At 40.8% G+C, this 117611-nt stretch overlaps 2 protein-coding genes and 1 long non-coding RNA gene across 5 annotated transcripts; all 3 read right to left on the bottom strand.

Moving 5' to 3' along the window:
- Positions 1–28196: 28196 nt before the first annotated feature.
- On the bottom strand, positions 28197–84481 carry ifngr2 (interferon gamma receptor 2). 3 transcript variants are annotated; one of them, XM_080037782.1, is made up of 7 exons: positions 84332–84481; positions 57820–57934; positions 51382–51551; positions 49348–49493; positions 46162–46303; positions 35965–36110; positions 28197–29388 (listed from the first exon to the last, which is right to left on the bottom strand). In XM_080037782.1, exons 1-7 carry the CDS (start codon positions 84369–84371, stop codon positions 29284–29286), a joined length of 864 nt encoding a protein of 287 aa, XP_079893908.1. In that variant the 5' UTR covers positions 84372–84481; the 3' UTR covers positions 28197–29283. The 3 variants fall into 3 exon arrangements, with proteins under 3 accessions (XP_079893908.1, XP_079893909.1, XP_079893910.1); XM_080037783.1 differs by lacking the exon at positions 35965–36110 and having other exon boundaries at positions 28197–29414; XM_080037784.1 differs by lacking the exon at positions 35965–36110.
- LOC307258739 (uncharacterized protein) lies at positions 79736–81749 on the bottom strand. Its single transcript, XM_080038394.1, has 3 exons — positions 81703–81749; positions 81309–81572; positions 79736–80765 (listed from the first exon to the last, which is right to left on the bottom strand). Exons 2-3 carry the CDS (start codon positions 81457–81459, stop codon positions 80401–80403), a joined length of 516 nt encoding a protein of 171 aa, XP_079894520.1. The 5' UTR covers positions 81460–81572; positions 81703–81749; the 3' UTR covers positions 79736–80400.
- A 30736-nt stretch (positions 84482–115217) lies between the features above and the next one.
- On the bottom strand, positions 115218–117056 carry LOC307258689. Its single transcript, XR_013845135.1, has 3 exons — positions 117027–117056; positions 116589–116701; positions 115218–115338 (listed from the first exon to the last, which is right to left on the bottom strand). It is a non-coding gene; the product is annotated as an uncharacterized lncRNA (long non-coding RNA).
- Between the last annotated feature and the right edge of the window lie 555 nt (positions 117057–117611).

The following is a 117611-nucleotide window of genomic DNA, read 5'->3' as shown; positions in this document are numbered from 1 at the left end:
ATAACTCTCGGCTATCCTGGCTGCAGCTCCCACAAAGTCCGGCCCAGGTACGTAGGCCAATATGATTGTAATCTGGCCAAACTCCCTCGGGAGGTAAAAGGGGCGAAAAGAGACAACCAGGATTTCATTATCATGTGTGCACACACGTTCCCGGACGGTGTACTGGGTAGCCCAGCGAGTGTCCATGTAGACACACAAGCCACCGCCAATAGATTTTCGTGACAAATTAGTGTCTCTGTCAGCACGAATTATTGTGTAACCCGGTAAATTGGGGTCTGGCATCTCCTCTTTCAACCAGCTTTCCGTAAAACAGATGAGGTTACTCTGTCGGTACTCATTGTCATATTGAACTTTAGCGGTCAGTTCACTTAAAATTGATTTGGACTAAAGTAGCTTGGATGTTTAGTTTGGACCCCTTTCTAAATACAGTGCTGCTTGAAAGTATGTGAACCCCTTTAGCATTTTGGAAATGTATTCAGTTTAACCATTCATTTTTATCAATACCAGTATTTTTTATATGAAATAACAGATTTCAGATTTCTTTATTTAGAAGGGACAGCGCACATTGATAAACATGAGCACCAAAGTTCAACATGTAAATGTGCCAGATTTAGCCATGCAGGCTAATTTTCACCTGTAGTCCCTGTAGGTAGATATCTTAAAACAGGGGTGTCAAACTCATTTTCACAAAGGGCCGAATTACGACATGATAATCACACGAAGGGCCAGACATGTCGCTTACTGACATGCCTTCTTTTTATTCCAAAAATCAAACAACATATCTAGGTATATAACCTGCGTACATACGGGGCATAGGCTAGGTTTCGTTTACATATTTTGGGGGACAAATTATAGGAGGGGGGTATGGGGGTGCTCCCCCAGAAATGTTTGTGCGTCAAACACTTAATTTCCTGTATTCTGGTAGATGTTTCTTTTTTCTGTGCCTTTTCTGCATCAATTTATTGTGGAAATGTCTTTATTTTTCTAAAGGAAAAGACATTCAGGTTCCTGGTGAAACAATTATAAAGGACTATAATGCAGTAAGGCTCTCAGGCATCCTGGATTGAGCCACAATATGTTTTCTCTTGGATTTTTCAAAACTTTCTGCACTTTCAAAACATATCACGTTTTTTTATTTAATTTTTTTATAGGAATCATGACCCAGCACCAGTGTTAACTATTTATGACACTTTATTGGTAATGAAATGCAAAGCCACCATTGGAAATGAAAGGGGTGGGCTATCAGCGGCTATCTAACGTTAGCTAGTGAGCTATATTGTAACTTGAGGCAAAAGTTAGAAACCAGATAATGTTAGCATTCATCCTTAGATAGTTGACACAATCAATCATCATATTAGCATGCTATTTAGCCACATACAGGTCCTTCTCATATAATTAGCATATTGTGATAAAGTTGATTATTTTCCATAATGTAATGATAATAATTGAACTTTCATATATTTTAGATTCATTGCACACCAACTGAAATATTTCAGGTCTTTTGTTGTTTTAATACTGATGATTTTGGCATACAGCTCATGAAAACCCAAAATTCCTATCTCAAAAAATTAGCATATCATGAAAAGGTACTCTAAACGAGCTCTTAACCTAATCATCTGAATCAACTAATTAACTCTAAACACCTGCAAAAGATTCCTGAGGCTTTTAAAAACTCCCAGCCTGGTTCATTACTCAAAACCGCAATCATGGGTAAGACTGCCGACCTGACTGCTGTCCAGAAGGCCATCATTGACACCCTCAAGCAAGAGGGTAAGACACAGAAATAAATTTCTGAGCGAATAGGCTGTTCCCAGAGTGCTGTATCAAGGCACCTCAGTGGGAAGTCTGTGGGAAGGAAAAAGTGTGGCAGAAAACGCTGCACAACCAGAAGAGGTGACCGGACCCTGAGGAGGATTGTGGAGAAGGGCCGATTCCAGACCTTGGGGGACCTGCGGAAGCAGTGGACTGAGTCTGGAGTAGAAACATCCAGAGCCACCGTGCACAGGCGTATGCAGGAAATGGGCTACAGGTGCCGCATTCCCTAGGTCAAGCCACTTTTGAACCAGAAACAGCGGCAGAAGCGCCTGACCTGGGCTACAGAGAAGCAGCACTGGACTGTTGCTCAGTGGTCCAAAGTACTTTTTTCGGATGAAAGCAAATTTTGCATGTCATTAGGAAATCAAGGTGCCAGAGTCTGGAGGAAGACTGGGGAGAAGGAAATGCCAAAATGCCTGAAGTCCAGTGTCAAGTACCCACAGTCAGTGATGGTCTGGGGTGCCATGTCAGCTGCTGGTGTTGGTCCACTGTGTTTTATCAAAGGCAGGGTCAATGCAGCTAGCTATCAGGAGATTTTGGAGCACTTCATGCTTCCATCTGCTGAAAAGCTTTATGGAAGTGAAGATTTCATTTTTCAACAAGACCTGGCACCTGCTCACATTGCCAAAACCACTGGTAAATGGTTTACTGACCATGGTATTACTGTGCTCAATTGGCCTGCCAACTCTCCTGACCTGAACCCCATAGAGAATCTGTGGGATATTGTGAAGAGGAAGTTGAGAGACACCAGACCCAACACTGTGGATGAGCTTAAGGCCGCTATCGAAGCATCCTGGGCCTCCATAACACCTCAGCAGTGCCACAGGCTGATTGCCTCCATGCCACGCCACATTGAAGCAGTCATTTCTGCGAAAGGATTCCCGACCAAGTATTGAGTGCATAACTGAACATAATTATTTGAAGGTTGACTTTTTTGTATTAAAAACACCTTTCTTTTATTGGTCGGATGAAATATGCACATTTTTTGAGATAGGGATTTTTGGTTTTTCTTTACTTTTTTGCCAAAATCATCAATATTAAAACAATAAAAGGCTTGAACTACTTCAGTTGTGTGTAATGAATCTAAAATATATGAAAGTCTAATGTTTATCAGTACATTACAGAAAATATTGATATTATCACAATATGCTAATTATATGAGAAGGACCTGTAGATTGGCCTATTTACAGCCATTAGAAAACTGACATCTTTTCTTCAATGCAAGTTCATCAATTCATGGCTTAAAATCCTGAGCTGTGGAACTTTCAGCAGACATTCCTAGTGGTAAGCTGTGCGAGTGTCCTAACGGTTAGGAGCGTGTGCGACGTGCGGATATGGCACATGCTCCGCATGAGAAAAAAATAAAATAAATCATATATTTTTTTTTTTTCCAGCGGGCCGAATTTAATGGAATTACCGAATTGGTTCGCGGGCCAGATTAAATATTGAAACGGGCCAGATTTGGCCCGCGGGCCAGAGTTTGACACCCCTGGCTTAAAAGAAACATTAAAGGGGACATATTATGAAAAACAAAACATTGCAGGTGTTTGGGCACCCTTTCAGGTTATTGGGGTCTCTACCAGCACACACAAGCTTCAAAAAAACAAATGTGTCAGTTTCTTCATGGATGCTTTTTTAGAAAAAAGGGGGATTTGAAGGTTTCTTCCAAAAAACACAGACTGGTGACGAAACCGGTCGGTTTTCATTACCATAAATACTCCCACGGGAACGCTTACCAGAAACTCGGTAGTTGATTGGCAAATCAAGACGCCCCGTTGGTAACCACACACAGCTGAGCCTCCACTCGCTCATGCAACAACAGAGGAGAAGCAAGCTGCAGTGTTAGCTCATCCTCAAGCTACCATCACACCCCAGCCTCGAAGCAGACCGGGGCTGAATGGATTTACTTAATTTTTTGTTTGGCTATGCCCAGCAAAGGTTGGCAATCTAGTGTGATCTGCTGTTATAGCCTACTGGAGTGTGGAGGAGATTGTGCCTGGAAGACAGAGAGACACCATCTCTCCTCTGGAAATGTAAGTAGTCCTATTTAAAAACAAATCTGTCCGTTTATGAGTTCAATGTGTGTAATGTGCTTTAATGTATCCCTCCTATAATAACCAACGCCGACTGAAACGAGAGAATGTCTCTGGGTTAAGTAGTTAGCGTTAGCGTTAGCGCCCGTTAGCTTTTATGCTAACGGTTAGATCTGTGAGTCTGTCCGTGACAGCCCCTGTGTGAAAACAGACGGTGAACTGTATGGTGTGTTGGAAACTGAAGAGTATTTGTTTGTTGTTGACAGTGTGTAGTTATGCAAGCAGTCGTGGTACATGCAGCAGTAGGCCTATTACATCTCCAGTGTCATATAATAGACAGGAATAGCCTACTGTAAGTTGCCTCTGCTGCTGTTTGTTTCCTGTCCATTATATTTCAAAAAGCACACAGTATCACTCGGAACTCGTTTCTTCTTGAGCAAGGGCTATACTGAACTTATTAGTGGCCCATCTTATTTAATAATGGAAGAAAAAATATATTTTCATTAGTTTGTAGCTTTGCCATAACTACAGATGTATCATGTATGTAGGCTACACATGATGTAACATTGAATGTGCCATGTTTTACAGCTATCTGGGTGACCTGACGGAGCGTTGACCCACAAGGACCGTCACACTATCTGTTCCATCAGAGGACTGTTCACTGGGTGGAACAGGTGGTCTTCTTCAGGGCCCACCAGCAACAACTGGACAGTTACATACAATATGGCTTTGCTTCTGTTTGAATTATGTACACTTTATATTTCCATTTCACTGGCTATGAATAAACTGCTTTATTTTTAAGTATGGTTTTGGTCATTTTAAAATGTAATGATACTGTTTCAAAGAAAAAATCTTCAGAGAGATAAAGGGTTGAATTAAAAAACGTATAAGTCAATGCATGTAGATCGGTCAGAAAAGTAGTCCAACATCCTGACTATGAAAATGTGAGTTTCAAGTAATCCTTTACTACACGAAGCAAACAGTGACAGTAAGCAACACAATACATGTTTTAACAGTAACACTTTATTATAAATGAGTGATCACAATACAAATGATACATTACCTACTAGATATTGAAAGGGTGTCAGATAATTTGCAGCTCTGACTGTAATTGTTTCTATATATATTTTTTTTTACAAAAGATAATGTCTTTCCAGTGGATCTTGACATGATACATTCCTTTCCTGCCACGTTACTGTACATTTACAGCATGGCTTCACAACCAAAGCTTTTTCACTCCACTGGGTTGTAGATCATTCCCCAGTTTAACCTGTAGAGACATACATAAAACGTTGTATGTTACAAGTTTAGAGAGTTTATTCATAAATACTTAGCTCATATTCTGTTACTGACTGTGACATATTTAAACTGTATTTACCTGAGGATAATGTCAGGGAAACCAGAAATTTTGATGCAATTTTCACAGTTTTCAGCTCAGACTTCTGCCTGACCGGGTTCAGTTGTAAAGCTTTTGGTTTAGAAGTGATAAGTGTGCTGATATTTGCTGTAGAAATGAAGGTAAACATGGTAACATCGATCTCCATGCTGCATTGGCCAAAAGTAAACAAAACTGACAGCTGGGCGTGTGCCATGCCCATATAGGTAGGTATAGAGTAAATGAGCAGGGCGGTGCATGCACGCCCATGTAGATAGGAGGGGGGTAGATGTCAAAACCAAATTTTTTAGGGAGAGGCCAAAAAAGGCCTGAAAAGGCAATGAAGAAATGGGCATTGGTAGAAAACTAATGGGCTTTTTGTACAATAGACCATTAAAACCTTTTCTAGTAGACCTCGGAAATACACATTTAAACCCGAGTTTTTGCATAATATGTCCCCTTTAAGAAAAGAAAAATACAAAAATACAACACATACCGTAAACACAAAAACAAAATGACACAATAATTTTTCCAACACACAACAGGTTGGTGATGTGTGAAAAATATGAAACAAGTAGCATACAGACAGATAAAAGTGCATGAACATATGGCACGATTAAAACAAATAAGCATTTAAAGAAAGACAAAAAGCACAGACAAGGAGCATACAAGTGGCTTGAATGCAGAGAAAAACACATAAGCACAAACAAGTGCATACAAACAAGGAGCATAAACTCAGATACAAACACAATTAGTAAACACAAAGACAAACACACTATCCCAGATTATTATGGACGGATATTTGATTTGTCAGTAACCAGTTTTTTATAGATTTGGAGAAGGATTTGAGTGATGTAATGTTCCTTAGTTCTGTGGGTATGGTATTCCAAGTATGTGCTGCTCGATAGGAAAAAGCTGACTGCCCAAAATAACTTTTTCTATATGGTATTTTACAATCCCCTCTTGTGGATGCTCTGTTGGAAGAGTTTATATTCAGTTTAACAAATTCCTTTAGCGGAGGGGGAGCCATACCATGAAAGATTTTATATACAAGTAGAATGTCTGCAAACTTAATCATGTTTTCCCAGTTTAATAAATCATATTTTATCAAGATTTGTTAACAGATGTTTATCAATTCAACATTTTTATTTTCCAGAAATCGATTGTTAAAACAGATAAAAAAATTATTTGTCAACTATTGCATGTGTGAGGGGGCGCCCTTAGCTCAGTTGGTAGGGCGTCCCCCCCATGGGCCTCGGCCAGCAACAGACCCGGGTTCGATTCCAGCCCACGGTCGTCCTCTGCATGTCACTCCCCTCTGCCCCATGTCAACTCTGTCTCTACACTATCAATAAAGCATAAAAATGCCTAGAAAATATCTTAAAAAAAAACTATTGTATGTGCAAAAGTTTGTGAACCCCATTGCTTAAAAGGGACATATTATGCTAAATCTCGGTTTTGAAGGTGTATTTCCAAGGTCTACTAGGAGAGGTTTTCATGGTTTATTTTTCAAAAAACCCAATAGTTTTCTACAATTTCCCATTTCTTCATCGCCTTTTCCAGCCTTCTCTGCCCTCTATCTCAAAAGGTTAGTTTTGACATCTACCCCCCTTCGCAAAAATTCTAGTCTGCTCTGACTGGTCAAATCTACATGGGCGTGCATGCACCGCCCTGCTCATTTACTCTATACCAACTTATATGGGCATGGCACACGCCCAGCTGTCAGTTTTGTTTACTTTTGGCCAATGCAGCATGGAGATCGATGTTACCATGTTTAGCTTCATTTCTACAGCAAATGTCAGCACACTTACCACTTCTAAACCAAAAGCTTTACAACTGAACCTGGTCAGGCAGGAGTCTGAGCTGAAAACTGTGAAAATTACATCAAGATTTCTGGTTTCCCTGACATTATCCTCAGGTAAATACAGTTTAAATATGTCACAGTCAGTAACAGAATATGAGCTAAGTATTTACGCAAAAACTCTCTAAACGTATAACATACAACGTTTTATGTATGTCTCTACAGGTTAAACTGGGGAATGATCTACAACCCAGTGGAGTGAAAAAGCTTTGGTTGTGAAGCCATGCTGAGGTAACATGTAAATGTACAGTACCGCGGCAGGAAAGGAATGTATCATGTCAAGATTCACTGGAAAGGCATTATCTTTTGTAAAAAAAAAAGTATAGAAAAAATTTGTCAGAGCTGCAAATTATCTGACACCCTTTCAATATCTAGTAGATAATGTATCATTTGTATTGTGATCACTCATTCATAATAAAGTTTTACTGTAAAAAAATGTATTGTGTTTTTTTTTTTTGTGAACAATTGTTTTTTATTTCAAATTGAAGTGATAATTGAACGTGATGTAACTTTTTACTTGTGCATATATTGTGACATTTGTATTTCTTTTTGTCATACGTAAAAGTAGGAAATGTTTAATGAAACAGAATAGAATGTAAATACTCCTCTGACCAGAGGATGGGGGAGGACCATAGGGTCACAGGAAGTAATAGGGGGAAGGACCTTATATGGCCATACAGTAGCAAGGAGTAGAGGGAGGGGGCTACCGGGGTTCCCCCAAACAGCTGTGCCTTTTTCACTCCTCCTTCCCCCAAGTCTCATTGGTTTTCAGTTCACTATATAAGAGCCTATTTTGAAGCAGGACAGGGCTTTTTGGGAGATGATAGGGCTTTTTGATGCTTTTTTGAGGCTTCTTTGGGCCGCTTTTTTTGTGTGTTACTCTCTGTTCCAGCAGACTCTATCTGTCCCTTTAACCATGGAGGCAGAAGAAAAACTTAGAAAAACTTTGTGAGTCCAAAATACTCCAAAGTACTTAGAGGCAAAGTCTTTTAAAAACACATCTGTGAACCTCTTGACACTAAGAATGATATGTACAGGCACGTAAGTGTTTGGATATTGTTTCAAGAGTTATAACAAATTTAGAAACGAGAACCAAGTCAAAATAACTCTATTAAATGAGTTATAGGCATACAACCTCTTTTCTTTTCCTTTCTGGTCCATTTTATGTATTATCTATACTCTCTTGTATTTTGTAAATAAAATCCCTTAAATGTTGAAAGCCTCAGTTGTGAATTAGTTTATAACTGGAACAGCAGGACCTTAGGTATAGTGTTTTTTCTTCAAAGAGATGGTTTGTCCCCGGGGAGGTAAGTTCAGTATGATTCTACACGACGGCACATTACTGATTTAAAACACACACAACTTCATACAACTAACTTCTCTGTAAAGAGAGAATATGTTGATACACCTAATCTTTAAACTAAAAGAATAGGTCATAAATACCTTCCCAGATTAAACTAGATGTTTATATTCTGAAAATAGTATATTTGTTCTATTTTATTAGGAGGGTGGGTTACAAAATAAGTTTCTAATAACTTATACACAATATTGAAACCTTCCGTGAACACGGGAGAAGGATTTTCTGATAACAATATTAGAAAAGGTTTATAGTTTAGCGGAGGTCGACCTTATTATAAGCAGAGGTGACTCTGATAAAATAGGGATTTTTAAACACAGTGTTATATATTGGACATTGTACTTTATTTAGACGTAAAACTCAGGTTAGTCTAGAGGGTAAATGCCGCGCTTTTAAACAAGGAGGCCGGGGTTCGCGTCTCTTACAGGGGACTATGGTGAGCGGAGAGTTTTCTTTATAGAGGAATGATAGACAATTAAAGCATTGTGCCACAAGTTGGTTACCAGGAGTTTGAGAGGACATAACTCATAGACTTTTGATAATAGCTTTTCATTTAGATTAGACCTGTATAGTCGAAATCGTAATATGGCGCCCAATTTCGCGGGGCTCGAGTTAGATTGTTAGTTTCATATAACTGTGTATTATAGTACAAGGGATAGAGAAATAACTTTCTTCCGAGCTTAAAATACAAGGACCTGAAACTCCCGTGAGGGATAGAGTCTTTTTCAACCGGCGAAAACAAGCCGAGGAAATAATTGAAGTCTGCCAGAAGGAATAAAAATACGACGTGTCTCCAATTTGCGTTTAATTTCCTTTAATAAAAATATAACGCACGAACCAGCACCATTGGAGATTACGTTTTTTGTTTCTTCTGCTTTACTTAAATCTAGTAACTAATACACTGGACAGGAGGCTATTTGGTCTTCCTCTAAAAACTCGGCCGGCTTTCTTATGTAAAGTAGGAATCGTCTGTTTAAAATGGGGAGATTAAAACTGTTTAGGTAAGATGTTATAGACTAGGTTCAGTAAAAAAGCGCTTTCTGATTGAGATAAAACTCAAAGTAGACAGAAAGGGATTTAGTAGATAGTTCAATTAGTTCTGCGTACTAAGTTTAGGTGTTACAAGTACTTGTGGTTATTAGTTTGTAATAATCGAAGCCAGGCGGTAGGATATATTTAAAAAGATAAGTATATAATACCTCCCCTTTCTCACTGGAATCGAAAAAGGCGATGTCCAGAACAGGTGAAAGTCCAGTTAATCTGATCAAATTAGTGTACGACTCAGGGATCCAAGAAAGGAATTAAAAGGCTTGTTACCACCATATATAGTAAAGGTGTTTCACTTTTACTCACCCGTCATTTGTTTTTTAGTGGCTAGATTGTAGTTTACTTTACAATTAAGGATGGATGCGGTTTAACTCTGTTGTATACAGGAACAGAGAGAGAGAGCCTATACGGCTTCTACAAGAGGAGAGAGCAACCTCTTTAAGAATTTTTTCTTACACAAAACAATAGTAGCCTAGATTTTAAAGTTTCTCACTATTTTAATGGTACACATAGATTTACATGTTAAACTATTAGGATCAATGCCCGATGAAAACCATTGTGGTATAGTAGCCTAATTTATTTTCTAAATAGGGACTTTTGAGAGGGTAATTCTTCCTTTTCTCCTTCTCCTCCATTTTAAGAGACATGCAGTTTGCACCTAGGGACTTCAAAATGGAGTATGCACCCAGGGGGTCATAAAATGGGGGAGCAGAGGTGACAGCCATTTCACCAGGGTTTTCTAAATTGTCAGAAAAAAAGCAATTCTAAACTACAGTGAGAAAGCTTTGAGAGCTCAAAATCAACTTTCGACAAATATGGGGTAAAATAGTCTTATACGAGTAAGTTATTGAGTCCATCCGTTGATAAGATGGGGAAACAGGTGCTCTCTGTGTTTTTAACCTTTAACAAACTCTTACATTTTGTAAACGAGACAGGCACGGCTCTAACATTAGATAGTGCGCTCTACGTTACCACAGTAAAGTTCGCGTTTGTGCAAATGGGGTATTTCCTTTGCGCCTTCACATTAAAAAGCATGATTAATAGCAGACGTCAGTAGGCTTTTATTTTGAAGCAGATAAAAACAGGAATATAGTTTTTCACATGAAGCGCACTATAGGCATGTCTTCTGTTTTAGTGGATTTAAAAATGATAAAAATAGACAAAGCTTTCCATTTACACTATTACTTGCTGCTGTATCACACTAAAAACCTCATGAACGTTAGTGGGAGTCTTTCAGGCATTTATTTTCATTAAACATTCGTAGAGAAAGGAAAATGGTATTTCAGAGCAAAGAGAAGAGACGCAACAAGTCAGCAGTAGGCTATAGAAACAGTTTGAAATTAGCGCAGTAGAACTACTCGCAAAATATTCACAGACAATCTTTGTCATTTAGCCTACAAAGGTGAAGTAATCTATTTAATATAGGTTTAAGGTTTTATGGTTTGGGTTTTCAATGAGAGAAATAGATGTTCTAAAAATGATTGTTAAAGCAGTCAGACAGGATAGTCTATTGGTAACCGAGAAATGGCTAGAAAACTTTTGATTTTACATCAAGAGTAAGAAAATGCACACACCTGAGTGACCATTGAAATGGCCTCGATAAGTTACTCTGGTGCACAAACTTTGTAGAACTTACTGGACACATATAACATGTGGTTCATTTTAAAAGAGAACTTTGTTCTCATTCCGAAATGCACATACAACACCAGAGTTAAAAGAGTCAACACTGTGTTTGGTTGATGAGTTAAAGATACAACTGAGAATACTCCTTTGAGAAATTAAATAAAGTGGAGACACCTTATCTCATTCTTCCTTGATTCAGTGTTGAACCCTTTTTAGCTCAATATACATTACACAATGCCGTGTGGAATATTGTCTGCCCCGGGGACCGATTTATTATCTTTATTTTATTTAGATGTTTAATACATTGGTACATTTGTTCTGGTCTCAGAATGTGAAGAGGAGAAGTAGACCGTGGGTATAAAAACTGTTACAGGTTCCCACAGACCGTGCCTGGGAATTCACACCTTAGAGGAAAAAACAGGAAGACCATATTGGCATTAACGGTAGTGGCCCTATTTTATGGCATCTATCCTTCCTTCCTTCTACACACTCTGAGCTTACCTTTGAAGACACAGCTGGTGCGTGTGCTCTTTGAGTTTAAAACTTTAACAAGTTGCCTTTACTTTAGTATAGTCTAGTGTGTTCTTTCTTTTTATCTTAGTCTGTTTATATAATCACAGTCTTTTCTATCGTAGAAAGTTTTTTTACTCAGCTATTTTTTGTTTCTTAGAAAGGATGGGACTGGTTAACTTGTTTTCGTGGCTTTGGTTTGAGTTTAGAAAACGTATAGGCAGTTTGTCTCCGGTCCGACAGCCCATTGTGAGGTTGGCTGGAGCACCTGTTAATCTTTATTTTTGTCAGTCCAACCTTTCTCTTTTGTTTAATTCAAGATACGACAGGAAAAAACGTAGGGGGTTATTGTTTAGCACGGGTCAATTTTGAGATTTGTGTCTATTCTGGCTTCCACGGCATGTATTCTTTCATATTAATGTGAAAGAAGGGACCAAAAATAAGCGTTTTAAATGTTTATTTCTTACTATATGTTTTAATTTTATTTTTAATTTTTTCCTGGCGTCTGAGTTTTGCTCCAAGGTTTTGCCAAAAGTGAGCATTTTAACGTAACATACAGCAGCGCGACCACTGTCTGACTCTTAATAACCATGGTACTGTTAGAAAGCTCTGTATCTCAAGTATAATCTTATCGAATCATAATATGGACATTTGCTTTTGATTAGCAACAAATAGTGAAAGTGTGAGGAGTGATTTGGTACAGTGAGCGCAACCTGTTTGACTGGTGCGCGTATTGATTTGATTCGCCAGAAGGCATCACGTGACCTGCTTTGGTTGCCGCGGGTAGTTTCAAAATCACAAAATAAAATGGTAAAAAACGCCGAAAATATTCCAAACTAACACAAAATAAAGACTGATTTATGTGGATACGGACATTAGATGATTGTCTTTTGAAGGGGAGAAGTGTTAAAAACATGTAAATGATTCCGATCGATCACGGCGGAGAGATACAGTCTAATAGAGCATGAGAGGGGGAGAGAGAGGGGAGAGTGCTGCGGCTACAGCCACAGTGGCTCATAAGGAATGTATCATGTTTTAATTAGCGTGTGGATGAAAATGTTTGTTATGCCATAGCATAGTTTATATGTTAAGCAGCGGTGTTGAGGGGTATGGTCCTAATTCACTAAATTATTGTAGATAAAATCGGTGATTACCAGTAGAATTCACGTTTTTATTTTTATTTTTTATTTTTTTTCACGATAGTTTTCTCTGATCAAGTTTTCTCAATATTCCGAGTCTGAATAAAATGTCTCGGCTTCCAAACCACTGGCATCTACTAGACTTCCCAGTGTCATTCATAGCCCTATTTTAAGAGGTTTTTACACAGGCATTTGTTTATATGTTGTTAGTTTGATTTATGAGACATTTTCCTCCTAAAAACATGCCAACGGTGCATTTCTAAAACATAGGCTTACATAGTATTTTTTGATTTATTAAATACAAGGAAATTGTGTCCGAAATCTATGGTGTAAAATATTTAAAGACTAATATGTGGTAAACATAAATTAAAGTTCTAAACTCTGGCTTCATCCAACATCTGGATTCTTTGGTTTAAAAGACAGGGAAAAATCCCTATTCACTTGGGGTGATTCGCCTTAATTAAAGATGTGTGCCTTTGGGAGAATAAGTTATTATGTTTGTTTTACCTTAGTGGCTAAAACATGAGTATGGAGTATCAGCTTTTAGTTTTTATTTCATTGCATGTCTGGAATAGATACCCAAAAACCTGAGATCTACTGCAAATCTCAGCTTTTGAAATACAATCTGAGGGCTTGTTTGTCTAAGTGCTTTTTACCTAGATGTTTTTATTTATATTTTGAATTAGATTAAGAAATAAATGATAAAAGGGTTATACCAGTGATATTAGTTTCACTGTTACTTTTATTTTCATCTTCATTTTATTTACCACTGAAATTGTGAGTGATTTGCTCATTTCTATTGTTCTCTATTATAGAAGATTTTAGTTTTGCTACTTGATATTATGTGAGTACCCTATGAATATAGCATACGAGCATAACACCAGTTTTTATCTTTATTTTTATCTTTATTTTTTTGATGGATTACTTAAGTTTGATTTGCTACTTTTCTTTTAGTTTTAAACGGTGAGACATTCTCACTCTCCTTATGACAGATGGCTGTAATGCCTCTTCATTAAGCATTAGGCTATCTCTATATTCCAATACGAATCAATAGGATCCTTTCTAAAAAAGTCCTAAATACAACTTTATCAGCAGCCGTAGTTGGTGAACTGCATTTTCCTCTTACATTGAGTAGTCTATTATATCACAACCATAGACTCTTAGTCTGCAGAAGAAGTTGGGAGACTTCTGGGCCTACTAGACCTCTGACACATAGGCGTGACTTGATAGCTACGTCTCAGGCTGTGACACCTCCAAACCTGACCATCTCCTGTTCCATCTGGGTGAACTACACCATGTCTCCTGGAGGGGAAGAATCGTTCGCTTGCTGAGTGCTGTGTTCCATGGCACTCCTATCAGTTGGTGGGGACCATCAACTCTATCCTGCTGTGGCGTCATTCTTGTCATGCAGTGGGCCTTTCTGCATCTGCCTGTCTTCCTGTGCTCTCAAACTGGGCGCGACAAGTCTTCTATGATGTGGGCCAGGGGCCGGTGTACTATTCTAAGATCAGAAGTTCTGGGGACTGTTGGGAAGATGTCCTGTATGCTAAGCCTGGAGAAGATATCAAAGTGTGTAAACCTGGAGACAAGGGTTGCCATCTTGCATATTGAGCAGAAGCTAAAACACTGAATAATCTACATACTCTGTGATTGAAGAAAGGGCTCAAAAGGCCTAAAAGACTCTTTTTAAAGTTAAGATCGTCGTGGGACTTTGTGTTTTTACATTTTTTGGACATTACAAACTTATGAACTTTTGATGGTACTGTCTGATGAACTCTTTACTCTGAATGGTGTCAGGATGTCATGGTTTTCTTACAGGTATACTCTAATGTGTTCTGCTAAATGTTTCTTCATCTGTACGGTTGTGTCATGGTTGTATTAGCCTATGTAACTGAGGGGAGTCTTTTAGTATTGTGTAGGCCTATATCCTTTGAGGTTGCTTATATTATCTTTAGTTTTTTTTTTATATGAACAGGTTTTTGGTAATCCGTCACTTACTTATTTTAACTTTTTGATCTGGTGTTGTGTTTATGCTCTCTGAATTGGGTTTTACCGTTATGAATATTATAATTACTATATTATTACGTTTATGCTTTTCTTTTTTGTAGATCCTTTTTCTGGATAGTGTATTCTATTTTATGCTTGTGATTTAAGGCAATTTTCTATGGATCAGTTTAGAAAAAGAAAAAAGTTTTTTTTGTTATTTCTTTTTTGATTTGTATTATGAGGGTGTTTGATGTCCGGATGATGGTTGAATATTTACAAGTAATAAGTTTCATGAGAGGGTGAAGTGATAATTGAACGTGATGTAACTTTTTACTTGTGCATATATTGTGACATTTGTATTTCTTTTTGTCATACGTAAAAGTAGGAAATGTTTAATGAAACAGAATAGAATGTAAATACTCCTCTGACCAGAGGATGGGGGAGGACCATAGGGTCACAGGAAGTAATAGGGGGAAGGACCTTATATGGCCATACAGTAGCAAGGAGTAGAGGGAGGGGGCTACCGGGGTTCCCCCAAACAGCTGTGCCTTTTTCACTCCTCCTTCCCCCAAGTCTCATTGGTTTTCAGTTCACTATATAAGAGCCTATTTTGAAGCAGGACAGGGCTTTTTGGGAGATGATAGGGCTTTTTGATGCTTTTTTGAGGCTTCTTTGGGCCGCTTTTTTTGTGTGTTACTCTCTGTTCCAGCAGACTCTATCTGTCCCTTTAACCATGGAGGCAGAAGAAAAACTTAGAAAAACTTTGTGAGTCCAAAATACTCCAAAGTACTTAGAGGCAAAGTCTTTTAAAAACACATCTGTGAACCTCTTGACACTAAGAATGATATGTACAGGCACGTAAGTGTTTGGATATTGTTTCAAGAGTTATAACAAATTTAGAAACGAGAACCAAGTCAAAATAACTCTATTAAATGAGTTATAGGCATACAACCTCTTTTCTTTTCCTTTCTGGTCCATTTTATGTATTATCTATACTCTCTTGTATTTTGTAAATAAAATCCCTTAAATGTTGAAAGCCTCAGTTGTGAATTAGTTTATAACTGGAACAGCAGGACCTTAGGTATAGTGTTTTTTCTTCAAAGAGATGGTTTGTCCCCGGGGAGGTAAGTTCAGTATGATTCTACACGACGGCACATTACTGATTTAAAACACACACAACTTCATACAACTAACTTCTCTGTAAAGAGAGAATATGTTGATACACCTAATCTTTAAACTAAAAGAATAGGTCATAAATACCTTCCCAGATTAAACTAGATGTTTATATTCTGAAAATAGTATATTTGTTCTATTTTATTAGGAGGGTGGGTTACAAAATAAGTTTCTAATAACTTATACACAATATTGAAACCTTCCGTGAACACGGGAGAAGGATTTTCTGATAACAATATTAGAAAAGGTTTATAGTTTAGCGGAGGTCGACCTTATTATAAGCAGAGGTGACTCTGATAAAATAGGGATTTTTAAACACAGTGTTATATATTGGACATTGTACTTTATTTAGACGTAAAACTCAGGTTAGTCTAGAGGGTAAATGCCGCGCTTTTAAACAAGGAGGCCGGGGTTCGCGTCTCTTACAGGGGACTATGGTGAGCGGAGAGTTTTCTTTATAGAGGAATGATAGACAATTAAAGCATTGTGCCACAAGTTGGTTACCAGGAGTTTGAGAGGACATAACTCATAGACTTTTGATAATAGCTTTTCATTTAGATTAGACCTGTATAGTCGAAATCGTAATAAAATTCACAAAACAATAAAATGTATTGTGTTTTTTAAAAACTGTCACTGTTTGCTTCGTGTAGTAAAGGATTACTTGAAACTCACATTTTCATAGTCAGGATGTTGGACTACTTTTCTGACCGATCTACATGTATTGACTTTACGTTTTTAAATTCAACCCTTTATCTCTCTGAAGATGTTTTCTTTGAAACAGTATCATTACATTTTAAAAAGACCAAAACCATCATTAAAAATAAAGCAGTTTATTCATAGCCAGTGAAATGGAAATATAGAGTGTACATATCAAACAGAAGCAAAGCCATAACTTGTATGTAACTGTCCAGTTGTTGCTGGTGGGCCCTGAAGGAGACCACCTGTCCCACCCAGTGAACAGTCCTCTGATGGAACAGTGTGACGCTCCTTGTGGGTCAACGCTCCGTCAGGTCACTCATCTGTAAAACATGGCACAATCAATGTTACATCATGTAGCCTACATAGCCTACATCATACATCTGTAGTTATGGCAAAGCTGCAAACTAATAAATATATTTTTTCTTCCATTATTAAATAAGATAGGCTACTAATAGATTCAGTATAACCCTTGCTCAAGAAGCAACGAGTTCTGAGTGATACTGTGTGCTTTTTGAAATATAATGGACAGGTAACAAACAGCAGCAGAGGCAAATTACAGTATTCCTGTCTGTTATAGTGTACATTACATTAGAGATGTAATAGGCCTACTGCTGCATGTACCACGACTGCTTGCATAACTACACACTGTCAACAACAAACAAATACTCTTCAGTTTCCAACACACCGTACAGTTTCACCGTCTGTTTTTCACACAGGGGCTGTCACGGACAGACTCACAGATCTAACCGTTAGCATAAAAGCTAACGGACGCTAACGCTAACTACTTAACCCAGAGACATTCTCTCGTTTCAGTCGGCGTTGTTTATTATAGGAGGGATAAATTAAAGCACATTACACACATTGAACTCATAAACGGACAAATTTGTTTTTAAATAGGACTACTTACATTTCCAGAGGAGAGATGGTGTCTCTCAGTCTTGCAGGCACACTCTCCTCCACACTCCAGTATAATGGCAGATCACACTAGATTGCCAACCTTTGCTTGGCATAGCCAAACAAAAAATTAAGTAAATCCATTCAGCCCCGGTCTGCTTCGAGGCTGGGGTGTGATGGTAGCTTGAGGATGAGCTAACACTGCAGCTTGCTTCTGCTCTGCTGTTGCATTAGCAGGTGCAGTTCCAGGTGTGTGTGGTTACCAACGGGGCGTCTTGATTTGCCAATCAACTACCGAGTTTCTGGTAAGCTTTCCCGTGGGAGTATTTATGATAATGAAAACCGACCAATTTCGTCATCAGTCAGTGTTTTTTGGAAGAAACCTTCAAATCCCCCTTTTTTCGAAAAAAGCATCCCAGAAGAAACTGACATATTTGTTTTTTTGAAGCTTGTGTGTGCTGGTAGGGACGCCAATAACCTAAACAGTGTGCCCAAACACCGGCAATGTTTGGTTTTTCATAATATGTCCCCTTTAAATCGAGCAGGTAAACACAATCGGGTGGGCCAAATTGAGTGATGAAATGGACCAATGTAATAAGAGATCTTTAGGGAAGAAATTGGGCGGCACTAGATAAAACGGAGATAAAACCAGGTCAGTTTAGGCCTAGTCTCGCAAAGCCAGACCAAACTACAGCAAGTAGTATGATCTGGAAGCACTCCGTTTAGAGCCGTCTATTCGGGGGGAAACTGGGCTGGCCTGTTTTTATTTCTTTAAACCAATCACAATCATCTACGGCGGGGCTTACCCCGGGAAGCAGCCAATGGAGGCGTAGCGTTGTTTGCCGACGCCAGCGCTTAATAGACGCTGGCGGAAGTGGTCAAGCCAGACTAGTTTAGGCCCACCAAAGTGAACCCATACAGGTCAACATGCCAAAAGGCAAAGAAAATCTCAGAGGATCTCAGGAAGAGTTGTGATGAAAAAAAAGTTTGAGCTCCACCGTGAGGCAAATCATCTACAAATGGAAAGCTTTAAGAGTGACTGATCATCTGCCTAGAAGTGGACTTCCTTCAAAAATATCCTCAAGCACCTCATGAAAAGTGATTTTTCTGGTAAAGGCCAACCCAAACATTACATCTGGAGATTTGCAGACCATTTGCCACCACTATTCTTCACTTGGGAGAAGGTGCTTTTGGTGGTAGGCCGAGTTGCTTTTTTGAAAACATGGTGGTTTTGAATATGATCAAACAGATACAATTTGTACTAATCTGTCCATAAAATTGACTTCCAGAAGACTTCAGGTATCTCCAGGTGCTCTCTGGCAAAGTTGTGACAAGCAGTTGTGTCCTTTTTTGAGAGCAGAGGCTTCTTCAGCAACCCTCCCATGAAAGTGACAGGAAAAATATATTTTAAATATCATATGATGTTATAGCCAACCATATATTATTTACATTTACTCTATATAATCAACCAAACAATCGATACATTCATAACATGTGATATAGAATGTTCTCATTTCAGGCCCTGGAGCAGGGACAGTTGGAAGGGAGGGAAATAGCACAAAACTTCTTGTAAGTTTTATAGATGTTTTCCCAGAAAACGAGGAAAGATACAGAGAGATGTATCTATTTTAATCAAAGGCCTACTGTATTTTCCTGACTCAGCTGACCAAACCATAGATACAAGTTACTTTCAAGGCCAGGAGCATAATTCTACTTTTCGGCATAGTTCAGGTCAAGAGCAAAGAAGAAGAGGATTGGACGAGAAGATACAAGACAACAAGATAGACCAATCAATAGACTTTGTCAAGATATGTTAAAAAGCCTTGCTGTCAAAAAGGCTCATTAATTTTTTGTCTGTCACTCAGTGCGTTTCCATGGCACAACTAGATTAGATTATCACATATATCGAACTAGACACTCGAACGGACCGTGTCACTTGTCTGAGTATACATGGCCTTAAGATATCGGATAAATGTCCGATGCATGGCTGTCTCCACTATGCTAGGTGGCGCTGTAGCCCTTTCAACCATGTTTTCAACAAGTGTTGAAAGAGCCACGTCCGGTTCTCTTCCGGCAACAACCCATGATGTAGCCTATCACGCGCAGGCACACAAGCACAGAACGAGAAGTCCGATATGCGATGTCCGATCCCTGTATACATGCAGAGAGAAAGCCGACAACGAACGACTTATCTAGGTGTTCTTATCCGACATCTCTTGTCCGTTATCGTGCCGATTTGTGTGCGAAGTAGATCGGATAAAGGTGTTTAAAAGTCCTGTTGAAGTCTTATTCGTTTAGTTACCCGATTCTGAGTCTGCATGTAAACGCACTGACTGACTCCTGCATACGCGGTCCTGTGATCTCACTTCATTAAACAACACCTGAGAACTCTGAAACGTTTTTCCAGTCATCTTTTATTTTTTACCTTCCATACATCCGAATAAAAGAACACAAGATATTATAGTTTTAATAAAAGCCATGTTGACTGAGTTTTATTCTCATTGTGGATCTGGATCTGTCCCAGATGCTGCAAATCTCCAGGTGTAATGTTTGGGTTGGCTTTTAACTGAAAAATCACTTTTCTTGTGGCGCTTGTGGATATTTTTGAAGGAAGTCTACTTCTAGGCAGATGATCAGTCACTCTTAAAGCTCTCCATTTGTAGATGATTTGCCTCATGGTGGACCGATGGAGCTCAAACTTTTTTTAAATTAATTTATAGCTGTCCCCAGACAAATATGCAACATCACAACTCTATTCCTGAGATCCTCTGATATTTTCTTTCCCTTTTGGCATGTCTGACCTGTATGGGTTCACTTTGGTGGGCCTAAACTAACTTGGTTTTATCTCTGTTTTCGCCAAATTTCTTCCCTAAAAGATTTGTAACCCAGTAGAATATTGGGCCCTGATATATTATTTTATTTCCCATATTATCCCTTTATTTCTCATAAGGTTTCCCCTTTCTTTACTTAGTCTGTAATATTCCCTTAGTTCTCATATTGTTTACCTGTTGGGTTATTAAGCTGTCAATCAGTGATTTTGCATTAACTGGAGTCCTATTGGCTGTATCTCAGAATACAGACCTCCTATTGGTTAGAGGGAAGTAAGCCCCGCCCTTCACGTTGCTGTCGTAAATGCGCAGCCAGAACGCTAACACAAGCAGACGAGTGGTGAAAACGAGTCAAACTATAGAAATATTCAGTTATTAAACTGTATAAAAACTGAGTGGAAGTTGAAGGGAAACATAACCGAAGTGAGAGAGAGGGAATTGATGACCGAGCGCCGGGAGTTTTATTATTTTCGGCCGATTCTTGGCTAGGTTTTTTGGAGTCCTTGAAGAATCTGGATCGAATTCCCCTTGACGAAGGGGTGGCGAGCTAGTGAAGATACCTCCTTATCCAAAGGAGTGGACCGATATCACCTGTGCCCAGGAGGAGCATATCCTTCCTTAACCTCCATCACTTGAGTATATCAGGTGAAAGCGCTCTGTAGCGCCACACATGACCCTTTTGACTTTTGACTTCTGACTTGACATTCCCCTTTTTTTCAAGAGTACCTATTTGCAGACCCATGGAGAAACGGAGCTCCACCGGAAATACGAAATTTCTTCTTCGTTTTTTTTTTTACTGGCGGCGATCACCCAGCGTTTCTTCTTCTTTTTGTTTTACTGCCGGCATTCACCTAGCGGTGAATAATAACAAGACACAGTTTCCACCGGTTATGGTAGTAGACAGTAAAATAAGTCAGTTTGTTAAGGGTCTCAAGTGACCAGGACGGTGGTAAAAAGTAGATGTTGAGGTAGAAGATGAATGAAGCAACGAAGCTTTGTGTACATCTTCCGAAATCCGTCTCTTTAATTCACAATTATCACAAGTAGATTAAAAAGGCTGACCAAGACTTTCAGGCTGTCATAAGTGCAGCTCCCAGTCACAAGAGGGACTGGGAGCTGCACTGTCCTCACACTGTACAGGTGGCTTATGCGAGTGAGATGTATCTGGATTGGAAGCAGGGAACTGAGCATGAACCATTACTGACTGAGGGCGTTTTGATTTGGAGGACAATTGCTCTTTCATTTCAATCTGGTAGCGATCAATGTACTCTTGAATCTCACTGGCTGTCCATTTACCAGGGGCTTTAAACTTGAAAACAGCAGCAAGGGAGGGGTCTGGGCAATGTTTGACAAACATCATAGCTACCTCTTGACAAGGATCTTCAATGTGGCGACCAAGCCTTTTCAAGCCCTCTTCTGCTGTATCAACTGCCTTGTTCAACCGAAGCCAGTACTCGACAGGGTTCTCGCCTGCTGCTGGGACTGTGCTGTAAAAATCAGCCATAGGCATGCATGAATACGTCACATCACTAAAATGTTGACGAAGGATGTCATAGATGATTTTAGGATCATCCTGGGGCTTTGCGGATGGACTGCTTCTCAGAGTTATCCGTACAATATCTTTAGCTTTGCCCATGAGTTTAGATATTATGTCAGAATACTGCTCTTTCAGAGGTATAGCTCGCTTCTTAAAGTACACTTCCATTAACTGTTGCCACTCACAGACCGTGTTCTTGTCTGATCCATCCCCTCTGAAGACTGGGGGCTCTTTGACATCTGACTGTAGGACAAGCTTTACACCAGTCAAGTTAAGGAAAGAGGGTTCAGTGGGTATCTGGTCCACACTGCTCTTAAGGTGAGAGGGTTCAGTGGGTATCTGATCCACACTGCTCTCAGCTTGTGTTTCATTAATAACCCATTCCTCACGCTCACTTCTTAATTGATCCTTTATGGTTTGTCCCACTTGTTCAGCAATGTGAGTTATCAAGCTACTTAAAGCTGCATCAGTTGTGGCTGGGAGACTGCTAAATGTACTTTCCTGACCTGAACTGGAAGCTGCATGGCCAGGAATACGAGTGGAGCAGAAAACTGGGGAGGCTGGATTATCTGCACCTCTGCCAGGGGTACTCATCAAATCATTGATAAACCTCCCTCTCCCAAAAGCAAAGCTAGAGCCATGAGCTGTAACATTATCATCATCCATTTTTTCTTTGTTAAATAAACAGTCACTAAAGTAAAATCACTTTCATAAAAAAAAGAAAAACACTGTGCAACAAAAACACTTTGGCGTGAAAAACCTTGTTTCAAAATACAAGTTGCAAAATGGTTGGAACCCAAAACAAGCTCTCTTTTTTTTTTTTTAAATGGGCTTATAGTTTTCTTTTTTTTTAGCTTTTTTAATATTTTTTCCAACTTTTTTTTTTTTTTAATTTTTTTTTCAACTAATGCACAATATTTTTTACAGTGTGTGTGTATCAAAAGCAACCTCTGGCGACCAAGCTGGTGTTGATCCACAGCTCCAGGAGTCTGAAGCGGCGTGGATCCGGGTCACGGCACCACTGTAGTCTGCTGCAACTTCTGCTAATTCTGCGTTGTGTAATAACCTTGAGTCGGGACAACTGCTTTCTTGCCGAGGGAGTCTTTATTTTCCTGGCTGGGATCAGACAACAAATAACCAGCACGGCCATTAATGATGTGCTCGACAGTGACACGTGCACTCCTATCTTCTTTATGGCATACTGCCGACTGAAGAGAACATATTACAAATATGTTTCCGCATGTATAAACATTTTCACTAAAGTGCTTATACAAATGAAATTAATTAAAAGTACATTAAAATAAATAAACAGAGAGCTCACATACCTGGGATCAGACAACAAATAACCAGCACGGCCATTAATGATGTGCTCGACAGTGACACGTGCACTCCTTTAAAACACAAGGAGACACGAGCACATGAGACTCACTACAACAAAAACTGCCATACTGGATAAAAGAACATTACCACACTAAAACGAGCATCTAACATGACTAAACAGCAACTGCAACTTCCTGGTAACATCATTTACAAATCGGTTACAGGTTTTACCGTGTTTTATCACTTATACACATTAATTTAGAGGAGCACTGTACATTCTTACCTATCTTCTTTATGACATACTGCCGACTGAAGAAGCTAGCGCAAAATAACAGGAAGTGACCTCGCGGGTAACGACCAGGCCCCCAGGACTGTGCCTTCTCCGAGCAACCAGCATGGACATGTGGCCAACCCATTAGTATTGCATGGTGAGGGGTGGAGCTTATTTTCATACGGCCCGTAGGCAGATTTCCCTGTCCACACAGTACAAGCGGCGAACAAGATTGTGTCTCTGCAAAATTTTTCTGGATATCAATCATAGGCTCATACTTATCTTTAGACCATATACTATTAAAACTGAAGTTTTCTCATTTCAAAACGCCACCTCAAGCGTTTTATTAGCCCAACGGCTTTTAACGGCTTTCAGTTTGTTTTCGCCAGGCTAGATGCTACAGAACGAGAATGATTCTACTCCCGCCTCCAGTCCGCTACGCTTGCCGCCCTCTTTCTTGATAGGTCCATAATGCAGCTACGTCGATGCTACGTCATGCTTTGGGCCGTATGGAATTTCCGGATTATACTTCCTTGTTGCTTCTCTGCGCCTATGAGCAGCTTTCATAGGAATGAATGGGCGCCATGTTTCAATACGGTGTCCATTTCTTTATATGTCCATGGTAACGACAGAATCACACATCCCAAGGTATCAAAATTAAAGCTCTCAAAACAAATATTCATTAATAAAGAAATGTATAAAGGAAAATTAATATATTAAAGGCATAAAAGGATTATTGGTGAAATATAATTATACACCGGTTACACTTGAACATCGACTGATAGTTTGTTGAGAATCAACTGATAGTCAACTATTTTCTCTGTTTTGCTCTGTTAATAGTGTGTAGACACTAAACTGTTTTCACTTTAATTTGACAGTCCTAAGACCTCTCTACTAATGCTAATGCTGGGCTTACACTACACGACTTTTCACACGATTTGACAGTCGCAGACAATCTTCCAATGTCGGACTGAAATCACGGGAGTCGTGCTGGAGTTGTGGCGAGCGCACGTAATCTCAGTCGTTTGGTGTATGGTGGTCTTCCGACCCGATTTCAGCCAGTCTTCTTCCCGTCTTGATTATCAAACATGTTTGATATTATCGCTAGTCTTATGGGGTTGGCTCAAGCGAAATGACGTAAACACTGTCACACTCTCGCATGCACCAAGCACGACACAGGAGGAGCGGCATTAGTCGCGACCTGTGTCCGCCTGGTGAGGCACTTATTTCGAATACTTTTTCATAGAAGCCTCGGTGGAGAACCAGGCTGACAGCAAACACTCTACCGTCAAATACAGGGTTAGGAGTTAAAGTTATTGGGGTATGAGATCAGCAAATAAAGCTGGTCAAATAACTAAAGGAAGTTCCCCGCTCGGAATATTGTATTAACTTGTTTTTAATTAAATAATCACAATCGCGTTTGCGTTTATGATATTAATCTCAAAAGGTATCTAGTTGTAGTCTTGCAATATGAGACCCCTGTCTTTTCAAAATCACACTCTGTGACTGAAAACTAATGACTAGTTGTCTTCAGGTGTGAGTTGATTGTCTTTAGATGTAAGAGGGTTTCAGTCTTCAGTCTTTTCAAAGTATTTTAAAAGTCCTCTAGTGTAAGCCCAGCATTAGTTGAACATCAATTGATACTTTGTTGAGAATCAACTGATAGTCAACTATTTACTCTGTTTTGCTCTTTTAATAGTGTGTAGACACCAAACAGTTTTCACTTTAATTTGACAGTCCTAAGACCTGTCTACTTATGCTTAGTTGAATATTGACTGATAGTTTGTCAACAGTCATATGACAATCAACAGATCACCTACACAGGGTGCCTATTGATAAAATATTCTCATCTTTATTTTACAATGAACATATACAGTCAAGTGCGAAAGTTTGTGAACCCCTTGAGCCTTTTGGAATTTTATTTATTTTAACCATTATTAATTCATTTTTATCAATACCAGTATTTTTTATATGAAATAACACATGTTTGTTTATCAATTCAACATTTTTCTTTTCCAGAAATCAATTGTTAAAACAGATAAAACAAATTATTTGACGAATGTTGTATGTGCAAAAGTTTGTGAACCCTGAGCTGCATTGCTTAAATCGAGCAGGTTGACACAATCAGGTGGGCCAAATTGGTTGATGAAATAGACCAATGTAATGAGAGATCTTTAGGAAAGAAATTGGGTGGCACTAGATAAAACAGAGATAAAACCAGGTCAGTTTAGGCTCACCAAAGTGAACCCATACAGGTCAGACATGCTAAAAGGGAAACAAATCTCTGAGGATCTCAGGAATAGAGTTGTGATGTTGCACATTTGTCTGAGGACAGTTATAAATTCATAAAAAAAAAATTGAGCTCAATCGGTCCACCGTGAGGCAAATCATCTACAAATGGAGAGCTTTCAGAGTGACTTAACATCTGCCTAGAAGTGGACTTCCTTCAAAAATATCCTCAAGCGCCACAAGAAAAGTGATTTTTCAGGTAAAAGCCAACCCAAACATTACATCTGGAGATTTGCAGACAATTTGAAACCACCATTATTCACTTGGGAGAAGGTTCTCTAGGTGGTAGGCAAAATTGCGTTTTTGCCCAAACATGGCGGTTTTGGTTATGACCAAACAGTTCAATTTTGGACTAATCTGTCCACAGAATAAGACTTCAGGTATCTCCAGGTGCTCTCTGGCAAAGTTGTGACAAGCAGTTTTGTTCTTTTTTGAGAGCAGAGGCTTCTTCAGCAACCATCCCATGAAAGCCATGTTGACTGAGTTTTCTTCTTATTGTGGAACCATGCACATCTGTCCCAGATGCTGCACGAGAGGTCTGCAAATCACTAGATGTAATGTTTGGGTTGGCTTTTAACTGAAAAATCACTTATCTTGTGGCGCTTGTGGATATTTTTGAAGGAAGCCCACTTCTAGGCAGATGTTCAGTCACTCTTAAAGCTCTCCATTTGTAGATGATTTGCCTCACGGTGGACCGATGGAGCTCAAACTTTTTTTTAAATAATTTATAGCTGTCCCCAGACAAATGTGCAGCATCACAACTCTATTCCTGAGATCCTCAGAGATTTGTTTCCCTTTTAGCATGTCTGACCTGTATGGGTTCACTTTGGTGAGCCTAAACTGACCTGGTTTTATCTCTGTTTTATCTAGTGCCACCCAATTTCTTTCCTAAAGATCTCTCATTACATTGGTCTATTTCATCAACCAATTTGGCCCACCTGATTGTGTCAACCTGCTCGATTTAAGCAATGCAGCTCAGGGTTCACAAACTTTTGCACATACAACATTCGTCAAATAATTTGTTTTATCTGTTTTAACAATTGATTTCTGGAAAAGAAAAATGTTGAATTGATAAACAAACATGTGTTATTTCATATAAAAAATACTGGCATTGATAAAAATGAATTATTAATGGTAAAAATAAATAAAATTCCAAAATGTTCAAGGGGTTCACAAACTTTCGCACTTGACTGTATAATCAACAGAGGGTTGAATGTTCATTCATTAGACGTGTTCCTTGTGAGTGGGGAGAAAGTTGATCCATATGAAAGGTAGGTTGAGTATTGGTTAATAACAGCAGTTGATAACACTCAACTGATAGTTGAATATTTGTAAAGAACATGTAATAAAAATTATAATGTCTGTTACTGACTGTTTTTGTAAAAAGAAATTAACAAATTAAAATGATCCTATAGTTAACTAACACTTAGTTGAATGCAGAGCCGGCCCAAGCCTTCAGGGGGCCCTAAGCGAAATATGATTAGGGGGCCCCTCTCCAATGTTAGCGCTGCTGAAACTATAGATCTTTGTTAAATATCATTCACACACCCAGTGTTTTCCGCTAGTGCCTCCACTGTGCGGCTGTGTTAAAATATTAGACAGCCGAGATTCAGACCCTCCTAGGGGGTCCCGTGAGATTTTTTTAACCTTTTTAAAGTGAAATGCATGAATCTGGTGCACTTTGAGAGGAAAATTAAGAGGCTAAATCTGAGAAATTTTGTGTGAACAAATAATTTGGAGACACTGGATCAGATGAATTAGAAGCTATTGAAGGACACATGGATTTTCCATAAAAATATTAATATAAAATAAAGTATTATGGAGGGTCCTCTGGGTTGGGCTTGGAGCTTTTTTTCTTTTACGGGACATATTTCTCTGTAATATAATGAATGCATTTAAATGCAGTGTGAGGAACGAAGCAGAAGAACTCTGCTGTCCAGCTACTGTATCTTTTTTTCCACCGACAAGGCTGAAATAGGCTATAGACTATACACAGTGCATGGGCAACTATGGGCAGCCCCATTTCCAATTGTTTTTAAATAAACTCAATACACACTGTGCATGGATGTGAACGTGACATGATCAGATCATTTCGGATTTCCTCCCAGATGAACTGATTACAGTTTTAGGCTATTAATTATCTAGACCAAAACATTTTATTCCTTTTTTTGTATGATAACTCACATTTGCATAATATGATGTTAATATCAAACACACAAACTTAAAAAAAAATATATATATATATATATATATATTTATTTTTTTTATTTTTAGGGGTCCCCCCAGGCAGTCGGGGGCCCTAAGCGGCCGCTTAGTTCGCTTATGCTGTTACAGGCATTAAAATCAACAAAACCACAAGGGTACCCACATTTTTGCACAGCCAGTTTTTCACATTTTATTTTATTTCATACAACCAAATACCGCTTTTCAAAAAATCTTTGTTTGGAAAACATCCCAGTACTTAGCTGTTCCTGGTAAATTAAAGACATACCACTTTTATATTTTTTTTGTGAAAGCAGAGTCAATTATAATGCTGGCTGAGAGGGGTTCCCAAACTTTTTCATATGACTGTATATGCTTTGCACTGTTTGAAATTCTGCATCACACTTCTTGCAACACACTACACACATTTTCTTTTACACAATTTTATTACACAATTACACATTGTTCAAAAAGGAAATTTCCTGCAATCATTGGGAAAACACAACTATCTATTATTTTTCTTCTTTTTTTGTATTCATGTGAACTGTACTGGATCAATCTTTAAAACAAATTCTGCTAGAGATTTTTAAAGTCAAAACCTTACAAATTCTGAAAAAAGCGGGTTTTGCATAAAGCTCATCTGTGTGCTGTTGCATGTGTGTATTGTTTTGATGCTAAAAACAGTTTTGAAATGGGATTGTTAGGTTTTGATTAAAGAGTTTCATTTTGCCATAGAAGAGAGACGTTTATCTCCTCTTCGGCCTGTGTGTTAAGTTGACACAGTGGGCCAAATTCTGCAACATGTGTCTAAGCATTGGGCGAAAACTGTAAAGAAAAATAATATGTAAGGGAACTATGGGATCCAGGGTCAAATGTTATTGAGAAGAGATTCATATCATTTCCTTAATCTATAACATGATTTTATCTAACAAAATAAACCCTACCGTTTCTGTTCATATTTTCACTTTGTACAAAATTACTTTTTCACATTGTCTTAAATATAATTGCTCTCCCGCTGGCCATACACAAGCACACTTATCTATACAGAGCAATTAGATTCAGTTGAAATGTATTCAAACATGTATAGGCCTACTGATAAGTAGTCTTCATATAACTGCATAATAACACTTTCTGCATTGAATCTTGCGATAAACACCAACATTTGCAGTGAAAAATGCTCACGCACATTTCATCCCTGTACACACAAAGTTTTAGTGTGATTTATAAATGAGGCCCCTGGTGAGTGGTTCAATCTTTTCATTAGCTGGAGTGAATGCTAAATGCAGATCAGACAGTCTTCCTCCCAGCAACAGGAGTTTTAACTTCAGAACAAGTCGTCTGGGCTAATGCAGGAAATGACATCGCAGCGCTCCTCACTGGGGCTGGGGCAGATGGGATTGTGATGCTCAAGAAAAGGCTTCGAGATCAACTGGAGGAGAAACACAACGTTACAGTCTACCTTAATCATGAATATACCTTCCTTCTTTATTCTAGGTACACTGGTACATAAAATGTCTTTGTTTTGTTGGTTGTGTTCAGATGGACAACCCACCCAGTCCAACTTTTAATTAGGGATGTGCATTGCAAGACAGTAAAATAAAATCCACTAAACGGGTGACGATTCAAATCAGTGAGATGAGAAATAGCCAATGTATACGGAAAGTATTCACAGCGCTTCACTTTTTCCATATTTCGTTATGTTACAGCCTGGAATAAAGCTGGATAACATTTTTAAAAAATCCTCAATATTCTACGCATAATTCCCCATAATGAAAACTTAAAAAAAGTTTGTAAAAATAAAAAACTATGAAATCACTTATACTTTATGTATTCACAGCCTTTGGGATCAAGCTGTAAATTGAGCTCAGGTCCATTCTGTTTCCACTGATCATCGTTGAGATGTTTCTACAGCTTAAAGCTGGGGTGGGTAACTTTTTCACTGTAATATTTGGCAACAATATCATATTAGCCATTCAGCTCATGAGCGGTGGCAATTTTTGGGGGCGGCACACAGAGGCAGGGGAGAGCAAAATGATGAGTAGATATGTAGTGGTCTGAGAATATCTACTCATCACTTTGCTCTCCCCTGCCTCTGTGTGCCGCCCCCAAAAATTGCCACCGCTCATGAGCACTTTGACCAATCAATCAGAGCGAGGCTCCGAGGCTCCGATTCTCCGTTCTTATTGGCTGTTGGGACTGTCCATTGACTTTGGCACCAACGTTGTTGCGTCAGTTGCGTGAGCGTTCACGACCCTAGCAGTCTACCACATCAGAATCAGGGACTGTTGTGGAGGGCCGGACCAAAAGGCTCAACTCAATTCTGGTCAATATTAGTTGTATGTTTTTATAAAAAGAAGTAAAGTACATGGTTTTGATAAGCTGCAGTAAATGTTATGGCAAATAAAAAGCCATAAAAAGCCATGAAAATGCCAACATTATACCACTTAATCAACATTTACCATAGCAATTGTGAACAAAACGTGCAAGAAGCAGGGGAACCTTGGCCATACTTCCCAACTTAGGGCCCGTGTCCACCTAACGCCTTTTTCCAGCGTTAAACGCTGGCTGTGCGCTCGGGAGTGTGTCTACTGAGCGTTTTTTTCGACCGCTTTTTTCTAGCGTTTTATGAGCTGGGAGAGAGAATGCTGTGATCGGGGGAGAAAAAATGCTGATCGTCACCTGTCAGTCAGACCTATCAACACTGGTTTAAGGCTGTTTAGGCTTGCTGTTTTCTATTTAAATCGTTACATTTTAATATGAGTAGTCTTATGAAACAGAATACTTTCCACCATCCTCTGTTTGGATGAGGAGTTATCGCGGATCCTGCAAACACACACGGAGCAAGTTGTAGGCTGACGTGTGCGCATGAAACGATCCGTAGGAGATAAAAAATACAGCGAATCGAGTGTTCCCTAATCTAGCCATCCATTTGACTCATCCTGTAAAGAAGGGAGACACAAGGAATAAGATATAAGCACATTTAAGCTCAAAAAACTGTGTTTTGCCTTTCAAAGTAAAATTTCCATGATCAAGGTTTTTTGATTATTGTGTCTGAACATTTATAGACAAGTTTGAAAACATTTGACACATGTTTTAGTGCTTTGGTATGCTACATTTTGAGTCTATACAGTTAGCACGATGTCAGCCCTAAATTGCTGCATCATGCTTATTATCCAAATGTCTGGGATTGGGGTGATTTGTGCCAAAGGGCCTAGGTGAGTTGTAAGTAAGTAAAATGTATTTATAAAAGCACATTTATGAGAGTTTGCACTGTCCAAAGTGCTGTACATAGTGCATTCAGTAGGTAAACAATGAAGGTAAAATAACAATAACCAAAATAAAAGACGTAAAGCCCATACATCCACATAAACACAGATAGTAGTGCAGAGGTAAGATAGTTAATGGGGAGGAAACACCAGGGTGTACATATGGGTTTTGAGCCTTGATTTAAAGGCAGAAATGTAGGGGAATCACATTTGTCAGGTGGCAGTTGGTTCCACAAGCACGGAGAAACTAGTGCAAAGTACATTTCTGAGAGTTGTGCCAGTGGCATGGCTGTATACGCTGGTCACCAAAAGAAAGTGATTGTCTACAGTAGCTCAGAAGTGAGTGACATCTCACCTCTCAATTCCACTTAACGACACCACTGATGAGAGTTCAGATGGCCAGAAAGATGATGATGGTGACTTTGTCATTTAGGCCTTTCACACCAAAATTAACCAAGAGTCAGTTCCAGGCTGGTGTTGGGGTCAGTTCAAAACTGGTTACAGCCTTATCCCAGTTATGAACCGGTTGGTTTCACATCGACCGGAGACAGCCATGGAGCCGGCAAGAGAGCAACGTCATGTCGTCACTGTAAACGTGTGTGTACGTCGCCCGACGCCGCTGCTCTTGTGGCTAACGCTAAAGCTACCGCTAGCTTTAAGCACAACAACAGCGGCGAATACGTCTTATTTTTACACGTGTTAGCTCTCGCTTTGCTTTCTTAACCAAACAGGACCCATACAGCGTATTCTCGCCGGTCAATTTGATCGCTACGTTCGGTAATTATGTTATGTTTACGTCTCGTAGTAGCGGTGTTTTTAAACATGGCGGGCATGAGGTTTTAGTTGGTCTGGTTGGTCAGGATAATCCCTCCCCCGGCCGCTGGCGCAAGCAGTTCACTTCAAACCCTGCTCAATCCTGGGGTATGAGTTGAACCGGTTTTTACGGCCTACAGGCTTTCTGGCGGTGTGAAACCAAAACACTGGCTCTAACTCCGAACTAGCCCAGAACTAGCGCCGATTTTGCGGCGGTGTTAAAGGCCTAAGAGTGAGTTTTGCAGGTAAAACCATTAGATCTGCTAGGCCTTGTTTAAGAAAATTGTCCTTCAATCTTTGTCAACTATTTACTTTAAATAAACCTTAAATAAGTAATTGTCTAATGGATTTGTCTTGTATTACAGTTTATGAGATATATAGAAATGGCACAATTCACCCCATGGTATTCTCTCCAACCGCACAACTTACACCACACCGGGGGCAAGTTGCAGTTTATTCCAGATCCAAAGTTTTTATTGCCAGGGATGCACAACACCCTGAAATATATGTACATATGAGTTGGAGACTTTACTGTCAAGGCCTTACTTTAAAGTCACTTTGAGTGAAAAGTTACACAACTTAGGCCACTCTCCCCCTACTTGTATTGTCCTCTGTACAGGATACAACAATCCACCGAGCACATCCTGCCCCCCCCCCCCCCCCCCCCCCCATTACATTTTGATTATTATTATTATTGGGCTATTATTTACATTTTAAGGTTAAATGTCTCAATCTGGTAAACTTTGAGAGGAAGTTTAAATCTGATGATTGCTGTGCTCTGTAAACAACTGTGTCCTGCATGTCTTGTAGTCTATAATTTGGAGATAATGGCTGACATCATTTAGCCTTCTGGGAGCTGGATTTTCAACAGAAAAATGAATATAAATAAATTAGGCACTAAAATATAAAAGGGTGTGTCCTGCGTGACCTGTTTGTTCGCCCGTTACAATCGCGCACCCCTCACGTACATCCAAACCTCCACACACGTAGGAGAGGGGAGAGCCACACACACTGTAGCTCTTAGCTTGATTCTTAGCTTCTTCGTCTTAAGGGTCTGGCCTTGGTGGGAGCTTGGTTCGTTCCCTGGTTCTTCTGGTTCCTCCTGGGTTGCTTAGAGCAGCAGGTTGGATCCTGGTTCCTTTGGTTGCTTGAAGAAGCGGAGAGGCGGTTGGCCTGGAGAGCTACCCCCGGTCTGGGGTGGTTAGCAAGGCTGAGCAGAGAGCGTGAGCAGCAGGGCCTTCACAGTGGAGAGTTCCCCTTCCAGTGTGGAAGCTTTGAGAGGAGGCCGCACCTCGGATGGTGCTTGAAGAGAAGGGTCCACCTTGAATGGTGGTTGAAGAGAAGAGTAGACTGAGACTGTAAAGGAACACCAGGGGCCTATCCGAAAACTTTTTTTTGCATAGGAAATTTCCTTTCCTATCGAGATGACCCGGAAGTGCTCGGCAGATAGGTGATCCGAATAACCAAAATGCTTAGGAAAGGCATAGGAAAGGAGCCTCGATTCATCCTTTAACCCTCCTTTAGCATAGGTTACTCCTGGCTAACCTATGCTAAAGGAAAGGAGATAGTGGTATCCCATAATCCTTTACGGCGGCAAGATTTAAAGCAACAGGCCACCGCCGGAGTTTACCGACTCTACACGAATACGAACGAGAGGTAAAACAGAAGAGAGGAGAGGAGAAGAGAGGAAGATTTAACTCGGCTAAAACAAAATACCCCCCCCCCCCCACACACACACACAAACACACACAGGCTAAAGATAATAAAGAACTCATAAAAGACCAACATCATAATAGTTATTTTCGTAGCACATAATTTACACCATAAGAAAATAAAATACCAACTTCACATTTAATGAAGTTACTGGGGGCAGTTCATTTCAACATCAACACAAGTGTAGCCTCTTTTTATTCCACATGTGAATTGGGATATATGGGAGTGATTCTCACTCTGTTGGCGACAACCTGATTAAAATCTATATGAAAAGAACGCATGGATCAAACGAGCGCTTGTTGTGGTCAATTTTCGGAGAATAGGCTATAGTGTAGTTTCACGCTAGTGACTCACGTCAGCAATACTCGCCGTCGCGCAATGACGTGGGTTAGGAAAAGTGGAGTCGAATTCATTTGAAACAGCGCTGTCCTTTCCTATGTTCGATAGGAAGCACCTTTCATCTCTCCTTAACCCCGATGACGTTTAGGGGTTAAGGTATAGGAAAGGAGGCTTATAGGTTAGGAGATTGGACTTTTCGGATAGGCCCCAGGCTTATATCAAAAGCCATATGAGACTTCTAGACCAATGGCAGAAGGGGAGGGGGGGCTCATTCCAGCTTGGCTGACCAGGCACCCCCACCTGAGTTCAAAGGTGTGAACCAAGACAATGCCTTGGTTTCAGGCCCTGTTCTCCCGGCAACACGAATCGGTGCAAACGCGGATAAATTCCCGCGGTTGCACTATATCATGTACATGAAAACAGCAAACGCAGGCATGAAACCACAAGTTTTTGAGATCACCTCCCAGGGAGGATTTTTTGGAAAACACAACGGTTTTGGTTTCTTGTAAACACCGAAACCATTTCCCTCACACATGCGCATTGCGTTTGGAGATAAATGGGCATGCGCCGTCTTTGTAGGTCCATGTGCGCCAGTTGGAAAACAACAACAACGATGGCGGATCACCGAGCTGTATTCGCTGTGCTGTTGCTGATGAGTTTGTTATCGTGCCGACAATCGCTCCTACAACAAAATATGGAATTGCTGCACCAATGCTGTGAACAGCGGACACGCCATGTTTGTTGTTGTTTTTCACAGAGCTGAGAAAAAGAATCGTTCTTGCGCAGGCGCGCCTTTTTATTCAATTCTTACAGCCGACACCGGATGCACCGGAAATGCTATTTACTACTACCTTGTATCGCCAACTGCTGGCCTGGCATACTTAATACATCGATTTCGTCCCGTTTCCTCTGAAAACATGTGTACGGGTGAAGATGTCAGATAAATTGTGTCTGAACGGGGTAAACCAAAAACGGGAAAACTGTCACGTTTTCACCGTGAGAACAGGGCCTCAGGCAGGCAGGAAGAGGGTTTGTGTGGGCTCTTGATTAAACAGAGTGATTAAATCATTGTGGCTTCCCACAGGAAGAATGTCTGGGGGGAGGGGTGGGTTTACAAAATACTATCCGTATTTAAAGTCACAAGGCCAGTGAATGAAATACATGTACACATTCACTACATAGCTTAGGTGAGTGGTTCGGTGGCAGGAGTCCAGGAGCTTTTAATCTTTTAGGTGTTTTGTTCCTTCACTGCCTCACTTCCGAGTCAGACTCCTCGAAACCGAAGTGTTTCCACACAACAGAATTTGTTTTACCTTTCTTCTCGACCAAAGGCTGCCTTTCTTCTACACGTTTTTCCAAACACCCACCGGCAAAACACACCGGCGTGGCTGAAGGCGAAGTTGTTCAGGCGGAGGCGGAGCGAGTGCACAGGTAAGCCAAAATCGAATTGAATCCCATTGATCTGAAAATGGCTGTGCACCAACGTCCCCATCCAACCTGATGGAACTCGAGAGGTTCTGTAAAGAGGATTGGGCGAATCCGGCAAAAAATAGTTGTGCCAAGCTTGTGGCTTCATATTCCCAAAGACTTGAGGCTGTAATTGCTGCAAAAGGTGCCACAACAAAGTATTGAGCATAGGATGGGAATACTTATGTACATATTAGATTTTCTTTATTTATTTCTAATAAATTTGCAAACATTTACATTTTTTTTTTTAAATTGTCATTATGGGGTATTATGTGTAGAATTTTGATAATTTTTTTTGAATCCAGCCTTATTCCAGGCTGTCATATTACGAAAAGTGGAAAAAGGAAGCGCTGTGAATACTTTCCCTATGCACTGTATATACAATGTGTATTAGTGTTTGTGCTCACGTTTTGTGGGATCTGGTATGGTGGTCGCAGACACCGTTTGATTCTCCCACGAAGAGAGATCAAGAGGACGACCATCAGTGACAGAATAACCATGACGATGACAACCACCACAGCTACTATTACCCCTGTTTGTTTTGGGGGGTTTCCTGGGAAATGCACGCACGCACGCCACGCCACGCACGCACGCCACGCCACGCACGCACGCACGCACGCACGCACGCACGCACGCACGCACGCACGCACGCACGCACACACACACACACACACACACACACACACACACACACACACACACACACACACAGATTATATTAAAACTCATATCACGTTCTGACTAAATTTTTTTTTTTAAATAGTTAGAAACTAATTAGGGATGCCGTTTATGCCCTTTTTTGGTAAGAGGAAATGAGGCAGAGTAAAATTTAACAAGATGGCGATGCGCATAGGCCAGGACGATTGGATGCAGTTGAAATAACTGAGATCAGCCTGGATGCTACACCCATTGTATACACAATCTATGGTATAGAAGCCACATCCAATGTGTGTGCTCCATGTGGTTTGACTCCCGGGTGACCTGGTAGACGCGCTGTGATGTTTCCCTCAATATTTGTAGCCTATCATGTAGCTGTGTGAAGCAATGAATGAACCAAGCGATCATCTCCGGTTTGCAGTCCGTTTATTTGCTCACCATGACACCAATTACTGTACATGTACGGAATACGTTCCTTTAGTTCCTCAGTGATATCAACAACTTTGACAATTGAGCTTCTAGCGGTCAAAAACCATATGCCCTTGCGGGGTCAAACAACAGAGGTAACCCAAATGACGTACCCTTTAACCTGTGCCTGCAGTAGGGCACAGCAACACTCAGTGGTCAAAACAGACATTACAACACAAATGGCAAACAGGAAAATGGCTTTTACATATGGTTTGAATCCAAAATATTGCCAAATAGGCGCATTTGCTTTCCACGTTAAAACCACTATGGGCGGTGTCATGGCGGAGTGAAGACGTCCCTCACGAGCTCTCCTCGCATATTACATAATTTATCGGCTTAAAGCCCTATTTCTCGGCTAAAGTCACGTCGTTTTTCCCCTCACCACCCTTTGTCACTTTTCTGATACCTTCTATCCGGTTAACATGTCGAACAAACCCGGCAGAGGTAAAAACGCAAAGTCTGAGCAGTCCCTGCTAACAAATGCCTTTGCTAGCAAACCAGCTACGCCGACTCCCATGCCGACTCCGAGCAATGCTAGCAAACCAGCCAGTAATGCTGCTGGCAAATCAACGGTGAGCAATGCCAACGTGGAGCTATCGCACGGGGCTCTGAAAGAACTGCGAGAGGCCATCAAAGCTGATGTAGCCGCTATGAAGGACGAAATTTTATCAGAGCTACGTTCTTCTATTTCAACCCTCCAAGCTACCGTTTCTGTGCACACCGATAAAATATCCGACATCGAAACCTCTCTGACGGACGTGGATGGGCGAGTGGGTGAGCTTGAAACTTGCTACGCTGCTTTGCAAGATGAGAACTCCAAGCTGTACGCTAAATTAGACTCCCTGGAAAACTTCTCCAGGAGGAATAATATAAGAGTTACTGGTTTGGAGGAGAAAGTCGAAGGAAACCACCCAACTGCTTTTATGGAAAAGTTCCTGATCGAGATTTTTGGAGAGGACAGTTTCACTCGCCCGCCTGTGGTTGACCGTGCCCACCGCACTTTAAGACCGCCGCAGCCGTCTGGTCCCCCGCGCGCGATGGTTGTCCGGATGCACTACTACCAGACGAAGGAGCAGATTCTTCGGATGTCTTACGAGAGAGGCCAGCTGACCTACCGAGGTGCAAAGATCAGCTTTTACCCCGACCTCAGTGCTGATTTACTACACCGGAGAGCCGCTTTCCTTCCAGTCAAAAAGCTGCTGAGAGAGGCAGGAGTGAAATACTCCCTACTACACCCTGCAAGGCTCCGGTTCGTTTTCAACGGGAAGAAGCAGGAATTCGCCGACCCCTCCGAGGCGGCTGCTTTTGCCAAGTCCACTATTCCTACGTTGGGCACGGCGAGAAACAACGGGGAGTGATGGTATGTGGGACTTCAACCTCATGTTGTAATTGACTGTGATCTTCCTACCCAAACTCATTTGTGGTTATAACGTTTCTAGTTTACTTCAACGTCAATCCGGGGCTATTAGTCTGAATATCACACGTTGCCAATGTTTACATTTTGTGTGATGCTATATTTGAATAGCCTTACTTTTTTCTTTTTCTTTTAATGTATTGGTTTGGTGGAAGCTGCCCGGGCAGGTCACGTCAGACAATAAGTTTGAAGGGGAAAAAAGTGGACATGGTGGAAACTAATTGTGTACTGAATGACAATATTGAGTGGTTTTAAGTTTATTTACCCTCTGTCTAGTGAGGAGAGTTAAGGTGTAAGCATTGTTGAGCTAAGATACACCTCTTGTGCAAGCGTGTTTTTTGGGGTTTTAGTGCACTTAGTTTGGGTAAGTGCTGGGGAGGGGGGGTGGGCATACTCTTGAGTCATTATAATGTATATTATACACTTTTTTTTTTTTTTTTTTTTTCGCTCTTTTTCTTTCTTCCTTATATTACTCTATTGACATACACTTATCATTGCTACTGTCATTATTACTGTGATTAAAAAGTATGAGCTCAGTTAAGATGAGTGGCAGAAAAGTTAAGTTCATCTCTTGGAACGTAAAAGCACTGAACCACCCTGTAAAGAGGAATAAAGTGTTAGCACATTTAGATCAACTTGGTGTAGGAATAGCTTTCCTCCAAGAAACTCATTTATGCAGGGCAGATGTTGTGAGAATTCAGAGGAGTTGGGTGGGTAAAGTCTTCCATTCTAAGTTCAATTCTAAGGCTAGGGGCACAGCCATTCTGGTACACAAAGGCGTTACCTTTGAAAGCGACAAAATAATTGCAGATCCAGATGGCAGGTTCATTATTGTTACTGGTCAGCTTTTAAGTAAGCCTGTCATCCTTGCTAGTGTCTATGCTCCCAACTGGGATGACTGTAACTTTATTAACTCTTTTTTCTCTACTATCCCTGATGTCAATAATCGTCAGTTGATTATTGGGGGGGATTTCAATTGTGTGCTCTGCCCCAGTCTGGACCGCTCATCGACCAACCCTTCCCCCATTTCCAAAACTGCTGCAGCTATTAATACTTTTATGGAACAATATGGTATGTTTGACCCTTGGCGCTTTCATTTCCCTAACAGTAGGGCTTTTTCTTTCTTTTCTCCAGTCCACCATACGTTTTCTAGAATCGACTTTTTTATTTTAGATTCTAGGCTTTTACCCCTTTCAGCCCCACCTATTTATCACGGTATAGTTATATCCGATCACGCCCCCCTTTCTTTTGAACTGAATTTTCCTGATCAACCTGCCCTATATAAATCATGGCGCTTGAACCCTCTTTTGCTCTCCGAGAGTGCATTTGTGACATTCATTCAAAAACAAATTAGGACTTTTATTGAAACAAATGCCTCTCCGGAAGTATCTCATAGTACCATATGGGAAACACTAAAAGCTTACATACGCGGCCAAATTATTGGATATGCTTCACACACTAAAAAAGCTAGGATGGCTAAATTAGAAGATCTGTCTGTCCAGATTTTGAAGCTAGACAACCAATATGCCTCAGCACCCACTGCTGAACTTTACCGTCAACGGATTTGTCTACAGACAGAGTTTGATTTAGCTTCCACGTCAAAAGCGGAACAGCTGTTATTGAAATCTCGACATACATTTTATGAGTTTGGCGACAAGGCAGGCAAGCTTCTTGCTCACCAATCCCGCCAGGCTGCCGCCTCGCGCCAGATAATCCAAGTTAAGACCACCTCGGGCGTGGTGACCACAGACCACAAGGAGATCAATGATTCTTTTGTGTCATTCTATACCAATCTATACACTTCCGATTGTGACAATAGCGTTTCCGATTCTTTTTTTCACAATTTGACACTGCCATCCCTTGTTGATTCTCAGAAAAGTGACCTGGATTCCCCTTTGACGTTAAAGGAAATTTCAGATTCCATTTTAAGTATGCAATCTGGGAAATCCCCCGGACCGGATGGGTTCCCAGTGGAGTTTTTTAAAAAATTTGCTAAGGATTTATCCCCATTAATGCTGTCTATGTTTAATGAATCGTATTCATCTGGCCATCTCCCTGAAACCTTGAATCAGGCCTTCATTTGTCTCCTACACAAAAAGGGCAAAGATCCTTTGTGTTGTCAGTCTTACAGACCAATTTCCCTTTTAAATTTAGATTATAAAATCCTGGCCAAGACTCTCGCTAGGCGGCTCGAGAACGTTCTCCCAGATTTGGTGCTGTCAGATCAAACCGGATTTATTCGTAGCAGACACTCTTTTTCTAATATTCGGAGGCTTTTTGATATCATTTACACTTCCACCCGGTCTGAAGTCCCCGAATGTGTAATAAGCTTAGATGCAGAGAAAGCTTTTGACCGGGTGGAGTGGGAATATTTATTTATGGCAATGAGGAAATTTGGCTTTGGCAAGGATTTCATTTCTTGGGTTGAACTATTATATGCTTCTCCCTTAGCTTCCGTTAATACAAATAATTTACAATCAAAATATTTCCCACTTTGCCAGGCAATTGAGGGGATTACCCGAGGGAATACTACGCACAAACTTTCTCTTTACGCTGATGATCTTCTTCTGTATATTGCTGACCCAGTCTCATCATTGCCGCATGTTCTGTCAACAATAGAACAATTTGGAAAGTTTTCAGGTTACAAATTGAATTTACAAAAAAGCGAATTCTATCCCATTAATTCTGCAGCTCTAAATATGCCTTCTGCTGTTTTTCCATTCAAGAGAGCGCCCTCTCTTTTTACATACCTTGGGGTAGTGGTACCACGCTCCTTCCATAAGCTATATCAACTAAATTTTACACCATTACTCGATCGGTGCAAGCAGGATATAAGTCGGTGGCGTGCATTGCCTCTTTCGTTGGCTGGCCGGATTAATCTAATAAAGATGAACATCCTCCCCAGGTTTCTTTACTTATTTCAATGTATTCCGATTTTTATTCCAAAGAAACATTTTTTGACACTGGATCAAGTCTTAAGTGCTTTTTTATGGGATGGTAAGATCCCTCGTATTCGTAAATCTTTTTTACAAAGACCGAAAAAATTGGGAGGGATGGCAATGCCTAATTTCCTTTATTATTACTGGGCTAGCAATATACAGAAGGTTATGATATGGGCTAAGTGTAGTTCTGGTGTGGAAGCTCCTGCGTGGGTTGAATTGGAATCTTTTAAATTGCAACTCCACTCGCTGATAACGGCTCCTTTACCTCTTAATTCTGGCTCCTTTGAAAACCCTGTAGTTGCCCATACCATAAAGATCTGGGTTCAATTTCGGAAACATTTTGGATTGCAAAGCGCTTCACTACAGGCTCCTATCCTTTCAAACCATCTTTTCACCCCCTCCATGTCAGATCTGGCTTTTCGGGCCTGGCATGGCAATGGAATTAGACTAGTTCAAGATTTATATCTAAACAAGATATTTGCTTCCTTTAGGCAACTTTCAGAGAAGTACTTATTGCCCCGTTCCCATATGTTTCGGTATATGCAGATTAGACACTTTGTACAAAGCGGTTATCATCCCTTCCCTGCTCAACCACCAAGCACACCTATTGATATCCTTTTAGCAGCAGACACTGATCTCAAGGGTGCCATCTCCTGGATTTATGGGGTAATTGATGCTATCAATCCTCAAACTCTGATAAATTTAAAATTGATTTGGGAACATGATCTAGGTCTGTCATTTGAAGATGATCAGTGGGATTTAATCCTTGGGCGTGTGCACTCCTCATCTCCCTGTGCCAGGCACGGTTTAATTCAGTTTAAGATACTTCATCGTCTTCACCTCACTAAAGAGAAACTAGCAAAGATATATCCAAACACCGATCCCACGTGTGAGCGATGTAAATCTTCTACCGCCACCTGGTTACATATGTTTTGGTCATGCCAGCGGCTTCAGACATTTTGGGAAAAGATTTTTGGCTCTCTTAGCGACATTTACAGTATTAAAATTAGTCCTCAGCCCATCATTGCTCTTTTTGGGGTGATGCCCAGAGATACAATATGGCCGGCTGGGTTGCATGATGTGGTCGCATTTACAACTTTGCTAGCCCGCCGCCTTATACTGCTTAACTGGAAGAGACCAGTCCCACCATCTCATACTAGATGGCTAAAAGAGATCATGTTCTATTTAAAGCTTGAAAAGATCAAATTCACATTGAGGGGAGCTGCAAATAAATTTGAAAAAGTATGGATGCCTTTTCTCTTGTATTTTGATAACATTACCCAAATTACAGACTGGGTGGATTCGTAGTGTATAGTGTATCGAGTACTGTCATGAGTGTTTATCCCTTGTCAGAAAGAGTGTAAGAGTTTTTTTTTTTTTTTTTTTTTTTTTTTAATTAATTATTACAGTATTTTAGTACTTATTGTATTATTACTTCTGTATTCCTGTGCTATTTCAACTAGTACCATTGTACTTTATTTTTATTTTTTATTATTATTATATATATATATATATATACATATATATTTTTTTTTATGTTATTCATATGCATTTAATTGTACATCAAGAGGGGGTGTGGGTCGGGGAGATATAGATATATTTCAATGTTTATTTTGTAATTGTTTTTTATAATGTAAAAACTCAATAAAAAGAAGTTAAAAAAAAAAAAAAAAAAAAAAAAAAAACACTATGGTCATGTTGGTAAACTCTCCTCTCGTTGCGAGAGGCTCTGTTGTTTTGTGAGGCCACTCGGCTCTGCACTGTGTGAGCAGACACTTTTATTTTTTTTTAAGATATTTTTTGGGCATTTTTATAATAATAATAATAATTGATTGGATTTATATAGCGCTTTATTCCCTTAGGACTCAAAGCGCTTACAGGGTTCCAGGTTCAATTCGTTCACACACAGTCATACCGGTGGTGGTAAACTACGAGAGTAGCCACAGCTACCCTGGGGCAGACTGACGGAAGCGTGGCTGCCATTCAGCGCCAACGGCCCCTCCGACCACCACCTCAAACATACAGCAATCATAAACATTCACACCAGGCAAGGTGGGTGAAGTGTCTTGCCCAAGGACACAACAACCATGACACAGGTGGCCGGGCGGGGATTGAACCGCCAACCCTTGGATCGTTGGCCAACCCGCTTAACCACCTGAGGCCTGTTTCAGGTAGCTGGTTTTGAGGCAACCCAGAGTTTGTTCGCTCTGAGTTGGTGGAAACTCTGGGTTTTCCGTTTCAGGTAGCAGGTTCAGCGCAACCGAGGGTCAGTTACTGCGGCAACATACGCCGTGGGTCTAACCTGCTCGGGAGGTGGTTAGACCTACCCTGAGTTTGTTTTCACTTTACGCTGCAGCTCCGACTGAAGAAAGAGTGTCACTGTCACACGCGTCCCTGTACAGTTTGAAGCAAAATCACTGCATAGAAATCTCCATCGGGATGTTTTTATCATTTCCTGATGATTTTACGTTTGACCGATCATTTATCTGATCAGTAGCCTTGTTCTCAGCCGTTCATAGGCGGCCACCTTACACATCGTGACATGCTCTACATTCTGATTAATAAACCTATTTGTATTGTATGTTTTTTAACGTCTGTGCCACTGAACAGATTTATGTCAGGTGGATTCATGTAACGCTGCGGCTGCACGCGATCGTTATAGTTCACTTGTGCGATCCTAAAGTCACAGACGAGCCTCGTTAAATAGCCTAATATGAATATAAAAATGATATAATAATTTAAACTGTGATCACTTGAGGAAAATGGATCTGGTAATAAATCAATCAGGCGCTTCAATGGAAACTGTCACCTAATGTGTCTTGACGTTAATGTCTTTCACTCCCCATTTAAAAGAAGCGACAGTCTGTTCTGTTTACTGCACAGCAGGCTATTAGGCTATAGCTTGCCAACATAATTATACAGCTAATATAAAACACTGTCAGCGATGCTGTGCCGCACCAGCTTTATTACTTTACAGCTGATATGCGTAACTTTTTAAAATAGACTATGGCTTCTCATACGGAAGCGAAATTATTATCTTGACAAAAAATGTTTGCTCTGTTTTTTCTGAATTGCCGAGGAGATTAGATCAGAGTTATGAGACAATATCCCGTTAATTCTTCTCCATAGGCTACCATAAGCTCATTCGTTAATATTTCTAACTCAGTGGGAGGAGCGGAGATTTCTTTTTTGAGAAGTGGAGAAGTGGGAGGATCAAGCATTTGTTTCTTCTGTTTCCATGGTGAATCATGTTATCAGCGATCCATTGACGATGGCTTTTACGCACACGCTCCAACCAGAGTGAACGCGCTCAGAGTTGATAAACCCAACGCCGATCCACTGTTCTGAAACCGAAAACCCAGAGTTACTTATCAACCCAGAGTATGTAAAACCAGCTACCTGAAACAGGCCTCAGAGCCACAGTCTTTATTGACAGTGCAGAGAGACAGAGGTGAAATGGGGCAGAGAGGGGAGTGACATGCAGAGAACGACCGCGGGCGGGAATCAAACCCAGGTCTGCTGCTGGGCCCGGCCCGGGGGGGGGACGCCCTACCAACTGAGCTAAGGGCGCCCCAGCAGACACTTTTAATACCCAATAAAACACTGAAAATAGCCTACTGTGTGGCCGGTGGCCAAGTGATGTAATTGGAGTGAGCCTATCCAGCGAGTAACACCGGTGACACCTACTACCGCAGCAACCCATATACTAATTTATCGTAATTAAAAAAAAATGTCAATTTTTCCATGTTGTAGCACACTAAAGAATACTCCACCAAAAGGAATCAATCGGCTTCAATTAGCCTCATTCATTATTTACATCCTTACGACATCTGCAGGGATTGATTCAAACTATTTTTTTATGCGTCATGAAGCTCTCCAATATTCAATGTTAAAGGGGCAGTTGCCAAACACAACCTAAAAAAGGGAGAGAAAACACCAAGTCAAGTCAAATCATCCTAAAATTTGATATCCTTTATTATATGAAATGCTTTGTAGCAGCCGGCTCTAAAATGTTGGATGTCAGTTTTTGGTTAAATACAGCATCATAATAGACTTTGTATAATTTTTCATTTTGCAGCTGCATTAATATGCACTAAGGCAGGGGTGTCAAGTCCATTTTCACAAAGGGCCACTGTACGAAACGAGAATCTCACTTAGGGCCAAACATGTTGTTTACTGACATGCCTTCTTTTTAATCCCAAAGTAAAAACAACGGGGGCACCCTTAGCTCAGTTGGTAGGGCGTCCCCCCGGATCACCTGGCTGACGCGCTTGTTGTCACTTCACTATTTGCTTTCTTGTGTTGTAAATAATCTCATCCGAACTTGCCGACTTCACAGATGTGCAACTTCTGAAGCATTAGTTCAAATTATGGTTTAAGAATGCACACATTTTGTGCATGTTCTCAGATGAAACACGGGTGTGCAAATGTGTTTTGCACCAACTGCGCTGCAATGATTGTAGCATAAGTGTCAAGTGCATGACTCTTTGAAGTTGTGATGCACAGGATAGGATTTGTGCACCTGTAACAAAGGACTTGTGAAGTCGTAGCCCCTATTTTATGTTTACACCTACCCACTGAGCTACGGGCGCCCCCGATTCTGGTGGATTTCTATCCACCAATCTGCCTTTTCTGCATCAGTTTATGGTGGAAATGTATTTATTTTTGTAAAGGAAAAGACAATATTCATGTTCCTGGTGAAACAATTATAATGGAATATTTATTCTCCTGGATTTTTCAAAACATATCAAATGTTTTTTTGGAATCATGACTTGGCACCAGTGTTAACTATTTATGACACTTTACATTGGTAATGAAATTACAGTCACCTTTGGAAATGAAAAGTGTGGGCTATCAGCAGCTAGCTAACGTTAGCTATATTGGAACTTAAGGCAAAAGGTAGAAACCAGATAATCTTAGCATTCATCCTTAGACACTTGACGCAATCAATCATAATTAATAGCATGCTATTAAGCCACATAGATTGGCCTATTTACAGCCCTCAGAAAAATTACATATTTTCTTCAATGCAAGTTCATAAATTCATGGCTCATTTGATTTTTTCATGAACGTTCCACAAAAAAACATCTTAGCTGCAGCAGCAACTCCAAACATGGTCTTACCTGACTCAGGGATGAGCTCACATTGGGTACAGCTGGCCAGTCCCACCAATGTATTGTAGTAAATATACTGCACTTTGGTACAGTAACGCTGTCCCTCCTGCAGTTTATCGATGGACACTGAGGAGGCAGTATCTTTAAACTCCTGTTGAAGAGTGGAAGGCATTTGGGTAACATTAACACATTTTACAGATGTCAGTCCTATATTTCTTAATTACTTTATACCGTATACTCTGTGCCGCTCTGACTACCGTACTAACATTAAGAAAATACTTTGTGTCATTAAAATAGTATAAATAAGTTTGAGGATATTTCATATCTTCATTAAACATGAGCTTAGAATGATGTGAGCAACCTGTTTCCTCAATCCATTTCAACAGCACAACCAGAACAGTTTACCAGCGTGGATCAAACAGGATCACGAGTTGCAGCGCATCAAAGGACTTGTTCAACTGGTATTGTTAACACAACTCTTGAAAGCACAGCATTAGCTTACAAACAGGTAAGCACAAGATTGTTTAACCTGTAAATGTGCATATATTGGTTTGGCTTCTTACTCACTGAGCTTAGTTGATTTGATGTTTTCATAGTAAGGTTAGCCGCTGCTAAGTTAATAGTAGTTTTACTTGACGCACATGCCTACAGAGCCTGCAGTAACCACTATCTTGCATGTAAACCAACCATGGCACAGTTATCCTACTCTGATTAAATACACAACTATTTGAATTGGCTTACCACAGACCAAAAAGAGGAGCAGACTTTCTGCTTCATTACTTCATGTGAAGCCAAGTGTGTTCCTGTAACTCACGTTCTGAGCTTGTTGTGCTGGACATAGTTCACCTATTCACTTCTTTTCAGTTCCAATCCCATATCTGGGTTTTGTAAATCAGCCGATACTGTCCAATATCATAATAAGAGGTGATATTTTGGAATTTGGATTATTATTATTTTTAAATCGGACTACAATATATGGACTTTAAATTGGATTATGTTTGGTGTATTAAATTCCTGTTTCTTAGGGGCACTTTACACGACAACACGAAACGGTGCAAACGCGGAAATATTCCCACGGTTGCACTATATCATGTACATGAAAACAGCAAACGCAGGCATGAAACCGCAAGTTTTTGAGATCACCTCCCAGGGAGGATTTTTTGGAAAACACAACGGTTTTGGTTTCTTGTAAACACCGAAACCATTTTCCCTAGTAACGCTGACGTCACGGCTCCACTTCACACATGCGTAGTCTATAACATTTGCTGTCAAAATACCCACACGCGAGTTATAAAGTTAGAAGACAACATAACATGCACGGTGTCTCCGCGGCACCATCACTGTGATCAGCGGAGAGTGTCGTGCAGGGCTTAAATAGGCCTATAACACTCACCAATTTAGTCTATAGTCACTTTGTCTGGGGAAAGATTTGTGCTCTGCTGGTTTTTCTAGCAAAATAAACGTGTGTAGCTTCTATATGCCAGGGACACGGCTCTCTCTACATTAAAAAACACTATCCATAGTTCAGCGCGCAGCGGTTAAGTTACTGTTCAACAAAAGGAGCAGTTAAGGCTTCACAGTAAAAGCATTTCACTGGCTAAACATTAATAGCATTTCACTGGACAAACGTGAGTTGACTTTTATTTTGAAGTACGCCTAACAGGAAAGTAGCCGCTCACAAAGCCCCTTCACTATCAGCATGTCTTCTGTTTTCACGAGTTCAATGCGGTGAAATAAGAGGACAGAAAGCTTGCCATTTACAATACTTGTAACCCCAAGCTTACACCAACCGCTTTATGAACGTTAGTGGCATTAATTGTCGGTTACAGTAAGGTTTTATGCATCAAATTGTACCGGAAAAGCTATCTACTACTACCTTGTACCGCCAACTGCTGGCCTGGCATGCTTACTACAGCGATTTCATCCTGTTTCCTCTGAAAACATGTGTACGAGTGAAGATGTCAGATAAATTGTGTCTGAACGGAGTTTTTTTTTTAAACCAAAAACGGGAAAACTGTCACGTTTTCACCGTGTAAAGTGCCCCTTAACATGTGTTACTATAGCTGTTCCCTGAACAAGGAACCTTTACAGGAACTATTTGTGTTTCCACCGCAGGAACTAGGGTCTAAACTGTAGACCAGAGGTTTTCAAAGTGTGAAAGAGTGAGCCCCCCTTCAGAGAACAATCCCCCAAACATTTGTTCAAAATCCCTGTGTGTTTAGAAAGATCTTTTCATTATTTTACACATTTTAAACAACTCTGTTCCTATTTCACACATTCTAAACATATTTTTGAAACATTCTAAACATCTTTGTGCATTTTTAAACACATGTTTTTAAACATTTTAACATCTTTATCTGAGTATGTTTTTGTTTTGCTTTTTTAAAATACATTTGAACATCTTAATCCAGTGGTTTAATCCTGCTTCCTTTAAGCATGGATAGTAGTGACAGAGTGTGCAGTGGAGTGAGAAAGATAGGCAGAAAGACTTGCCCAAATTATTGACTACTGTTACTGCGCGCCCCACAGTTTGAAAACCACTGCTGTAGACCATAACTGAACTATGATTACCCCAGAAAATCCCGTTTAGCGAGCGTCTCATTTCCTAGTTTGAATTTAATCAATTTGTGATCGTTTGAGTTGTAATAAAAAGCAAACAGCAACAGCACAACATGAGCGTCCTCTGTACCATCGCCGGGCCACATATTATGCATCTACTACGCTTGTTTGCTTTTTCTTTTTCTCTCTCAGCGATCGTGTTTTATATTATAGCGAAACAGAGAAATAGTCTGTCCGCTGCCCGTGTTAACAGACCAGAGCAGCCACACAGCGCACCTCGCCAGCGCCACTATTCATTTCACCAGTCTCTCTTTTTTTCACCAGACGATTGCGTATCTCTGCTAAAATAGATAGAAAAATAATAATATCAACATTTATTAAGTGTAGCCTATCATAAAAAGACGTGCATTTCAGATACTTTTACTGCTTCTCCATACGTCATCGGCCTGATATATTTAACCTCCCCGGGACCTCAGACCCTGGTGGAAACACACATCGCCACGCGGCCCAGGAACTAAAGGCTCATGGTCGAGGAGTTCCTAGAAGTTCATGAGGTGGTGAAAACGCGGCTTATCTCTTGATGTGGTCATTCTGGTTTTAGTTATTAACTATTAACTATGAAATAAGATTTCTCACCTTTAAGGGCTCTCCTTCCTTGCCATAATAAACCCGGTGTATTGCATGGTCCCCATATTCCAGAGCCAAACCGTGGCTCCTATTCAAATGTACAGTTAGGGATCCAGGCTGTGCCGTCAGGCTTATTTCAGGAGTACAGGAGTCACCTGATAGGAACAGAAAAAATTTCACGAAAGACATTTCTGAGAATTTGAAGTGTGATTGCTGACTGTTGCAGAGCAGTCTCACATCTGAGATGTGAGCTGCTTAACTCACTGCAGCTTAGAGAATTATAGAAATGGTCATGTGTATGATGTATGTTTATTAGACACTTAAAAAGGTTTTAAACATTGCTACTTGCTGCTGTAAGCCAGTTGAATTATTGATCTCAACTGAAATGTTCTGTGTTTTAAGAGATGGCTAGTGTAGTGTATGCGTTTTGACAAATACGTGTGTATTGCCACTGAAATCCATATTGAAAAAACACAAATATTTTTATTAACAGGCGAAATTTCACGAAATTCCTTGTACAGTTCATTTATTTATTATCCAGACATTGGTTAATTTGATTATCATAGCCCTGACGACCAAACACACACAAAGTGGAATATGGAGAATTGGCTTAAGTCAGGAAAATGATTTTCTTTGAACTCCTTCAGCATTAATAATGGCTCATGTTGCTGGCTCGGTGAATTCAAATTATATCACCAAATAATTGATAGGTTTTATATAGCGCTTTATTGCCTAGGCACTCAAAGACGCTTTACATTTCCTGGTTCAATTCGTTCACACTCAGTCATACCGGTGGTGGTAAACTACGAGAGTAGCCACAGCTGCCCTGGGGCCAGATCCTTACACTCACCAGCCACTTCATTAGGTACACCGGTTCAATTTATTGTTAACACAAACCGATAAACTAATCAGCCTATCACATGGCAGCAGCTCAATCCATTTAGGCGTGTAGACCTGGACAGGACAACTTGTTGAAGTTCGAACTGAGCATCAGAATGGGGAAGAAAGGGTGTTTAAGTGACTTTGAACGTGGCATGGTTGATGGTGCCAGACGGGCTGGTTGGAGGTAGGTGGGGCTACAGAGGGCCTGTAGGTGGGGCTACAGAGGGGCTGTAGGTGGGGCTACAGAGAGGCTGTAGGTGAGGCTACAGAGGGCCTGTAGGTGAGGCTACAGAGGGCCTGTAGGTGAGGCTACAGAGGGCCTGTAGGTGAGGCTACAGAGGGGCTGTAGGTGAGGCTACAGAGGGGCTGTAGGTGAGGCTACAGAGGGGCTGTAGGTGAGGCTACAGAGGGGCTGTAGGTGGGGCTACAGAGGGGCTGTAGGTGAGGCTACAGAGGGCCTGTAGGTGAGGCTACAGAGGGGCTGTAGGTGGGGCTGTAGGTGGGGCTACAGAGGGGCTGTAGGTGGGGCTACAGAGGGGCTGTAGGTGAGGCTACAGAGGGCCTGTAGGTGAGGCTACAGAGGGCCTGTAGGTGAGGCTACAGAGGGGCTGTAGGTGGGGCTACAGAGGGGCTGTAGGTGAGGCTGTAGGTGGGGCTGTAGGTGGGGCTACAGAGAGGCTGTAGGTGGGGCTACAGAGGGGCTGTAGGTGAGGCTACAGAGGGGCTGTAGGTGAGGCTACAGAGGGGCTGTAGGTGGGGCTACGGTGGGGCTGTAGGTGGGGCTACAGAGGGGCTGTAGGTGGGGCTACAGAGGGGCTGTAGGTGGGGCTACAGAGGGGCTGTAGGTGGGGCTACAGAGGGCCTGTAGGTGGGGCTACAGAGGGGCTGTAGGTGAGGCTACAGAGGGGCTGTAGGTGGGGCTACAGAGGGGCTGTAGGTGGGGCAGAGATAGCGATAGAAGAGAAAAGAGAGGAGCAGAGCAGAGCGATCTTTTTCGTCTTCTTTTTTTATGCCCCACTGCTATGTATCAATCCTCTGTCAATGCATGAACAGAGCTAGAAGCTTTATCAAGCACCCATCACCCTGGTAACCCTTTTTGTCAGTCCTTGGTCAGGCAAAAGCCTGTGCTGTTACATAGTATGTCAAGGCTGGGTTTCTTACCATGTCTGTTACACACCTGGGCTGGATCTGAGGTCAGCCCCCACCTCCCTGCTTGTACACGCAGCATAACACATCCATGCTCCGCCTCAGCTTTGGTTGACTCAACGTGACAGTACATCCAATTTATCTGGACACAGGCTTCTACATTTCTCCACACTGTTGAATCAAAGCTGTCAAGTCAAGGAAGAGAAACAAGAGATTTACATTTAACAGCAGGGTTGTCAATCTTTTGGAATCCCACGATTCGATTAAGATTCTTGTGGTCACAATTTGATTCAAAATCGATTCAAACGATTCCCCATTAAAAATGTATTTTTGAATTCAGATCAAAAGGAGGATTTCAGGATTTGTCCAGTGCATGTCTTATTTATCTTCATTTAAGTCTTAATGTGAAGCTTGTAATGCATGTGATTTTAAGGCAAGTCAACGTTACAGGCAGCAGCAAAATACATATCTAAAAACAAATATATACAGTCCCCTCCAAATGTATTGGAACATTGAGGCCAATTCCTTTATTTTTGCTGTAGACTGGAAATATGAGAGTGGAGCCTGTCTCATATCCGCACGTCGCCCACGCTCCCAACGGGTGGACACTCGTGCAGCTTACCGCTAGGAATGTCTGCTGAAAGTTCTACAGCTCAGGGTTTTTAAGCCATGAATTGATGAACTTGCATCAATGAAAAAGATGTCAGTTTTCTAAAGGGCTTTAAATAGGCCAATCTATGTGGCTAAATAGCATGCTAATATTGATATTTGATTGTGTCAAGTGTCTAAGGATGAACGCAAACATTATCTGGTTATGTGTTATGTAGCTAACGTTAGCTAGCTGCTCCCTTTTGTTTCCAGTGGTGGCTTTTTTCATTACCAATGTAAACTGTCATAAATAGTTTACACCGGTGCTGGGTCATGATTCCTAAAAAAAAGTATATTCCATAATAGCTCTTTCTCAATTAACCTGAGTGTTGTCTTCTCCTTCACAGAAAAAAAAATACATTTCCACTAAATTGATTCTAGAAAAGGCACAGATCGGTTGATTTTTACTCACCAGAATGCAGGAAATTAAGTGTTAAATTCAAAATGTTCTGGGGGGTGCCCCCATACCCCCCACCTATAATTTGTACCCCCAAATGTTGAAACAAAACCTAGCCTATTTGCCCTGTGCGCAGGTTGGTTTACAATATATAGATACATAGGTATGTTGTTTTTACTTTTTGGATTAAAAAGAAGGCATGTCGGTAAACTACATGTCTGGCCCTTAGTCTGATTATCATATCGTAGAGTTTCCCTTTGTGAAAATGAGTTTGACACCCTTGGTCTAATTGATATTTCCTACATTCAAACGACATCACTGCAGCACACATATTCTTATAGTCCAGGTTGTGGCCCAAATAAATGATGTTCATAGCTTGACTGCTGTGCGTTAAAGGGGTGATGAATGCAAGCTTAATAAGAGAATAAATCCAGGCGAACCAAAACATCTCAGAAATAGCTTAGGGGCTAGGGTTAAACTTGTTTAAGAGTCAGCATCAATTATCCTATCTATAGTAATACACAAGACTCCTTGAATGGCATTTAAGTGCATATTCTCCTCTGAAAGTGCACCAGATTCATGCATTCAAATTTAAAGGGTACAAAAAAAGTTTGGCCGGGGGGGGCATGCCCCCGGACCCCCCTAGAGGGTTTGTGGGACCACACCACCGCTGCTGAAAAAAATCCTGCGGGAAACACTGTACAGGGCATAAATCCTTTTAGAGTCTGCAAACGACTTGAGACTGGGTGTAGGTTCACCTTCCAGAAGGACAACTACCCTAAACATACAGCCAGATTTACAGTGGAATGGTTTAAATCAAAGCATAGGCATGTGTTAGAATGGCCCAGTCAAAGTCCAGACCTAAAAACAATTGAGAATATTGAGAAAGACACTCTCCATGCAATCTGATGCTGAATCTGTAGTTCGAGCTATTTTGCAAAGAAGAATGGGCAATAAATATCAGTCTGTAGATGTGCAAAGCTGGTAGAGAAATACTCCAATAGATTTGCAGCTGTAATGGCAGCGACAGGTGGTTTTACAAAGCATTGACTGAGGGGACTGAATACTTTTGCACACCACGCTTTTCAGTTTATTTATTAAAAAAAATTAAAACCACGTTTCATTTTCACTTCACAATGATGCGCCACTTTGTGGTGCAAATTGCGCTAAATTGTTGAACGATGTACAGATGCACCATCTGCAGCCAGATGTTCTTGCAGGTCTTTGGAGGTGATCTGTGGGTTGTGTGCAACCATTCTCACAATCCTCCACCTATGCCGCTCCTGTTTTTTTCTTGGTCTGCCATGCCTGGGTTTAACTGCCACTATGCCTGTGTCCTTCCATTTCCTGACAACGTTCCCTACAGTCGAAATTGACAATTGAAACCTTTGGGAAAGCTTCTTGTAGCCTTCCCCTAAACCATGACAATGAACAATCTTTGTTTTTCAGATCTTTTGGGAGCTGTTTTGATGATCCCATTCTGTATCACTTCAGCAGAGAGTCAAAGAGAAGTGCAACTTGCATTTAGGCACCTAAAATACATTTTCTCATGATTAAACATACAATTCTATGAGGTTCAAGGCTTAACAACATACACAGTTTTACATGCTGTTACAGGCATTAAAATCAACAAAACCACAAGGGTACCCATATTTTTGCACAGACAGTTTTTCACATTTTATTTTATTTCATACAACCAAATACTGCTTTTCAAAAAATCTTTGTTTGGAAAACATTCCAGTACTTAACTGTTCCTGGTAAATTAAAGACATACCACTTTTATATTTTTTTTGTGAAAGCAGAGTCAATTATAATGCCGGGTGAGAGGGTTTCCCAAACTTTTTCATATGACTGTATACACACTGTGGCCCTCATTTATCAAACTTGCGTGGAAACTGGTGCAGATTCTGGCGCAAATACCTCCCTACGCCAGGTATCGCGTGGGATTTATCAAACAGTCGTATCTCGCCAATCTCAGCGTACCCCAGGCCATTATTGATAAATGGTATCATGTATGGGTCAAATGTATTGGCTTCATATGTTAATATCGTACATAAATTGAAATTGCAAAAAGTGTCCCACATTAGGGCAACTCACCCCATATACAATTATATGTCGCCATTTCCTTACATAGATGAAGAAATAGTGGTCTAACTCAAAAATCGCCACTAAAAAAAGTATGTTGCTGTTCTGAAATGCAACCAACTGAGGGTGCGGGCATAATATAAGTGGTAGAGGAGAAACAGACGCACCAACTGTCCGGTAATGGTCCCCATAAAATAAATACAGGTCTGCAGAGATTTGAATGATTAGAATGTATTGGCCCTTTTAGATAGCACTACTCAAAAGGGTTGTAAAAACTAAAAATAACACATTTTGCGTTTTACTGTATGACAGCACGAGTGGTCAGCCCGGCGGTCAGCTGCACAGGCCGACCCGGCAACGATCAGCTGTGAGAGAGCCCACTGTCCTGCTCCACCAGCAGATCGGAAAAACGTGCCGGTCAACGTTGGAAATAAATCGCTCGCTTAAGCGATCAATGACACATTAAAAGAGGAACTAACATCTAAAAAGTGCGTCAAATAAATAAAATGTTAAGCTGAATGTTGTGCCGTGTATTTTTTATCATAAAGAGCGGTGTAGGCCTACTACATATTTAATACTGTGGCTAACATTTTGAATGAATGCAGCCCCCGTGCCTCAGTGTCCCCCCAGCTGCTCCAAGTCGAAGATAACTGCCCTTACGCAGTCCCATGCAGCGCTCCTAAGTGGCCGGTGTGTGCACTATTGAATCAGCTCTCCTACTCAGTTGCACACCATAAGCTGCACAATTTTAAGTGATTAATATCTTTATTTCGGTCTGAGCAAACACTGCATTTGTATTACCTTCTAATAATTGTCCAACAAAGTCATCGGCTACCCGGCACAGCCTGCACTGCGAGTCCATGCTGTTTACAAACTGTTACAAACGAGCTGAGAGCTGGCGTGGGATTTGAGCGTATCCTACGCTCACGTCCATATTGATAAATGCCGAGATTTGCGTGGAAATGTACGTACATCCATATTTCTGGTCTACGCAAGGTTGATAAACGAGGGCCTGTGTGTGCTCTCGGAGATCAATGTTGTTGTATGAATGCCTATCATTACATTATCGTGTTTGTGTGTCGAGCCACGTCATAGACGATTTTCTGTTACGACAGACAATAATATTTTCTGAATCTGAATATCTAGATTTTTGGTTTTTAAAGATATGCAAATGTGTGCATACTTTGTGAAATATGCTAAATTTGCATATACATACAGTCCCCTCCAATAGTATCGGAACAGTGAGGCCAATTCCTTAATTTTTGCTGTAGACTGGAAACATTTGGGTTTGACACCAAAATATGAATATGAGACAATAGCTCAACATTTCAGCTTTCATTTCCAGGTATTTACATCTGGATCTGATACACAACTGTGAAGAAAGCATTATTTGTAAAGGAACACCACATTTTTAGGTGAGCAAAAGTATTGGTACAGATAGACTTAAAATAAATTTAAGTGAATAAGACTTAGTATTTTGTTGCAAATCCTTCGCTTGCAATAACTGCATCAAGCCTGTGACCCATTGACATCACAAAACTTTTGCATTCTTCTTTTGTGATGCTTTTCCAGGCCTTTACCGCAGCCTCATTCAGTTGCTAAAATGCATGCTCTATAGGGTTTAAGTCTGGAGATTGACTTAGCCCGTCTTAAACCTTCCATTTCTTGCCCCTGATGAACTTCTTTGTTGTTTTTGCAGTTTTTTTGGATCATTATCTTGCTACATGATGAAGGATCTTCCAATCAGTTTGGTTGCATCTTTCTTTAAATTGGCTGACAAATTGTTTTTGTAGACTTCTGAGTTAATTTTGCGGTTGCCATAATGTGTTACTGTGTTGTTGTCAAGATGAACCTTTACCAAAGTGATGGAAAGGCAAAAGTTTGGAGAAAGAAAGGATCTGCTCATGACCCCAAGCATACAAGCTCCTCTGTGAAACACGGTGGAGGCAATGTCATGGCTTGGGCTTGCATGGCTTCTTCTCGGATGGGCTCATTAATCTTCATTGATGACGTAACACATGATGGCAACAGCCTAATGTGGGACACCTAAGGTCTAGAGCATTTATCTTTTATTTCTAACACATGTAAATAGATAATATTGTTGTCAAATCCAAGCAGGGGTTCCCTGTGATTGAAATCACATGAATTTACAATTTTGATTTTAAAGATAAGGGAGTCAAAAAGGAAGTAAACCATGTGAAGTCCAGACAAAGGACAGTGCATCCTAGATTGCCATAGTCATCAATGGGTTAAGGAAGCATAATGACATCTGACTCCACTTCAAACCTTATTTTAATTGTTTTCTGTATTTTGTTTACTTTTTCTACATGTATTTTTCTCTATGATGTAAAGTGTCTTTGAATGACCTCCAAAAAAGCACCATATAAATTCTATCAATTATTATTATTATTATTATTATTATTATTAACAGTCAAGCGATGACCAATGCCTCTGCTATTGGTTGCAGGGGGAACTGTCAAGTGTAAATTAATCCAATGTATTATGACACACCTGCTGCTGCTGTAAATAGGCTATAGCATTAATGCTATTCAATTAGGCTACCTCCAAGGCAGCACTACATTTCACACATGATTGCTTAACCCATTGATGACTATGGCAATCTAGGATGCATGTCCTTAATGCCTGAGGGTTTTCTGAAAAATAAGTACGAATTGTCAAGTCTACCAAAACCTTAATATCTAAGCCTGTGTAGCACATAGAAACATGAAATAAAATAAATTTAAAAGTTAAGGTTCACAGGTTTTATTTAAACATGCTCCCTTAGCGCTTACACACCAACAAATTTTTCTAAAAATCGTCAAAATTAGATGGGGGAGAAAAAAAAGAATAAATAATATAAAATATTTAGTGTGATTTTCGTCAGTAGCCTATAGTGGACCTTGATTCTGCGCACCAAACGCCACTAACTGTTCTGTAATACACTATCGCTGACACAGCCGGATTATTTTTTTTTATTATTTTGTTTTATTTTTTATTTTTTTGATTGATGTGATTTTCGGCAAACCACACAACTTTTGGGTGGTCACGTGGTCTTAAAAAATCAACAAAACCCACCTCATGTGTATTTGAACCAATGACAGTGCATTCTATGCTGCGCACGCCATGAAAATTAGATAAAGTAACAATGCTGCACGATGCAGCATCAGGCAGGAGAGGCAATGTGGCATCGCGCAGCAGCCGTCATCAATGGGTTAAAAAAAAAATCAGCAAAAAAACGGTCGATGCCCATAATTCCGAAATATGCGAAAATCGGCTATAATCGGCCGGCCGATAAATCGGTCGGGCCCTACTTTAGGGCTCACCTGCGGTACTGCACTGTGTAGTTGACTGGTCCCTCCTCAGTGGCAGGAGTCCATGTTAGATTCCATTTATCAACATGGATGTTTTGTGGCGGTGCTGGTGGCGCCTCGGACAGAACTGGGAAACATGGGAAGGAAAAATTCAGGTTTGACACAGCAAATTTCCTACAACTGTCTTGGGTCAATCTGACCTCTCTCCTTTATAATAACCACTGATATCTGCTGGTATGGTATGCTCTTGTTTGCTTATTCTCTTTGTTTTGGTGTCATTTTGAGCATTGTGAGGCATGAATCAAAACCAAGTGTCCTAGTCTATGGTCTTAATTAATAATGAATTCCAATTTAAACTGTTAACCTCGGATTCACAATCGCACTGAACACAGACATTGTAATCAGTCCTTGACATTAAGCATGCCCAACAATAAAACATACTTGCCGAAATGGAAAATATAGGCCTATTAAAAAGTACATTAAACTACCATGAACCTTCAGTTTGCTCTGAAGGACTTAGTGCCAACATACAGGGAGGATGTACTGTAATAAGAATAAAATCAACATGGTTAATGATAGGCAGTGTTTCCAACATTATTTTAAGAGGCTGCACACTTTCTAGGGGGTTTCAGGGGCATGCAACCTAGTACCTACAGTATCTCACTAAAGTGAGTACACCCCTCACATTTCGTCAAATATTTCATTATATCTCTTCATGGGACAACACCAAAGAAATTACACTTTGATACAATGTAAAGTAGTCAGTGTACAGCTTGCATAACAGTGTTAATTTACTGTTCCCGCAAATTACCTTGACACACAGCCATTAATGTCAAAAGTGCTGGCAACAGAAGTGAGTACACCCCTAAGTGAAAATGTCCAAATTGTGCCTTAAGTGTCAATATTTTGTGTGGCCACCATTATTTTCCAGCACTGCCTCAACCCTCTTGGGCATGGAGTTCACCAGAGCTTCACAGGTTGCCAGTGGAATCTTCTTCCACTCATTCATGACGACATCACGGAGCTGGTGGATATTGGAGACCTTGCACTCCTCCAGCTCCACAGATGGACCTTCTGGGAGGACTGGAGGAGCACGAAGGAAGCACACGCAGCTCACGCAGCTCACGCAGCACACGCAGCACACGCTCACCTGAGCAACAGCAGTAGCACGCTCACCTGAGCAACAGCACAGGCTTCACCATCCCCACCAGGCCAGGCTGGGCCAAGGCTCTACCATCTACACGGGATATCACCAACCCTGCACTGAACGCAGCAGCTCCATACAGCAAGCTAGCACCAGCTACCACTATCCACAGTAATCCCGCTGCATCTATGGTCGTGACACATATCGGCTCAAATGACCTTAAGTCAGAAAGTCTTAAAACTGATTTTAAAGCCCTAATCGATTCCGTCCTGACCGCTGGGAAACAATGTATCGTCTCTGGTCCCATGCCTTCCCCTCGATTTGGTGACATCAAATTCAGCCGCGCACGCCAACTTCATGTTTGGCTCAAACAGTATTGTCTCTCCATGGGCATTCCCTTTGTCGACAATTTTAACGTTTTCTGGAACAGACCGTCTTTCTTTGCCAGCGATGGTTTGCATTTAAACAAACAAGGGAAACATCTTCTGGCCAGCAATATGCTCTTAACAATAAAATCGGTTCCTAGCGTCACTCCTCTTGCAAACTCTGTCCAGCATGATTGACTATCTCCACACCTGGTCAGTCAAGAGGTAGTTAACTCACGTGACACAGCCTCCATGACCACTAGTCCCCATGCATCTAGCGCCCCCTCCAGGCCTGGAACATCCATTACTATAAAAACTCACCCAATCCCTGTATGTCAGTCTGTCAGATCATCATTAATCCCTCCTCATAGATTTTACAGGTCACGCCACAGACCACTTGGGATTACAAGTAACTTGAAAAATGTACCTATTATGTGTAATAGGTCAATTGTGTTGGACCACCCCGCTGTTGATAACCTGGACATGAGCATATCAAAGCTAAACTCACCAAACATCCTCAAAACAAGAAAGGGTTTGGGTTTTCTTCACTTAAACATAAGAAGTTTGCTTCAGCACAATAAATTAGACCATGTTAACATCTTAGTATCTCAGGCTGACCCAGATGTCACAGGACCACACGGGGTGGGGGAGTGGCTGTCTATGTTAAATCACATTATTCTGTATCATTACTACATGCTGTCTCTGTTCGAAGCTGCTTTGAATTTATTGCTTTGGAATTGTCTTTATCGTTAAATGATTGTGTTATTGTAATTGGTGTGTACAGGCCCCCTTCAGCAGTAAATAGCTCCTTGAGTGAGCTAGCACATTTAATCTCTCCATATGTAAATAGAGAGGTCATTATGATGGGTGATTTTAACATTGACTGGCTTTCTGGTGCCTCTGAACCTTTTAAAGAAATATGTAGCAACCTAAATCTTACACAAATAATAACTGAGCCCACAAGACCAAATCTAAAAAACCCAGCAAAATCAACTTTGATCGATTTAATATTATCAAATCAAAGCAATAAAATAGTTTCTGCTGGTGTCTTTGAGCTTGGAATCAGTGATCACTGCCCGGTGGCCTGTATCAGAAGTATTCATCTTAAAAAATCTCAACCCAAAATCATCATTAAGCGTAATTTTAAAGGTTTTAACGAGCAAGCATTTTTAAATGAACTCTATCAAAGTGACATTCATCTCACAAGTGAAATATCTGATGTGGAATTGGCCTTAGAATTTTTCACCAATACTTTCTCCTCCATTTTGAACAAGCATGCACCCCTTAAAAAGCACAGAGTAAAAAATAGATCAAACCCCTGGTTCACAAATGAATTGTCCGATATATTTGCAGAGAGAAATAAAGCATGGTCCCTAGCTAGACGCTCTGGTGAAAACTCCAAGTGGACTGCTTTCAGACAAATCAGAAATAGGTGCATATCCATGGTTAGGAAAGCTAAATCAGACTACTACCTCGAACTAATTTCAAACTGCTACTCCAACCCTGCACTATTTTGGAAGGCTGTGAATTATAACAAAAACAATTCTAGCACTGTTCCCAGTCAGTTAAAAATAAATGATCAGATTCTAAATGATCAGAAAGAAATTGGTTTAGCTTTCAATAAACACTTTATAGCTGCTGGTAAACTCTTTCACAATGGAGTATCTACGCCTTCTACGCCTACCACCACGAGAAATAAAAATAGCATACCACCTGTCTCTAAAACTCCTCTTTTCAGCCTTGTTCAAGTCCCAACAAGTATTGTTGTAGATGCGCTTCTTGCCATCAACCCCAGGAAGTACATGGGAGAGGACAATTTGGACCCATTTTCAATAAATCTCTCTGCACTTATTATATCAAAACAAATAACCCATATTTTTAATCTTTCCATCTCCTCTGGTATTGTTCCTAAAGTCTGGAAAAAAGCTCACGTCATTCCATTACATAAAGGGGGTGACAAAAGTGATCTTAACAATTACAGGCCAATTTCCAAACTCCCATGCCTGGCAAAAATTCTAGAATCAGTCATTAATACTCAGTTGAAATCCTTTTTATCCAGTGCTTCCATTTTGAGTCCATTTCAATCTGGTTTTAGGGCAGGCCACAGTACTGTATCTGCTGTCACTTTGGTCTTAGACAACATTGTTACAGCTATCGATAAAAAAATGCACTGTGCAGCACTTTTTGTTGATCTGTCAAAAGCTTTTGATACTTTAGATCACCATTTGCTTTTAGAGAGGCTGCATGAAATTGGTTTTGATTATTCTACATGTAGCTGGTTTAGGGACTATCTCTCTGATAGACAGCAGTCAGTTAAGCTGGGAAGCTACCAAACTGAGTTTTTAACAGTTACAAATGGTGTTCCGCAGGGCTCAATTTTAGGTCCAGTCCTATTCACAATTTACATCAATAACATTGTTTCATCACTACAAAACTGCCATGCCCATTTGTATGCGGACGACACTGTACTGTATTGCATTTCTGATTCAGTGCAACAATCTGTTCAGAACCTACAGAGCTCTTTTAACACCCTGCAGAACTGTCTAGTGGATCTCAGGCTTGTCCTTAATATAGAAAAAACAAAATATATGTGCTTTTCCAGAGCAAGAATTACACATTTTAATGATCTTATTATTCACACAAATAATGGATCTCATATTGAAAGAGTCACTGAATATAAATATCTTGGCATCTGGATAGATGAAAAACTCTCTTTTACATTTCACATAAAAAATCTTGTCTGTCGTCTCCGACAAAAGATTGGCTATTTTTATAGGAATAAAGCCACCTTCCCGTTGTTCAGTAGGAAAAGGATTATTGAGGCAGTTTTTATGTCTGTCCTTGATTACGGTGATGTGGTTTATCGGCATGCATCTCGTTCATGCCTTAAACTCCTAGACTCTGTATTTCACTCTGCTTTGAGATTCATTACAGGAGATGCTTATGATACACACCATTGTGTTTTATATGAAAAGGTTGGGTGGTCCTCCCTTAAGGAGAGATGTGATGCACATTGGCATATTTTTATATATAAAGCTCTGACTGGAAAGCTACCACTATATTTGACAGAAATGCTGCTTATTTCAGATGGGCTTTATCAAACCCGCTCAACTGACATGCTCATGTTATATGTCCCCTATGCCCGGTCTGAGCTTGGTAAAACCGCTTTTAGCCATAGTGCCCCTGACTCCTGGAACAGCCTACAACATACAATTAAAATAAATACACTCATAACTGTTAACCAATTTAAAATTATTATTTTGAATCAGCCCCTCTACACTTGTAACTGTTTTAATTAGGCTATTATGTCTCTCATTCAATTGATCTGAATGTTTTAAATTGTTGTTGTCTGTGTGTGTGTGTGTGTGTGTGTGTGTGTGTGTGTGTGTGTGTGTGTGTGTGTGTGTGTGTGTGTGTGTGTGTGTGTGTGTAAACTTGTTATGTATTCTCATTGTATATTGTGTATCTGTACAAACTCGACGTCATTGTAAAAGAGGGTCACCCCTCAATTGATCTTTCGAGGTTAAATAAAGGAAAATGAAAAAAAAATGAAATGAATGCTCAATAGGGTTTAGGTCTGGAGACATGCTTAGCCAGTCCATCACCTTTACCCTCAGCTTCTGTAGCAAGGCAGTGGTCATCTTGGAGGTGTGTTTGGGGTCGTTATCATGTTGCAATACTGCCCTGGAGCCCAGTTTACGAAGGTTGAGTGCACTTGCTCAGGGTCATATCCAGAGGTTGGCCTTGGAAGATAGGCCTATGAATACTGCCAGCATTGCTGAAGGGCTTGAAGGGGAGGGGGGTTAGCCTGTCAGTGCTCAGACCATATGCCGCACTCTGCATCATACTGGTATGCATGGCTGTCGTCCCAGAAGGATGCCTCTTCTAAAGACGATGCAAAAGAAAGCCCGCAAACAGTTTGCGGAAGACAAGCAGACTACGGACATGAATTACTGCAACCATGTCCTGTGGTCTGATGAGACCAAGATAAACCTATTTGGTTCAGATGGTGTCAAGTGTATGGGGCGGCAACCAGGTGAGGAGTACAAAGAAAAGTGTGTCTTGCCTATAGTCAAGCATAGTGGTTGGAGTGTCATGGTCTGGGGCTAAATGAGTGCTGCCAGCACTGGGGAACTACAGTTCACTGAATGCCAACATGTACTGTGCCATACTGAAGCAGAGCATGATCCCCTCCCTTCATAAACCGGCCCGCAGGGCAGTATTGCAACATGATAACAACCCCAAACACACCTCCAAACGACCACTGCCTTTGCCAAAAAAGCTGAGGGTAAAGGTGATGGACTGGCCAAGCATGTCTCCAGACCTAAACCCTATTGAGCATCTTTGGGGCATCCTCAAACCGAAGGTGGAGGAGCGTAAGGTTTCTAATAACCACCAGCTCCTTGATGTCGTCATGAATGAGTGGAAGAGTATTCCAGTCGCAATCTGTGAAGCTCTGGTGAACTCCATGCCCAAGAGGGTTGAGGCAGTGCTGTAAAATAATGGTGGCCACACAAAATATTAACACTTTGGGCCCAATATGGACATTTTCACTAAGGGGTGTACTCACTTTCGTTGCCAGCACTTTAGACATTAATGGCTGTGTGTCGAGTTATTTTGAGGGGACAGTAAATTTACACTGTTATACAAGCTGTACACTGACTACTTAACATTGTATCAAAGTGTCATTTCTTCAGTGTTGTCCCATGAAATGATATAGTGAAATATTTGAAGAAATGTGAGGGGTGTACTCACTTTTGTGAGATACTGTATATGAGCCCATTATTTAGGCATGTGTAAATTTGATGCTTTGTAATATTGTTTTATACATTCATGCCAGTAAAGCTTGTTGAATTGAAACTGAGAAACTATTTTTCCAAGGTGATTTTGAACATCACTTCAACTTAAGTCTGCTGTTGTCGGGAATTTCCAGCAAGTGGAGGAAGAAATCTCATCTTATCTCTGTCATGATCGTCATGAGGGATGGGCATTTTAAGAAATGTCATTGATCGATCATCGGGAAAATTAACGCTCAATTATCGATTTATGCAGTATGTAATATGAAATCATCACAACAGTTGGTCTCTATGGCTCCCGTTCAGAGAAGCAACATAAATTCTTCAAGAACATTCCAACTGATGGACATAGTGTGGCCAACTGCTCTATTCTGTGCTTCTGTAAACTGATAACATTCTAACTATGACGCTTCCAAAATGGCGGCGCCCATGCCTTGGTCCATGGTATGGAGAAATACGGAGATTTTTCTAAGGGAAAAAATAAAAATTCTAAAAAAGAAATCAGCTTTTATGCACTAAATTAAACGTACTTATGGATATTATAATTATTTTCTACCAAGTCTGCTATGAAAAAAATCCCAAAATTCTACACACTGCAGGTTTAATCATTATCTTTTTACATATTAAAAAATGCCAACAGAACATTCAAAACACAGCGTTTTTACCATAGACTGTATACAAGAGGTTTTTACCCAATTACATCTTTATTCCAAGATTTTCTAGGCAAACAACAATCCATTAAGACAAGGCAACTTTTAAAAATAAAATAATAATAAAATGCGGCGCTGGTTAAAGCCCGAGGCTATGAGCCAACAAGGAGCCAATGCTACGATACCTTTAAAGGGGACATATTATGAAAAAACAAACATTGCCGGTGTTTGGGCACACTTTCTAGGTTATTGGGGTCCCTACCAGCACACACAAGCTTCAAAAAGACAAATATGTCAGTTTCTTCTGGGATGCTTATTTCGAAAAAGAGGGAATTTCTCTGAGTGGTAAAGGACCTAACGTTACTTCATCTAATAACAAAATGTGCAAATTAGTTCCCTGATGAACGAAGTAGGAAAGCATAGACGCTAGGGCTGCCCCCTGAAAGTCGATGATTCGAATCATCAGCAGTCGACGCAGATTCTTCAAGTCGAACCATCGTTTTTACATCATTGTACATCATACTACTATAATAGGAGGCCTGTTGGGCAGAGTTACTCAAAATCCCAGACACTTACTCAAAGCACGTGAGATGTGCGAGGGGTGGGGGAGGCGCGAGGGTGGGGGTGGGTGTCGGAGTCTACCTGCAGTGCGCGAGGGGTGGGGGTGGGTGTCGGAGTCTACCTGCAGAAGAAGCTACCAGCAAGATAACGTCCCAGCCGTCGCACAAGATAACGTCCCAGCCAACAAGCTACCGAGACTAGGGATTCTGGTTAACCACCAGAATTAACGGTTATTAACCGGTTAACCATTAAGATTTAATGTAGCCTATTTATAGTGAAATACATGAAGCATTATAGCCGGGCTCCCGACCTTTTTTTGTTCCAAGGACCGGCATATTAATTTAAAAACAATTCAGGGAACAGTAGCCAATTTAAATACCTACATTTTGACATTCACACGGCACCTTTGTCTGTTGTGAGAAGAGGTCTAGTATGCGAATGTAGGAGCAGAAAGTGCAATAAGTAACTGAAAAGGGACATTTACACACACACACAGGCTTAGGGGATGGGTAGCCTACCGAAACCCGGTGCTAAGTAGTGCAGAGCACGGGGCAACATTTTGACGGACCGTAATATTGATAAGCTCCGATGTTATCAGTACTGCATAACGATACTTAGTTAATGCTTTTGTTTATGACGGATTTTCGCTATTGATCCTGGCACACAATCATGGCAGACCTGTGTCTGTGCAGGGGGCGGGCACTCACTGCCTGGCTGTCTGTCTGTCACTCCCTCACACACTCACTGAGACGGTGATAGATGCAGGACAGCATCCACCTCAAGAAGGCTAATGCTAGCGCTATGTTAAGCTAGCGGGAGCCCACGCTGTTAATTCAATTATACAAACATATGACACGGGAGTGTTGTGACCATAAGTTGGGACTGGGGTCGTACCATGGACTTATTATAAAGTTGAGCGTAGCCTACACTACTCGATTCATTCTTTACTGACAGTTGGCATTCTTACATCCGGTTTAGCGATATCAAAATAAGAGTCCAGATTTCAGAGAATTTTTTTTTTTTTTTAACCGCTTAACCTTTAGTATTAACCGGTATTAAAGATCTTCTTAACGGTTAATGGTTAACCAGTTAACCATGGACATCCCTAACCGAGACACAACACTTAGCTGCCGCCACCGCAGAAAAAGAGGAAGATAACATCCCAGCCGCTGCACTATCTCAGGTAAGAGATTATGTAGGCCTACACCACACTTTGCTGCTAAACTTTTTATTTCTTTTAATGACTACTGCTTTTAGCACCGCTCATATTTGCATTATCCAGTAGTCGCGCTATATGCTCCCTCAGTCCTTCCCCATAGGACCGTTTTATTTTTTAAAGTCGGTAATTTGTTCAATAGCCTATTTTAAATGACTCACTTCCTTCAGCATCGCTCATTTGTATTTTGTCGTGCCAGTGGCGGAATATGACTCTCCACACTCCTGGCATACTGCTGTCTGCTTCTCAGCGGAGCCCCTGTGTATTTGAAGATGTTTTCGGTGTGATTCAACCGTAGTAGGCTATATGCCTGAATAAGCTGTGGAGGAATATTCTCAACATTCACAAGAACCTATTCGGTAGAGCGGGTCGGATCGGAGCGGTTCGGTCCGGGTAGTTTGGCTTTTCATTTGCCAAAAGTTGGGTAGGGTACGGTTTGAGCGCACCTAACCGCTCTGAGCCACTCCAAATCTCAGTACTCCTCCGTAGGGGTACTAGCCGCCTGAAAGGGTGATTGGTCGGAAAGAATAATTTCCGCCATGTGTAGTCATCTCGGCAAGAGTGAAGATAGTCTTGTGTTTTGGCGAAAATGTGAGCACAGCTCTGTTTATTGTGTGGTGTTTTTCCTCGTCAATAAATTAATCAGTTGGTTACACTGTGTCACGTAGCTGCCGCAGCCAGCACTGTTCGCTCACTGTCTCTATGAGTTGCGCCGAGCCGTCTCTGTGTGTTTACGCCATAGATAGTAGTAAATACACGCTCACAACAACACGGGGGGAATAAATAAAGAAGCGGCTGGTTTGAATCATTTCCGCCGTTTGTAGTCACCTCGGCTAGAGTGAAGAGTTTTGGCGAAAATTTGAGCGCGGCACTGTTTATTGTGTGGTGTTTTTCCTCGCCATTAAATGAATCAGTTGGCTACACTGTGTCCCACTGCTACGATGTCACGTAGCTGCCGCAGCCAGCGCTGTTCGCTCACTGTCTCCATCAGTTGCACCGAGCCGTCTCTGTGCTCACAACACGGGGGGAATAAATAAAGAAGCGGCTGGTTTGACCAAGCAAAAACAAGAGACCGCTGGCTTGACCACAGTTGTTCCACAGCCCGATAGTTTGACCCACATTCTGGCGGCGGCTATCGCAGTCCAGCCTAAACCCCGCCCTACCAGTAAGGGTAGGGTCGGCGGTGGAAACAAGACCGAGATTCTTAAAAGTGAGCTGTTCCGCTCTGAGCCGGTGGAAACGAGGCACAAAGGTGCCAACACACTGCACACCGCGGCGGTTGGCCGCGCGAATCGCAGGTTCCGCGCCGTGTGATCATTTTGGCTCATTTGTGTCCGCCGCCGGCCGCCGCCCGAGGACTCATTGAATGTGCACGCCCAGTTTCTTCCCGCTATTTACATCTCTCTCATCATCGTCGTCATCCTCACTGATTTGTTTTTGTTGGGAGAGTCTCTGAAGTATTCTGCCTTCATCATCTCTGCCATCGGCCCTTGTATTGGTCTCACTGCACCTCTCACACATTTCTCCCCGCCACCTGCCACCCAAGCTTCGTAAACACACCCACACATGCGCCCACACACACATAGTTTAGTTTAGTTTAATTTGTGCAAATAAACAAGATTAAAAAATGGCAAGAAGATGCGCATAGACATACATATATGCACGGGTGGGACAAAAGAAACCCCGAAGGGCTTATGAAGGATGTCCACCTGACATACACAACCCGCCCACACACACACACACGCACATATGTATCCATGACCATGGCCGTGCATATACACTCACGCCGGCATATCAACATGTAGAGAAAACCCAAACGGATTTTATACCTCTGATATTGTTGTGATGTTTAGGGAAATGTTTGGAAGTGTCAGTTGTCGTATTTAGTTTGCATTGTCTCTGCATATTCACTCATCTGCAGTACTACACCTTCCCTGGCTTTCTCTCCTTCTCTCTTCTAAAATGTGAGTCTATTCCTTGCTCCTTTTACTAAAAGGTCTCATTAAACTGCTGTCATACATTTTATCGATGTGTTGGAACTTTCTCCCTCTCTCTCTTCCTTCTTTTTTCCCTTCATCCCTCCTTTCCCGACAGCACCGCCAGCCAGGTTTCACGTGTCTTGTAGCTCAGCAGACTCACCCGATGTCGGGAGGAGCTCAACGCTGATTGGCTATCGCGGCGCGGCCGGCGGCGAAAAGTTCAATATTTTCAACTTCTGCGGCGGCCGCGCCACCCCATTCGCGCCGCGCCGCCCCTGGCCGCGCCGCGTGAACCGCTCGCCGCCGATTCGCGATGTGCAGTGTGTTGGAGTAGGGTCCAGCTGCAGCCCTGGAGACAAGTTACCCTGGCGTGACAACAACACCCAGGCGTGACGGAAGTAACTGTGGTGTGACGGACGTGATTTTTGACTATTTAGCTTCCATGACATGTCTGCTATGTCACTCATTTGCCCTAACCCTAACCACCCAGCTATGATGCCTGAACCTAATCCTCAAAACAATATAGGCCTAAATAACCGAAATTTAGTAGCCTATCGGTCTGCGGTCTTTTTTATTGTTTGACGTGACGTACTCAAGATGGCCGCCGCCGTGTTCCGTCAATGTTCTATCTATATTCTAACCTCTCCCTGTCCCCTTGCCCTAACCCTAACCACCCAACTGTGATGCCTGAACCTAATCGCCAAAACAATATAAATAACACAAACTTAGTATCGGTCTGCTGTCTTGTTATTGTTTGACGTTGTTTACAACTTAGAAGTTTATGACGTTGCAAAAATAAAATCTACAGGTAACGTCCGTCACACCACAGTTACTTCCGTCACGCCTGGGTGTCGTTGTCACGCCAGGGTGCTTGTCTTCGGGGCTGCAGCTGGATACTATTGGAGTGTTGGCACCTTGAGTCACTTGCAGGCGCGGCACTGTTTATATCCAGCCGCCGACAGGTTCATGCACGCCCACAGCGAGCCTTCCGCACGTGAAGGCTCGCTTCACGTGCGGGAAAGCTATAGTGTGAGCGGCCACAGCTTGTATTTTGGTCATATCTAACACTGGACTGTAGCCCTATATAAAAGTGTTGTACCTTTGCTTTCTTTGGGTTAAAAAAACTCCTTCAACTCAGTATCCGTCTAGTCAAAAAAAAACTCTGTCAGCTGCTGCTGCTGCTGCAGACGGTGTGCAGACGGGCTCGGAGAGTCGGCATCGGCGCATCAACAGTCATTCAAAGCAGCGGCAGTAATCACACAACCGAACGGTGTAGAAAGTCCCGTCAGTTAAAAATAGTAATCCAGTTTTTAAATCCATGTTAAAATCGGAAGGATATAGAGCTAGTTAGCTTAAAAAAAGTAGCAAACATGTCAACTGTGATGTGTTCAGGCCGGCCCAGTAATATGATTGATGTGTTCAAATGCAACACAAAAAAAAGAAATTTGAGATTTTGGCGAAACTTGTTTTCCCAGCAATATAAAATAGATAGTAAAGAAGGAATTATGACCCGTTTAATGTCCTATCTTGAGCTATGATCATATCAGCAATTAAAGCAATAATACAAGTTCTATTTCAACAAAATAATAGAAAATTATCAATTGTGATATCAATAAAGACTTGGATCGTTAAGGAGTCTTGAAAATGGTATCAATATCAATACAAATTAACGATCTCCTGAAATTAAGATGATTTAATTTTTTTATCCGTTAGTATTTACCGGTTAAAAATATTATCGGCTGACTGGTTTACCATGGACACATCCCTTATATACTGTATAAATGTATATCATACATTGTATGTTTTTTTTTTGTTATCCCAGTTAAGTTTATTATTAATTTGTTATCATTTAATATTACTTTTAATAGTTCTGGGACGTTGGAGCAATAACCTGGTGTTTTGACACTTCAGTCTGCACTGTGAATTTGAAGTAATGTTCAGTTTTTGAATAAAGATGCGGCATTTACAAATGTTTCTTTTTTTTATCCGATTCATCGATTAATCGAAAAAATAATCGACCGATTAATCGATTATTGAAATAATCGTTAGTTGCAGCCCTAGTGTCTTCTGCAGGACAGGAGAACAAGAGAGTGGTGTGTTCCTGCCCCACAGTGTGTTGGGACACGGCCGGCTGTACACTGACTGAAGCAGAGAAAACCAGCAACATGTGTGAGAGTGTTTGTGGGACACAACCAAGATGGACTGACTGACAGAATTGCTGTTTTGCATTTACATTATCTTTTAATTAATAAATAACTCCAAAACATGACAAACCTTGCAGCTCAGGAGATCCTTTACAACTCCCTCATTTACCCTGCCAATCCACCAAGCATGCCCTCATGGCTCATAAAGTAAACACCACAAGTGATGAAGACATACTCAAACATTGCATTTGTCCAAAAACATCTCCTTCCCCACTCCTGTATGTAATATCTATGTAGTTATTCACTTACTATCCACTGACTAGAGGTTGAGCGTGCGCGAAGCGCACGCGAAAACTCTAGTTATAATAAAAGAGAAAATAAGAGCAAAACACTGACGTTATCATGCCAGGGCAATAGGTGGCGGTAATGTGTCACGTCAGGTCAAGCACCATAGAAGAAGAGTGGTGAAAGGGGCGCCCTTAGCTCAGTTGGTAGGGCGTCCCCCCAGACCCGTCGCCAGACCTCAGTCTTAAGGGGGGCATATGAAATGCATAGGGGGGCACAATTATTATTAGCCTACAGTACGTATATTTATAATAGTCCTATACTCTATTCGCGCAGCACATAATCATCACGTTAAACTAACCAACAGCGGTAGCCTATAGCCTACAACATCAGTCCTCATAATTTAAAGCAATAGGCCTACATAACATAGAAGCAATGTTAGGAATATCCATAAAACACTTGACTATTCAACATATTAGATGTAGCCTAACACCAGACGCATATCTCAAACATTGCATTTTAAAGCAGTCAACAGAGGGATATGCATTGCCATTACACACACACACACACACACACACACACGCACGCACACACGGTAGCCTACTTTGAGTGGAGGCAGGGCTGTGCTCTCTCCAGTCCCTTCTATCAGTACAGCGGGAGGCGGCGTTTCTCCGAGCTCAACCTCCTCATCAACATATCTTTCAGTCTCCGGGTTCAAAGCAGCCAGTGCGCCAATGAGCTCGCTACTGCGCTCTCCAAAACGCGCATCCATCTCTCCTTACACAGCTTCAATAACACTGTAAAATACTCTTGAACTCAGTCTTTCCGTCTATGTCACTTTGTGACGGACCAACTGTTTCCACAACTGCAAATCCACGGAGGTTCTTGTAAATTGTGCGTCTTCTCGGCCGGTCTCCGGCACAGCCTCGATGGCCGTGGCTGGAGGAGCGCAGAGTTCCCACAGTGCAAAACTGTGGCTTCACGCAATCAGAAGTGTCACCGCGCTGAACAAGTCCATAATTTCGGCTTGTAGTAGTCTGTTGTGCGGCTCGAAAAGTGACAACAGTTTGACGATCCGATTTGGCAGAGGAGACTGTTGGTGGGCTTTTCAACCATTACCGAATATCGATTATGATGAACTAGAAATTAAATAGTAAGCCGGCGAAAACTCATCCAGCTTCACTCTCAAAAATACGCAGTAACTGTTGAGCGGCTACATTGACGTAGTTACGTAGCCTTACTTTCTTTTTAGTAAGGCCGTGATAGGCTGTTGCAGTGTAGATAGACTCCCATCAATCAAACAAATGTGCTATGTGCTGTAATAAAGATAGGTCGCCTTGGAAACAATTAAGCCCCGGTAGACCGCGAGCACTCGTCTTTTTTACTCGCGCGAATCACCATTCTCTGTAGCCGTCACCGGCTCTGTGTTGTTTCTCTCTCACAAGCTCGCCGAGGCTCAGGCACGCTCGCGCTTTAGCTGCGCTCCAACTCCCCGGTTCACTCGTAAACTGATTTTTTAAATATATCCAACTTGGTTGTTTATTTTAAGCTCTGTTTTCGGTGGTCTTAAAGTCTATTTTCAACTGTTTTCGGGTTGACGGTTGGTCAAATATATCACTCCAATGCACTTTTCTGATTGACAAATAGTATCACGAATAGTCGAATCTCTGGTTTGAACAGGCAGATCCGATTCGACTGAGAAAATTCCGAGTCGGGGACAGCCCTAATAGATGCTAAAGTTAACCGCTAATGCTAGCGGCGCTAACGTGACACGTTAAACAGGGTCAGATGTAAGATTCAATGTACAAGTGGTACATAATTCGGTTTGTTGAGGTGTTGCGCTTAAACAAGGTTTCATTATGTTTAATGAACTTAGTTATTTTCGGTTCTAAAGCTGTCCGATGCCAAACTTCGCCTAGACTTCTTCATGTTTATGTTTTGACATCTACGGCAGCTTGCAGGCTGCTGCCTGAGTCTGTTCTGTTGTCTCCTACTACTAGTTAGTTATCACCCCCTGCTAGTAGGATGTATAATGGCATACAGTCTATGGTGCTGCCACATAGTACAAATTCATTGCTGTGCTGCGGGACTCACACTGTGCAACACAACAGCTATATGATCGATAACAATTTCACATGATCGACAAAATTCTTAACGTTCACTGATCGATCAACGATTAATTATGCCCATCCCTAATCGTCATGACATACCCATAGAAACTGCTGCTCAGACAAACTTTTTATTCCTTTTACTATTTTGCTTCAAAGCCTAGAGATCCACAGGACTAGTCGGTTGCCTCATTACAGCACCAGCATGCTTTTAGCCTAAAGTTAAATTTGTTAGGGAAGACCAGGGACAGTTGTAACACTTTATGCAATTTTCCTAATAACTGAAAAACCATTTACACTGGATCACAGTTCTGGAACTTCGCAGCAATCTCTCTTTTGCTCCATATAATCACTGATTGCGCGATGAGCAGTTTCCTGCCGGTATGCAGAGCCATGTAAAGAGAGAGTCGCTAATCCATACGGTTCTGGATCTTCATAGCCATCTCTCTTCTGCTTTGTATAATCACTAACGTTTTGTTTACTTAGGCTATAGAGAAGCCCATCTGCAGTTTCCTACAGGTGTGCATTTGACTCTATTTAGTGATGTCGTAAAGTTTATCTTCTTGCTGCAGCGGAGGCATGCTATTGCTCCCCTTAGCTACCAGTGCTAGAGCTAAGATAAACCGGATAAGCGACCTATGCCCCTAACTTCATCAAAAATGCACGCACAGTTACAGGGAAGGTTTGTGTCGCCTTATATTGAGCCAGAGAGTGTGGCAAATTGCTAAAAATGTAACATTTTGAACATTTTAAGTAGTCAAGTAGTGCTAAGTAATTGTAAGTTAGGAGAGGAGGTACCATAGAAGAGAATGCTGAAGTCTGATTCAAGTCCAAGTCCTGGACTCGAGTACTACAACACTAACGAGTGACTGACTTGAGCTTGGAGGACACAGACTTGACTTGTATTCATTCTTGGCAGATGGAGATGAGGTCGGGTCATAGGTAACACTATTACGGCCTCTGCACACATCCTGCGTCTACCTCTGGAGCGCGTCGCCTTACCTTACTGCTGCGTCTCTCGGACTTTTCTCGGACACACATGGAACGTCTCAGCATCAGCTGCTGCTGCAGCGCTGCTTCTAAAAGCCCTATCTGTCTACATAGAGTTTTCATAGATAATTCCCATTAAAAATGAAGTTCTTTCCTGTCATTTATGATGCATATGATTTATATTGAGTCTAATATTGAGTCTGGACAGTAATCCGTGCGCCCCATTGCCTTTTTCTTTTTTTTTCTTTTTTGGCTTGTTGGAAGTCTTATTTTGAAAGGGACACACCAGGAAATGGTGAAACTACAGCGAAAGCTGCCAGTATGAAGTCAATATGACTCGCAGCAGAGTATTTCTCTATCAGTTACAGCAGAGACCCGAGAGAGACGCGCGGCTCTCAGAAAAAAATAGACGAGCCTCCTGAGGTAAAGGGGAGCGTCGCTGCAGACGTGCCTCCGACGTGCATCAGCAGTGCGTCTGAGGTTGGATGTGTGCCCGCTCTAGGTTGATTACACGGTCAGTGACAAAAAGTCAGACGCGAGGTAAACGCGCAGTAGAGGTAGGATGTGTGTGGAGGCCGTTAGTGTTACCTATGACCCGTCCTCTTTCCATAAGAATCAGTGAACTGAGCAAAAAGGCAGAAAATAATTGGCTAATCTATTGTTCACGTCCTTCTCAATGTGATTTTAGTGCCCACACTCTCGCCATGAGGAGACCAATCTGCGTTTGTGTGCTGACGAAAAGGGCTTCTGCCTCATCAATGATGGGGATGATGTCATGCTGGACCGGAGTCATGAGTACTACTACCAAGTTCAGGCACAGCTTCACATTGTAGATACTGAGTACTGTGACTTTGTTGTGTGGAACCGCAATGACATTTTTGTTGAAAGGATTTTGCCTGATCTTGAATTTTGGGATGATGTGATTCCTAAAGTTGAGTGCTTTTTTAGAAAGAGTATACTTCCAGAAATACTGGGACAGCAAGTTACAAACTTGCATGTGTAATGTGATGAAAGGATATAAAAAGATGAAATGCCATTGAGAATACAGAATAATACATGGTGGTTTATTTACAAGATTAGATGTATGTGCAATAATACATTGGAATTGATTGATTGATTGATTGATTCAATTTTATTTCAGACTTATCAAAAAAAGACAAATTAAAAGCATGAAAATACAATAAAAAAAATATGTTCAAATGATTTCACAAATAAAAATAAACAAAAAAAATAAACAAATAACATTGAATTGATACGTCTGAAAAGGAGTAGGAAGAAGTATAAACTTATTTGATCCTACCCCTTTTCCACAGCTCAATAACTTTATAATAATTTTTTAAAAAAGATTTTTTGTATATAATTTAAATGCAATTTAAAAACACAGACTGACCTGAACATTAAACATTTATTAATATATTTCAAAGTCAACAGTAAATGCAGAAAGGTATATTCACTCAAATATGCAACTTAAAGTAGACAAATTCTACTATCACAACACTTAATGTGGTAGGCATTATGCTTAGTCGTTTGAAAATATAAAGAAAATTAGACTACCACAGAATTGTACATAGCCTACTTTCTACAAGCTGTTGAGTAAAGTGTTACTTAGTTATATGTGTATGTATGTATTTATTTGATTTGTACTTGCTCCTAGATATTTTACGTCAAAGCACTTTGTAAACCATTGTTTTTAAAGGTGCTAAATAAATAAAGATAATATTATTATTATTATTATTAAAAATAATAATAGTTTATTTTACTAGACCTGCTTTCTAGACCATCATGTACTTAGAATAATACACATTAAGTACACCATTTATTTTGTGAACTTTTTTTCACATTGGTTTACTGAGTAAAACAACAATGTGTGCATGTTGCCTATATAACTATATTTGAATGCATCTTTCCACCTCTTTAACTGATACATCCTTTAAACCTAAATACATTGTGTGTGTCTCATTTATGAAACAGGTTGAGCCACCATCTACAGAGGAGGAGTCGGACGAGAGAGAGAGCAAGGAGCAGGATGTCGATTATTTTGTCCGTCCTGAGCCTTCCATTTTAGAGGCATTTTTGGATCACCACCCACAACAAAATACTAGCAATTTAGTTGTGCAAAAGGTATTCAATTGTAAAGATGGCACCAGCAGGAAGTGGCTCACATACTGCACACAACGACACACATTGTTCTGTTTTGTCTGTCTGGCATTTGGGAAGACGACTGATGCCAGCATTTTCACTACTGGAATGTCAGATTGGAGACATATACATCAGCGTACAGAGGAGCATGAGAAGACCACCGCACACAGAACCTGTGCTGAAGCATATTTTTTAAAGTGCTCAAAAAAGGACGTGAAGAGCAGGTTTGCTGGCAGCCAGATGTCTGCTCATAGGGAACAGGTGAAGAAGAGACGGCAGGTTTTGGAGCGTGTTGTAGAGGTGGTTAAAGTGCTTGGGAAAAGGGGATTGAGCTACAGGCATGGGGACAATGAGGCAGCATATACACTTGCTGACAACACCATTGACCATGGTAACTTTTTAGAGTTAATCCTGTTATTGGGAAAGTATGATGTTTGCTTAAGGGCGCATCTTGATGACTGCATAGACAAAAGCAAAACATTGCACCAATCCAGTGGAACAAGAGGAAGAGGGTCTCTCATCACCCTACTCTCCAAAACAACAGCAAACTCTGTTATAGATACAGTTGGACATCTCATTCAAGAGACCATTGCCGGGGATGTCCAGAAAGCAGGAATGTTTTCTGTTCAACTTGACACAACACAGGATATAACAGGTCATGATCAGTGTTCTGTTATATTAAGGTATGTGACTGATGCTGTGCAGGAAAGACTTGTCGCTGTTTTGAGGTGCCAAGCATCCACTGGGCAATACTTTGTGGACCTGCTCTCAGGACTCCTTGAGCGTCTGAAACTAGACAAAAAAATGTGTATTGCAAATGCAACAGATGGGGCATCCAATATGCAGGGCCAGTACAAAGGTTTTTCAGCACTGATGACCTCCCAGTCTCCTGGCCATGTGCATGTGTGGTGCTATGCACATGTACTGAATCTTGTACTGGCTGAAACAACCCAAACCAACATCGAAAGTGGGTCGCTGTTCCATCTCCTTAATGATGTTGCCGTGTTTATCAAGGACTCCTACCAGAGGGTTATTCTTTGGGAGAATCAAACTCAAGACAAGAGCCACAGACGCCTCTCTCCAATTGGTGAGACACGGTGGTGGGCCAAGCACAATGCTCTTGAAAAAATATTTGGACATTTTGGTAAACCTGACAATGGCCTCTTCATCGATGCAGTGCTCACATTGGAAGAAATCGAACACCAAGCCAAAGAAAAGCCATCTGTTTGTGCAAGAGCCCGAGGCTTTAAAGAGGGTCTCCTCAAATATGAGACCATTTTAACCGCACAAGTATTCCTTAGAGTCTTTGAGCAAACCTCTCCACTTTCTAAGTACCTGCAGACAAAAGGAATGGACATCCTTTCTGCCCATCATATGGTCACTGCCACACAAGATAGCCTCAAAGGCATTACAAGAGATTTCACAACCGTGAAGGCAGCTGCAGACACATTTGTCAAATGGACAAATGAAAAACTTGAGCGGGAGGAAGAAACCGTCATTGAAGTGGAGGCTGCAATGCCTAAAAAGAGGGTTAAAAAAAAAGGCATGGCTGGAGAAATGGCGCAGGATGAGGCATTAAGCGATGCGGAGAGTGCATACGAGGTGAATGTGCACAACACCATTCTAGACACGGTTACCGAGGCCATCCACAGGCGCTTTCTCACCCATGGCACTCTCCTTGCAGATTTGGCATGGCTGGACCCCAGGAACTTTGCTCAGATCAGGACACCACTACCCAATAATGCACTAGAAAACCTCAGCAAATGTCTGCTCAAATTTGACTCAAGGGCTACAGTGAACAGTCTTCAGGCAGAACTACAAACTTTTGCAGGACAGTGGGATATGCTTAAGGCATCACATGTGGATGAATATGAGACCAGGACAGTGGAAGATGGATCTGCAGCACAGGAAGAAGACACAACCATTGTGACTACAAGCTGTTCCTCCTGCAAAAACTGCCCACTCTGCTGCTATCAAGTCCTCAGACGATTCAACATGCTGGCAGATACGTATCATCTCCTTGGGCTTGCATACAAGTACCTGCTGACCCTTTCCCTGACTCAGGTGGCCTGTGAAAGAACATTTTCAACACTCAAGTTCATAAAAAGCAGACTTCGGAGCAGCCTGTCGGCAAACAAGCTGGAGATGTTCATGATGATGGCCACAGAGAAAGACATCCTTATGGCATTGGACTCGGACATTGTCATTGACAGGGTAGCTACGAAGAGTGAGCTATTGAGAAAGCTTCTCTTGTAGCGTGTTCAGGTAAAATAATACAATTATTATGAAAATATTCTGTTGCCAGCATTTTTCTCTTCCAATCTAAACCTCTTATCCTCTCTTACAGGAAGCCCTCACACTTGTTTTTAAAAGCCTACTGCAGCCTTTTCCGCAAAGTAAGTACGTAATACAATATATGATGTAACTATTTCTCAAGTCTTTTGTCTGGTGGGGAGTTTGATATTTTGATTAAGTGACTTTTCCCTAGAATATATTCTAATAGCAATGTCATTTCATTGTTTTAATATTTATCAATGATCATGTTTCATCCCTCTCCCACCTTTTAGGTTCCCCTCATGCCTTGTCACCCATTGTTTAGGAGATTCACAGGGCCAAGCAGTCTTTTAAGTGAGTATAAAATCTTCCAAACTAAATTAGGTTTTACTGCTTATATTATTGTCTCATGTCATGTCATGTCATGTCTCATGTCCTATCTTTTTCACACATACAGGATGCACTCAGATCCACTTCAACTAGGTAAGTACTGTGCACAATATTTACTTCATTACAGATACAGTACTACTAATGTGATCATATAATTCCATTCGACCATCATTCTAACCTTTCTCTATCTGTCCCAGCTCACTCTTTTAAAGGTTGCCTACTTTGCCTTGTTTGACGACGTCTTTTGTCTGGTGTGGAGTTTGGAGTGAGTGACATTTTCAATAGGTGAGTAATATATAATCCATAAAAATCTCATCCATCTCTCATCTCAAAGTGTAATTTGTCACTGATCTCAATCTCTCTTTCTCTCTCTCTCACACTGCAAATACTACTACGTGTGTGTGTGTGTGTGTGTGTGTGTGTGTGTGTGTGTGTGTGTGTGTGTGTGTGTGTGTGTGTGTGTGTGTGTGTGTGTGTGTGTGTGTGTGTGTGTTGTAAATATTATTGTATTATACACTTGTTCAAAATAAAAACATTTTAATTTAATTCAATGGAACAGTCATCTTTAAGGGACCGTGATAAATGTGTTCTGGTGGATGGTCGATTAATTGTGGTGGGCCGGTCTGGTTACAAAATGCCAGAGCCGATTTTTTGTCCCAGTCCAGCCCTGCATATCGCCAGTACAATTGGACGAGTGGAGAAAAATATTAACATATTTACAGACTGATGTGTGTCAGGTGTACTACTACTACTGTATACTCCTCCCCTTCCTCCCCTCCTGTGAGCCAAGCAGGTGCTCCAGACCAACATGTTTTAGGGCTCAGGTACTGGACTGATTGATTATCCCTATCCCCCTGCCTCCTCTCTTCACCTCTGCCCCTCCTCCTTACTCCAATGGGACGACAGACTCTGAAAGATTAGACAAGACACAGCAAATAACCCCAATCTTGTCAATCAATGCTAGTGCCTCACCTGATTTTGTTGCCATGTTCTCTATGGGCATAGCCCTGCTTTGCAGAATCTGATATTTTCTTCTGACTAAACCTATGACTCTCTCAACATGAATACGCAAATTCGCTATTTTTCTAGTTTCTGCCACCTCGTACGCTGACAGCTGTTTTCTCCCTTTGGTGAATGCAGGTATCTGTACAGAAGCACAGTAAAATCCAACAATATCACCAATATTAAACCCACGGTCTGCTAGGACAACATCCCTGGGTAACAGGTTTTTAAGGAGGCCACTCTCTATTGTGATCTGTTTATCACTGACTCTCCCTCCCCAGGCACAAGATATGTAAGTGACATAGCCTTGGGGTGCAATACCAATCAGAAATTGTACAGTATGGTGATGCTTGTAGTTCGACCATGTCTGTGCTTGGGCAAGTAAATTAGAGGGCCTCTCAATAAAAACTTCGAAACAGTCAATTATCACAGCAACTCTACGTCCAAATGACTGTCTGAATCCCATTGGCATTGTAGCTTGAAGTACATGTCGCTCTGGCCACTCAATTTGAAATTCTAATCTTTCATGAAGTATGTCAATTATTTTATGTCAAACTCTAGAAGCAGTGGGCACAGAGATCTTGAACCTGAAAGCTAAATCTTTCAGCGGGAGATTTAGTCTCAACCTCAGCAAAACTAAAACCAACTGTTCAAATTTAGACAACACAGACATAGGGCCACAGGTGATATAGGGCTCGCACAGCTCAAAAATCTGAATTAAAACTAAGAAGTTGGGGAGCCCTGTGTAGAACTTAGTCTTTTCTTCATTTTTTTCAAAGGACTCCTGGTTGAACTGTGTGTCCAGTGCCTTGGTCCAAAGATCTCCCAGCTCTGTTGTGTTCTGTCTCAGAACATCCTCCATCTTCTCGATGTCATCCATCGTTAGCTCAGTCTGGCATCCGGCATCTGCATAGCCTGCAATATTGCAGTGGGGAGCATAATTAGTTCATTCATGAATATGACTAAAGTGGATTCTTGTGAAGTTATCTTTTTTTGCCACCTTTTTACAAACATGCAAGTTCTCTGGTCCAATTATACAGGGTGTCCACTGTCCACAAAGTCTCTTTACCATTTAAAAAATGTATCCTAAAAGCAGTTGATATGTTAATCAGATTTGTTCTATGTATTCAGTGGTTATCAAAGTTTTTAATCACATTGCACTTGTGTATTTCAACGAGTATTGTGGTTTATTGAAACACAATCGGATACGCAGACTCAGATAAACTACAGGATTAAGTATGGCAGACATCTTAACCAATAGGTGCATCCCTGACAGACAGGCCACATACTAACCCTTAGCATTAACTTATGGCCTGTCTTTCAGGGATGGACCTATGGGGGAGGAAGGCTATAGGGTCTATTTTGAAAACCTAATTCGAGGTTTGCCTATATTTTCTGATAATCACATTTGTATTATGTAATAATATGCTGGTTACACATCTTAGTACAATAGTTTACCTTGATAATTTAATGTTCCATTCCCACTGATGTCCTCTGATTGTGGGTTGTCAGCTGGCTGCATCAGATCTGGGCTCATACCTGGGCTCTCAGCTGTCTGTTGGTGATCCAACATAGCCGACCGTCTTTGTTGGTCCTCCTTCAGCTTCATCCTTTGCTCTCGTTGAAGAGATGCCTCAGATTTCGACTGAGTGGTTTCGTAACCGAGCTTGACCGTCGGAGCCCAGTCTACCGACTCAACGTCACCCAAAGCACTAGGGACGCCTAAAAAATCCCAATGAAGCCCATATTAGACTACTGGTAACTTAAATCATTACTATTACTATTACAACACCCTAATGCTATATAAACACAGCCACAAAAAACAAAGTTAGTTAGCTAGCTGCTAACATACCTCTGACGAAGTGGTCGCTGCAGACACGAGAGTAAACAGACTCTTCTCCTCCCGACCGCAGACGTAGGTTTAAAATCCACTTTTTACGGCGTTGTTCTGTGAGCTTTTTACATTTCTCACCTTTATGGACGACAACCTTTGTCACTCTAAAAAAACTCTCGTCTTTTTCACGGGTAGAACGATTTGAGCAGCCGTAAACTGCACAGAACATAGGCATCTTGACTTATTCACACAGCAGTTCTATGGGCAGACTTCACTTCCTGCCCTCCATCTGGATTTCGCGCGTTCGCGATGCAGCAACGTGACGTCACGTGAAACCCACCTATTTGAGATAGGCAGGCCCGCCGCTCCCTATACGCAGAGTGCGTAGGGCACCAAGTTCCTGGGGGGGCACCCAAAAAAAAAAAATTATTATTATTATTATTTTTTTTTTTTTAAAGGAAAAAAGAGATGGTCCGGGGGCCCCCCAAAATTTAGTTTTTTTTAGAAGTTCATGATAATCATTACATTACAAAAAATATATAAATAAGTTATGAACAGGCCCATCGTTGTTTTTTCTTAATTGTGTAACCTATCCAGGGGTGGATTACTGCACAGGCACACCGGGCACAGGGGCCAAAGGGCTCAGGGGGGCCCTTAGCCAGAGATACTGATAGTAACTTTTCATGTTGCATAGTCAAAGAGCTCTGTCACTGATGTCAATAACAGGGTCCAAAAAGGAATAGCCTAAATATAAGTATACTCATTAAAATGTAACAAGATAGAAATCATCATGGGCCCCTCAACTAGTAGGGGAGAAATACAAAAGCAAGTTAAAAACAACAGCATTAGTGGCTCTGTCTAAGGGGGTTGAAGGCCCCCTCACACATACACAAATACGCTTTATATGTGTGAATTCTAAATTGTTCATATAAAGTAGCTATCCACCCTTTATCTGTTGAAATGGGCCCCTCCATCATAGAACATGGGTCTGCAGACCAATCTACTGTTTTTACAATTGCAGAGTAAAGAGTGCTGCCTGTTTAAGAAAAATCTGAAAAATAATGTTCCTTCTGCATCTCAGGATTCGATATCTCTCTAGTCTCTAAAATGTCCTCACAAAGTGCACAAGATTGATGCATTTTACTTTAAAAAGATAAAAAAAAATTCCCTCCAACAGTATCCCAAAATCTTGTGGGAGACACTGACTTCCCTAATATGTTTTTGCCATTAATTGTATGTATCTGTGTAGAAAATTCTTTAAGAGTGTGTGCCCAGGGGCCCATTATCTCATAATCCGTCTATGATCCTATCACTCAATTCCTTTGCAAAGGCAGTTAGTAGGATACTAGGCAACTTTTTTCACAAGTTAAGCTGTTCTTAAATGCTGTTCGCAAAACTCATCACTACAGCAAATGTGCCAAAAAGCAGTCGCAGAGATCTTGCAAGGGCAAAAAAATTCCGCTCGCGCCCTACGGACGCGAGCTTCTTGGTGTTTTTATTTTTTTGGGGGGGGGGGGGGGGGGGGGGGGCACCACTGACAATTTAAACTTAGGGCACCCAAAAGCTTAGCAGCGGCCCTGGAGATAGGCCTATTATCCTGATATTTAATCCGACAAATTAAATGTTCACCTATAAAAAAAAAACACTTTTGGGGGCGCCTTTAGCTCAGTTGGTAAGGCGTCCCCCCCCCCCCCCCCCCCCCCACGGACCTAGGCCAGCAGCAGACCCGGGTTCGATTCCAGCCCGCGGTCGTTCTCAGCATGTCACTCCTCTCTCTGCGCCATTTCAACTCTGTCTCTACACTATCAATAAAGCATAAAAATGCCAAAAAAATATCTTACAAAAAAAACACTTTTGCTTGTAAATGTCTCTGTCAGTTTCATATTTGTCTCCTTTTTTTGATAGCAGGCCAGGCAGGCAGACAGTGCAACTGTTACGGAGCATAATGAGTTTCTGTGTTGAGAACTGAAGGGTGTTTCAACCATCCCTGGTCTCCCCTACGACACCAAAATGCTAATAAAGCAAGCACAGCGTTAAGACTGACCAATCACACAGTAGTTCTCGGACAAGCTGCGAGAAGAAAGTTCAGCCCGGGTGATGTGTCGAGAACAAGCTGCGAGAACAGCTAAACAAGAGCTGAGAGAAGAAAATGACGTAATTTTCTTCTCGCAGCTCTGTCACCGAGAACTTTGTTCTTTCTTCTCGCGGAGTATGTAACAGCCTTAAACCTGGTAATGTTTTACTTATTTCGCGATTTATTGACATCAAAGTTATCTATGGTGGAGTCACGCTGATTTTACCACAATGCCGATATGAGTCAATAATAGAATTCGTCAGACTAGTTGATTTTCAACTCAGGAAACTTTAAAAGGGCCTTGATTTTTTTGTCTAAAACTCGTAGATTGTGTTATACTTGTGTTCGCCATACAACAAAAGAAGCGGCTGTTAGTTTAGACTACTAGAGGCTTGCTACGTGTATTAGCTGAGGTTTAGTAAGAACACTTTCGTTTGTGTGTCACACACACACACACACACACACACACACACACAACAGACGCAGAGTATATTTTCCTCAGACCTAGCACACCGAGCTAACTAGATAAGCTTGCTCAAATTGTCCCTCTAACTGTTCACGCTAACTTATTACCTTTGACGGCGACTTGAACGCACAGCACAAAGAAAAGCATCGTGTCAGCATAATTTTTCAGGCTGCGACGAGTCCTCGGATAGATTTGTATCCATAGCAGCCTTCATAAGTCTGTTGTACTAAAATGGAATTTACATTAAACTAAGCGAGACTTCCTCAAATCTTGGAATGAAGATTGGGAAATGGCTCCTTCTTCTTTGAGGTTGAACCATGGGTTGAACGGTAGCTTGGGTGGGCGCTACTGCCATCTTTTGGAGTTACTTATATTAGGTCTGTAGCCTACATTAGCTCCTGGGTCAATGCTGTAGGGTGCCTTTCAACCCTCACACTATTTTAAAATGTTGGTCTTAAATGCCCATATCCTTTATGCTTTATTAAAAAAAAAGTGGACTCTGAAGTTGTGGAAATATATATATATATTTTTTTTTTCAGGTAATTATGACCTTATTATCAGAGGAATGAGTGTAAGATATGTGCACCCTGTTGAGGACATATCCTACATTACTGCTAAATATGTATTTTATTTGAAAACTACATTTTATAAAAGGTATGATGTCCCTTTCCTAAACAATGACTTTGTTTGATTTCATACTGTAATTCATATTTGTTTTTAAATGTATGTTAACCATTAGTTTTCAAAGAAAGACATACATGTCGAACATGGATTTCTTTAATTTGGAAAATAAAGGTTATATTTGTTTTTGTGCATATTATCCCATCCCCCACTTAGCTGTTATACACTAGATTAAATATTATTATATTTTACAGTATAATTGATTTATAATCAAAAATGTCAAGATGAGGGTGGACAATCACACGACTACGAGCAATTTGTGCAACTTGCAATAATTCAATGTGACCAAATGACAAAGGCAATGATACGATGTGACCCAACTAGTAATAAGCAACAATAATATAGAATAATAACCTAGTCAGTGATTCTTGAGAAGTGGGACAAGACAGGGTGCAATGTTGAAAAAAATACAAACCCTTTAGACAAATTAAATTAAATATATCCAACATATACAAAGCTACTGAGCTAAGCTTTGACACAACCTCCCAGCTTTTGTCCTTTTTATCAAAATTGATTTTTTACCTTTTAAGGAATGCCTTATCAAAATGGGCTTGCCATTCCTTTATTTTGTGAGAACACCGTCAGACACCAAAAACACAAATTAACATTCCCTCAATTTATGCTAGACCCATGAGGAGTTTTTCTAGTAGCTATTTGGTTTTACTGTTAATGATAGGTGCTAGTATGAACTACTTCAGGAAAATAAAATGATCGAAACATTTCAAATAACTTCTTCAGAAATTGTAAGTCGGTGTTGACGTATCATGGTTGTGACGCAGGACTTTCAAGATTTGGAATGTAAAATATTCTAAAACTACAACACCTATCAGAGCCTGTCTGACTCTAATGTATTCTACAGAGGTAGAATGTGACAAGAGGTCCTTCATAGTGACAGCTGCCCCTTATTTTGGCAGATTTTCTCACATTTTAATGGATTGTCTGACGGTGGTGACAAAAAGTGTCCCACCACTTAGAAACCTTATAAAACATGAATGTGTTGTAGAAAAACAGTTTGTATTGATATGAGAGATTATTTAGTGTTGTTTTTTATTAGAAAATATATTTTTAATCATTAAAGTACTTTTTTAATAGGTTTTATTGCATATGAATGATTGAACCCTTCTCTGTCGACACACTGTTTTGGACGTTGTGAGGAGATAACAAGTGTCATATATTTGACATAATAATGATACAATTACATTTAAGGGGATGTGCTCCATACATTCTATTCTTAATCCCTAATAACATCTAAAATTTTAAATAGGTTTACTTTTAAACATAACAGCAGTTAATATTGGAAGACGGCCTTTTGTCCCGCTTCTCAAGAATCACTGATCTGTGTTTGTGTCCACACAATTGCCTTGCATGTTATCATCATTTACAATTCCCATTTAAAATGATTGATATGTCCACCCTGTTATGTGAATGTCCACAGGGTGGTTTTGATCTTAAGTTTGCGTGTAAACTAACAACTAACTAAAGCCCCTATCTCACTGGGCTGCGACTGTTTGCGACAAGTTGGAGACTTCATTCGCAAACGAGTCTCTAAACTGTCTCCAAACGTTCGCGGAGGTCTCAATTTCCTCGCATGAGTCGCAGAGCCGCGCAGTCCTGTCGCATGAATTTTGAACATGTTCAAAAAAAGTGTGCGACAAATCTGTCTCAAAACAGTCTCAGAGTGGTCGCAGGTGTCTCCAACGCGTCGCAAACCCTTCTCAATTTAGTTTCCGCGAGTCAGAAAGTGCGAGCAATGTGAGACAACTTTGCGAGGGGTTGGCGACTTATGAAACTAAATTGCGACTGATTTGAGACAAAAATGAGACGGTCGTGCGACGCTCGCCAGACGTTTGCGAGACATAAATGTGACCTCCTGGCAAGTGTTGGGCAGGACATTCGCAAACGTGTCGTGAGGAACCAACTCAGTGAGACTGCAAGTGAAAAGTGTCGCTAATTTGCATATTTGGTCGCAATTTTGTGTCTCCAACTTGTCGCACACTGTCGCAGCCCAGTGAGATAGGGGCTTAAGGGTGTATTCACACATGCCGTGTTTAGTTTGGTTGAAACAAACTCAGATGCACTCCTGCCTTTCAGGCAGATGTGAATACAGCAATTGCACTTGAGGGCGGACCCAACAAGCACTCCGAGACCCAGCTGAAGAGGTGGGTTGCGTTCCGAATCGCATACTTTCTACTATATAGTATGTAGAAAAAAGATTTAGGATGTCCCGATTCTTGTGGCCAGATTTAGGATGGTTAGAAGTACCTGGATGTCCTACTTCATGCAGCCAAGATTGTTAGTGTTGAAAACTGCATCCTATTTGGGCGATTCTGACCCACAATCCAGTGCGCACGTGAAGTGACGTCACATCGACGAAGCCTCCATATGAAAACAAACGGGGATGGGCCGGATATAAAAGCAAGCGGCAAGATCAAGACGCAATGTTATGATGAAATAAGAGAGTAAAGTATGTCCCAATAGTTTACCTACTGCATCCTAACTAGATTATTTTTATCGTCGGATGTAGTATGTAGAATAGAAAAAAGAAAGTATGCGATTTGGAACGCAACCGTGGTCTCGGCAAGTGCCCCTGACTGCAGCTCGCAAATCGAGGAGGAGCTTAAATTTTGCTTAAATGCCCTTAAATGGGCATGGTTAAACGTTTAACTCGAGCTCGGGGGCGCCATCTGGTGGCGCAGATCCGTCAGCACATTGTTGTGTTGAATATACAATAATATTATATTTGATAGGCCTATATACTGTACATATTATATTATGTAGGTTTAATATTAATATATAATACATGCTAATTTCATAGTTAAATGTATGTTTTTCAAGGGGACACTGTGAGTACCCCCAGACCCACTTTCACTCACTCTAACTCGGCCACACCCATAACGCCAAGCTCATTCGCCACTTCCAGGCCGGCCACCGTCCGTGTGCCTGAACCCAGCGCCGCTAACAGTAGCCCCTTTTACACAGCCAGTGAAAGCCGGGAATATGCCGGAATTTCGGCCCTCCGCCCTGCTGTATAAATGCGACCGTTGCGGAACGAGGGAAGAAAGGTGCGAGAGATTGTTCCAGGAATTTTACTACCTCGGGGGGTAGTAAGATTCCCGACACAATCAGTTCCGCCTCTCTGTTTAAATGCTCCAGCTTGTTGTTTTTGCGGAACGGGGGCGTTTGACGTTCCATAGCCTACGTTCTAAACATGTGACCATGTTAGCAGTTGAAGGACGTGTGTTTAACATTAATCACGGCGGAAAAACATACAGACAGAGCATGGGGTAGGTACGATCGCTCTATAGCTCCCACAAAATATTTCAGACCTAACTGATTAAACCCTATTTTCGTCGATTTTTTTTGTGCTTGTGTTGCCAGTAACACTGATACTGTTTTGGAGGAATGCCTAGAAGCAAGAAAAACGCAAAAAGAGATTCGGCAGAGTCAGATATGTCCTCGGACAGCGTGGTTAGCATGGACGTTGGTGCTAGCTCAGTGGCTTCCATTTCGGATCTGCTTGAACAGCATAGAGCAGCCAGAGCTGCTGAGTTTAAATCATCTTTCGCCAGCATGAACACTAAGCTGGACAACATCCAGGCCGTGGTCTCAGGCCAGGGGAAACGTATAACCGATCTCGAGAAAAATGCAGAAACTGTTTGCGGACGCCTGGAGCAACTTGAGGCTACGTGCTCCTCACTGCAGGAAGATAACAAGCTGTTGAAAGCTAAATTATCGGATTTGGAAGGGAGAAGCAGGAGACAGAACGTTCGTATTGTGGGCTTACCAGAGTCACTTGAGGGTGCACGCCCCACCGCCTTTTTCTCCAAGCTCCTCGTCAAGGTGTTTGGTGATCAAGTTCTCCCTTCTCCCCCGGAGCTGGACAGGGCTCACCGCACTCTGGCACCCAAACCGGGCCCGCATGAGAGGCCGCGATCCGTCGTCATCTGCTTTCACCGATACCAGACTAAAGACCTGATCATGAAAGAGGCACGTAAACAGGGCGAGCTGGAGTACCACGGCCACAAGCTCCGGTTCTACGAGGACTACAGCGCGGAGGTTGTGAAGCAGCGGGCTGAATACAAGCGGGTGATGGCTGAGCTTTATCAGCGCGGTCTCCGTCCTTGTCTTCTTCATCCTGCGAGGCTTCGTATTACTCTCCAGAGCGGCGAGAGAAAGTGGCTGCGGTCTGTCTCTGAAGCATCTAACTACATATCTACACTGGGTGTGAGTCCGTAGTAAATACGATTGCCTGCTGTGAGTATACAATGTGGACAAATGCTCTTTTCATATCCCCAGTTAAACTCTCAGACTGATGGTACTATACGCATTTTTTCTGCAAAAAAATAGTAAATTAGCTGGGTGAACGTGACATTTTTGTAATTTTTTGCCATTTGGACAGATTGTCTAACTCACGCCTTGTTCTTTTTTTGTATTTCGAATTTGTTGGGTGAGCACGGTATGTTTGTTTAGTGTGTTGTCATTTTGACAGTTTGCTGGATTGTTCATAGTGTTACTAGCTGTTATGGGGTGAATTGTACAAGACTTATGTGGGAAGCTAGCACAGGTCAGAAAGTTAAGGCTTGGAATGTTTGTTGTGAGACTAGTAAGGGTCTTTTGGGGTTTGCTGTTTAGAGCAATATATGGGGTGGGTTCTGGGTGGGATGGGGTGGTGTTAACTGGGGGTTTAGCTGATAAGTTATCACCTGCTGTGTTTTCAGTTATCTGTGTTTTCCTTTTTTTTTGTGTTTTTTTATCCTCTGTATTTTGCTACTCTTTTTCTCATCGGAGCAACTCTTTTTATTCTCACTATAACTGAGCTAGATGAAGGGCAATCTTAATTTAATTAGTTGGAATGTCAAGGGGCTAAATCACCAAGTGAAAAGGGGTAAGGTCTTAACCCACCTAAAACGGCTCAGGGCTGGAATAGTTTTCCTTCAAGAAACCCACTTACATGACTCTGACCATGGGCGATTAAGTAAATGCTGGCGTGGACAATTTTTAATTCTAATTTCAGGGGTAAGGCTAGGGGCACAGCTATCCTTATTGATAGTAATATTCCTTTTGAGTCCTCAAACATTAGATCAGATAAAAATTATTAATTAATTGCTATCTAGATCCAGTCTTAGATCGCTCTTCCCCCAAACCTGCCACTCTTAGCAGATCTGCAGGTTATATCATTTCTTGCTGATTATAGCCTCTCTGATCCATACAGGTTTTTATACCCCACAGGAAGAGAATATTCATTCTTTTCACATGTCCACCACACTTACACCCGAATTGATTATTTTTTTGTTGATAATTCATTGATGTCAGACCTTAAGTCATGCAGTTATGAAAGTATTGTGATCTCTGATCACGCTCCTCTGCTCCTTCAACTGGCTTTCCCTGACGTTGAGTATACAAGAAGGCAGTGGAGACTGGATCCATTGTTGCTCACAGATGAGAGTTTTCTTTCACACATCTCTACACATATTAAAACTTTTTTGAGTATAAATAAAACACGAGATGTGTCCAATGCAACAATTTGGGAAGCCCTGAAAGCCTATTTGAGAGGTGAAATTATATAATTTGCAGCATACAAAAATAAGTGTACAAAACAGAAACAAACTGAAATTGCTGATCAGATTCTGAACATAGACAGACAAGATGCTAATTCACCTTCATCTGAACTTTACAAAGAACGTTTAAAACTTCAGACAGAATTCAACCTTCTTTCCTCTCATCAGGTTGCAGACCAGTTGCTTAGGAGCAGAAGTACTTTTTATGAGCATGGTGACAAGATTGGTAAACTCCTGGCCAATCAACTGCGCGGATTTAGAGCAAAGCAACTCATCCCTGGAATACGGACAGACAGTGGGTGTACAACATCAGATCAGAAATTGCTAAACGAAAAGTTCAAAACATTCTATTCAAATTTGTATAGTTCTGATTGTACAGTAGACGCAACGGTGATGGAAACCTTTTTCAGTAACCTAAACATGCCTTCCCTTTCTCAAGACCTGAGACATAGCCTTGAGGCACCTATTACTCAAAAGGAAATTATTGCAGCAATAACATCTATGCAATCAGGCAAATCTCCTGGTCCAGACGGACTTCCATCTGACTTTTTTAAGAAATTTTCAGCCGAATTGTCGCCTTTTTTATGTTCAGTATTCTCAGACTCATTTGACTCAGGTAAACTCCCGCCTTCGTTCTATCAGGCCTGTATCTCCCTGTTGTTAAAAAAGGATAAAGATCCTCTAGATTGTGCATCATACCGACCAACTTCAACGCCTCTCAAACTTTCTTCAGTCTGGGCTTAATAACAGCGCCCCCAAGCGGAAATTCAAAAAACTGTATAATAGCACACCATTCTGGGTAGGGACGGACGTTCTGTGAAATTTTTGCGTTTCTAAGTGAAACGGTGTGGGAGGAGTAGCAGCTCGAAATTTGCGGCAGAAGTAAGAAGAAGAAGAAGAAGAAGAAGAACTAGAAATGCAATTCCTGAAGAAATTGCGGTGTGAATGCTGCGCTGCTGAACTGAAGCTGATGCTGAATAAACTTCACTGCTGAATGTTGATGAAGAACGAAGGATGAATGTATCTGAATGAACAGAATGGTTGAAAAATAGAATGTTTGAGAAATGTGGAATATTTGGAAGTTTGAATGGACTTTCTAGCTGAATTGAGGAATGAATTATGACCTTGAACTATGACCTCCAAAATGTAATCAGTTCATCTTTGAGTCAGAATCAACATTTGTGCAAAATTTGAAGAAAAACCGTGGAAGTGTTCATGAGATAATGCAGTCACAAAAGGCAATGTCACAGTGACCTTGAAATTTGAACTTTGACCTCTAAACTCTTGTGATGTCATCTCTGAGTCATACTCAACATCTGTGCAAATTTTTAAGAAAATCCGGTGAAGTCTAAAATTTGGTGTTGGAACGGGGAATCGAACCCCCAACCCTGTGTTCAGCTCAATCAGGATACTACCATGTAATGTCCTGAAGGAGCTGAACATGTCAAATGTGGAATGAAGTTTATCGGATGAAAAATTACTGAGTTAACGCATCTTGAATTTTCTCCATACGCTCTCTCTCTCTCTGGTGTGTGTGTGTGTGTGTGTGTGTGGCTGTTGTGTGTCTGTGTGGTGTGTGTGTCTGTGTGGTGTGTGTGTGTGTGTGCGTGTGTGTCTGTGTGTGTGTGTGTGTGTGTGTCTGTGTGGTGTGTGTTTGTGTATGTGTGTGTGTGTCTGTGTGTGGTGTGTGTGTGTGTGTGTGTGTGTCTGTGTGTGTGTGTGTGTGTGTGTGTGTGTTGTATGTGTGTGTGGTGTGAGTGTGTGTGTGTGTGTGTGTCTGTGTGGTGTGTGTGTGTGTGTGTGTGTGTGTGTGTGTCTGTGTGGTGTGTGTGTGTGTCTGTGTGTGTGTCTGTGTGTGTCTGTGTGGTGTGTGTGTGTGGTGTGTGTGTGTGTGTCTGTGTGTGTGTGTGTGTGTGTGTCTGTGTGTGTGTGTGTGTGTGTGTGTGTCTGTGTGGTGTGTGTGTGTGTGGTGTGAGTGTGTGTGTCTGTGTGGTGTGTGTGTGTGTGTGTGTCTGTGTGTGTGTGTGTCCCTCTCTCCCTCTCCCTCTCTATGGAGCATAAGGGATTGGAGTTTGACCTACATTAGCCAATAATGTCATCGTTGAGTCAAAGGCAGGTGCACGTTCAGGGGTCACCATGGTAACAGACAGCTAATCAGTGTCAATTGTAAACAGCTGGTAATCTACACACGTACGGCCACTTGTCTCCCCAACCAGATCACACAGACAGAGGTTTTAAATGAACGCATAAGCCCAAACTGCTTCTCATATCTCGCAAACCGTTTGTCTGACAGAAAAAATAATCGTACTTTCAGAATCAGAAGATTCCAATTAATATTCAGTGTCAAATGTGTTTCTTTAATGTAAAAACTTTTGAGTTGAGAGCAATTTACGTTTAGATTTCTGGTGTTCTTTTTTATTCCCTCTCCTCCACTCTGCCACACTCTAAATATCACTAAAATTGATGTTACATGCGTCAAACATGGCTGAGTAATTTGAAAACTATGCATTTTTTTTAAAAGGTTGAATTTTAACAATGAAAGACGAAAGATAGCTGAACTGTTTCTCGAAGAAATTAACTTTGTAGGATGAATTATCAGTGAGCTTGAAGTGTTAGAAATCAGTGCAAAACGCTCAGCGTTTTGCCGATTTCCCAATGCATTCTTAATACGGATTTTGGGTGTAATAAACCTTTAAATATCTCTGAAGTTATGAATTTTATGAAAAAATAGTGAATTATGGAAATGTGCACCCGTGCAAGACGAACATGGGACACTTTGAATCGAGTTTCTACGATGAAGTATGAACGAGTAGGAGGAATCATAATTTTTCATGAAATATTAATTTCATAAAAAGTCGAATTTATTTGAAGTTATGGATTTTATGAAAAAAATGTTCATGAGTTATTGTTGTCTGGAATGAGCTGAACATTTAGACATAAGAATGGAGTTTCTAGGATGAATTCCCATGTAGGAGAAGAGATTTGAAACTTTTCATAATTTTGGTTTAATTGCTTATTAATTATGAAGTTGTGAATTTTTTTGAAAATTTTGAATGAAAGCAATAATGTGAAAAATGGGCTGAATATGAGGATAGTTGAAGGAAGTTTGTGGAATGAAGCATGTTGAAGATATGGCCGGGCCTGAATATGGCGGAATAATAATACGGAATAAAAAATACGTAGAATATCAATGCTGTGAATGCTTTTAGCATTCACACCAAAAAGAAGTATGGTGGAGAGTAATAATTACGGGCCCTCAATACATTGAGGGCCCGTACTTAATTAAAATGACATTACTCCCAAAGTTCCTATATCTATTCCAATGTCTCCCCATCTTTCTCCCCAAATCCTTTTTTCAGGCCCTTGACTCTTTAATGATAAACTAGAAATCCCGCGGAGATTTTGAAAGTACGGGCCGCCCGTGTAAATCGGGGAAGGAAAAAAATCACGGCCGACCCCTGCGATCCGAGAGACTTTACTGTAGAGCAACGCGAGCTGTACACGTCTGACAAATGATAAGTCGATCGGAGTCAGGGGGAAAGGGGCGTGGCCTGGCAAACATTGCATTTTTGAATGACGTTTTTCGCATTTGTGGCGCCCCCTATGGGTTAACCCCGACAAGCTTAGAGGGCCACGCTAGCACATGTCTTCTGCACATATCCTGCAAGTTTCACGATGATAGGACCTACGGTCAACGAGTTATGGCCAATTTGTAATTAAGCCCCGCCCCTGCGTAAACATTTTAGTCAATGGCGGCCATGTTTTCCAAGCTATCCTACTGATATTTTTCGGAGACGTGCGTCATAGTCCCCCGGGGCTTCGTGAGACATTTGGTGTCGATAGAGTAAAACTTGAAAAAGTTGTGGTTAAAACCCTGTTTTTCAGTTTATGCTAATTAGCCGAAAATATTTCCAGGTTAACTTTTATGGTCCAAGAGGCTTTTTTGTAGAGCACCCTATCATACAGCTGTGTGAGAAATGTCAAGTCAATCGGACTTACGGTGTGCGGGGCGCGGCCTCTCAAACTTTCTTCAGTCTGGGTTTAATTATAGCGCCCCCTAGCGGAAATTTAAAAAAAAATTCCGAGAGGCTATATTGTAGAGCACCATGAGCTGTACAAGTGTAATCAATTTCAAGTGAATCAGAGTCGGGTGACATTTGTGGCGCCACCTATGGGTTAATCTCGATAAGCTTAGAGGGACATGCTACCACATGACTTCTGCACATACCCAGCAAGTTTGATGATGATAGGACCTATGGTTAAGGAGTTATGGCCAATTTGTGTATAGGCCCCGCCCCTTCGTAAACTTTTTGGGCAATGGCGGCGAAAAAAATAATCATGGCTGACCCCTATTGTCCGAGAGGCTATAGGGGAGAACGGGGTAAGTAGGCACACTTTTTACTCTAGTGAGAATTGCTCATCACCAAAACATCTGTCAATAGCCATTCCTACATTAAATTGAAGCTTAAGGTGTTGGCTAGAAATGTGTGTCTCTCTTTTTTTCCAACTTATTGTAATGAAGAAGTAATTTACCATCAAAGACACTCTGACACATTGTGACAACCAACCCCATCAAGGGGTCGGTTGTCACACACTATGGGGTTGTTTGTCACAATGTTATCTTAATGGGAAAAATCTTAAAAAGAAGGCAAGGAGGCAGAACCAAATTTGAATGTTTAATTGCATTGTCAAGTTGACAAATAGGCCTACATAACGTTCTGTAGCCTTGGCAGCTGGTCTAGTTTGGGATGCACTGGGTTGTTTTGATTTTGTTGCCCTTTTTTCTTTTGCTTGCTAGCTGCCTTTTCCTGCTCTATTCTTTCCTTCTCTAGGGTGTCAGTGAGGATACAGCTTGACAATTTCTTTCGTTATTGGGTTCCTTTTCTGGCTGCAGCCTTGAGATAACATGTGACAACCAACCCCCCAAAAAATTTGACGACCAACCCCAACTTGAATTTCTTGCTAGCATCAAGGCCAACAACCATCTGACAACTAATTAGCTTGCTAACCACAATCTAAACTATAGTTTACCCTTCACACTTTCTGAGGGTAACAAGTGTTTTGTTATAAACCCATTGTGTAAAAGCCTAGAAGAAAAATACTGAGAAGCAAAATATTTTGAATTTGACATGAAAAACACAAAACATCCTCTCACCTGAAATGCAGCTGTCTTCCTCCAAGGAAGTCTATGTATGTGACCTCTGATCCCAATTCTGGACCTTTTTTATATCAACATTTCAGAGCTAGCGCGCTCTGGTGGCGAGATATAACGAATGTGACATCCAACCCATGTGACAAATTACCCCGTTCTCCCCTATTGTAGAGCACCATGAGCTGTACAAGTGTAATCAATTTCAAGTCAATCGGAGTCGGGTGACATTTGTGGCGCCCCCTATGGGTTAATCGCGATAAGCTTCGAGGGACATGCTACCACATGACTTCTGCACATACCCAGCAAGTTTGATGGTGATAGGACCTATGGTTAAGGAGTTATGGCCAACGTGTTATTAAGGCCCGCCCCTGCGTAAACTTTTTGTTCAATGGCGGCCATGTTTTTCAAGTTGTCCAACTAATCTTTTACGGGTATGTTTATTGTAGTCCCCCGGGGCTTCACGAGAAATTTGGTGTTGATACAGTAAAATTCCAGAAAGTTGTGGATAACACCCTTTTTTTCAGTTTATGCTAATTTGCGGGAAATATTCCCCGAAGACTTTTTATGGTCCCAGAGGCTTTTTTGTAGAGCACCCTAACATACACCTGTGTGAGAAATTTCAAGTCAATCGGAGTTACGGTGTGCGGGGCGTGGCCTTTCAAAGTTCTTTCAGTCGGGACTTCATAACAGCGCCCCCTAGCGGAAATTCAAAAAACTGTATAATAGCACACGATTCGGGGTAGGGACGGACGTTCTGTGAAATGTTTGCGTTTCTAAGTGAAACGGTGTGGGAGGAGTAGCAGCTCAAACTTTTGAGGCAGAATAAGAAGAAGAAGAAGAAGAAGAAGAAGAAGAAGAAGAAGTAAGAAACTAGAAATCCCGCGGAGATTTTGAAAGTACGGGCCGCCCGTGTGAATCGGGGAAGAATAAAAATCACGGCCGACCCCCGTGGTCCGAGAGGCTTTACAGTAGAGCACCATGAGCTGTACACGTCTGACAAAAGATAAGTCGATCGGAGTCAGGGGGAAAGGGGCGTGGCCTGGCAAACATTGCATTGGTGAATTGTGTTTTTCGCATTTGTGGCGCCCCCTATGGGTTAACCTCGACAAGCTTAGAGGGCCACGCTACCACATGTCTTCTGCACCGAGAGGCTATATTGTAGAGCACCATGAGCTGTACATGTGTAGGAAATTGCAAGTGAATCAGAGTCAGGGGGCATTTGTGGCGCCCCCTATGGGTTAATCACGATAAGCTTCGAGGGACATGCTACCACATGTCTTCCGCACATACCCAGCAAGTTTGATGATGATAGGACCTATGGTTAAGGAGTTATGGCCAACGTGTTATTAAGCCCCGCCCCTGCGTAAAGTTTTTGGTCAATGGCGGCCATGTTTTTCAAGTTGTCCTACTAATGTTTTACGGGTATGTTTATTGTAGTCCCCCGGGGCTTCACGAGAAATTTGGTGTTGATACAGTCAAATTGCAGAAAGTTGTGGATGACACCCTGTTTTTCAGTTGATGCTAATTAGCGGGAAATATTCCCTGAAGAATTTTTATGGACCCAGAGGCTTTTTTGTAGAGCACCCTAACATACACATTTTGAGAAATTTCAAGTCAATCGGAGTTACGGTGTGCGGGGCGTGGCCTCTCAAAGTTCTTTCAGTCGGGACTTCATTACAGCGCCCCCTAGCGGAAATTCAAAAAACTGTATAATAGCACACGATTCGGGGTGGGGACGCACGTTCTGTGAAATTTTTGCGTCATAAGGTCCGCTGCTCAATCCAAACCCCCGCGCTTCATTTTGCAGAGTGTATGAGTCTATTTCTGCCCAGGAGAAGTTGTACAATGGGAAAGCTAGGCTAGGCTAAGCCAGGCTGCGACCGGATCGCCGCCGCTATTATTATCCTAAGTCTGAGCGTATATCCACACTTTATTTCTGTCTAGTTACGTGACTTCACACACTGTGTGTATGTGTATGTCTGATTGGCAGATCGCTGCCCTTACAAAGAGACTCGCTCACAGCCAACCTGTACCACAAACACAAACACACACACACACACACACACACACACACACACACACACACACACACACACACACACAGAGGTGAAGCAGTGAGCAGCGGAGTGATTTTTGTCAGTTTGGTTAACAGTCCCAGAGATGTTGGACTCAGCGCGTAGCGAGATCAACCGGCACATCACAGGGACAGTAACATTCGGCCCTCTTACTGCAAGCTCCAGCACTTCTGCTCTCAATTCACCGGCCAGTGTTGTTGTTGTAAAGCAGCTGACCGGCGCGGCGCTAAATGTTTACGTCACACCTGACGCTGTTTACAAGCACCTCTTTCATTCCGGAGCGCTGTGTAAAAGGAGCTACTGATGCGCCAGCAGGCCGGCGTTGCTTGGTTCTGTGTAAATAACACAGAAGCAAGCAAGGACGGCATATTGGAGTGATGTTGTTCCGTCAATATGCCACAATCTCTGTGTAAAAGGGGCTATTGACAGGAAGTTAGCTTGCGATAGCATATTGTTAACTGATGGGCGTTTAGCCTGTTTTTCGCGAGGTCTGCACGTGAACGCGCGAAACGGCAGACACACCAGACAAAGCACGGGCACAGTACGAGTGCTCTTTAAAGATTCCTTGCGTAACTTTTCCATATGTGAGCTTCTTTGGTATTTTATGGGGAAAATGGGCGAGATATTCTCGTTCTACGGTCTTGTGAGTTAGGTTGCACCCTCATAGGCTCAATGTGCCACAATTGGAGCTATTTGCAATAAATTTAAAGTAACTTTGCGTAATTTTGAGGAAAAAAAAGGGGGGATGAAGGATAGGCCATAGCTTGCCTAAACCTTTATGACATAATACAAAAAGAAACTAGAAGAAGCTATCTATAGCTATATCCAGGAGACAATTTGAGAAAGCTGATGCTAAAAAGTGTTGAAAAAAGAAATGCAAAAAGTTAATGATGATGAAGATAATTGACATTTAAAGTGATCCAGAAGTAGTATTCGCAGTACACTTGTTATAGCTTGTAGTAATAATTGAGAGATCGAGGCATAAAACGTTGTGGTTCTGAAAGGTGACAGATGTATTTATGTTTTGAGATACAAATTAGGTAAGAGGAGTTAAAGGTGTAATAGACAATAAAAAGATTTAATGAAAATATTTGAAAACTTGTATGACAGCAAAAGCAGGATAACACAATTTTCTATAAGGACTAAAATACAAACCCATTGTAGAATTGATTATACATTGTTTCTATAAGACAAATACAATATAGATAGAGATATTTGATGCATAAAAATAAAGCAAAAAACGTTGTCTGTGTTTAAAGTGGATGTCTTCAAGAAAGCTAACCAGAGGGGTATCTGTGCTGTGGTTTGTTAAAAACCTGACTGGAAGATATTAATGCAGTTGTTCATTGCCAAGTAGTTATGTAGCTATTGATAAACAAAAATTTTCAATTATTTGCTTAAAAATGGAAGATTAGATATGAGCCTATAATTGATCATGAGTGATGTATTTAGATTGTTCTCTTTAGGAGAGATTTGTTGACTGCTCATGTCAGGGCCTTTGCAAATTCACTTGTGCTAGGGAAATACGTATATGACAATTTTTAGAAAATCTGATGGTAGCTGGCGGTATGCAGGAGGAGAAATAACACTCAAAAGGGGGTGATGTTTAGAGGCTTTGAAAGCCTACTTCCATGTTAAAATCTTACTGTACAGAATTGATTAAAAACCTGATTATTTCATATAGTCTGAAAAGTTTAAAGGAAAAAGGAGCTGAACATTTTGATATTTGAGTGATTAAAAAGCTGCAGACGTGACAGGGTTACAAAGAGCCATAAACGTATAGAGAGAAAATAAGGACTATGACTGTTCAGATATGAAATCATAATGTTCAAAGTAATAATTACAATACACAGAACCATGTGGTCTAGGATAAACACTTCTTTTACATCTGAGTAACTGGCAAGGAATGCATTAAGTATACAAACTGCGTGTGGATTTTGATGTGGCAATTTCAATTGGGGTTTTGGAAGTGTTAAACTACTGATTGATCAAAAAAGTGATTTGACAAAAGTTAGTCTTTGAGAGAATGAGAAAAATCTGTTTTCCAATAGAAGGACTGCATGGAAATCGACTGTGACAACCTGAACATAAATCTGATGCCTGCAGTTAAAACTTCTCTTTCTGTTTTTTCAAGCAGGAAGCGCGTGTTTACAATAGGCTCCACAGAAGCGGAGGGATCTCAGGCGAGCAGAGGGACAGAGGGTATGACTGTAATGTAATCTTTGAAGTTTTATGCAAATATACTCATTAATAATCTTATAATAATAGGTTAATCTGGTTTACTCTTTAATACATGTATTTTTTGATAATGTTTTAAAATAGGTTTGGACTCTAATGACCGATTGGCACATGGTCATTTAATTTAAGAATAACGAATAATGATAATTGTTAAATTTAAAAGGAGCTTCCCCACCTAATTGGCTTGACAGGTGCGGACTCTTCACGTTGAACAAGAAAGGTCTCCTAAATCCTGTTTACGTCTTGTCTAGACGAGGCGGTTTTGGCCTAGGAGATATCAGCTAATTTGTGAGACCACAGCCACACCGTTGGCGCAATAAGCGAATATTTTTAAGTTTTGAGTACTTTCCTGAATTTGGAAAGGGTGTACCTGTTGGTCTTGCAGGTGGGTTAAGGATAGCCGAATTTGATCTTTACTAAGAATTAAGCAATTAGCTTTCTAGTCTAATTTAAGCCTAAAGTAATGTGATATAGAGTAAATAGGACATAGATAATACATTTAATCCCCAAAGTCAAAGTTCAAAATAGGACTCTGAAGATCTTAGAAGTTACATTTTTTTGTGGAGGACTTTTCTGAACAGCAAATTGAGAACTGCAGTTATGTCTAACGAATGCCAATCATTGATATGTGCTTTTGTATCTTTTTGCGAGACATTAAGTTGTCTCCGAGTGGGGTTATGTAGTGTATTATCTTATTAATTCTTCTTAAACACATTTTCTGTAGACTGGCTCTGGTATTTACCAGCCCCCATTTCTGTAGGAATGTGAGACGGGTGGTCGTAAGGACTGGGCTTCTGTAAATCATCGTATCTGTGTTTAAGTTAAAGCAGACACAGGTATGACTGTTTTATGGTCCAGATTAGCTCATCTTGGTGTGTTTACTCCAGGATCTGGGAACTCACGGAATACCCGTACTGGCCACGGTCCAAACTTGGGCAGTTGGTCTTCAGGAAGAAGTCTCCCCCGGTGCTCCAAACGGAATACCCATTTTAGCTAAATATTTCTGTAAATGCCCTCTTAAGGATAGGCTTGTAATAAGTTTGTATGGGAAGGGCATAGTTGTTGATTTTAATAGCCAATCAGCTCACTTTAGACCCTAGGATAAGAAAGCTAGCAAAACATGATTGAAGCAGGCTTTCCATTTGACCAGGGACTCTCTTCTATCTGTATCTTCCTCTGTGTTAATTTGGCTAAAATACTTTGACTTTCATTTGGCTTTGTTTGTTAACTGCAGTATGAGCTTGTTGTTTTAAATAAAGAGAATTGTTCCCGAAAGCCTCCTCTACTGCGTCAGCTGTCCACTTCTTATCATCACGCCATACCACCACCAGAACCCAGTCAAGAGAAGAAACCACAAAACGCTTAACCCTGCTCGAAGAATGTGCGATGCACATAGCCCGTGACTGTAGGTTGAGAACCAGCGGGGAGTTCTGAATGAAGTGCTGTTGACCCAGAGTCACTGTTGGCGGGTCTGGGTTGAGTGGCACTCAACACTGGCCGGTGAATTGAGAGCAGATGAGTGCTGGAGCTTGCAGTAAGAGGGCCGTATTTTACTGTCCCCACGATGTGCCGGTTGATCTCGCTACGCGCTGAGTCCAACATCACTGGGACTGTTAACCAAACTGACAAAATCAATCCGCTTCACCTCTGTGTCTGTGTGTGTGTGTGTGTGTGTGTGTGTGTGTGTGTGTGTGTGTGTGTGTGTGTGTGTGTGTTTGTGTGACAGGTTGGCTGTGAGCGAGTCTCTTTGTGAGGGCAGAGATCAGACATAAACATACACATACACACAGTGTGTGAAGTCACGTTACTGTAGGCCAGGGGTGGCCAACCAGTCAGAGACAAAGAGCCACATTTTTTACTGTGTTACTGCAAAGAGCCACATCGTACACACGGGTACACACAGTGGCGATTCCAGGAAATTTTGACTGGGGGTGGCCAAGGTGGGCCACAGAGTTAGAGTGGGGTGACCATCGCACCCCTGAATGAATAGCATGTGATATGTTGTACAGCCAATTCAGAGGTGATTTATAATCCCAAATGCCCAAATCATGTTAGTATCCATTGTAATGTTTGTCAGAAAACTAAACCCCTGAAGGGGGGTCTGGGGGCATCCCCCCAGAAGATTTTTTTGTGTTTTTAACATGTGGCGAAGATAATAAAGGAAAAAGTCAATATTTATTTCAGCTCAGATGAATAGTAAAATTAGCAAGACAACATAACTTGCTAGCAGCCAGATGCCTAACAACTGCACAGAGGGACGGATGACCACTAGCTTTTGACCAAATATCTTGCTAAAAAAATAAACCTTTATTTATGAAAGTCTGCCCTTGCTAAGAACATGTTACACTCGCTAACTACAAACTTTAATTTTTTTATTCAGATTTCAAAAATCTGCTGGGACACGTGCCTATACACATGCATGGGTGGCACGCATGTCACAAGCACACTTATGCTGTTTTCAAGACCTTTGCTGACCAGAGACCAGTTCTAGTGGCCACAGTCCTTCCATTAATTTAGTAATTGAAAATTGCAAACTGATCTCATATCAGTGGATTGGAGTGTTTGTGTGATGAACTTGGCAACTACCTATCAAAAAAAGTTAAGAAAGAAAAAAAATACATATCATCTCTGAACTAGGATACATATCAGGAAAAAAATGTAATAAAAAAAATAAAATTAAAATAAAAAAATAACATTTGAACTGGGGGGGGGGGGGGGCACTGGGGTGGCCAATAAGATTTCAGGGGGGGGGGGGCGTTTTTATTTTCGCGGGGAGCTTGCACATGCATGCACAAGCATTATTTATTAAAAAAAAAAAACAGGGGGCCCCACACTAGGACTTGAAACGGGCCCCCAGATCGTTAAGGCCGCCCCAGTGATAATGACAGGACTGGACTCCTACAGTACTAAAGACGACACGGCAGTCATTTTCAACAATGAACATTGTGTGCACTGCCTCATACACAAACTCTCAGTTCAACCAAGTCCACAAACAAAAATATAACAATTTAAAATTGCGTTTTTCTCTTACTATGCATGTTGCTTTGTGGGACTTACTTTTAGCATGGAGAGAGCTGAAGTTTTTTTTTTTTTTTTTTTTTTTTTTTTTTTTAATTCTTTATTATTATAAAGAACAACATTTACACAATTCAAAAAGGCATATCACATATCATACACAAACAAACCAAGCGAGATCAACACACTTTACATAAAAGAAAATAGCATACAAAACAAAATAAAAAAACAAAACATCAACACAAGTGATCAATCAGGAATCAGGGCACACAAATATTCACTAAAAAGTTGGGCTCCTTTCATTTTACACAGTTTAATTGTTTTTTTATATAATACTAATTCGTTATAAAATGCAACAAAAACGGGGGAAGTTTTTAGAAATCGACATTTATGAATAAAATAGTTTGCCAATAAAATAAAATTATTATTTCCAAATTGAGTTTCTTTGTTTTCCATTTTTAGACCAAATCTTATTTTTTCATACGTCAAAATAGGGATATCTTTCTCATTATAACTTATCCAGTACTGAAACCTATTCCAGAAAGTTTGGGTTGCATTACAAAGAAAAAAGAGATGTTCTACAGTTTCAATATCGGAATTACAGAAAGTACATACATTCAAATCAAGATTAAATCTTTGATTTAAGAAGTCATTACATGGATAAATCTCATACAACATTTTAAAGTGGACTTCTTTCACTTTGGGAGGAACTGGAAAGGACAGGTAATTGGTTCTTATCTTTTTTATATCATTTTTAGTAAATTTCTGGAATATATGTTTTCTCTTAAGTGGTGAAGGGAAGCAGATTGAGTTAAGGGCAGTTCTTATAAATTTATTGTTACATTTTTTATCTGGGAATTTTTCTCCCTCTATGAATAATGAAGGCTCTTGTGGAATGATCACAGAGTAGGTTAGCATGCCTTTGGTTAAAAGGATCATAGCTTGTGGTATTGCCTTAATTACCACTTTGTATTGCTTTTCAGTACAAACCAAATTATATTTCACAATGAAAGAATTATATGTTAAGATATCACCATTATTATCCAACAAATGACAAATTGACCAGATACCTTTCTCCATCCATTCCTTGTAAAAAAAAGATTTTCTCCTGATTAGAATACATCTGTTATTCCATATTGGGACAGTATGTGGAGTAAAATTATGCTTGTATATGAGTTTCCAGTAAAGGAGAGCCTGACGATGAAAAGCTGATAACTTGACTGGTAATTTGGAAATATCAAAGTCGCATCTTAATAAGAAATCAATGTTACCAAAATTCCTGAAGATCTTAGATGGGAAATCAAACCAAAAACTATGACCTTCTCTAATAAAATGTTGTAACCATTTTAATTTGATGGTACCATTCATAGGATCAAAGTCAATGACATTTAGACCACCATCTTCAGCAGATTTAACTATATCGCTTTTTCTTATATAATGATATTTATTTTTCCATATAAAATTGAAATGATCTTGATTAATTTTCTTGATTAGTTTGTCAGGTATTTCCAAAGAGAATGCAGGGTAAATTAGTCTGGATAAACTTTGCATTTTAGTAAGTAGAATGCGTCCAAAAATTGATAAATCTCTCTGAAGCCAACTGTTGAGAATAGTTTTATTGTTTTTAATATTACTTTCTATATTCGATGTCTCTCTTACTTTTTTATCTTTTGTGACTATAATACCTAAATATTTGACTTCACTTTTAAATGGGATATTATATACAGTACTTAAAGGATGATCATGGATGCTTAACATTTCACATTTCTTCATATTTAATTTCAAGCCAGATGCTTTGGAAAATAAGGATATTTCTTTTAATGCTGCTGGAATTTGTGCGGTATTTTTCAAAAATAAAGGGGTGTCATCTGCCAGTTGACTTATAACCAATGAATTTCCCATTACATTTAATGGTTGGACATTTTGACAATTTTTTACATGAATTGCCAATAACTCAACAACAAGGATAAACAATAAAGGCGAGGTTGGACAACCTTGACGAATACCTCTTTTTATGTCAAAACGCCCTGTTGTTCCAAATGGTAGGGAAACTGAACTATTAATCAGACCTGCAAACTCATAGGAGGTGAAAAAGGTGACAAACACCCGTCCCTTCTAGGGGGGTCGGGTGTTTTTCGCTGTCCAAACGATTGGCTATTGTTAAATATCATTCACACAACCAGAGTTCTCCACTATTGCCTCCAATGTCCAGCTGGGTGAAAATAATAGCCAGCTGAGATCCTGACCCTCCTAGGGGGGTCCGGGGGTATGCCCCCCCGGGAGATTTTTTTTAAACTTTTTAAAGTGAAATGCATGAATCTGGTGCACTTTGAGAGGGAAATTAAGAGGCTAAATCTGAGGAATTTTGTGTGAACAAATAATTTGGAGACACTGGGTCGGATGAATTAGAAGCTTCTTGGATTTTCCATTAAAATGTTCATTTAAAATAAAATATTATGCAGGGTCCTCTGGGTTGGGCTTGGTGCTCTTTTTCTTTTATGGGACATATTTCTCTGTAATATAGCCTAATGAATACATTTAAATGCAGAGAGAGGAATGAAGCAGAAGAACTCTGTTGTCCAGCTATCTTTTTTTCCACAGACGAGGCTGAAATAGGTTATACAGTGCATGGGCATCTGAGCCCCATTTCCAAATGTTTTTAAATATACTCAATACACACTGGACGTGAACGTGACGTGATCAGTTAAACTTGGATTACCTCCCAGATGAACTGATTAAATTATTGGGCTATTAACTAGGCTATCTAGATCAAAACATTGTATTCATTTTTTTGTATGATATAATAATATGATGTTAATATCAAACACACAAACTAAAAAATAAAAATAAATTGGGGGTCGGCTCTGATTGTGAGCGCACTGCAGACACTTCATTTCTGCAATGTGCGCTCATTAAACTGTCAGCTTCACTTAAGAGTCCTGTGTGGGTCAACAGCGCAGTGCAAACTATGCAGCATAAAGTTATATTCGTCTACGACCGTGATGTTAAATCACCTTCACACAAAGTCTCCGCCCCAGCAAAGCAGCGAGTCGGTCGCTGTGACGGTGAAAATCACCGGGACCCGGGAGACCCAGTGAGCGAGTGAGACGCCGCTCAGAAAAAACTCTGTGGTTTGATGGATGAAATCAGTCGGGGATATCCTGCCCGTTAACTTTGTCTACGGGAACGGCTTCCGCGATCTTTTTCTATGTCTCGAGTCTAACAGAGAGCCATGTCGGCAAACTGACAGCGCGACTAAATAAAGGGATTGTACAGTGAGCTGCGTCCCTCCGTATAGTTTCTGTTTCAGTAGGCTGTTACATTAACCTCTGAACCATTGACAGTGTTTAATCAAAGCCTCTAATTTTTTATTATCAAAAGGGCTTTGATTGAGACTTTTAGCCAATTCTAAAGTCTGAACACACAGCGGCAGCAGTGATGCTTTACTGTGCCCGATCTTTTAACGCTGATTGGACAATACTCATGACGTCTACCAAAGATGTTTTATTGCCAAGATAACGATATTCCCTTGTCTCACACTACGGTAATTTTCGCCGAAAAGCGACGAGTTTGCAGGTATGATTAATGCCATTATATAGTAGGTTAACTATATTAATGAACTTTTCTCCAAAACCAAAATACTCCAGTGTTTTTATAATAAAAGAATGTTCAACTGAATCAAAAGCTTTGTAAAAGTCCAAAAAAAGAATCACTCCATCATCTTCAATGAGATGTCTATAGTCCAATAAATCTAATACCAATCTTATATTATTATGTATGGATCTATCCCTGAGAAAACCAGATTGGGTGTCAGATATAATATGCGTCAAGCCATCCTTTAATCTCTCAGCAATCACATGTGTAAACAATTTATAGTCAGTATTCAATAAGGTGATAGGGCGAAGATTGTCAATGTATCTCTTATCTTTACCTGGTTTGGGGATGAGAGTTATAAGTCCCTGTTTCATCGTAGGTGTAAGTGTCCCATTTCTCAAAATGTCATTTATGGCATCAAATAAGAAGCTTTTAATTTCCTCCCAAAAATGTTTATAAAAATTTGAAGTCAAACCGTCTTGACCTGGTGCCTTTCCTACTGCTATTCTCTTGACTGCTTCGTCTAATTCTGATATTCTGATCTCGGACTCACACATTACTTTAAAAGCTAAATCTATCTGGGGGACATGTGACTTTATACTTTCTAGAAAAATATCTGAGTCAAAGGTGGAAAACTCTGAAGAATAAAGTTTGGAGTAGAATTTATAAATTTCTTCAGATATCTTTCTTTGATCTGTACATTCAATATCATTGACCATTAATGTATTTATCACCTTTCTCTCCTGTCTCCTTTTCTCTAATCCACTAAAATAAGAAGTATTTTTTTCCCCTTCCTCTACCCATTTAGCCCGAGATCTAACATAAGCACCTTGGGCCTTTTTGATATATAAATTATCTAACTTGTTTTGTAGGCTTATGAAGTTACTTTTATCAGCATCAGATATTACAGTCTTGTTACAGCAATCACTTATGTCCTGCACCAATTGAACTTCATATTGTTTTTGTTGTCTAATTTTTGCTTTACTATATTGTATCGAGAACTCTCTTACCTTAAATTTAAAATACTCCCATCTGCTGCTACAACTTTGTATACTCATGTCATTTTTTATTTCTCCTATTAAGTTTCTAACAACTCTAATAAACTCCTCATCTTTTAAAAGATCAGCATTAAATTTCCAATAATCTTTTTTATACTTAGTCCTATTCTCTGGGTTTAATGTGAGATGAATCACACAATGATCTGTTAGAGGGGCACTACTAATAGACACATTTGAAACATATTTTGTAATTTCAGGAGTTGCCAACCACAAATCTATCCTAGATTTACAGTTACCATTTGGTTTGTTCCATGAAAATTGACTGACATCTGGATTTCTATCCCTCCAAATATCCGTTAAGCTGTTGGAGTTACAAAAATCAAATAAAATAGGGTTCCATTGGTTAGTACTATATTTAGAAGGCCATCTATCTTGCCATTCATCGGGTGTCAAGTTTAGATCCCCACCGATCAAAATAAGCTCAGAATGATACATTTGTTTATATTCAATAATAACATCTGTCACTTCTGATAACAGCAATTTGTTTTGATTACCGTTATTAAAACCATAGATATTTATCAAAATAACAAACTCCCCTTCAACATTTAACACAACAGCTAGCCAATGACCAAACTCATCAGCTTTAAAGGTGATTACCTTCCCAGGGCATCTATTGAACCATATGGCTACACCGCCAGAACGATTAGAACCGTGACTGAATAGGATTTTTTCACCCCATTGGTTTGACCAGAAGGTGGCATCATCGTTGCAGGCATGAGTCTCTTGTAAAAAAGTGCAGTGGGCTTTTTGTCCCTTACAAAATAAAAATACTGCTTTCCTCTTCACATTGTCCCTTAGACTGGAGAGAGCTGAAGTGGCGCCGAAGATTTGAAGCCTTGAAATGCGCAAATGACACCTGGCATATAAGGCAGAATGGCCTGCCATAACGTTCAACAAAAAATATGAACTCTCCCACTTTGTTTCGGAGCGAACTTGACACAAATAGTTTACTCACGGAAAACCTCCCTCCAAGCTGAGCGGGCAGTTTTATGTTGCGTCCGCACCAAACGTTTGCGAACGGTTGCATCCTCTGTGAGCATAGACATTATAAAGGGTAGACGCCCCATTGGCCGTTGAGCACGAGAAATGCGGGCGCCATCTTGGAAGGGTCAAAACCATAGCAACAAACAAATGTCCCCACTTGGTGATAGCAAACCATAGACATATATTATATCTATGATAGCAAACAAACAAGATGCCAGCTCACTGTGCTGCGTTTGGCTGCTCTAATCGGCGGACCACCGTCAACAGGGCTCGGGGGATTACCTTTCACAAGTAAGATTTAACATTATCGTACTATTGATTGTATTTTGTGAATAGAACCAGAGTTTATATTACTGTACTGAAATCGTGTCCAGCTAGCTAAGCTAGGCTATGTTTACTACGGCCGGTGTTCACCCCATAGCCGGCTATGAACTGAGACTTGATAAGTCATATCCCATAACACTGACTTAGATTACAATTGACACTTGTTGAAGGTTTCCCAAGGACAAAGTTGAGAGGAAGAAGTGGGAAGTGGCTGTGAGGAGACGCGGATTCACTGCCAGTTGTTCCACAGTGCTGTGCTCGCAACATTTTAAACAGGGCGATTTGGATCGGACGGGTCAGATTGTCCGCCTCCGAGATAGTGTTATTCCATCTGTCTTCAGCTTCCCGGTTCACCTCCAAAGAGTAGGTGTAGCATCATAAGGATATGGATATATTATAATTCACAAATGTAAATATTCTATTCTCAATCACAGGGCAGGGTGAGATATCCTACTTATCACTTTATATAGGCTATACAGCTCCGGAAAACATTAAGAGACCACTCCAAATGCTCATTGTCTCTTGTTTTACTCTTTTGAGGCATATGTTTGAGTATAATGAACATTTTGATTTTATGCTGACAACATTTCTACCAAATTCACAATAAAATAGTGTTGCTTAGAGCATTTTCAATGAAGAGATACAGATTTAAGAAAAATCCAGACTGGTCTCTTATTTTTTTTTCTGGGGATATATATATATATATATATTTTATTTTTTATTTATTTTATTTTATTATCTATGATGCTTCTTAATTTTAGTCGGAAAAGGGCAGGGCTACGTCGACCTCCAGAAGAGCCAAAGAAAGCCTGTCCATTGCCTCTCAGGATTCCCTAATAGCAACCTTACACCCACAAGTGCAGCCTAATAATGTGAGTATTTCTACTTTAAACATTTATATCATTACACACACACACACACACACACACACACACACACACACACACGGTGCTGGCAGTGGCTTTGACAGGTGATAACTATAAGAAAGGATGTGGGCCATAAACTAGTGGTGTCAAAGTGATGTTTGTGATGTAAAACATTACTCAAACCATGTTCATCCCTCTTTCTACTAGGATCATGGCTATGCCTTCCCAGCTTCTCCGGCTGCTCTTAAGACAAGACTGGACAACGCCTTGGCAAGGGTGGAAAGTCTGGAGCGGGAAAAAAAAAATACCATGGCCAGAGAAAAGAGGGCAAAGACCACCATAAAGAGTCTTTTGGAGGATTTGAGAGAAAAAAAACTTATTAATGAAGAGCTTAAAGAAAAGCTTGAATTCTACTCGGGTAAGACAAAATTAGTAGTTTGAAATTATGTATATGTTATTTTACTCTCTTTAATATGTCCTCCACGACCTCCACTGGCTTGCTGTCAAATACCGTGTTGATTTGAAATACTACTCATCACCGTTAACGCCCTCATCAACCTGTCCCCTCCCTACCTCTCTGATCCTCTCAACCCCAAATCCCCCAATACCCCCCAATACCCCCTTGTACCCGTTGTCTTAGGTCTGCTGATGCCAACCTCCTCCACCTCGTCAGTACCAAGATCCGGTCCTGGGGAGACAGAGCTTTTGCTGCAGCCGCCCCCTCCCTCTGGAGTGCCCTCCCCAACAGCATACGCAATGCCAACACTCTTGCATCATTCAAAACAGCCCTCAGTCTTTGAGTACTCGAAAAAGCACTATATAATTTCATGTATTATTATTATTATTTATTTATTTATTCTGTTATTATCTGAAGGTGAGTTTCTGCTCATATCATTTCAGAATTTCAGATTTCCACTGGCTTGCTGTCAAATACCGTGTTGATTTGAAATACTACTCATCACCGTTAACGCCCTCATCAACCTGTCCCCTCCCTACCTCTCTGATCCTCTCAACCCCAAATCCCCCAATACCCCCTTGTACCCGTTGTCTTAGGTCTGCTGATGCCAACCTCCTCCACCTCGTCAGTACCAAGATCCGGTCCTGGGGAGACAGAGCTTTTGCTGCAGCCGCCCCCTCCCTCTGGAGTGCCCTCCCCAACAGCATACGCAATGCCAACACTCTTGCATCATTCAAAACAGCCCTCAAAACACACCTTTTCACCCTTGCTTTTATCATTTAAACTTTGTTTTCTTTGTTTTGTTTAGTCCCTTTTAGTTTGTTTTGTATGATGTAGCTGCTATTGTGGAGCGTCTTTGAGTACTCGAAAAAGCACTATATAATTTCATTTATTATTATTTATTTATTCTGTTATTATCTGAAGGTGACTTTATGCTCATAACATTTCAGATCTTCAGATAGACCCTGTGGCAAAGCAGGGCCATGAATACACGCAGAGCTACAGAGAGTTTGCTCTCACGCTCCATCTGCATGGTCCAAAGGCATACAAATATCTGAGAGAGACTCAGCATTTTCCTCTCCCACATCCTCACACATTACAGCGGTAGGCTTAATGTCGTCCGATTGAATTTTTAGTTTTTGTTAAATTACTGATGCAAACACGTTAAATACCTTCCTCTCAATTTTTTTTTTTACAGGTGGCTGCGTTCAGTGGATGCCAAGCCAGGCATAAACAGAATGATGTTAGACATGCTGGAAAGAAGATGCCAAGAAGACCAGGCAAAATACGGATTTGTTTCACTTATGTTGGATGCCATGTCCATCCGTAAGCAAATTCAGTATAACCCACACACAGAGTCCATGTCTGGGTTTGTGGACATGGGTGATGGGATCACAGAGACAGAGGTTGCTACGGAAGCGCTTGTGTTCATGGTGGTTGGACTACAGGGTCATTGGAAGGCTCCCATCGCCTATTTCCTCACCAAGTCTCTCTCTCCAGAGCCCCAAATGGTTCTCCTCAGTCAGGCTTTGGAGGAGCTGCATGCACGGGGCATTCGGGTGGCATGTGTTACGATGGATGGGCATGCCTCCAATGTCAGCATGTGTAACCAGCTTGGGTGTGAGCTGAAGGGAGACCCAAGAAAGCCCCTACAAACCCATTTCCCACATCCAGTGACTGGCGAGAAGGTTTTCGTAATGATGGACGCCTGTCACATGCTAAAGTTGGCCCGTAATATGTTGCAGGTAAATTATGATTGTTGTAGACCTATTTGTACAAGTTATGCCTCTTCAGCTAAATGTTATATCTTAATATTATGGTCTGTCTGTCCATTTGCACAGTTATGGCTGGACATGATGATCAACATTTTGCTGTTTGTATTGGTTTGAGCAGTGACAGTTTCTTACTCTGCAGGCATACAGTCCAATTACAGCTACCACCGGACTGATCAGTTGGCGCTATATCAACCAACTCAATGATGTCCAAAAAAAAGATGGACTACCAACTCCAGTTTAGGAATAACTGCCTTTTCCTGTAGTGCCCCTAATTCATGGAATGCTCTGCAGAGCAACTTAAAAATGACTGCTCTACTCTTGGTTTATTTGAATCTATGATTTCTGAATTTTACACATCTGACTGTAACTGTTTTAGCTGAATTCATTGTTCATTTAGTATTTTATTTTTGCTCTTGTTTTGTATTTTGTATAGGCCTACTTTATTTAAATTAATATATTTTATCCTATTTTATTTCTGTTCTCTGTTTATGTTATCCCTGTGATTGTCTTTATTGTGTATGCTCGTCACTGTAAATCAATAAATATATTTATATATAGCCTAATCATATATTGTTAACTTATTAAAATAGCTGACTTTACTGCCCCTATCTGTTTCTGCTTCTCTATCATATTTAGTCTAATGTGTGTGATTTGCAAAATACCTATCATAGCCTACATCACATAGGCTATCATAAAGGTGACCAGACGTCCCCATTGTTGGTTGCCTGTCCCTGTAAACAGAAACAACTACCTGTTCCCGTTTTGTTGACACCTCATTAGGTTTTTCAATCAGATTGCTAGTCAAACTGGAAATGTCTCCGTTTTCCCCCTTTTCGGGGGATGTTCCTCGTTTTGATCTCGGACGTCTGGTTACTTATATCATATCATATCAGAATCTTCTATGACTGTTGTTAAGCCCACTATGAATATTAAAACACGTCGAAACTTGTGCCCTGTATCTTAGCTAGATGTATGATCTTTGCAGCAAAGAAAACCGCGTGAAAATCGTTTGGTATTTAATGAGATATGATTAATTACATGCGCTGACAGTTCATTGCACCTGCCAAACAGACTACACTGAGTGGAACGTGTGACCCTTCCAAGATGGCGCCCGCATTTCTCGTCAGCGCCAATAGGCAGTAGCGGCCAACGAGGCGTCTATCCTTTATAATGTCTATGGTGACAATAATGTCTATGTCTGTGAGTACCAGATCCGCTCGGCTGCAAGATCCGCTCGGGGTCCTGCGCCTACTGATGACGTATCGACACTTGACGTTGTCACCATAGATACCGCTACGCTACGGCAAAGCAATGTGGACATACCAGGCCCCCAGGATGCTGCCTTCTCCGAGCAGCCAGCATGGACATGTGGTCAACCCATTGGTATTGCATGGTAAGGGGTGGAGCTTATTTTCATGCGGCCCGTAGGCAGATGTCCCTGTCCACACAGTACAAGCGGCGAACAAGATTGTGTCTCTGCACATTTTTTCTGGATATCAATCATAGGCTCATACTTATCTTTAGACCATATACTATTAAAATGTAAGTTTTCTCATTTCAAAACGCCACCTCAAGCGTTTTATTAGCCCAACGGCTTTTAACGGCTTTCAGTTTGTTTTCGCCAGGCTAGATGCTACAGAACGAGACACCCGCCTCCAGTCCGCTACGCTTGCCGCCCTCTTTCTTGATAGGTCCATAATGCCGCTACGTCCATGCTACGTAATGCTTTGGGCCGCATGGAATTTCCGGATTATACTTCCTTGTTGCTTCTCTGCGCCTATGAGCAGCTTTCATAGGAATGAATGGGCGCCATGTTTCAATACGGTGTCCATTTCTTTATATGTCCATGGGACATACACAACATTTGAAAAGATCGCGATAGCTGAAGTTGCGATAGCTTAGCGAGTAAGCTAACTATAGATACTTTATATCTATGTGAAACTCAAACAACATGTAAAAGATCGCGCTAGCTGATAGCTTAGCCAGTAGGCTCCATAGATAGATTGATTTATTTATTGTTCTGCAAGGTTTAAAATGAGTTGTTACGTTTGGCTTATAGTAGTCATCTCTCATTATGTAAGGTTAAATTACATTTTATTTTATACGAATTTATAGTTTAGCAAGGTTTAACCCCCGGTTTTAACCCTGTTTGAGTGCTAAATTAAACATTTATTTAATAATACTTTAAACATTAAATTAGTATTTTAGTTTAATGTACTCTAGCATGTATTTTAAGAAATAATATTTTATTAAAAGAACAACCATCCCCTGGGTTCACTGTTATTTTACATCACACTGAAAGACAATGTGTATAATGAGTTTCATAATGATATTTATCAGTTAAAAAATGTAAAGGTGTGGCTCTGATGTACAATTTCCAGCCCCTGGAGCATTTGTAGTGTCTTGCAGCACTGATAAATAGATTCATTCATTCAACCTTCATTAAATAAAAATAAAAAAATACAGCAGATTTTGTTTAATCTGATTTGTATTTTTCTTATCCAACCACATGTACCACCTTCTGTAGTGTCTTGCAGCACTGCCATCGACTGTCCAAACAGCAAACTAGCCTACTATTTGCAATGAGTCTCTGCAGAACATTTCTCAATGGGAATAGTTCACGGACACACACACACTGACATATTTGTATATGATTATATATTTTTTTATTCATGTGGCCTGCAGTGGCGATATCGCACAGGTGTATTCCCACAGGCTCTGAAAACAACAGTCATCAAACCATATCTAACTTACCATTTTTAAGCAAAATCATTGAAAAGGCTGTTTATCAACAGCTAAATAACTACTTCAATCACCGGATGTGCCAAAATTGTCTTCATTTGAACAATGAAAAAACTGAAGTAATGGTCTTTGGTGCAAGGGATGAACAATTAAAAGTCAGTGCACAGCTGTTATGTTAGAACGCACACACCAAGACAGAAATCTTGGTGTATTCATAGACTCAGACTTGGAATTTCTAAAACCACATTAAAACAAGTACACGTCTGGCAAATCAAAAGGTTTCCAAACTGTGCAGAGCACCTATGCAAAATATTAGTTTGAAAAGATTTATATTACAAAAATAGAACTGATTTGAATTACATAAAATATACAAATATTAATGCTGAGAGGGGCACTGATGCCCAGTGTCCACTCCTCTCGACGGGAAGGGGGGGGGGGGGGAGAGAGGGGCACTGACGCCAAGTGTCAACTCCTCTCGACGGGAAGGGGGGGGAGGGGCACTGACGCCCTGTTTCTGCTCCGTCAAAGTCGGCCGCAAGGCTGAAGTTGAGGCCGCTGACAATGCAAAGTCATCTTTGCAATATAGTGGAAACACCTATAAAGAAATACACATTACATTAAAGACCAAGTAATATAGCTTCTGGGTTCAAGTTACCCACTAACACTTGTATAAGCCAAATAGCGAATTTGAAAATGTATTAATTATCTAGATTTTCTAAAGTGAGAGCAACCATACTAATGGGCATGTAAGCTCGTCTAGTCACACATTTCAGATGATACCTCATGTTTGTCTGCAGAGTCTACACGTTTTATTTGTTTGTTCTTTTACAAATTTGAGGAAGGAATCAGATATCGTTGGTTGCTCATTTAAGAACCGGAATACTTCTTTTGGCCCTCTAAGTCGTCAGATTTAAAAACATACCCAAGGAAAACAGACTTTGTGATTTAGGAGAAGTGGAGAATTAATTTAAATTTCATACCTACTATCCTGAGCTGTAAATTCCTTTTTTTAATTAAATGTTTCCTTAAAATCCTGAAAAGTTTTGGGGGTGCTTCAGTGGCGTATTATCTACTTCAAACTGTCAAATGAAATTTAAAACACCTAATGTGTTTTTTGAGCACTAAATATGACATGATGGAATAGTTGTTTACTTTCAATGTGTATATGTTAAAGTTTATTTTGTTACAAAAGCTTGGAGACTTCAGGATGGTTAATTTGTTTTAGTATTATGGCGCTTTTCCACTGCATGGTATCAGCTCAACTCGACTCGACTCTTAGTATTGTTAAGCATGTAATTTCTGGGCTGTTTGTGTTGATAATGGTGTCTATTTAGCCCGTGGGCTGGGCATAATTTTTAAACACGACACAAAATTAAATCTATCAATCAATTAATCATGGCCTAAACACTCAAGCCAACCCGCAGGTTCTATCACAGTAACCTGGACTGCTGCTAAGTAGTAATTATTTTGAAAAAGAGCAGTTACAAAGTTTCAAGTCTGTTTATATTTCATTTTTCCTAAAGAGTTTTCTTTCTGTGACCAAGCAACCAATGAAATCTGGTCTGATGTATAACCTTTCTGATCGACTAATGTTTTAGTCAACTATTAGGGGGGCAGCCCTAGTTCATTTATGAAAGTGTATGTACAATCTGTGGTTAGGTAACATTATGACAACAAGTAGCTTCAGGAAATCTAGTGAAATTGCCAAGTTACAAATAAAGGTTAAATACAAGCAAATGTTTTGGGCAGTACTTGGAAGACAAAATCAAAGTAATAGTGCCAATACAGAATACTTCCGATAAACTGGCTCAAATGTGCATTTGCGTTTGACACACTGTGACTTACCTTTCAGAAAGTAGGTCTTTGAGAGCTTCCTAATGTTGGCCTTGTTGTTGTTAGGCTGTGGTAACTTTTTTGAGTGAGGTAATGCTTTACTTCAGTGTATAACGCTTCCATTTCTGTGAAAATAAATGAAATAAACAAAGACAGTTTTCGGGATTAAGGCCAGAAAAAAAATTAATTCCCTGGTAATAGAGATAGGGTAATTATCACCTACAAAACTAATCCTATATTGATGAAAGCCCCCGCTAACGTTTATTAGCTCACGTTAGCCATCAATCTAAAGCCACACACATATTATTTTATCAAAGCAAACGGTCATGTTATACAACGTATGTTTAATTTCAGTAATTTGACAAGCGTATGACTAAGGTTTATCTTTGTACATTAGATTATTATTCATAGTCTTTGATTAGAAAACCATAGGAGATCGTTAATACTTACCTAAAGAGCAGGGAATAACACCATACACCGGCCGTGTCTGAACTGCCATACTAACGTCCTACTCATACTCATTTTGACTTCAATTTGAGTATGTGACGGTTGGGTATGCGAGTTTGGGTATGTGAGAAATTCCCGGATGAGTACTAACTTCCGGGAAGATTTTGGGTATGAATCGATTGTATACTTTTCCTACTCAACCGCCCCACAATGCATTGGGTCAATTCTACCCGCCCAGGAAAATGAAATATTTTCGAGCAAGTTGCTAGGCAACAACATTGTTTGGGGTTCCGTGATCTGACAACTGTACGTGCAGTCATTCATGCACTCTTACAATAGATAAGAGATGAAGATAAATACCTAACAACATTAGAGTCACTAAGTGAAATGAGTGTTGTGAGTCTGATAGTGGAGAGAGATTAGAACAGATCGCTGTTCCACACACCGCGGCTCGTCCAGCTCAACTCACAGACAGCTGAGTGCTGATGAGCCGGACAGAGAGCGTCGGAGGGATCCTCCGCCTCAAAACATCATTATTATAAAACAAGAGGTCTAAAACACAGATGATGAACACAGGACTGTAAAAGT

This window comes from Ammodytes marinus, assembly GCF_949987685.1.
Source record: "Ammodytes marinus genome assembly, chromosome: 12".
In the NCBI taxonomy this organism is placed as follows: Eukaryota; Metazoa; Chordata; class Actinopteri; order Uranoscopiformes; family Ammodytidae; genus Ammodytes; species Ammodytes marinus.
Note: the sequence above shows the minus strand (reverse complement) of the source record. Positions and strands in the feature narration are given on the sequence as shown.

What these genes read in the sequence shown, in the direction of transcription:
- LOC307258739 (XM_080038394.1), bottom strand. Translation starts at nt 81,459, where the DNA reads ATGAAGCTGAAGGAGGACCAACAAAGACGGTCGGCTATGTTGGATCAC. An exon ending in TGGAACATTAAATTATCAAG is followed by an intron (nt 80,766 to 81,308) that starts GTAAACTATTGT and finishes GCAATATTGCAG; the next exon opens with GCTATGCAGATGCCGGATGC.
- ifngr2 (XM_080037782.1), bottom strand. Translation starts at nt 84,371, where the DNA reads ATGCTTTTCTTTGTGCTGTGCGTTCAAGTCGCCGTCAAAG. An exon ending in CCAGGTGTGTAACAGACATG is followed by an intron (nt 49,494 to 51,381) that starts GTAAGAAACCCA and finishes TGTTCCTATCAG; the next exon opens with GTGACTCCTGTACTCCTGAA. An exon ending in CATACCAGATCCCACAAAAC is followed by an intron (nt 29,389 to 35,964) that starts GTGAGCACAAAC and finishes TTTCTCCTCCAG; the next exon opens with TTGATCTCGAAGCCTTTTCT.